This window comes from Sarcophilus harrisii, chromosome 2 (assembly GCF_902635505.1).
Source record: "Sarcophilus harrisii chromosome 2, mSarHar1.11, whole genome shotgun sequence".
In the NCBI taxonomy this organism is placed as follows: domain Eukaryota; kingdom Metazoa; phylum Chordata; class Mammalia; order Dasyuromorphia; family Dasyuridae; genus Sarcophilus; species Sarcophilus harrisii.
In genome coordinates, this window is record NC_045427.1 from 526,085,769 (window position 1) to 526,229,947 (window position 144,179).

Genomic DNA, 144,179 nt, shown 5'->3' on the forward strand with positions numbered 1-144,179 from the left:
GAAAATAAATATTTAAAAATTAAAAAATTAATCTTTCTATAAAACTAAATAGAGTCCTGAGTAACCATCTAATAGTAGAGACTATTATCTGTACAGTATTGAATATTTGTGCTTTAAGATTACTTATTTTTTGTCCTTAAAACAGATTGTGCAATCCACATAACAGAAAACATTTAATTACTTCAATTTAGATCAGTGAATGTGGTTAGGCACCTATATGCAAGGAATGAGGATTCAGGGATGAAGATGACAGTGCTTACTTTCAAGAACTGCCAGTCTAACAGGAAGTTGCAACACATATACAAATATTTATAGAATGACCCAAGAATCTTAATGTAGTTTTAATCTATTAAACTTTAAAACTGCTCTTAACACTTTCAGGACACCTTGTGTCATACAAAGTAGTAGAAGGAGCACTAGATTTAGAATTAGAAATCATGTTCAAATCCTGCCTCTGCTTTGGAGTACCTATGCATCCTCAAGCAGGTAACTTAACTTTCTGGGCCCATTTCTGTCATCTATTAGATCTGCCACAGGATGTCCTATCTTTAGGCTGAGAGAGCCAGATAAAGCACAGTCAAGAACATGATGGAGTAGGACATTTGAATTAGGTAGGCCTTGAAGGAATAGACAGCTGGAAATTCTTAGAATAAAGAATGACATGAAAAATAATAGTGAATTTGGCTGAAATGTATAATACATATAAGGAAGTGATAAGGGGATTAAGACTGGAAAGCTAAGTTGACATCAGATTTTCAGTTGCCCTGAGACTTTATTTTGAGACTTTGGGGAAAACATTGGATTTTTGAGTGGAAGTGAGACATGATGACAAGGAAAAAAGGAAGAACACATTGAATATTTATTGTGTGCCAAGCACCAAGTGTGCAAATAGAAGAGATACACTTTCAGGGAGCTTATGTTGTAGTGGGAGAAAAACTGAAGCTTTTAGCTAAAATTCAGATGGAAAGCTCTCGTGGTCATTAGAATACAGCAACATGGCAAGTGGTAATTCATTTTTAATGTCTTTTACACTGATAAAATCAGTTTTTGATGTTGGATCATTCAGCAGTGCCAAGGACTTTGGTGCTAAAAATTTTTATTTGTGTCTTTAATAGACAGGGCTATAAGTACATACGAACAGAATTGAAAAGCTGCATTTCCAAAGAGTTTGCTGTCTAGGATGATGGCTGTGGGCAGTAGGCTGGAAGCTTTGCTATTCCCGAGATTCTTGCGTTTAGGATTCTAGGCTATCTTCATTGGAATCTGAGCATAGATGACTTTCAAAATGAAATTAATGATTTGACTTGCCTGCCTTTCCTATATATGATGGCTATGGAGGCTGAACTGGAAAATGGACCAGGAATCTGAGGGACAAGAGCTATTGACCAATATTGCTATTTATGGGAAGTGGTCAGTAGAAGCTAGTTGCTGATAGTAATAAGGAGGAAGATCCCTCCTCTCTTCTATGATGGCATTGCATTGAGTAACTGGAGTATGGTTTGAAGAGAGGATAGAAAAACTAGAGGTAAAAAAAGATTTATCAGGAATCAGTTAAAATAGTGAGGAGAACATTTAAACTGGTGTTTGCAGTGGCACTGGAAATGATGGTCAGATGTGAGAAAGGTTGGAAATAGCAGAACTTAGCACCTAATTAGATGTATAGAACAAAAAAAGTGTGTGGGGAGGAGGGAAGATAATTCCAAAGTTGTTGTTTTAGTGGTGATAGGTGGTTGTGTATGTTTGATTCAGACCTGAAATTTAATTTGTAAGGAACTTCTAAGTTGGAAAACTTCATCACTGTAGATTAACTTCTCTATGTCTTAGAGTTGGTCAAGCAACTGAAAGTTTATGATTTATTTGTATAAGGTCACAATATCTAGGTCTATCTTAAGGCCCATCCTCTGCCATACTGCCTTTCTTTGATGCTAAAGTTATTAGCATTGAAAATTGTACAGAAATTAGGTAAGGAGTGATTTTGTGGGAGGAAATTGATTTCAATTTTAAACAAGGTGGGTTGGTATCAGTGGGTCATAAAGGTAGAAACCATATCCAGTGAATGATTGGAAGTAGAAAACGAACTTTAGGACAATATTTAGGATTTGGGAATTAGGGAAGCATTGTATTAAAGTGATCACTGGAGCCATGAAGGGGAAAGCCAAGAACTTAAAAGAACCTTGGGAAACACTCATATTTTAGGGGAAAGAAAAAATTCATAGAGCATTGAATATAAAATAATAGGATAGTGAGTTGTCTCGAGACCATTTCTATTTTAATCTCACTGAAAAAAAGCAAAAATGAGATTAAAATTATAATCATGTACTATATTAAAATAAAAATACAACAAAGTATGATGAAGATATTGGAGACTGTGATATATTCATGGAAAGCTTTCTTCTTTTATCATATACTTATCTAAAATCTAAAAATCTTTTTTTGTTTGAACTACTTATTTACCTACAAAATAAAAAAAAGTTCTTTAATGTGGTATTCAAAGCACTACACGATCTGGCACCAACCTACTTTTCCTGTTTGCTTTTGGAGGACTTCTCTTCATATCTGCCCCTTGAACATGGCATTCCCATGTTTATTCCTTGGCACAGGCTGTCCCCTATTCCTGCAATGTTCTTTTCTGCCTGTTGGGAACTCTAGCTTCCTTTAATGGTCAGCTCATGAAGGCTTTTCCAATTCCCCTCAGTTACTGGCCTCCTGTGAGTCCACAGTGTCAAGACTATGGGCAAGTTATTTCTCAGGGCCCTCTGAGGCAATCTAAGGATTATAGTTGTGCCTCTGCAAATGCAGAGTATCTTTAGCAGTATCCTTACTTGAGAGCTCTTAAACAAGTGAAATCAGGTCCGGTCTATCTCCCATAGCCAGCCCAAGATCTGGCATAGAGAAGCTGCTTTAAAATGCTTGCTGATTGATACATCCTACAATCCTGCCAAACGTGACTACTCACTGACTGCTCCCAAATTTTGTCCTGCTTTTTTCCTCTCTGTGCTTTTTTTATATATCATGGCTGAAGCCTTGGTTCTTTTGTCTTTACCTGTTGACATCCTAACCTCTGTGAATTAGTTCAAGTGCCATTTCCTTCATGAATCATATTCTTACTTCCTTAACTAGAAGTGATCTGTCTTCTCTGACCTATTCACTGATCATTGTCTGTCTTTTATGATTCCTGTATGTCTAATTCTCTCATTTACTACTGAGTTGTAAGCAGGATCTCTTTTATCTCTCCATTTTTCCAAAGTCTAAAATTTATTAGGCACTTAAATGTGAATAGTGTGACATAGAGCAAAGTACCAGTCTTAACAAGAAAGACCACATTTCAAATCCCATCTCTGACACATACCATCTATGTGTGTCTCTGTTCTAGGCAACTCTGACTCGTAAGCTGCAGAAAAAGTGCACACCTGCATTTGCAGGAAAAAGTTCCCTCACCTGAGGACATTCTTATGCTAGTGATTACTCTTAATATACATTTAACATTACAGTTAAAATACTGAATTGAATTGTAGTACTCTCTACCCCAATCCAACTTTGTCCCTCAAGATTCATAATATGGATCTTTCTCAGAAACCATTCCTTTTGCTTCCTCTCAACACAAATAGTATCATTTGGAACTTAAGTAATTTCACACCTTTTTGTTTAGCATGTCATGTATCTAGTCCCCCTAGTGAGATTGTAGTAAGCACATTAAGTTAAATTTTTTATGGACTAAAAGTATCCTTTTCCACCTAATCTTTAGAACAATCAATAAGTATTTGTTAAGTTCTATAGTAAATGTTGGACAAGTTGTACATATTTAATGATTGGACTTAGAAGTTATACTATAGAACATCTAATGAACATGCTTTCTGCACCTCCCCAACCTTTCCATTTTTATAAATTCACTTTCCTTTTCTAAGAACTGGATGAGGTTCTAGTGTTTTTACAACTCAGACCAATTCATTTTTATGGAATTTCACCTGATTTTAGAAACACAATTGTGCATTAAATTTAATAGTTCAGAAAAATTTTAGTATTTCTTAAGTACAATATACCCTATGTGGGTAGAAATATATGGCCCATCATTCTTGATTAGTTAATAGAAATATTCTTATCTTCTACCTAAGAAAAGGGCATATGAGTAAGATTGCATCTTAGCATTAGCTTTTTGGAAAGCATTTATCTTCTCTGGGGGCAACTTTCAGTCATTGTTTTTTTCCCTTATAGCGAAATACAAAAATAAATAAGAATGAAGTAACTTGGTTTTCAAACTAGTACCTCAATCAACTTCTCAATAATATAGGCTGTTAGAAAAGTCCTAATTCACTTAGATGCCATGTGGTTTTTTTAACTTGTCAGCTAGAATTTGGGAGGTAATGAATGAGGGCAAAATATGTAATGAAAGCCTCCCCTACTCCCCCAAAGCATATAATTCTCTATACTAGTGTATAAAAGTCCTCTAAATTTGACTGAGAGAAGAGAGATAGTGGGGATAGACACTATAAAATAAGCAGATGAGTTGGAGAAATGGTTATTTTAATTGAACTGGAAGATTAATATTAAAAATGCAAAAAGATTCACTATAGGAATCCCTATTTTGTATTTTATATGTTTTAACTATGCAGGTCCCAAGGATGAGCAAACAGCAGTTTTGATAATATAAAAAATAAATAATTGAACACATTTTGCAAGTAATGTCTGCCCTCTGCCCCACCACAAGTGACGAAAATTGCAGTTTGTCAAGGGCCAAAAGTCATTCTCTGCTGCCAGAAATACTTTCTGCTCAATTCCAATCTGTAGTCTCATAGAATTGTGCAATGAGGATCTTGTGATTTTAAAAAGAAAAAAAAAAAAAGAAAGAAAGAAATTGCAGGGCTTGAGTTTCTTTGTGTATGTTGTGAAGCTAATAAAGCGGTAAAGTCGGTCTGTCTCTAATTCATTTTGGCTTCTTTTGTGCAGCAGTCTTGCCACAGAAAACTTTCACTCTTAAGCAGTAACTTAGTAACTGCCTAAGGCTAAAATGTCATTCCACATACAGTAGAGTGCTGAGTCTGCTGTCAGGAGGCTTCCTATGTCCCTAGAGGGGACTAGCACTAGTCATAATTCAAATCCAGAACTAAGGAAATAAGTGCCTTCAGAATTTTGGGCTGACAGCCCCAATGTGGGGAGAGGAGCATGGGAAATAAGAAGGTCCATGATGGGATCAGTGAGGATGAAGGATCTGTCAGGATGGCTAAAGATTTTGCCATCAGAATTCTCTGTGTGGTCTCCCAATTTTAGAGAATGCTGGTTTCAGTTATTAAGCTATTCTCTAAGAATGATATGAAGCCTCATTATTAGTTTAGTCTAACTAAACACAGGAGACTGAGCAGGAGGCTTAGTACCAGTTCAGTGGTATCAAATTCAAATTAAAAAGGGGGCCATTAAACTGTACATAAAGATCACTTAGGGCATATTGACTTAGAAAATTACATGTTTATATATTATTTTATTTTGTTAAATATTTCCCAATTACATTTTATTCTGGGTTGGGCCACACTTGGGAGTGTTGTGGACCTCATGCCCACAGGCCATGTGTCTGACACCTCTGCCAGATCAAACTGGCTTACAATAATACAGCCAAGTCAGAGAGAGAGAGAGTATATATTTGACAAAAAGCAGTTTTTAGTTGCAGAAGGGGAGATGTTACTGGTTCTGGAGCAGGTTGGAGCTGTTCTTGAGAACTGTAAAAATTTATACCTACAAAACCAGTTAAAAAGTTAAAAATTACTTCTTCCTAAAAATGAGATGCCCCTTGGGAGAAAGTCCTTTGGGTTTTTTGTTTAATTTGCTTATTTTAAGTGCAGAAAATATCATTTAAAATGTCTCTTACCTTCAAGGTCCCTTTAATACAAAGAGAAGTAAGAATCACCAAAAAACATTCTTGGATGAAATGGGAGTAGAGGAAGAGGAGACAAAAGGGCACTGGTTATCATTATCATAACATTTAAATCTGGTTAAAATAAACAGATAATTTTAAAGGAGAAGGTAATGACAAAGGGATGGTAAGACATAGTAAGTTCAGCATGAGAGGTGAATTCTCTAAGATGACATAGAATGAGGGCTTTTCATTTAGGGGATTAGGCTAAAATTCAATTGTACTCAAGTATTTATGGTCTCAGAATTGTTTATACTCAGGATTTGTTTTCACTCTTAAAAGCTATTGAGGATTCCTTCTTAGCCTTATCAAAAAGCTTTTGTTTATATGAGTTATCTCTACCACATTAGTTATAACATATACCATATTAGAAATTAAAACATCAGCATTACTATGAAAATAGTTTTGACCTCAAGGATCCCCTAAAAAGTTCTTGGGGTCCATGGTTCCTAGACCACACTTTGAGGACCAGTAGACTAGATGATCCTAGTTCCCTTCCAGCTATATCCCATCCCTATCATCATACCATTGCCATGATTAAAACACCACCTCTATATTAACCTTTTATACACTTGTGTACGCACATACATCCAGAACATTATTTCCCTTCATCTCTAGACATCTGCTTCTCAACAGAAGTTTTCACAAGGACTTGGGTTATTGTCCCAATACTTCCTTAGAGATAATGCTGACGCTGAGCAAGTCACACACCTTTAACATGAGGAACCTCAAAGGTCCTTTCCCATCAGTACTATAGTTAGGAGAATTTCTGAATTACAGAACAATCTAGATCCAAAAGACAAGGAGCTTGGAAATGATCTTAGCAAGGTCAGCTTTGGCACTCTGAAATCTGAAGATTTTTACCTGGATTTCCATTTACAATGTGCCTTTTTATACCTGCATCTGCCCCGTTAACCAAAGAGTTCCTGATTATTCTACAAGTGGAGTAATTTCTCATTTTGTTTAGTTATTAGGGTATATCTGGCAAGATGACAAGTATGTACCTTTGGGATGTGATCCTTCTGTTCCTTGTGAGTCATTTTAAACATGGTTTTTATACAGATCTTTAAATCTTAGTAACTAGTTTAGAGCATAACTTGAAAAGAAATACAAAATAATCATAAATATTTGCCATAGGGGAAAAAAGATAATTTCAAGCCTGACAAACTAAGCTTAAACACATACATTATAGATACTATAACATAAATATGTTATATATAGTCAATATTTAATAAATACTTATGTTCTAAGCTCTGTGCTATGTACTAGATATACAAAGAAAAGTAAAAGACAGCCTCTGCTCTTGAAGAGCTCAGTCTAATGGAGCAGTCTCCTATTATGTTTGTATGTATACTAAGTTTGTATGTAGTCATACAAACAATTACATTGTTTTAAAAGCTATATACAGGACAAATAGGAAATAACCAAAAAAGTTAACAACTAAAACAATTACTAGAATTAAAAAAGATTGGAAAAAGTTCCTGATGGTGGGGTTTTTTAGCTTAGACTTCTGGCAATCCTGAAGATGGATATGAGTAAAGAGAGCATCCAAGTATGAGGTACAGCCTGTGAAAATGTTTGGTTTAGGAAATGGAATATTTTGTTCAAGGAACAATAAAGAGGCCAATGTCACTGGCTTGAGGGATAGAGGTGGGAAGAGGAGGGGCAATATAATGTGTAAGAAGACTGGAAGGGTGGGGGGGAGTTGAAACATAGGTTATGAAGGGCTTTAAATGCCAGAGGATTTTGTATTTGATAGGGAGCCACTGAAGTTTCATGTGTTTGTGTGTGTGTGTGTGTGTGTGTGTGTGTGTGTATCTGTGTTCATGATATGATTGGATCTGTACTTTAAAAAAATTACTTTGATTCTCACTTTTTTGTTTTTTTCTTTCTCATGATTTTTTTTTTTTTTTTTTTTTTTTTTGCCTCTTTGGGTCTGATTTTCCTTGCACAACATGACAAAATGAAAATATGTTTAGTAGGATTGTACTTATTTAACCTATATCAGATTACTTGCTGTCTTGGGAAGGGGGAAGGTAAGGGAAGGAGAAAGAAAAAATTTGGAACATAAAGTCTTACAAAAATAAATGTTGAAAACTATACATATATTTAGAAACAAAATATTTTTGAGGGAAAAAAGGAAAGAAAATTACTTTGGCAGTTGAATGAGGATAGACTAGAGTAAGGAGAAACTTAGGGCTGGGAAACCAACCAACTGGCTATTGCAATAGTTCACGTGTAAGCTGATGAGGTCCTAACACCAGGGTGGTAAGCACCCAAGGAAAGAGATGTTCCAGGGGTAAAATTGATAGGTCTTGGCAACATATTGGATCTGAAGAGTAAGTGACAGTGAGAAGTGATGGATGGCTGCTAGGTTATGAGCCTGAGGGAGAATGAGTACATAATGTTATCTTTAATAGGTATAGGGAAACTTGGAAGAGGGAAGGGTTTGGGGTGGAAAGTTCAGTTTTAGACATGTTAAATTTAAGATGTCTTCTAGATATACAGTTCAAGCTGTTTGAAAGACAGTTGGAAATGCAAGATTGGAGATCAGCAGAGATTTGGGGACAGGATATTTAAATTTGAGAGCCAATAGCATAGAGATGATTATTAAATTCTTGGGAGCTAATGAGATGATCAAGTGAAATTGTATAGAGAGAAAAGAAAGAGTCCCAGACCAGAATCCTGTGAGACACCCACTTTTCACTGAAATGACCTGGATAAAGAAAGATCTAGTAAAGAAGAATGAGATAGACAGAAGAACCAGGAGCGAGCTGAAAACTTGGAGAAGAATCAAGGAGAAGTGGATGATCAACTGTATTAAAAGCTGAAGAGAGGTCAAGAGAAACGATTTATATCTACAGCTTCATATCACATGTTTATATATATAAAATAATGAAACTAATCTTCATGTATGCTTCCTGGAATAGATCTTGTTAATTTATAACATAATTTAATTCAGTTCAACAAATATTAAATAATTTATTACATGCAAGCTATTGCAGAAAGCAAAGAAAAAGAAAAAAAAGATAATTTCTGCCTTAAAGAAAGTTGCAATCTGGTTAAATCAATGAGACAAATAGAGAAATAATTGGAATGCAAGTTACCACAAATTGCAGAAGAAAGGTCCTAATGAGTAGAAAAGGGAATTTGAGAAGACAAAGATCACTTATGGGGAGAGAGAATTCATCCTATGAAACCTGAGCTGGCACTAAATGGAAGCAAAATATTTCAACAAGAAAATATACGGGGAGAAAATTTTTCAGATATGGGAACCAAAGATTTAGTTTTGGAAAGGATTTCATTAACAATTTCTATTTTGCAAAGGAAAAGACTAAGGCCCAGGGAGGGTGGTTTGCCTGAGGTCTTACAAGTCATAAGTAATAGAACCAAGATTCAAATCCATCTATTTTCCCACCATACCGTATTGCCTGAGAAGGAAAGACTAGGAATAAGTAGTTACCAGAACATAGTTTGTGAAGGAGAATGGTATGAATAAAGGCCAGGCCAGTTGAACCAAGATTGTAATAAATCCTGAATCATGGATAAAACTTTGTTATTTTATTCATCAAGCTGTGTCACAGGCTTGTTGTGATTATCAAATTAAGTAATATTTGTAAAAAGTGCTTAGCTCAGTGCCTGGCACACAAGGAGCACTGCATCATTACTCATTATTTCATTCCTCTTGGGCTTATTGCCTGTTCAGGCCAGAAGACACACAAAAGAGATACCTGGGCAGCTATCAAACCCTCTTATCTGATTCTTCTGAACTGCAGTTGCCTAAACTTCCATTTAGAGGCGTTAGGGTGATTAAATGTTCTTTACCCCTTCCCTTCTCCAGCTGTCAGGTAGTGGGCAGATCCCATTGACATAACTTTCTGGGGTTTTGGGGTGAGGGTGACACATCTCCTTTCAAAATATTTTCTTGCTGCTTTTCTTCATTATCTAATCTTCCCTTTCTTTTAAAGGCCATTCAGATTACCCTCAGGCTCAGAGGACTTCAAGAAAGCATTTCAGTCTGTCAAGAAGTAATAATCACCTGTGCACTGTGTGCCAGGCATTGTGCAAGCTCCAAGGATACAAAGAAAGAAAAAACAAACAAAATAAATAGCTCTTACCCTCAAGGAACTCAGACTACTGAGGGAGACAACATGCAAATAACCATGTACAAACAGGATAAATTCTGGGTAAAGTGGAAAAAGAAAGAGGTTGCTAAGAAACACTTCTTGTAGAGAGTAGGATTTTAGCTGTTGCTTGAAGGAAACTAGAGGCTGGGAAGCAGGAAAGAAAAGGAGAATTCCAGACTTAGGAGTGAGCCAGTGAAAAAGTCTCGAGTCAGAGGATAGACTGCCTTGTGTGAGAAATAGCAGAGAGAGCAGAATCACTGGATCATAATGTATGTGGAGGTGAGTAGATGTAAAAAGGCTAGAAAGGTTAGGGTGGGGAGAGATTATGAAGGGCTAAACAGAGGGTTTTATATTTGATCTTAGAGATAATAAGGAGCTCCTAAAGTTTACTGAATGAGAGGTGGGAGTAGTAACATGGTTAGACTTGCACTTTAGGAAATTCAGCTTGACAATGAGCAGAGGATAAACCGAAATAGGAAAGCAGGGAGAACAATCAGTAATGAGAGCCCATACCAGGGTAGTTATGTCAGAGGAAAGAAGGAGATAAATATAAGTGGAGAGACAGACAGACAGACAGACAGACTGAGAGAGACAAACAGACAGACAGACATAGACACACACACACACACACACACACACATATATATAAAGAGATGTCATGAAGGTAGAATTAGCAATACTTGGCAACACACTATCAGGTGAGAGAGTAAGGAGTCCGGGGATAATAATTTGGTTTCAAGCTTGGCTTATTGGCAAGATGATGGTGCCTTTGACAGTAATAGGAAATGTAAGAAGAGAGGAGGAAAGATAATGAGTTCACTTTGGGGCATGATGGGTTTAAGATATCTGGAGAGAAGAGGCAAGACTTAGAGGCTGCTATAGACAACCTTGCTGGAGAACAAAGGCTCAAGTCCTGTTGTATGTGCATTTATAAAAAAGTAATCTTTAAAAATACCCCTTATTGATTCTTCTGAATGTTTTTCTCTAGTTGTCATTTTCCCCTCCCCTAGTTTTGCATTCTGCATAAGTAATACCTCTTAGCACTAGATAGATGTCATTCAGTAGTTCAAATCGAGTAGGTGTCTAATGTGGAAATATATTTGCTATGATAGTACATGTATAAAACTATATCATATTGTTTGTTGTCTTGGGGAGGGGGAGGAGAAAAGAGGAGGGAGGGGAAAACATTGGAAATCAAAATCATAAAAGTAAATGTTGAAAACTAAAAAACAAATAAGAACACTTACTTCACTGAGCTGTTGCAAAGATCAAATGAGAGAATATATATAAAGCACTTTGTAAACATTTAAACTCTATATAAGTGTTAAAAAAATTAAATAAATTTCTCTGGGGAAAAATAAATGTTCATGCTTTAAAAAATAGTTCAAATTGAGTGAAGTGACTCATGTTTTATATGTTTAAAGTTTAGTTTACTTTCATATTTTAGCCAATATGGCACAATGAGCTGTAAAACAAGACATTGTTGTTATCCTCAGCTTTTACACTCATAGATTCATAGGATTATAGACTCAGAGCCAGAAGAGATTGTAGAAGACCCCCATTATTTTACAGATTAGAAACTAAGGCCCAGAAAAATTGAATGATTTATCCTTAATCACAAGACAATAAAGCAAGAATAATTGATAATAAATTATTTTTAAAATATTACTTTTTTTCTATTTTTATTAACATATTATCAAGAAGGTTTTTTTTAGAAAAAGAAGTATTGTAGCTATGTATGTACAGATCAATAATATACAGAGTTTCTCTCTCATAATTAAGCAATAACATGAAATAAATATGAAAGTGGCAAGCTAGATTGAAGGTCTAAATGCCTTTCTTGGAGACTACATAGACAGGTATTTGTTTTGAGCTTTGCCTGATTTATGGGAACTGATAGGTGCTGACATTTCTTGGAGGGAAATTGGTGATCTGAGCCCACAGAGATTTCCATCTGTAACTGGAATAAGCTTTTTACTCCTCTCATAGAAAATGATTATAAAGCACTTTATGAACAGAAAAATGGTATGTAATGGTTAAACAATATGGGAAATTACAGGGTAGAGAAATAGAAATTTCTAAGACAATAACTGCATTTGTAAGATTCCCCAAAGAACTCTTGGGTCTCTTCTGTTCCCTTACGATTTCAGTAGTCCATCTATTTTCATTCCATTTGAGCTACAATATATTTGTAGTGGAGAAGTTTGTTGCCCCACCCTAGTTGCTATAGTTGATGATTCATAGAAACTGGAGAAGGAAAAGATCTATGAAATCATCCGGTACATCCCCACATTAAGAAGTGAGGGCAGCATGGGGACTGAGTGAAGATTATCTGGTCCCAACTTCATTTTCTAAATAAAGAAAGAAAGAAGTAAAGGGAGAAAAAATTTGGGCAGAGATGATTAGAGTAATAAGCACCTGGTTTGCCTTTTGCTTATAACATAATTCCAAGACTCACCCAATTAAAAATACATCAAGTATTGGAATGTTAAAACTGGGTTAGGAAATCCAGATGTCTAGATATCAGGGAGTTGAACTGAAATTCTGTTGATATAATAACAATGTTGGATAGATGAATCTTCTACTAATTATTTTAAATGTTTAGATCATAACACAGAATCCTAGAAAGCTAGTGCTTAGAGGGACCTTATAGATCATTTAGTTCAATTCCTACATTGTGATGGGAAAAGGAGATCAGAAAGCTTAAATAAATTTCCCATACATAATTATTTCATGGCAGAATTAGAATGAAAATCTAGGTCTCTTCTGGCTTTTAAGATAGTATTCTTTCTATTACATTACTTTTTCTAGAAGTCCTATGAAATCTTAGATCATTGATCACAGAGTTGAAATGGGCATTTTCTTTACATTATTAATTAGCTTTATATTGTTCTTTCCTTGATAGATCATACAAATGTGCTTTGATTAAACCTAGATTGAAGTAATTCTAGATTTAACTGTTACTATTCCAGTTAGAGGAATATCAATTTAATGAGATTAACAATTTAATATGATAGTAACTGTTAGTAAAAACTGATATACAGTAAAATAAATTGAACTAGGACAAAAAAATAAACAATAACTACAATTGTCAATGAAAACAATATTCAAAAATAACATTGTTTGTAGTGACCAATCTCAATACCAGATAATAGAGGATAAAATATACTGACCACTTCTTAGAAGAGAGGTGAAAACTGATTACAGGTACAGAATATGCCATGCTTGCAGACATGGACTCTGTAATTAAGTTGGTTTAGCTTAAATTTTTTTCTGTGTTATAAAATAAGCTTTAAAGAAGGAGAATGTATCAGGATTGATGTGGTATAATGTGGTATAAAAGCAAAGAATGTAAATAAGCTTTTGTTAGCTTTCTTTTTATTTCTTCTTTTTAAATGTATTTTATTTTCTATTTTTATTTTTTCCAGCTATATGTAAAACAATATATTTTGGTTATACATATACATTAATTTTAAAGATATTTACATATGAATCATGTTAGGAGAGAAAAAATCAGAACAAAGGGGAAAAGCCACAAGGGAAAAAAAACCAAAAAAGTGAGCATAACGTGTGATTTACATTCAGTTTCTGTAGTTCTCTCTCTGGAGGCAGATGGCATTTTCCATCCAATCTTACTACTCCCAATAAATAAACACTTATTGGGATTGCCTTGAATTACTGAACTCCTGAGAAGAACCAAGTCTATCATAGTTGATCATTGCACAATCTTGCTCTTGCTGTACACGATATTTTCCTAGTTCTACTTGTTTCACTCAGGATCAGTTCATGTAAATCTTTCTAAAACCAGCCTGATCATCATTTTTTATAGAACAATAATATTTCATTACTTTCAGATGCTATTAGAGCCTATTTCTATAGAGCTCTGCAATTTACAAAGTTCCTTCATCACAAAACCCCAGTGAAGTGCATAGTGCAAGTATTATTATCTGCATTCTATATTTAAAGAGACTCAGACTCCAATGTTCAAATGATGTGTCTGAAATCATTTGGGACAAAGCAAGTGGGACTTTTAACTCCAAATCCAATGAGTATCCACTTTGCTACAGAGACTCTCAAAAAGTTTCCTCTTTATCTCCAATGTACTTCTTTTTTTTTTGACTTTTATCCTTAACTCCAGAACTTATGGTCAGAGGTAACTAGGTGACTCATTAAATAGAGTGCTGGATCTAGAGTCAGGAAAAACTGAATTCATATTCAGTTTCAGACACAAATTGTGTGATCCTACACGAGTCACTTGATCCTATTTGCCTCAGTTTCCTCACCTGTAAAAAAAGGGGATAATGATAGCACATACCTTGAAGGGAGATGAGGATCAAATGAGATAATATTTGTAAAGCATCTGGCACTAAGTAGGCACTATTTTAAAAAGGAACTTCCTTCCTCTCATGCTATTGCATTTGTCTGAAGACCTGTGAGAGTACATTTAGTAGAGTACAAAGTCTTTTTAGGCAAGGAGCAGACTTTCACAAACAACAAAGGATAAATAGAGAAGTAACTGTTATTTTCATTTGTTGCATATTTTAGTTCTATAATGTTAAATTGCAGGAAGAACAATGTAAAATATTGTATTTGTAAGAGGAAAAATTTTCTAACTTATATTTATAATGGATTTGCAATTTTAGAGATTCCTTGACTCCTCCTTCCCATATCCAATCCTTTGTTGTCTTGTCTATTTTACCTGGTCATATCTCTTGCATCCATCCCTTTTTTCCACTTTTAGAAATTCTGTCTTGGTTCAAGCTCTTTTCCACTCTTTACCTAAATAATTGCAATATTCTCTAATTGGTCTCCTAGACATTTTCCTTTCAAACCCAGTATCTATAGAGCTATCACTTTGATATTGCCAAAGCACAAATCTAATCGTGTTACTTACCAATCAAAAATCTTAACTGATTCTCTATTGCCTCTAGGATAAAATCCAAAATTCTTAAAAGTGCCTTTTAAAATCTTCCACAATATGGCTATCACCTATTTTCTAGTCTTATTTCAGATTACTTTCCTTCCTGTACTCTCTGTTCCTGCCAAATGCCACTGCTGGTTATTTCCCAAACATGGCATTCAGTTGACCATCTTTGTACTTTACACAAGTATTTTCCTATATCCAGAATGTACTCCTTCCTCATCTATACCTCTGAGCTTCTTTAAATTACTGGCCTTTCCTAAACCTTCCTGATTAGTATTACACTCTCCTACTTTAAATGATTTTGCATTTATTTATCTATGCACTTGTTGTACACCCTTAGTTAAATGTAAACTCCTACAGGACAAGGTCTATTTAATTTTTTCTTCATATCTCCAAGACTTAGCATAAAATCTATTCTTTGTCCCCCTAATCTGGACCAGTCGTACTAGGCTAGGGATTAAAATGCAGTGAGATACTAGTTGACCCTAAAATATTATAAAAGCAATTTTACTGATAATGAATGACAAAAAGATATAGTTCTTAAAACTAAAAAGAATATTTAGATATAATGGCTCCTATCCTTCAATTTTCTGACATATTAGGTCAGAAAGGCATTTTTTTTTTTCTAGGTGGTAGAAATCCCCTAAACTTCTAACATCGGTTCTCCATGGGTTGGACTTTTTATGCTTCAGAAATTAAGGAAGTTAAACCACTGATGAGCCCTGTAACTATTCACTGAACTCCTTAAAGGGAAATTAATTTCCCTTAAATTTAGAACTACCTAAAGTAGGTATAATTCCTTTGACACCTGTGATTTCCTAAGTATGGAAGTATTCCCATAATGGAATGTCCTTCACCAAGCAGATCAGTATTATTCTGTGATGTTTAGTCCTAGTTGCTTGAAACTCTGAGAAGTTAACTATTAGGGTAAAAGTTATGTTCAGGATCATATACCCAGTATTTGTCAAAGATAGTAATTGAACCCAAATTTTCCTAACTCTGTGCTCTGACTTCTCTTCTATATACCACTAGTATCAAACTTAAATAAAAATGAATCCTTGCAGATCTACATTTTGACTAGAAAATCACAGATTAACATTATCCAAGTTTTTATTGTATTTTTATTTTGTTAAAACATTTATCAATCATATTTAAATATACCCCAGACTACTTAGGAGTCTGATACCTAAGTTCAACCTTATATTTAGTATTACCTAATAACTCTTTGTTGAATTGAAATTCAAAAATTGCTAATCACAACTCAGAAAAGAGTCATTGGACTCTACTGTAGTAAAGAACGCTGTCTGAACTCTCCGCTCAGTGTGGTTTTAAAGGAGGCAGAATTGCAAAAAGTAACAAGTCTAGTTCCAGATTCTTCCGAATCCAATGGCAAGACAAAAATCAAGACAACCTTTGATTGCCAAGGATGAATTGTCTGTCCAAACTCTAAATGCTCCTAAATGTGTGATTCAACTGTCTTCATGTCCCTTGGGAAAAAATGTTCTCATCCTCTCATTCCACAGGGTGGGGGCTAACTTTTTATTTATTTATTTATTTGCTTTGCTGAAGCAATTGGAGTTAAGTGACTTGCCCAGGATCACATAGCCAGGAAGTTTCAAGTGTGTGAAACCAGATTTGAATTCAGGTTCTCTTTACTTAAGGGATGGCGCTTTATCCACTGCGCTACCTAGCTGACCCAGACAAGGGAATGTCTTCATGTTGGAGTAGACATCTCTCTGTTTTACTAATGGGTTTGAGATCTATTGACTGTTCTCAGTCTGGTTTATCCCATCTGCTGAGATGGCTTTGTTGGGTATGACCACTACACATGCTTCTTGAAGCCATAGGTAAGAGTTAACTGACAGGTGACACCCAAAATGGATGAACACGCCTGAAAAGGGATCAGCAGGCTCTCCTAGCCGAGATGGCAGTCTTCTCTGATCACACTATAGATCCTCTGGAATACTAGAGAAAGATTTGATCCTAAACTTAAAGCAATTCAATTAATAGAATATTTAGTGTTACTCTATGTCCAGTCCAAAAGAACCTAACCTATGTATTTACAAAGATAAACCAAGTATATAAAGAATTCTTTTAGAAGCAGTTGGATGGACAATTCATGGAGCTGGTTCACCTGTACTTTTTATCTTGGTTAGAGATAGATGGAAGGGGGGCCCAAAATTGAATGACAGAATGAAAGCAGGCTAGATTGCTTTTAGAAAATTGTACAATGCTTTCAATGATTTTTCTCCCTGATATATAAGCCCATCTCTTAAATATCAATATTCTTCTGGTGAAGGCAGAAATCATGGAATCCTAAGGTCTCCATAATTATAGGACATTCGGTAGGTAATGTAGATGTGTAAGTTGGGCATAAATAGTTAGAGCATTTTACCAACAAGAAATTGTAAATAAAAATCAACATATGTTATATATGAAAATAATGAAATATTATTGTTCTATAAGAAAAGCCTGGAAAGACTTACATGAAATGATGCTGAGTGAAGCAAATAGAACAAGGAAAATATTGTATATAGAAACAGCAAGACTGTATGATGATCAACTATGATATACTTAGCTTTTTTCAAGCAAACCAATGATCATAAGCAATTCCAATAAACTTTGGATCGAAATTGCTATCCACATACAGAAAGAGAACTATGGAGACTGAATGTGGATTGAAACATATTGTTTTCAATTTTTTTCCTCCTTTCTCATAGTCTTTCCTTTTGTTATGATTTTTCTCTCTCAACATAACATATGGAAATATGTAAAAAATGAATGCATGTTTAACCTAAAATTTAAAAAAATCAACATAAAATATTCCATCTAAAATATAAATGAATAAATGTTCCAGCAGTCCTCACATAATTCCACAAAATATGCAGGAAGATTATCCAGTATATGAATGATTGTCTTATGAGAGAACATTAACCGAAGTTAGAAGAATGTGAAGGAATGAATGAATTTCCAACTATATCATTGGAACAAATACACATACTGATGAAGAAAAAAACTATTTTATTATGCTCAAACATAGATTCAATCCTTAGACAAAATCTGAACTCCCATTAAGAGTCTAACTAGGCTTCTTATAGGCAATATTATGTTAGAGTGTCAGAGAATTAATTCTTTTACAAATTGCAACCTTGTATAGTCTTTCCTCTTGGACTATAAAACTTAAAAGAAAAGATAGATCCATAATAGCATGCTTCCTTCAGTGGCATGAAAGTTGAATAAATTTATTTTAACAAGTCATCATTTCATACATCCCCAAAGGAAACAAACCTTATCAAACAAACTTTTTGGGGAAACTAAGTCAGTATTCAGATTAAATTATATTTAGAAGGTTCACAAATAGCCTAATTGAGAAGGAAGATTTACAGCCAACGAGTCAAGAACAGCTGCAATTTTTTCTCTGCCTTATTTAAGGAATGTTTATGGTTCTAAGTGAAATTTTACACCCCATGAGACAGGTTTTGGTCAGTTCAACAAGTTCTTAACTAGGACAGAAGCTGACATTCCTTTAACATTATTTCATGAGCCAGGTTTTGGTCAGGTAGGGTTAATAGAAGACAGACTTTAACAGTCAGCTAACCAAAATTCCTAGAATGTCCCTGAATTCTGAATAATAAAAAGAAATTTAAAATTACCACAACAATACCATGGAATAGATAACTTTGGAAAAGGAGCAGGTCTTAGGTTAAGGGAAGCAGCATGAACAAAAGGAAAAAAGCATAATAACCCTGGCCTGTGTAGGAGAAAATGAGGAAAGAAAACTGAGATGCCAGTATAGAGCCATCTCCACTGTAGTGTCAGTAAATAAGAAGAGCTAACAGTAGATAGATAAACTAGGACCAAGAACATGGAGGATATTAAATGCCAGATGGAAGAATTTGTCTTGAGCTTCTAGGTAGCAGAGAGAGGCTATATCTTTAAGAGACAGAATAAAAAGCAATGTTATAGGATGTATTCGAGTGGGGAGAAATGGGAGGAATGGAAAACAGGACATTTCAAGTTGACATTAAAAGATAACAGACTGGGGAATGGACAAAAGATTCAGAGATATTACAAAGGTAGAATAAACAAGACTTGGTGCCTGGGTAGATATAGAAGGTGGAAAGAATGAACTTTAAAGTGGCTTCTGGATTTTGAGTCTGAATGAATGGAAGAATGGAGGTGCCATGAAAAAGTTGAAAAGATAATCTGATGTAATAGCTTAGCCCAGTCAATGTATAACACATAGTGGGTAATTAAGCCTTATTGTTTAATTGATAGAGAAAAGATAAAGCCAGTTTGAATTTCTGATAGTAAGAATCAAAGTAGGGAAGTTCTGATGACAGCTGAATATGTAGGAATGAAGCTCTAACAAGAGATTAATACTGTTGATATATTCAGAAATCGTTGGTGCCAAATTACTGTATTAGTTAAAACTACCAAAAAAGGATAAACTCACTGGAGAAGACATTACATAGAGAGAAGAGCAGAAAACCAAAGCCTGAATATTGTGAAAGAACTAAAATTAAAGAGGAGAAAGAAAAATCAGTAGCAGAGAGAGAAAAATAGTATAAAAGATAATGAACCAGAAGAACATAATTTCACAAAGTAAGAGAAGAGAAAAGTTCAAAGAAGAAGTGCACTTAGGCTTCAGTTAAGTTAAGGAGAATAAAAAGCAGAAACCATTGGAATGCAGCTTCAATGAGTGGGTTGTGAAAGGGATCGTGTTTCATGGTATTTAAGAGGGATTGAAGAGTGATAAAATGGAGGCAGCTGAAATAGACCTCTTGTATAAAATAATTCACAGTGAAAGAAAGGAATGTCTCATGACAGTAACTGAAAGGCTCAACAGAGTCCAGCAATGGCATTTTTTTTTTTTTTTTTTTTTAATATAGGAGAGACTTGGATATGTTTGAAGTAACATAAGAAGGATCCAGTGTTTGGGGAGGTGGGTGGGTACAGCAAGGAAGGTAGAGATTTTGAAGATAGTAGAGATGAAAGGATCATAGATTAGGACTGGAAGGGAGAAAACTGAGGTACAATTAACACAGTAAAGAAGTCACATAACACGTGAGAAGATATTTTAAACCCACCTGATTCTAAGTCATTGTCCCATGTTGCTTCTCAAATATAATTATCATCATATTATCTTACGGGGTTGTACTGTCCTATTGGTATAGGACCACTCCATCTAGTATCCTTCTTTTCCATCTTTTGGTAGGGATTTAGACCTATGATTTCATCTGAACTCTCTCTCTACAGGTTGGAACCTATTATGCCATTTAAAGCCTTACTTATCTAGAACACTGAGAGTAAGTAAAGTGATTTGTTCCATGTCTGAGGCTAAATTTGAACTCAGGTCCTCCTGACTTCAGGGTTGGTGCTCTATCCACTGTGCCACCTAGATGCCCCCACTTTGCTATATTTAACAATTAACAATACAACAAGTTGCTTCAGAAGTGAAAGCCTCCTCTTTAGAAGTTTTCATGTAGAGATTGGATGACCACTTGTTAGGTATATAATACAAGGTGTAGGTTGGAGTTCTTGAACTCCTTTCAAAAACAAGACAAAGTGTTGTAATCCCATAGGGTAATTAATATATTTCCCATTATTTTAGACTTATTTCTTGAGTGCTTATAATAACAAGGATAACTTTTGTCCTCACAGCTCCAAATTAAAATTTATACTATCTAATTATAAAATATGAAATTTCATTCTACCTTTAATTATAAAAACTGGATACAAAATTTCAAAATTAATCATAAAAGTTATGAATATTTTCTGTCACATATATTCTGTAAGAATTAAAAAAGGCAATATAGCAAAACCTTATATGCTTACTACAAAAGTAAGACTTCATATTAAATTTATTTTATAGATTTTGTTGGATATAAGTTACATTTTTACTGAATTAAAAATTCAAAAGATATTTATAAAAACAATTTAATTTCAAAACTGAACTTTTTTACTTAAAGAAATAATTGCAATGTTTGACTCAACAGCAGATAATCAGTCTTATATCTGGTTCTACATTGTTTATTTTTGTATTTTGTTTTAAAACAAGAATAAAGTAAAAATACTTGCCCATGCAAACATGTTAGATAGTGGTAGGAGAACTTTACAAGTTTTCTTGCTCAAAGATGGGAAATCATTTTTAAAAATTTTAGCCATCTAACCAAATGATGAAAATGAATGGCTAGTTATGATATAAAACATTTACTTTTCTACTGGCTAATAGCAAGTGATATATGAAATGATAAATGTACTTAAAATTCATTTGTATATGTTGCTTCACTTTTTCATAATATAAATAACATATTTAATTATAAATACCATAAGCTAACCTTTGTAAGGAAAAAATCTCTTTACACATAACTTTGTTCTCTTCTATTACTGACATACTAGCTGTACCCCGTTAAAAATTCTACTGAATGACTAACTAATGTTGCCAACCAAATAATATGAAAATACACTAAAGAGAAGAATAGTAACATAAATGGAATATACATTTAAACTGGAAAATAGCCTTAATACTCCAATGAGAGGCAATATAGAGTTCACTTCTACAGAACACTTGTGATGGCCCTTGATAGTCTCAAGATGGCTTGCAATGTGCATGCCTAATGCACACTTTGGTTTTCAAACATTTTGATATTTAATTGTAAGAACACAAACATTCATAATAACTAGATCACATGGTGATACCATTTAAAGCATATGATTATAGGGTAACGGGGAAAAGAAGGGAGTTACTCTGACGAATTACATAGAAGACAAACATGGGAATATACACACAAAGTCTGATCATGTCTTGGGAATTGGTTTGTGCTTGAATGTTGAACCCATATAATGATTTGGGAACAATTTGATGACAGGTTGAGAAACTGCAAAAACACATAGCACTTAGAAGCAGGCCAAATTTGATATAATCACTGCATAAACACCAAATCATGTTTGCATGATCATGACAGTTTTAAATAGCTGCTGAAATAAATCTATAATGCTTCAAACATGTATATTCTTATTTTCACAGAGAAAAATATTTTTGGTGACATAATGGCAATAATCTACCATTTAAGGTAAGGCATCATTAAAGAATTTTTAGCATGAATTCCTTGGATAATCACAAATCACTAAATGGTAACCACTAGATGAGAAGACTGATAAGTTCTCTTCCCTTTACAAAGATTCATGATTCTATGTTAAAAGAAAATTCAAGAGATGACTTATATAAATAGGAACTTCCCAATCAGTAAAGCCAAGCCATATATTCCCATCCCTTCTAGTTCGGATCATTATAGATACATCAGAGTTTTGATCAGCAGGGTGATTTCAGAGAGACCTGGAGAGATTTACATGAACTGATGATGAGTGAAGTGAGCAGAACCAGCAGATCCTTATATACTGCAATAACAAGGTTATATGATAATCAATTCTGATGGACTGGCTCTTTTAAACAATGAGATGATTCAGGCTGGTTCCAATGATCTTGTAATGAAAAGAGCCATCTGCACCCAGAGAGAGGACTGTGGAAACTGTGAATGTGTATCACAACATAGCATTTTCATTCTTTTTGTTGTTATTTGCTTGCTTTTTATTTTCTTTCTCGTTTTTTTCTTTTTTGATTTGATTTTTCTTGTGCACCAAAAAAACTGTATAAATATGTATGCATATACTGAATTTAACATATATTTTTACCATGTTTAACATATATTGGATTACTAGCCATCTAGGGGAGGGGGTGAGAGAAAGGGAGGGGAAATTGGAACACAATTTTGCAAGGGTTAATAGTAAAAATTATCCATGCATATGTTTTGAAAACAAAAAGCTTTAATAAAAAAAGATACAGCAAAGTTTTAATCTTTGAAATTTCAATACTTGTGTCTTTTGAATGAAATATTTTCTTGATGATACCTATCACCAGAGTAACTGGAAGTACAATTCTTTACCACTCTAAGGGACTAGAAAAGGCCTTGTGTCAGAGAAAGGAGACTAAATATCACATGTATACTATTTTATGGAAGTGTTACTGGCAGAGAACTGACAATCCTTATCTCAAAACTACTTTTTGAATAGGTGCATAAACACAGATTCTGTCCTAAGGCCTTTCAGTCTAAATTTAAGAGTAAAAAATATAGTCCTGGAATTATATTAAAGCTATTCAAGTATCAGAGATGTGACCTTTATGTTTTCTTTTATATCTATCTATCTATCTATATATCTATATCTTTCTGTTAAAGTCTCTGACAGACAATAACCTCATGGGTTATTCTGGAAGGATATGAAATTTTTAAAGAAGTGGGAACCTTTGATATCTGGGTAGTGAAGAATATTTGAGGCATTAAAAGGCATGTGGGAAGAGACCTAAGAAGTAAGAATGGTAAATAAAGATAAGAGATAGAAGAGCTGAATTCTAAATCCAATTTATATTAACTAGCTGCATTGGCCTATTCAGGCTCCTAGAGTCTCTATTTGTAAAATGAGATTTAGATCAGATCTTCTTTAACATCTTTTTCAACTCTGACATTCTGTGATTCTAAAATGTGGTTCCAACTTATCTATAAAGAAGGAAGGATAGAGCTAGGCAAAATATAAGACTACACTTTGAAGAAAAGGAAGAATGACTTGAATATGAAAAATAGGAAGGAAAAAGGGAAGCATTCAAATAGGGAACACAGTAGCAAGACCTTTAATAATTTTACCAGAAGCTTTTTAGATAAATTGAAAAAATGACTGGTTGCTAAACCAAACAGAAATGTTGTTTACTCATTGGTTGCCAAGTAAGAACAGTGTCCAAACAAAGTCCTAATGGTGAAAGATGGAATTTAAGGAAATAGGGGCAAAGTCAAGGGAGTAGAGATTAATGACCAGGAAATAAAAACTGTGCTAAAACAAGGGAGAACAGAAATCCAGTACTGGAATTGGACTAAACCAGCGGCCAAAATTTGTGCACAATTCTGTAGAATCAAGAGATCCTTCCGGACGTCGTAAACTTCCAGAATATATTGCATGTATATGAATAAAAACTGCTTGCAGAATCCACTGCATATGTACAGAGCTCAGAAACTCACGGAGAAGTAGAAATTGTGACGAATATAACTCTGGAGCAAAGGAGTTTCTTCTAGTTTGGAAACTTGGCTTTGAGGTTCCTATTTCCTATGAGCCAGGAACAGTTCTATTACCCACCCTATTCAAACTCTGACTGAGAGCTTCAGCAATATATTGCCAGGGCTTGCCCAAAAGTGAAATTCTGACGTCTCCAAGCCTGCAACGATTCCTCTCCATGCACTCCTTTATATTAAAGGGCTGGCAGAGATGCCAAGGACCAGGAACTGCAGCAAGCTCTTGGGATCATTTTGCTAATGCATTGTGGCTTTCTTCTGGGAACTGCCTTGTCTAAGGTTAAGCTAATAGATTCGCAGACAGTAATAGAAGAAGGGTGCCAGGAGCCTCAGCTCAGGGGAATTGAGATTTATGTTTCCTGGAACAACCAACCCCATTTTCTGTTTTTAACATCGATAGCATCAAACGTGAAACTCTTTTACAAAGCTGAGGAACAGCTAATTCATCACGAGCACGCACACACGTCCTCCACCCAAGCCCCTCACTCCCACCCCCTTATTCTTTCAGCCCCTTCTCTCTCCTTTTCTCCCCCCCCCCCTCCTTTTCTCAAGTCCCTAAACTTGAAGTAAGGTTGAACGACCAAGGGGCTAAAGAAGCAGAGAACAATAGGTGGTAAGAAATCCAGAGGGTGGATCTTCGAAAAGCAGAAGCAGGAGCAAGACGGTTTGGGCCAGAGGTCTAATAATAGCTAGAAAGGATTTGCTGGAGGGGTCAGAGCTCCGCTTTAACGTTGGGGCTCCGGCGAACCCCCGGGGAACCCCGCCCTTTAGCCAGCTAAGTTTTGCACAATGTTTCCTGCCACGGTGTGTGTGTGTGTGTGGGTGAGTCACTATGAATCAGGGGAGGTCCTGGGGAGCGGGAGAAGAGGCGAGGGTAAAGGAGGCGGGCCGGGGAGGGGTGGGGCGGGGACTCTACTCCTACTGAGGATGTGGCAGAGCATAAAAACCCCACCCAAGACGTCCCGGCTGTGCCTGAAGCCCGACAAGCTCCCCGCTCTCTCAGTGCTTGGCGCAGGTAAGGAGCGCACCTCCCGCTATTCCCGTTCCTCGGCTATAGCGGGAAGGGACAAGTTCTTGAAGGGAAAAAAAAAGGCCCGTGCAAAGAGGCTCTGAGTTGCTTTGGGGAGGAGGGGGCTGACAAGGGAAAAAGAGCAACCGAAGAGGGGCTGATCCTGCACCAGCCGCTCCTGGGACACAGGGTTTCTGGGGAGGACAGTGGTGTGGCTCTCTTCCCATCTGAGCTCTTCGACTACGCGCAGGTCAAGTGGGAGGGGGTCCTGGACCCCCACCTTAAGGCTGCTGCATGGAGCGGGGATGGAGGGAGGGAAGGGTCCCTGCATTCCTGGAGGAAAGAATCTATTCAGGGGAGGGAAGGGCGTGGCAGGGATAGATGGCCAAAGCCGCTTCAAGAAGTTTCTAGCGAGTGGGGTTTTCCGAATTTATTAATTTAAAAAGTGCCCAGATGTTTCCTAAGTCAAATAACTGGTTTGAAATAAGGGTTCTATTAACTCTCTTTGTACAACCCTCTTTTTTTTTAAAAAAAAAAATTTATTAAAAAGACTGGAAGTAACAGGGGAGAGCCAGTCTGGTTGCATTGCTGCATAATGAGGGAAATCCAACAGCTGGCATCGATTGCTATAGTAGTTTAAAGCCTTCTGTTCTTGGGAGTGGTCCTTTTCTTTTCCTGTGTTTTCTTTTCTTTCTTCCCTTTAACTCTTTTTTTTTTTTCTTCCCCCCCCCCCCCCCCCCGCCGGTGTCTGAGGGGTGGGAACACCTTTTACCAATGGATACCAATTTCACGGGAGCTCCCCCTCCATCCCCAGCATTGGTGTAGTGGGCAGGGCTGTGGCCAGTTTTCAGTGGAACAGGGCCAATTTTGTCTGAGGCCCAACAGGATGTTTCAGATGGGGGTGATGTGGGTAGGAGGAGTTCTTAGTTATAGTTTAGTGGGTATATGAATTCAGAGAGTACAGAGACAGGGCCTTCCAATTAATTTAGGCCCAAGTGAATTTATAACGTGCCTGTGCTGACTGGATGGAATGGAAAGGGCAGTAAACTTAAATTCCAATAGTAACCACAAAACCTCAAAACGTTGGTTTCCTCATCTGTAAAATGGGGATGATAATTGTTCTCCTTACCTTTCTGCAGCAACAGCATGGTACAATGGCATGAGTGCTACATTTGGAGTCAGAAAAACCTCCGATTAAATTCTATCTCAGACTTTTACTTCGATAAGGGGAGAACAAGTGTTTTCACTTTCTGGCCTCCCGTTACCATATCTGTGAGACAGTAGTATTAGATCATTTCTAAGGGGCCTCATCCCTATATTCTGAGACCTTAACATATAAATTATCCATTTTCTTTATGAAAGAGTATCCTGGGATGTGTTGATTTATTCTCTAATAGATTGTGATATCTTAGAGGGCCAGAGATGGAATTTCTATTTATGAAAAAGTTCATAGTTTTTGTACAGGGTTGGGCCAAAAAGTTTAGTTGTAAATTATCTTAGAAATAGTAATAAATTTATAGTAAGATATATTGTTAAGAATTGTGGTTTGGTTCCCAGGCTAGTTCCCCCAAACTCATTGAAGTCACAATGTAGCCAAAGTACATGTAGTTTAAGAGTTACTAGTGTGAATTGATGGCATAGAGTAGCAACAAATGAAGTAAAGAAGGAAGAGTTTCCCTAGCCCTAAGCCTAATTTTGAAATAGGTAAAATTTATAATTAATATCTTCTCTTTACCCTCTTGAGATTAATTTCAATTGAGCAAATATTTAAATATCTGCAACATATTAGGTGCTGATTACATATAATTTATATACATACACACGAACATTCAAGTATATTTATTCAGAGACAAAAATTTAGTACTCCCTGCTCTCACAAGGAAGTTGTGAATCCTACCCATTCTCATTTCTCTTTATCCCTGTACCTTTCTCCTTATCTTCCCCCACTATGTTTGTGATGCCCTAAGACCATACTTTTTCCAAAGTACTCTGAGCTCAAAATGTTAATTTTTCTCTCTTCCCTTTTCCCTGCCTTTTAAAAATTCCTTTTTAAAAAATCTGTGTAGCTATATAAGTGAAATAGTAGCAAGAAAATGGTCCATGTGTATAAATTCACAAAGTGTGAATGATAACTTTTAACTATCTCAGATAGTTATCTAATAAAAAAAATGGTAGACTTTTAGACATTGTTAACAAAATGAAGTAAAAATATTCAGGCAATGTGGGTCATATTTTTTTTAATGGGAAACTATCACAAAGACTGATCTATTCTGTGAGACAACCAGTTCCTTAAAAAAAAGTTTTTTGTTTGTTTGTTTATTTTTTAAGGAAGCATTCCTACTGTTCATAGTTTTTGCTCTTTTCTCCACTTATGACTTTAGGAGCTCTGAGACTGACTCCACTTTGCCATTTCTTCCTCATGGTAGTAGTGGAATCGTGGATTGTTAGACTGGAAAGAGCCTTAGAAAGTTCATTGGAAAAGCCAGAATTCAAACCAGGAGTCCTTCAGCTACAGGACAAACGGTTTTTCCAAGGCGCCATGATGACTCACTTACCACACCATTAGTGGGTGTGGCAGTATAGGTTCTTTCAAGCAGAGGCCCGCCCGTATGTAATATCCATCACTTTCTCCTAAGAGGCCTACCTGTGATAAAGGCTCAATAAAAATTGCTCACTGGTCAGGAATATAAATATAGATTGGAAATGCAAAGTTAATGTGCTGTCCTTGTGATACTAGAGCCACGATTGATTTTATTCCTGTAGTTATGACCCTTGCTTCCTGACTGATATTTTTACTAAATAGTCCTTGGAAATAGGTCTGAGGAGAGAGAGACGTTTCTTCCCTAATTGCTATTGATTTAAGGGGCTATGTGATTTTCCTTCGGTGTTGGATGTAATGGCACCAATCCATTGAGTACTAGGTTTTCATTCAGCAAGCATAAATCCTCATAAATCCTAAAGACCTGCTTTAGATGATTACAAAGATTGTTGGAAATAAGAATCGTAGCTTTTGTGCTGGGAAGGGAACCTAGAGGCCATCTTATTCCATATGGAATCTAAAAAAGTTTTCAGACTACATCCACATCTAGTGCTCTGACATAACTGTAAATTAAATTTCTATTACTGTTGTAGTGAATACGGCAATCAAAAATGGGATAAATGGCTCATTAAAACAACAATACTTGAACTGTTGGAGCTGGTGGTTATGCTGGTTTTTCCATTTTAAATTGGTCATTCTTCACATAAATATCTCAGGTAGCCTGTTTTTTTGTTTTTAAAGTTACCAGCACTTTGACCTATCTTCAGATGTAGTTGTTTGAATTTATTCAGTCTTCACTTACTGTTCCTCCTTTTAGCACGAGGATCCCCATCTCTCCTGGTACTTGAATGTTGCCACACCCTGTACCAGTGGCCTGCTGCATCAGAAGGAATCATGCTCGCTAAAAATTCCCCTCTTTTCAATGACATTTATCTTTTTTTTCTGAAGTATAAATCTTGCATCCTGTCGGGGTAAGAGGGTGAGACAGAGACAGAGAGACATAGCTGAGAAATCAGGAGGTGAACAGTAGCAGGACTTGTGAGTTATGTTCTCTTCTGAGAGCACTCTAGGCGACCACTTGCCCTCAGATTGGGCAAATTTAATCTCTTTGAGCCTCTTTTTCCTTATCCATAAACTAAAAGAATTAGATTTGATCATCTCTAAGGTTCCTTGAAGCCTTAAAAATATAATCCATAGTCTTTGCCTCCAAAAGACTGCTCTGACTCAGAGTACTAACACTGGCTAATTTGTGGCCTGGCTTTGCTGCTAAGAAGGGAGTGGCTGGTACTTTGGCTCTTGGAATCCAAATCCTTTTCCCCTCCTTTGCCACTCCCAAGCAGAACTCTCTTCATCATTGATCAGAGGAAGTCCCAAGGCCACTTTAAATCATTTGCTGTTAAGATATCGCCTCTAGTGTTTGAAGAACCAGCTAGACCACTGCTATGGAATCTCTGCAATGTTTGAGGCTATATGATCAAAGGAATGGCGCAATGGTTCCCAAAATTTTTATTCCTCAAATTCCTTTCAGCAATAACAAATAAAAGGCTTCAAACATACATATGTTTGTTGTTACTGAGGAAAAATATATTTGTAACATAATTGGGCAATTATTTAGTGCAGAAGGTGTCATTAAAGAATGTGTAGCACAAAACATCATTGTGAATACCTTGGAAACCATTCAAATAGTGTCTTGGGAAGTCTTAGTGTCAGGGAATACAGAAGATCTTGTCTTTGTAAACTTTTGCTTGAGGTGAAAAAGATAGCCTATGTTGGTACTGAACTATAGTTCAGTATAGAGGTATGGATTTCATCCCATTTGTGCTTTCAATTTATAGGATTTGTAACTACAACACCCCCCCCCCCAAATTCTCCATAGAGGATCTGTTTATTGAGGTTTGGGGGGGGGGAGCTTGTTGTCTAGAGCTTTTACCATGGAGTCCTCCTGACTTCAGGGCTGGTGCTCTATCCACTACACCAACTAGCTGCTCATTATTTAGTTTCTTGAATCAATATTTTTCCTTAATTAAAAAATGAGTCATTTTCTGATATATTCCCTCACATTAAACTTTCACATTTAACAAAAGAAAAACCAATAAGCAAAGCCAACCAACAAAAGCTACCTAATCTGAAAGACTATGGTACATTCTTAACTTAATTTATACTGATAGGGAAAATACATTATATTCTTTGTTTTTGGAGAAATGCATTCAGCAAATTGTTATTTAAAGAAACAGTTTAGTGTAGAGCAGTCTTCTATATGTAATATGATCATGAAAATATGGTGAATGGCCATAAATTAATAAAATTTAGTTGCTCTGTATATCTTTCATGAGTGACTATGATTTCCAGAAATGAAAACACTCATTACTCCTCCAAATTAGTGAAGTAGATGTTTCCTGTTAGGTTTCTCCTGGACGCCCTCTCTAACCCAGCATCTTTTCTGGAGAACTGAGAAATTGAACAAGAAGGACTCCAACTTGTCTGTAGTTTTAACAGAACAAGTCAATTAGACATTTTATTTTTAAATGTCTGCCTGGTTCTACGTGATCAGGACTGTTTTGGACTTCTGGGAAGGAGGTACACATAGATTCATATACATGCATATGATATTCATCTGGTGAATCATCTGGAGTTCTTTAACTTGGACTTTAATCAAAAAACTGTGAAACTAAGTAGAAAAGGCTGTACTTTGCAAAAAGCTCTGAGTAAGGCTGAATTTCCCCCCTCCCAAGCTTTATTGGTTAAAACTCATAGAATTCATCATCCTGTTCTGGCTGATTGGCATGGTGGTTGCTATGGCGTTGTTTTGTGGTTACCCCATCAACATTCCACGTGTAACTGTGCAATGTGGGGGTGTGGGTGAAACTGCTGGCAGGAATCCAAGTTTTGTTCTTTAGACTGAACTCTTTCAATATGTTTTTCATTTGCTCTAGAAATAAGCCTTTCTGTTAGTACTTGGTGCCTACTAAGACTCTGTTTAACTAAAACAGCATTATTCATAGATTGCTGGTGTTGCTTTTTGTTTCCCAGAATATTAACCTTTGAGTTTAAAACAAAACAAAACAGCAACTTTTGCCCACCTGGTTATTATAGTGGCTTTTCTTCTTTCTTGAATAATCAGTTAAAACTATCATTCCAGAAAATTTTTGATTTGTTTATTATTACTTTTTCTTTTTATTGTGGGACAAAACAAATTCCTCATCAGAACCAGGATTAGAAAAAGTCAGTAACCTCAAAATCATTAAATTATCTTTGAGATAATGTTTATAGTCTCTTTAGATAGCTTTCTTCCTCTAAGAACAAAACAGATGGGGAAGCTAGGTAGTGGATAGAGCACCAGCCCTGAAGTCAGAAGGACCTGAGTTCAAATTTGGTCTCAAGACATATACTGACTGTGTGACCCTGGGCAAGTCGCTTAATCCCAATTGCCTCAGCAAAAAACAAACACAAACAAAAACTAAACAGATTCATGAAGTCTTTACTCTGTGAACAGTTTGTTAATGATTAATTTTCATTCCCCTAGCATATAGTGTAAACAGGAAGTGGTTAATAAATGCTTGTTAATTCATTACTAGAAAACTGAAGCTCTGTGGAAAAAGCACTGCATTGAGAAAGTCATGGGGTCCTCCAATTAAGAGCTGATGATTATTTAGTTTAGTCTTAAACTCTCCCACCCTCTATTTTATAGAAGATCTGGATATAAGTCTTAGCTGGTCTAGTTGAAGCTAGCAATTTTTCTGTCTGGTCAGGTAGCACAAAGGGCACCCTTAAAACAACTTTTTACTTTTTAAAAGAAATTCATTTAGAAGAGGCAAGGCAAGATTGGGAGAGTGACCTCAAATCTCATTACAAAACTTTGTTGGAGACACCACTGCTAGGAGAGGGAGCAGGAATATCCCACCTAGATGTAGCCAATTTGAATTGGGGAGAAGCATACCATCTCCTAGTTTCCCATTTTTCTAATTATTTTGGTTAAATAGGAGCTAAGCTGTTTCTACTTGCTGAATATATATATATATATATAGGTGTTATCTGTGCCTATTAAATATTGGCACCATATAGGAAAGTTCTGGTAACCTCACCCTTGGTATAGCTCTGCATCTCTGCAACTTAATAGTGATGTGACTTTGAGCATGGTACCAAACATTTCTGAATTTCAGCTTTCTCTTTAAATTGGACTAGATTTAATTTGACAAACTTTTTACTATGCATTCTGTGTAAAGTACTGCATGAGGTATGAGGGAATTAAAAAATGACTAGATGATCTGCAAGGTCCCTTCAATTATTACATTTTAGGAGTCTATACAACAGTTTCTTAGTGATATCTGAAGTTCAGAGAAAATACTCTTCATTTACCTTGCTTGCATTAATGTTGGCCTCTAGTTTGTTTCCCTACCTCAATGATGAATTTAGTTAAAGCCAGATTTCTATAGGTGTGGTTGCTTAGGGACTATACTAAACCAAAGTGGGTTTTTTTTTTTTTTAAGACAGTGAAGTCTATGTGCTCTCAACCCAACCAACCTGTTTCTGGGAATTAAAGTTTGGAATGTGTTAGAGTGCTTATCAGCAGGATGAATTTGCTGAAATGGCTTTTCTAAGCAAGTTGGGGCAAGTCAGGAATCTAGGTGAGGTTGAAGCTTTGGAAATACTGAAAGAAAAGTTTCTTTCCAGTTTCTATGCAATTAATTTTTAGATATTAAAAGGGAGGGTCTGGAAAGTCATTTCTGCTCTTAAAATTGATAACTGTGGTCTGGGGGCAAGTCACTCATTCTTTCTGCAAGAGAGTTTCCTTATCTGTGAAATGAGGCAGGTAGACCAGAAGGCCCTTCTAGCCCTAGAGGTATGGTTGTATAATTTTGTGAATGTGAGTAATCTGTACTGGAGACTCATTCATCCTGTCTAATCTTCTGAGTTAGTTTACATTTCTCAAGAAAATAATAGTACAACATGTAGATAACCTTTTACGATTTACCAAACACTTAACATGGATGATCTCATTTAGGCCTCATAACAAACTTAGAAAGTGGACAGTACAAGTATTATTACCATTTTATAGATCGAGGAAACTGAGACTCAGAAGTGATTTTGGCTGAGGTCCACATGCAAGTCTTGTGACTCAAAATCCAGAACTTCTATTACACTCTGTTGCTTTCCTCCATATTAAATTTGTAAAATAAAATAAATAAAAAGGTAATTGGTTCCACTCTGTTTTTCTCTTCAACTTTCCTATCTCTTGTATATTCAGTCTTCTCATTCCACAGACTTAGTCCTTTCCACTGCTCTTCATTATCTTCTTCCCTTTCATTAATTCAAATCCTACTTACTCTTCAAGTCCCTGCTCAAGATTATGCCTTCTCTCCCACCCATTTTTCCTTTCCTCCATGAAGCCTTCTCTAACTACTGGATTCTGGTTGATCTTAGCCCTGTTTCTCATTTATAGTTAGCCTTTAATTGTTTTCAAATTGTTTTGAGTGTTAGTTTTGCCTCCCAAATTGAGTTAAATTACCTTGATGTGAGAGATCTGCTCTTCCCCCCTCCCCACTTTAAATTTATTTATTTAATATTTTCCTCAGTTACATTTAAAATTTTTTTTTACATATTTAAAAAATTTGAGTTCCAGATTCCTCCCCCTTATTCTTATCCCTATACCCAGCCCCCATTAAGAAACTGCATGTGAAGTTATGTAAAACATTTCCATAAGTCATGTTGTGAAAGAAAACATATCTCCCACCCTAATAAAAAAAAAAGAGAAAATATGAATATGTTGCATTCTGTAATCAGACACAGTTTCTTCTGTGGCTGTAGATAAGATTTTTCATCATATTTCCTTCAGAGTAGTAGTGGATTATTGTACAGCTGAGAATAGCAAAGTTATTTACAGCTGGTCATCTCAGAACATTGATATTATTTTGTATACAAAACATTTCACTTTGCTTGAGTTCATGGAGGACTTTCCAGGTTTTTTCCCCTCAGAGTGTGATGGTCATCATTTCCCATGGAACAATAATCTTCCATGATAATCACATACCACAGTTTATTCAGCTATTCTCCAATTGATGGGCATTCCTCACTTTCCAATTTTTTGCCCAGATAAGAGAACTGCTATAAATATTTTTGTATATATAGTGACTTGCTCTTTTTCATAGATCCAAACAGTGTCATGAGCACATAAGAAAGTTTCATTTAATCCTTGTTAACTGGTTGATAGACTGTATTCTTAACTTTCTCTATTCTTGCAGGCTGATTCAGTTTGTTTTTCTCTTTTGTTGGAAGGATGCTGGCATATGGACATATTCACATCAATCAAATATACAACATTAAACTAACATTTTTACAAGTAGCATAAGCAGGAAAGCTCACTCTTTCCTCTGGCAACTAATTAGTTATACATACAATGGCTTTGTAACACTAATAGATTTGATGGGATGCAGAGGGGAAGATCCTGTTTTATTTCTAAGATGAAAATGAGTTAACCCTTACTCTTAATGGTTCATGTGAATGCACAGAAAACACTATTTTTGGAGATTTCCCCCTTTCCCACATTTAAATATGATATTCACCCCGAATTTCTCCTCTAATTTTAAGCATCTTAAAGATGGTCTTTTGTTTTCTAGGATCATATATTTAGATCTGGGTGAGACTTGAGGGACTATCTAGACCAAACCTCTCTTTTACATAAGATGAGGAAACTGAGACCCAGGGAAATTAAATAACTTCCCTAGGTTTCCAGAGTGATAGAAATAATGTCCTACTCTAGCTCCAATATGTGTTCTTTTAAAATAACTTTTTATTTTCCTCAACCTTCATGTAAAAACAATTTTAACATTTTTTTTCTTTTTAAGTTTTGAGTTTCAAATTCTATCCTTTTTCCCCTCCTTCTCCCTAAGAGGTTATACATGTGTTAATCATGCAAAACCTATTTCTATATCAGTCATTTTGTGGAACAAAACTCAAACAGCAACATAAAAAGAAAGTGGAAAATAATATGCTTTTGGTCTGTAGTTAGGTGTTCTTTCTCTGGGAACAAAGAACATTTTTTTTTTTTGTCATGAGCCCTTTGGGATTGTCTTGGATCATTGTATTGCTGAGAATTGCTAAGTTATTCACAGTTGTTCATCATATAATATTGCTGTTATTGTGTACAGTGTCCTGGTTCTGCTTATTTCACTCTGCATTAGTTCATTTTAATCTTTCCAGGTTTTTCTGAAATCATTCTGCTCACTATTTTTTATAATACAATAATGTTCCATTATATTAATACACCACAATTTGTTCAGCTGTTCCGCATAGGATTTTTTTTTTACTATTTTGCATGTAATTCAATCAATATTTAATATTTCACAGTCAAAACATTTATATAATGATTGCAAAATGCTTTACAAATATTATATCAATTTATGCTCACTACAACCCTGGAAAGTATATGCCCCAAACTGCCCCCATTTTACAGATGAAAAGTTTAAGGCAGATAATGCTTAAGTGACTTGCCCAGGATCACACAGGTATTAATTGTATTAATTAATTGCCATACTTGGAGTGAGGTCTTTCTGACTCCAAGTGTAGTGCTGTATCAGCATACCACGGTGAGGATGAGAAGCATGTTTTTTAAATCTTTATTTAAAAAAAAATCTTTTTATTTTCAAAACATATGTAGGATAATTTTTCAACATTGATCCTTGCATAGCCTTGTGTTTCAGATTTTCCCCTCCCCCCACTCCCTCACCTAAATGGCAAGCAATTTTTAAAATCTTTAGAAGCATTTGTTAATGAAAGTACAAATATATTAATAGTTTATTCAGGAATATGAATGTGTCTAATGTGTTGGTATGTAGTAGCCAATTACAGGGTATACAAAAATCAATGAATTTTCCTTATTCTGAAGAGTTTGCAGTTGAGTAGGAGAGATAAGACATATACAAGAATGACTACTGACCAAGGTATCACACGCTAATTTGTCTTTGAGTAGTATGAATGAAGTGTTGTAGAAGTTGTTGGAGAGATTTTTCAGAAGCTCAGGGTGTCCAGAGAAGTCTTTCTGGAAGATAGTAATATCAGGGAACCTATGAAAGTAGATGAAAATCTGACAGATGGGGGCTGAGGGGTGGAGAAGAGGGAGATGAGCCGAGAAGGGGGTCCTTGGGAGCAGGAATGTCCCGAGTGGTGGCTCAAGTTGTGCTTGAGAAGTAGCTGGTAGACCAGCCTGATGGAAACATAGATTTCAGTTAGGAAGTAATGGAAGATATAACTGGAAAGATAATTTTGAGACCGTTTGTAGGGAGTTTGAATGCAAAGTAAAAGAGGTTGCTTTTTGTTTTAAGGTAATGGTGATAAAGAGTTTGTGGGTTTTTTTTTTTTTTTATACAATGGTGAGTTGGTCAAGTTACTTTGCACAGAGGATTGAAAAGTTTAGTGGAGTGCTTTAGCAAGATTAATCTGGTGTAGCTTGGTAGAGTGTATAAATAGAAGAAAGAAGGCACAATAGCCTATATTAAGGCTCAGAATGCAAGAAAACAATATGGTGTAGTGAAAAAAATATTAAATTTAGGGTCAGAATTCCAAGAACATCTTGACTTTGTTCCAATTGCATGTGACTTTGGAGAAGATCTGTTTCATTTCTGTGAAATGGGGGGTTTGGATAAAGTTGAACTCTGAGGTCTGATTTAACTCTAGATTCCTTGAGTAAAGCCCAAAGAATTTAATTTTCCTTCTCTGTGTAGTCTACCCCCTTTTCATAAGATGTAACTTTGGAGGGAAAAAGTGTATGAGTACACTCAAAGCATTTAATTGTTTCTTTGGTATTAAAATGTGTTACATGTTGAAACATTTGTCTACAATACCTGTGTCAGGACTTGAAAATCTCTCTATCTTTTCTTTTTAGCTTGAAAGAAAAACTCTCCTTTTGAACAGTTACATCAGATGCATCAGAATTGATTCTGCAATATATGATTTCACAAATGAGTAAACTTTATTCAGTACATGCATATTTGTAAGGAGAGATCTCATTTTGCAGTTTAGCTCTCTCTTAGTACGAGCTCTCCCTTTGTTTGCAGCAGGGAGTAAGCATATCATGAACTGGAAAGTTAAGAGGGTAGATTTGTCCCATTGTTATCCTCCAATTGTGGAGAATAATCTAAATTTGTTTGCAAAGATAGATCAGGCTCATAGAGAGATGGGGGAGTTCTTAGGGTCTAGATGTACTGGGAAATCCATCCAATAGCTTAGTTATACTTAACTCTGAAAATTTCAGAAGAGACTGAATCAGTTGTAGGATAATATCACTGTTCTTAGATATTCTAGACTAGTCCTTTGTCATCTTATTTAGGTTTCTCAGACTATAGAGGCTTTCTGTAACACAACCTTGCATCACTTTTCTATACCTTAGCCTTACTCCAGATTTCTGTATAATAGAACTGACTTAAAGTTCAAACTGGGTCTAGGGTTTGAAAGGCTTGGGAGAAAATTGCTTTGGGTTCTTTGAAACTCATCTGTGTTTGCAACAATTCCATCAGCTTTAGTTGAATGACAGATGTAAGCCAGAAAAAAAAGTCCAGGATTAAACTTTTCCAGAGAAGCATTATTTGTGAGAAATGAGTCATCCTGTTATCTTATCTCCCTTTCTCTCTCCCTCCTCCCTAGATTGTACCTGGAATTTGCTCAGTATTTTGTTAGAACATAACAGGGGTGACTTTCCCAAATACTCCTCCAGTTTTGTAATTCATGGCACCATTTTATTAGCAGACTAAAGCACACTACTGAGTAGAACAGAGCATTTCATTTGTTGGGGCAGGATTTTGCTGAACAAAGGGGGTTTAGAGAAAGCAAGGAGGTTTCTGTGGGACTGCAGATGGGCTCTGTAGCAACAAAAATGCCATGCCACATTTCAGTTCTCCATCAAAGAGCATGATTCTGTTCCATTTGGCCTTTGTTGGGAGTATGGACTGAATGAACTCTTATTGCTAGGGATCAGATAAAATTTACTGCTAATTGTATGTCCCTTAGTGGTAGGGGCTTGTAGCATATGTTGTTCCCTAGAACATTATGATTATAAGACTGGGTTAGCCAAACTTCAGTCTTTAATGCTGCATGCAGCCCAAGTAAGAGCATTAACTAATTATGAGCAGCTGGCTTGAATTCCAGCCATTTTATGTCTCAACATAAGGAATTTGGTTATTAATGGTACCAGCTTTCAGTGTTTCATGGGGGCTGGTTGAGTTTTGGATTTCTAGCAACCACAAAGGAATTTTTTAAATACTAGGAAAAGCTATGGACTATTGTGTTCATGAATAGTTTGTTCACTTCTTTGATTGAGGACAGTAATTGTTTCGAAGGAAAATCACTATGAGTTAAGTGTTCTTGGTTTGGAGTCACATCCATGTTTATTACATTTGGAAGCATAGAACAAATCATTTATTGGAAAACTGCATCATTACTTTTTATGAGGAGCCAGATTCTTAGTTTTAGCAAATAACTGTTGGCTTACATCTGCAGATTTCTTACAGATGGAATTTTGAAGTTTGCATTTTTAAAAAAGTATGCTTATAATAAATAATGAATGCAGAAAAGTAAGTGACTTCTTAGATCCTAACTTTTTTAAAAAAAGAAAGAACTTTATCAGCGAGGAGCAATATAGCTGTATGAGTAGAGTTTTAGATGTGGAGCTAGGAATATAGCATTGAACTGCTGTGAGTTATGAGTTTTAATCTTTATGGGTCTCTGTAAGTAAGAAGGATAATAGAACATGACTCCACAAGGTTATTGTGAGTTTTAAAGTGGAATATGTATGTGAAGCATTTTGTAATTTTGAAGCTCTTTATAAATGTCAGGTATGATAATATTTTTAGTAGTGAAATTCAAAATTAAATTTTTCATAAATAATTATTTGGTTCTCATTGTCTAAATTGGAAAAATGGCAGATGACAATAGATTAGTCCTTTCTTCAGAATAAAAGTTGGAACTTGGATTTTTGAAATAAAGAATGATGAGGCTTTTTTTTTTTTAAAGATTCATAATTCTTGTCAGCCTTGTGGTTGATTTTATTGGGCTAAGATTAGATTTAGAAGATTTTTTTTTTTTTACTTCTTTGTTCACTAATGGTATGTGGTGGGGTTTGTATCTAAAGGATTCAATAAGATAATGCTTGCAAAAGCACTTTGTAAAACCTTAAAGCACTTTTATAAATGAGTTGGACTTTGGCCAATGAGGGGATGGGCACTGAATGAGAAGAAGGGCAAAAGAGATAGTGAGCTTGAGTGTCTTCTCAGACCAAAGGCAGCTGAAAATGAAAATACTTAGTTGCAAAAATGACAATTTATTCAAGCAAAAATATCCTGATGTACTTGTGCATTAAAAAGAGCATCTTCATAAAGTCCTTGTGTCCTTTTTTTTTTTTTGTTCCCCCAGCTTCTTTCAAGATGTCTACAGTTCACGAAATTTTGTGCAAGCTCAATTTGGAGGGTGATGTAAGTATCTCACTGCAATCTTGTATTTTAAAAGGGTTTTTTGGAATTCTTGTACTTTCTGATTTTTTCAGTTTAATCATCCACATGGTACAATGGATAGAGTGCTGGAACTAATGTCAGGAAGACTTGAGTTAAAATGTCGCTTTGGACATTTTGTAATTGTGAGACCCTGAGCCAATCTCTTAATCTCTATTTACCGTAATTCCTCAGGTAAAAAGTGGGGATAATAATACTGGCTACCTTATAGGTTTGTTGAGTGAATCAGTGATATTTGGAGAAGACTTAGTATAGTCCCTCTTACATAATAGGCACTTAATAAATGCTTTTTTTCCTTCTTTGCTTTATAACTTCCCTCCCCCAATTCATGATTCTATATTAGATGTTCTTAATTTGATGAATGAACTGGTTTTCTTTAAAATATTTTGATAACTTCATCTTCCTTTGTAAGCCTATGTATTTTATTTTATGTATTTAAACACATTATTCTGAAAAGGGATCATAGGCTTCGTCAGTCTGTCTGAAAGGACCATAATATGAAAAAGATTAAAAACTTCTTTTCTAGAGGACATTAAGTATTACAAATCATATAGATTCTTTGGCTTTCCTTTGCCACCATTAATTTTTTACCATTGTCAGTGGTGCAAAGCCAAAGACAATTTAAGTAATGAACTTTTTCCAGGCTTTGCGGCAAAATTGGAAAGACTAACAAATGACACTCTTGTGACCCTTCTTAAAGGACTGTATGTCTTTTGGCCAAGAACCAACCTAATTAAGATAAAAGTAGCCTATCACTGCAGGGTGAAGAATTTTCTGGCTGTACTGACTCTTAAAAGACTAACTGTTGGGTCATAGAGGAGTTGTAATATACATCAGTGGAGAGAATGACCATTCTGACAAATTTTCAGATCCTCAAAGTATATTCTTAAAGCAAGTACTATTATAGTAATTTACCATGTAACATATGTATAATCACAGATCATCATGTGATTTTGTTGTTTTTGAGTTGTTTCAATCATGTCCAACTCTTTGTGATCCCATTTAGGATTTTCTTTGCAAAAATATTTGAGTAATTTGCTGTTTCCTTTTCTAGTTCAATTTACAGATAGAAAACTGAGGCAAACAGCATAAAGTGTCTTGCTTAGGATCATCCTGCTACTAACTAACTGTGTGGAGTCGGATCTGAACTCAGGAAAATGACTCTTCCTAACTCTAAGTTCAGCTTACTATCTACTTGCATCACCTATCTGTCCCTAATAGTGATATATATTTTTAAAAATCATACTGATTCTCATTCACATGTATAGAAAGAGAGCTAGATATTGGCCTTTGCTCTAAAAGAAAGGTTCAGATTGGACCTGAACATTAGGGTCTAATAAGATGTGCCCAGATTGTTTAACTAGAACTTTGATAACAACTCAGTCCTACTAATAGTATTGTGATTTATAACACATCCTTTATTGCACTTAAAAATATACTTTCACTGAAATGATAATAGACAAAAAGTCCCATACAGATACAGTTGACTGTAATTTTGATAAATATTGCACAGGCAGTGGATACACAATGAATATTAAAAGTTACAACATAAAAAAATGAGAGAGCAGAAGTAGGTACATTTCACAACTATGCTTAGGAGGAGAAATTTTAACCAAACTAGAGGGGATCATAAATAACAGAGGTGAACATAAATAACTAAAAATAACAAAAAACTAAAAAAGCATTTTTACAAACAAAAATCAATATAGACAGGATAAGAAGAGAAATGTTAAGTGGCAAAAAAGTTTTTTGCATCAAATATTGCTAATAAAAGTCTGATCAATATCACTATATATGACCAGAGCTATTCTTAAATGTGATGATAGTAAATAAACAGTTTTCAAAAGAAGAATTATGTACTATCAATTAACATGTGAAAATATACTCCAAATCATTAATAATAAATGAAAATTAAAAGAATGAAAAAAATGACCAAAAACTGAAACAGAAAAGGGATTAAACTGTTTATACCCTTTGATCCAGCGATCTTACTAGTAGTTACTTAGGTTGAGATAACCAACAAAAAGGTCCCATATCAAATATTCAGTTGATTTTTTTTTTTTTTTTTTTTTTTTTTGTAAATGTGAAGAACTAGAAACAAAATGAATGCCTACTGATTGGGGAATGGCTGAACAACTCAGAATCTGTGAAAACAAGAAAATTTTGTTGTGAATAATAAATGAAGAATTCAAAGGATCATGGAAAAATTTGTATGAATTGATAATTGTTAGATAAGCAGTTAAGTAATACACACAGTGACCACAGCATTGTTAATTAAAGGACCTCTAAAAGTATACTGAATTCTTAGTAATTGAAAAGCCAATTATGGTATCAGAGGATAGACAATGAAAAATTCTTTCTAATTGTAGAGAAGTGGAGAGCTACTGGACATAATGTCTAATATTACAAGAAATTGGTCCTCATTTTTTGAAGTTTTTCCTTAACTGTTTTTTTAATTGTAAGAGAACCTTCAGTGAGGAGGGGTCCAGATGTGATTGTGATAAAAAGACAAATGGAAATAAAGCATATTTTTAAAAAATCAGGCAGAGTACTTTATACTTTCTATGATTACTTTAAAAATGTTATTTGTCATGGTAGGATTAATGTTTGTAACAGATTGTCTGGTGTATTCAGACTTATTTATTTGTTTGTTTTGACTAAGTGGACACACTTCCTCCCCTACCACATGTCTTCCAGAAAACAGTTAAGCAAAACCATACTTTTTAAAAAAAGATATGCATTTTCTACTTTACTCAGTCTTCCACCATTTAGTAGAAGGTATTGCATTTGATCTTTCCTGTGCTGACTTTTAGCTTGCCTTCATTTACATTGTTGCTCTTATATTGTTCTTTTGATTCTGCTTCCTTCCTTCCCATCACTTAAAACAGACCTTGAAATAATGGACTCCGGATACAGAATAATATATGTATTTTCAGATGTGGTTAGTTTGCAGATTTGATTTTCTGGATTATATTTAAATGAAAGAAAGTTTAAAGATTGTTAAAGAATGGGCTATTAAAAGGATGGGATACTTCTTAGGATAGGATGGTATAAGAAAATTGAGTATCAATGAAACTTTTAAAAAAAATGTACAGATGAAAATGAACAGGTTTTATAAGGGACTGTAGAAAAATGGAGCAGTTTTGGGACTATCTTGCTAATTTTAACATTAGATTTTTTTTCTTTAAAAAAAACCCCAAAACCTGCAAAACTGTAAATGACCAATATTCATGATAATGTCTGCAAGCCTCTTGTTTATATTGTAGATTGAAATGTTTGAGTCTGCTGATTAAGTTCCTGATAAAAGAAAAGGAAAACAATCTTTGCTAGGTTTTACTAACTTCTTCCCATTTGTTTTCTATATGGCACAGTAATGTTCTGTCGCTTTAATATACCACAGTTTGTTCAGCTATTCCCCAGTCATTGCTTATGTAACTTCTTTCTAGCTGTTTGCTGTCACAAATCATGCATTCAGGAATGTTTTTGTATGTGTGGGTTTTTTTTTTTTTTATCATTAATCTTCTTGGTATACAAACCTAACAGTGGGATCTGTGAGTCAAAGAACATAAATACTTGAACACATTTTCTTGTGTGATTTCAAAATTTTTTCCCAGAGGAGTTAGATATTTATTTTGTTTTGAAGAAACATTTCTCAGTCTCTTTTGTAATTTATAAGGACCTGTTTCACCCTGCCCAGCTCATCCCACTCACATGGAATCTTCTTTTACTGATATAATCGTTTTACCCTTATCTTGCCCAACTAGATAAGAATTGGCACCTGTGGTGTCCCAATTCCAAAAGCTAATAATTCATACCCACAAACATATCTATATATATCTGTATACATGTATGTGTATATAGACACATATATATCCTACCCATGTATACATAAAAGTATACACTTTTTGTTTTATACCTTATTCCTTCTCCAAATGTCTCATTCCCATCTATAAATGAATCCCTCAAATTAGAATCACAGACTTAAACATGGAAAAGACCTTAGTTAGAAGTCATTTAATCTAGTTCCCTCCTTTTTGCAGATGAAGCAACTGAGGCCCAGAAGGATTAGGCAGCTTGATCAAAGTTAAATAGGAAAGCAAATGGCAGAGATTTAAATTCAGGTCCTCTGACTCCAAAGTCAGTGTTGCTTTCACTCCACAGTTACCCTATACAACTTGGAACATCTAAGGAACAGGAATCTTATCTCCTTATTTCACTCACAGCCTATTTTATAAGAGGTCACTCTTCCTTTTAACAACACAAACCACAGGTTGTGTGGAAAATCACAACTCCAGGTATGGATGCAGATGTTAAATAATGTGTATTTCTGCCCAACTGTTTAATATAGAATTGCTTTAACTACAACACAGTGTGTGACAGAACTCTGGACTTGCATTTAGGAGACGTCTGTTTGAATCCTGTTGCTAAGCAGTCAATAGTCAAGTGACCCAAGTCATTTCACCTTTAAAGTTTCAGCTTTCTCTTCTTTAAAATAGGAATGAAACTTGGATTCTTCTGACCTCTTAGGATTGTTATTATGAGGAAATTGCTTTGCACATTTTAAAATGCTAAGTAAATGTGAGCTCTTTTGTGTCGGGATTGTTAAAAATATGAATATAGTTTTTAATCCTTACTTCCAAACATGGAACACTTACCATTGTCCCCATGTGTCCTCCTGATAGGTATATACCTCTTGTATATGGCAGACAAAATGTAAAATCAAGCAGTTTAATTGGATGCTTTAAGCAAAAACAAAGATGCTTTTTTTTTTTTTCCCTCCCTGAAAAAGCTAATTTAGGCAAATGTAAATCCCTTCTTCCCCTTGCCTCTGAGGTTTCATGGACACTTTTCTTTCCTTTTCTTCGAGTATGAGGATAGTAACTATGTGTTGAGAAAACCTTTTCCACCAACTGTTATTTTTGGAAAGGAACATGCAGAATCTGGAAAAAATAAGCCTTGTGAGATATAACCAAACTCTAGATTCTGATCGTCTTTGCAAATAGAAATAAATGATAGTTTTGGTAACTCTGAGAAGAAACATTTTCCATTAGTATTCTTGTCCTCTTCTGTGAAGCAAAGATAGTTAAGGAAAGACTTTAATATATCAGAGATCCAGGATTTTGTGGGAGTCGATATTCTTTTCCCTGACATGGATTACAACACTTCTATGACTTAGTAGGCATTTTTAGAGAGTTAATGAGGCTGAAAAATTTACCATTCTAATAATAAGTCTCTCTGAACTTAACCCAGCTAAATGAACAGACATAGTGTATCACTAGGTCTGTGCTTTAAAAAGGCTTTCCAGTTTGGTAGGTCCCACTACAACTTGCACTAAGCTGGCATTACTTTCAAGACCCAGGGTGATCTCCCACACCATAATGAGGGATAGTAGTAGGATTTTAGAGAGGTCCTAAGGAAATACAGGCTTCAAAATGGCATTTAGCCTTTGATGTGGGATAAATTCTTTGGTTTCTACCAAATGAGGAATATATCACATGGCCCCTGCTGGAAAATCAGAGCTGTAAAGATCTAGTGGTTAGTACCATGACAATTCATTTTCAAGAGTTATAATTATTTCTTAATAATTATCATCTGGCCCCAAATCTTATAATACATACACACACATACATACACATATACATATATATACACACATACATATATGTATATCTGTGTGTATATGTGTGTACATATGTGTATCTATACATATTCTTTTTTCTTCAAGTATATTTTAGAAGCCAAAAGTACATAGTAAATAATTTCTATCCTTATTTTTAATACATTAAAAATTATTTAATATTTTATTTTCCCCATTACATGTAAAACAATTTTAAATATTGTTTTTAATGCACTCATATTCTTGCTGAGATCAAAATATGCTTTTGTTTCTGGGCATTGAAAAGCAGCAAGTGGGATAGATAAAGGCTTTGAAGCTAGAAGTTCTGAGTTCAAGAAGATCTGCTTCTGACACATAGGGCTGTATGACTCAGAATAAGTCACTAATCTTCTCAGTGCTCCAGGCAATTCTCCAGGATGATAAATGGTAGAGAATGTTCCTCTTCTGAGATTTATTTCCATGAAGCCCTAAGCCTAGTCACTCTCCCTGTCTATTTTGGTAGACATGAAAAATGGAATGTCATTTCAGTATCCTATGTGGATAATTCGCTGATGATAACTAAATGATGTGAGTGGATTGGTAATGTCAACTATGTAGATGGATAGGTAAATCACAGCACTCAGATCTCCTGATTTTACACACAAACTGAGCAAAGGCAACATTACCACATTATGAGTAATCATTGTGGGATTTGCTCAGTGGAGGAACCAAGGGTAGGGATAGTTCGAAGTAGAAAAGAATTGACCTTCCCTATCTCCCCCAAATAAACTGCATTTCCACTGTCTTTTACCCTTGAGTCTTTCCCTTTTCTGCCTTTGATGTCACATGAGAGAAATCCTGAGGAGAGTTATAGGATAACAATAACAATAATAAGTAAATGTTTTTATAATGCTTTTAGTTTTGCAAAGTGCTTTACTGATGGTAACTCACTTGAGCTTCATAGCAGCTCTATGAGGTAGGTGCTTTATTATCCCCATTTTACAGATGAGGATACAAAGACAAGAATTAAGTGATTTGTCCAGGGTCAAGAAAACAAGAATGGTTTTTCATTTGTCCAAAAACAGGATGATGGTGAAAATTAATGAGGCTCTCAAAGAAGTACAGATGAATGGGTCCCTATCCTCTTCCTTTAATCTCAAACTAGGGTGGTGATGGGGTTGATAAAGAAAGAGGATATGGATTCATTTCAGGGGGAAAAAATGACTATTACTCATTTTTAAAAAATGAGATAGGAAAAGTATAAAAGAAAAAGGCAATAGAAAAATAGAAATTGATTACTGTTCAGAGAAGGCATAGAGCAATCTTGCGTAAGAAGGAAGAGGAGAAAAAGTTTGGCAAGGACAGTGGTAAAGCATAAAGCAGATACAAATGATATTGCAACACTCCTTAGTGCTACATTGTGAGCCCAAGCTAATGTCTTGGTTGTTGAAGACAGTAGTTTAGATCACCAGAGATAAAACATTTAGGATTGCTGCATTTTCTTTTACAATTGTAATCTCAGTGATATAGACCCACTAGCAATTCCCTGTGCCTGTCATAGGTTGTTGGATCTGTTCAGGGGAAGTTCAGGTTATCTTCCTTTACTATTTTTCACAGTGTGTGCATATTTATAGTTTGTTTGGTTCCTCATTTCTCTATCTGTTCTACTTATGGTTTCCCTCAAACAATAAAAAAAAAGAATTTTGAAAGATATTTATCTCATTGTAGAGTAATAAATCTTTTGAATAATAAAGTTCTGGGGTTGCTTTATTAAATAATAAGCAAAACCTAGTTATTTTTGTTTTACTTGGCAGTTAACTTTTTTTTTTGTTTGTTTTTTGTAACTTTTAACATGTTTGACTATTTTGAGAAAGAATGGTATTATTAGAGGATTAATCTGGGAATCAGAGGATTCCCAAGGGAACCAGGGATCAAGGACTGCTTCTGGTACATACTGCTTTGGTGATCTTGGACAAGTCATATAAAGTCTTTCATGCCACAGGCATTGTCAGGTTTTGAGTTATAGAAGAGCGATTGATCTATTCAAGGGAGCAAATTTCCATGCCAGGAATTCTTCACCTAGGTTGAAATCACAAGTCTGGATTAAAAAACTTTTTAATTCTTCAAGATGACAGATTTCTAATTGTTAACTTTTCAAAATCCCAGCATTCCACACCTGCAAGTGCATATGGCTCTGTCAAGGCTTATAATAACTTTGATGCTGAGAGGGATGCTATCAACATTGAGGCAGCCATCAAGACCAAAGGTAAGATATATTTCCATTCCCTTGTCAGACCCTGTATTTAATCATAACTGCTTTTGAATTTCAGTCACTTGTTTGGGTTTGCCATTTATTGGGTTTACATTTAGTGGAAACAGATCATTTCCTTTCCTCCCTTCTTCCTCCCTTCTTCCTCCCTTCTTCCTCCCTTCTTCCTCCCTTCTTCCTCCCTTCTTCCTCCCTTCTTCCTCTCTTCTTCCTCTCTTCTTCCTCCCTTCTTCCTCCCTTCTTCCTCCCTTCTTCCTCCCTTCTTCCTCCCTTCTTCCTCCCTTCTTCCTCCCTTTTTCTTCCCTTTTCCTCCCTTCTTCCCTTTTTCCTTCCTTTTCCCTCCCTTTCCCCTCGCTTCTTCCTCCCTTCTTCCTCCCTTCTTCCTCCCTTCTTCCTCCCTTCTTCCTCCCTTCTTCCTCCCTTCTTCCTCCCTTCTTCCTCCCTTCCTCCCTCACTTCCTCCCTCCCTCTCTTCTTCTCTCTCTCTCTTCCTCCTTCCCTCTCTTCTTTCTCCCTTTCTTCTTCCTCCCTTCCCTCCTTCCTTCCTTATGGACTGGGACACCAGTGAAGATTGGAAGAGAGTTATCACCAGAACTTTGCCTATGACATAAATGAGGATTTTTTAACAATCATATCAATTTGTTCAGCAGTGTATAAAAACATTTGAGGGAGGGTAAAAGAGGAGTTATCTACATCAGAGGAGAAATTATTTGTACAGAGAAAATCATAGATCCTGGAAGGATGAAAGCCTTGAAATTTGTGAATCTATTTTAATTTCTGTGAAAGGGATCAAAATATAATGGATAAGAAACACTTGAATCAGGTGGACCTTGGTTCAGATTCGACCCATTTGCTAGTTTTGTGACTAAGTCTGTGCCTCAGTTTTATGGAGGAATTGGATTCAATGATTTCTAAGGTTTCTTCTGGCTCTAAATCACAAATCTCTTTTGAATGAACATTTATCTTTAAATTCTTGATTTGTAAACCATTTAAGATTATATGTAAAAATTTGTAACAAAATTAAGTAAGGAATGCATGGAAAATCTTTTCTCTTGTGTATGCTCTTAGTGATTTAATGATGGAAAAATCCAGGCAGATTTAAGTTTGAATGAAAGAAACCAGGAATGTCACTCATTTGCTTTTGGACCTTAACCAGGAAGAACTGTCAGGAGATTTCTTAGAACTCCAGGATTTTTAATAAAAGATCATGAGGCCTGTAAACCTTCTTTTTGAAATAAAACCAAATACTAACACATGATTTACAAGTGTTTCTACTGGTGCCTGCCACAATATTTGGTAATTAGGAAAGGGAATATTTCAACATCATGTGAAACTTTTGTGACAAAATGAAGGATGGATATTTGCCATTCCCCCAAGTTTTTTGATTCCTAAAAAAATCTTCCTCCTGTTGTGAAACATGATTTGTTATTAATAACCCTTCTTGCTACTACCCCTTTTGAGGTTTCAGTGTTCTTTGGACATCGCCATGACAAGGAAAGTAGTCATTCTTCAAGACCATTGCTGTAGAGAAGAATTCTAATTTTCTAATTAGGATTTTAGGAATAGCATGTGTTCTTATAGAGTTCACATATATACTACTAAGAGCCAAAACCTCCAGATATTATATTTTTACTAATGAAAGCTTAAATTCCTCCAAAGATTTTCTATAACCATAAGTTTCATCTTCTTCCATGCATTTCCATTCAATAAGTCTTTGTTGAAGAGCCTCCTTATTGTGGTGCTCAGAAAGCTGGAGTCAGGAAGAGCTAGTTCCAGGACCATCTCTGACACATCCTGGGGATGTGACCCTGGGCAAGTCACTTAAGTAATCTTAGTGCTCAAGTGCTTAAGTGCTTAAGACTTGCAGAAAAAGTTCCAGCTTGATCATCTGGGAGTGAGTCCCCTAAATCTAGTCCCTGTTAAGTGATATTAAGCAGTACTATGGGCCAAACTCTGGGCTGGCCACCGGGGATATAAAGGCCAAAATGAAATAGACCCTAACCTGAAGGAGCTCATATCCTAAAGGGAGAGAACCTTGATAAGTTTCCTAGCAACTTCCCAGTTCAGGGCATTTTTAGTTTGTTTCAGAGACTTTGATATTGGTTTCCTAGGTCAGTGCCCATCTGAACACACATTCATAAGGGAGGAAGCTCTCTTTTTGACTTGATCAGGCATCTCAATTTCCCATTTATGGAAAAGTCAAGGATGATTTCATTTCCTACTTGAGCTATAGTTTACACATACATTAATCAAGAAGTATGTCTTCCTGTTATCATGAGAAAGTACAATTATCCAACTTCACAATGGTAAGGTTTTCCTTTTCAAAATGTTTAGCAGGAGTAAAGATGATCACCATAAATGTTCTTGATTTCAATTGAATGGAATCTTAAACTTCTAGCAAGTCACCCCCCTCCCCTACTCTAAAGTTGGTAAACATTTATTATCTCCTGTGTTCTAGGCATTGTGCCAAGTACTAGAAATACAAATAGGAAAGACAGGACTGCCCTCAAGAAATTTAGTCAAATGGGGAAAAACATTACATAAAAGGAAGCTGAAAAAATGGGAGAGAAGGCTGGGAACCAAAGGACAAGGGGGGATAAGAAATCCATAGAACTGTAGTGGTAAGAAATGAAGGGATGTCTGGCCTTGCCCCCTCCTTCAGGGGAGCTTCTTCCAGCTTTGAGAGTACTGTAGCTCCTGAGAAAGCCTTAAAGAGATTTCTACCTCTTAATCTTTGTATTATCTCTCTAGGTACTGACCCTCTCCTGAAAATGATGGTCTGTTACTCTGCTGATTTGGGATGGGGGTTGGGGCTCTCTGCTTAAAAAATAATAAATGTATAGGGTCATAAATCAAATTATACATGGGGAAACATTTCACAAAGTGAGAATGAAAGAGGGGAAGTGAATTATTCAAGATCATAGTTGTTTGGTAAGTTTTTGAGTCAGGAATTTAACTCCATTCTCTTAGTCATTTAAATGAACTGTGAAAAGTTATTTGAAGGAGATTTAAGCTTCTAATTTTTGGTGCTTTAAGCCCCCTCCCCTCCCCTCTCCCAATATTCTCATGTAAGTTTGGGCAGGGCATGTGCCCCTAGACACCCATGAGGAAATTGAACTGGATTCCAGAAGGCTTGTCTCATCACTCTGCTAACGGCTAGTTCTCATTCTGAGAGAAACAAAGAAAGGGTGTGGCCTGCTTTCCTGAAACTGTACACCCAGCCCCCTCCCCACCCCACTGTAGGACCTGGGTGTGCCTGGAGCCCTGTGGTTTGCCAACATGCCATTGCAGAAACACGCTCAGCGTCTAACAGTTAACTCATCCAAAAGACACACAGCTTTCAGTGAGCCTGGAACAAAGCCTTCTTTTATCCCTGCATGAGAAACCTTTCAGTGCATTGAAATGTGAAGGGTCCATAAAACCACCCTCGTCAGCACAGAAATTCTCATGGCACCTTTTCTTTCTCACTCTGTATTAACAGGAAATAATCAAAGATTCTTCCTCCTACAGAGTCTGGTTAGCTAGACTCCGGACTAAGAACTTCAGATTTATTCCAAAGCAGCTGCCATTTCCTACCTGCTTTTTATAATTGGGAAGAACTTTCAGCAATGAGAAGCCCAAGCAGTCTTTTGGTGATGATTGTATGGACAGCTGAAACTTCTCAAATTCAGTTGCAGACACTGCCTTCTCTTGAAGATTCAGCCATCAGGGCTTTCAGAGGGTTCTTGCCGGCACATTGAGCTTTCCTATAAAATGTCCTGTCCATTCAAGAATGTCAAATATCCGCTTTATGCAGTCTCAGAGGCAGGGTGATATAGTGGATAAAATTGGCCTCTGAGGCCCTTCTGGTTGAGTGACTCATATCATTTCTGTGTCCTAGGCAACTGTAAAACTGTTAGTTTCAGAGCACTTGCTAATCTACCTTGGTGGAGAGAGTTCACAGAATCAAAAATTTGAGAATTAGAAGACTTCAGTGGCCATCTATCCCAATTTATACATGCAAGTAATCTCTACTATAGCATGCTTAACAAGTGGGCACTCCCTACGTAGATGAAATCGTAAGTCTGGTCCAGAAAGAAAAAATATATATACTACTCTACTGTTCAAGAGTGAGGAAGGATACATAAGACACAGTCCCTGCCCTAAAGACTATTTTTAATTGGTAGAAGGCAGAGTGCATAAGCACAGAGAAAACACCCTTCAAATCAAATGGATTAAATGGCTAAGAAAAGCATAAAGTGAGCAGAACACTTCTTTCTTGTTTGATTTTACTTCATACAGAAACCTGAGATGATGTCAGTGACACTCTTATGAAAACTCCCTCATGGAAAGTCACTGGTGCTAGAGAAACAAACCTGGAAGCCTGGAAGAGATTTTTATTAAGTGTGTAATATGTTTATAAAGTTAGTGAAGTCTATTTGTAGTCTCACACCTTGTTTATATAGTTTTTTTTCCCCTATGGAAAATGTAGCCAGGGTCAAAAACTAGAATAAACACTTTCTGCAAAATTTCAGATTTTGCATGATAGAAAATTTTATTTAGCAATTCTATGCAATACTGTTTTAAAATAGATTTTTTTTGTTGATCTTTTATTTTTACTTTTACATTGCCTATATTTTACCCTTATATCTTTCCCAGAGAGCCACTTTAAAAAAATGTTTGTATATCTTTATTTTTAAATATTTTTTCAGTTATATATAAAGATAATTATTAGCATTAAGCATTTATTTTTATAAAATTTTTCTTCCTTTCTTCCTCCCCTCCTCTTTTCTTAAAATAGGTAACGTGCAATCATGTAAAAACATTTCCATGTTGGTCATAATACTTTTTAAAAATAATATTATTTTCTTTTCCCTAATCACATGTAAAAACAATTCTATTAGAGGCGGCTATGGGGGCCAGTCCTACCTCTGACACATACTGGGAGTGTAACTCTGGTAAAGAACTAGCCCTCTCGATGCCCCAAGAAATTCTTTAAGACTATAAGTAATAGAACAGCTGCTGACCTATGTATCCTGGAATTTCCCTACATTGATGAAATCATACTTTTGAAAGTAAAGACCCAAACTCATAATACACAATGCAATATGATCTTGAACAACCCATAAATGTCTTGTGGTGTTTGTCAAGTAATATTTCCAAATGCAAACCCCAGTTGTCCTAAGTATTAACTGTAAGATTTCTTTTTTCTCTTTAAAGTCATTAGCTCATTGTCTTAAAAAGCTTTTTTAGTTTCTCTTTCCAACATGTGTCTCTATTCCTTTTCCTTGTATATATCCTTCTTGATAAACGATTAGATCCAAAGCTCACCTTCTCCAGGAAACTTTTTCCTAGAGATAAATTTGGGAACAGATTCTGTAGTATTACTTGTTTGTTCCCGACTTTAGCATGGGGATGTGGCTTACTATTTAGTACTATTTAGTACCATTCACTAAAATAATAGTTACAGGTTTGCAGTTATTTAGAAGTATAATCCCATTTTATTTATACAACAATGCAGGTAAATGCTCCTATTATTTTCATAGTATAGATGAGTAGACTGAGGTTTACTCAGATTAAGTAAACTTGCCTGAAGTGTCACAGCTAGTGTCTGGAGGTGAATTTGAATTCAGGTCTTCCTAATTCCATGCCCAGAACTGGTCACTGTGCACCTAGCCACCTCATTATTTCTGGAAGAAGAGGGAGAGAGGAAGGTCAGGGGAAGGAAATGTGTGACTGGTCCTATAGCTAATGACAGTTTGTCAAAGTTAGGACTTCAACTGAAAGGAAGATGCTCTTTTGACTCTCATGTAACCTTTAGAAATGTTAATAAGGCAGAAAGGACATAAGAAGGATAAGTAGGATTTCATCCCTTCTTGACATCATTTCCTTCAGGATGAGGTTGTTGCTCTGCTTTATAATGCCTGGTGCTCATTATGCTGTCATCACAGAAATCCAGCTGTTGTGGACTGGTCCACTAGAACTGTAACCAAAAAACCTTGTTTTTTAGAACTAGGAAAGAATGAAGTAAGCCAACCAAATTTGGGATATGTGGGAGTGGTAGGTAGCCAGCATGGGCAAATAAGGATCCAAGAAGAGTGAAGTACAGCAGTGGTATAAATCTCAAATAGAAACAGCCATATGGAAGGAACCCTGTGGGGCCCACTTTGACTTACAAAACTGATACTGACTACCTACATTCTATTATATTTTTATTTATTTTATTAAATATTTCCCAGTTATATTTTGACTTGGTTCAGGCCCCACTTGGGAGTGTTGCAGGTGGAGACTGGAATGCCTATGGTTTTACATATCTGGTGTACAATGGGATAAGTAGATCCCAGTTCTACCTTGAGTACTTCTGTCATTGATCTTCTCTGGGCATTAGGTTCCTTATCTGTAAAATGAGGCAGTTGGGTTAGATGGCCTGTACGCTTCCAGTTCTTAGTCTGTGACCCTGAGAAGATGGCAGTTTAAAGAATAAATAGGAGAATAACCCATAATATAGACCAGTTGGTAATTATAGTTGATATTTATATTGTGCTTTAAATCTTGCAAAGTGCCTTCTAGTCATTATCTTATTTGATCCTCAAAATGAGCCACTGTAGTATTACAGACCTCTCCATTTTATGGACCAAAAGACTGATTTACTTAAAAATCACTTTTAGTGGTGGGGGCAGAATTTGAACTCATTTCCATCTTGTTTAAGGCCAAAGTTCTCAGCACTATACCAAACTAAGCAGTAGAATAAAGGAATGAAGGAAGAAAGCCTTTTCTGAAGAGATATATATAGTGTGTACAAAGATAAATACAAAATAAGAGAGAGAGAGGGAGAGAGAGAGAGAGAACGAACACAAACGAACACACGAATAGGGAGGGGATAAGGGAAGTCTTCATGAAAGTGGCAGTCCTGGAATTGAATCTTGAAGGAATATAAAAGTTCTTGAGGGACCAGTGAGTAAAAAGTGTGTTCTAAGCCTCAAGGATGCAAGATTGAGAACTTCCAGTTATCTCATAGGAGCACTAGGGACCCAACTGATATCTTCTGAATTCTTTAATAACTTAGAGGATGTTCTTTCCCTTTTAAAGGAAAAGCTCCTATTTTAAATTCTAGGATTAGGTGATTTTTCTTCATCCTCAGAAAGCAAGCTGCAGTATCAGACAATTGTATTTTGAATTGAAAGGCAGCCACAAAATACCATGCTACCTATTTCTCCTACCTTTTGCATCCTATACTCATCCTGGACTCTCACCTCCTTAGAAGATTTTGAGATTTTAATAATTGCTAGTTAATTAGGAAGTGATTGTGGTTGATCCTTTTACCTCTTTAATTGTGGATTGCCTAGAGGCAAACCAAACCTGGACAATGAATGGTTTGGAGCTTATTGGTGAGACTGGGTAAATGAATGTACCTGTTTAGTTGGTGTTTGGTTGGGTATCCATCCATCTAAGGCAGAAACTTAATCTCAGTGGCCTCCTTAGAGACGTGAAACTTTTTTTTCTTATAGAAAGGATCTCAATTTTTGCTATTTGGTTTCCAATTTGGAGGACCTTGCCTTTTTTTTTTTTTTTTTTTTTTTAATGTTTATGGTACTTAAAACAGCTTTATTGGAAAAGCTAGATAGTAACACATATGTCCTTTCCTTTAGATTAACTACTGTTCCTAGCCTTAATTTATCTACTTAGAAATAGAGTAAAGCCTTGCAAAAGTATTATTATTGTCTAATTAACAAGAGGCTCCTTAGGCTTAAAGCTGTAGGAGTTTCACGGTCTAAATTGGCCTGGGGTTAAATATATACTATGCAGGATACAACACAGCTGTGAATGGTTTACCATATGGGTCGAAAAAAACTAGAAAGGAAAGTCAGCTAAATGAGTAAAGGATGAATCTAGACTACACAAAATAGATTGTAATTAGCAGCAACACAACCCCGGAGTTACTTTATGTGCCAATAAATGAGTACAGCTTTAGTTTCTTTCTGGAATGCTAGGATAATGAGTGGTCCTATTATTGCCACTTTTGATTTTAGCAGGATTTGTGCTCTCCGGAAAGGATGCAAAAATCAGCCGATGTTCTTTATGAGCATGAGTATAGAATAACTGCAGTGAGTTTCTGTGCTTATCTTGTGTTTTTTTTTTTAATTTTTCTTTTTGTGAGTACTTTAAAAATGGAACCAATCAAAGCATACCCTAAACAACCAAACCTCAATCTTAACTTAAAGGAAGTTATCATAGATATTGTTGGCATAGTATCTGGACCTGGGGATATTTCACAATGAGCATTGGAATACCTTTTTTTAAAAATTTGAAAATATATACAAAGATAGTTTTCAACATTTAACAACTTTTTAAAAATTATTATTTTTAATTAATTAATTTATATTTTAGCTTTTTATTTACAAGACATATTCATGAGTAATTTTTCAGCATTGACCCTTGTAAAACTTTCTGTTCCAACTTTTTCCTTCCTTCCCCCCACCCCCTCCCCTAAGTGGCAGTAGACCAATACATGTTAAATATATTAAAGTATATGTTAAATACAATATATGTATGCATATTTATATAGTTATCTTGCTGAACAAGAAAAATTGGATTTAGAAATAAGGTGAAAATGACCTGAGAAGGAAAACAAAAATGTAAGTGGACAATAACAACGTGTGGAAATGCTATGTTGTGGTCCACACTGATTTCCCAGAGTTCTTTCACTGAGTGTAGCTGGTTCTCTTCATTACTGAACAATTGGAACTTATTTGGTTCATCTCATTGTTGAAGAAAGCCACATCCATCAGAATTGATCATTATATGGTATTTCAACATTCATCCTTGCAAATTTTTTATCTTTCTTCCCCCCACTTTCCTTCCCTAGACAGCAAATAATTCAATATATGTTAAAAAGTATAGTTTTTGTATACATATTTCCACAATTGTCATGCTGCAATGAGATCAAAAAGAAGAAAAAATGAGAAAGAAAACAAAAAGCAAGCAAACAACAACAAAAGAGATGAAAATGCTAAATTGTGATTCACATTCAATCCCCATTAGTCTTCCTTCTAGGTGGCAGATGGCTCTTTCCTTCACAAGCCTATTGGAATTGACTCATATCATTGTTGAAAAAGAGCTATGTCCATCAAAATTGATCATAACATAATCTTGTTGCTATGGAATACCTTTTTTAAAAAGTGAATAATTATAATAATAATTAAGCCAGAAGAAAGGCATAACTCAATGCAGGGCCTTTGAGTATTATTTCTCAATACTCATTGAGAGAGTATTATTTCTCATTAATGGTATATGCTGGGAAAATCAGGAACCAATCTTTTTGAAAAAATTAACCAAGCTTTTGTGAGAATGTCGATAAGAAAAGTCTCTTTCTGCCCATTGGCTTGAAGCCTAGAGTCTTTGCAAGGATAGTTTCCCTCTCAGATGACATTGCTAATGGAAAGGAGTGGGTCAGAGCCCAGTTGCTGAGAATATATCCCATTGTATTATGGTACTTCAGAGTTCTCATCTTACTTCAATGCCAGGAGCAATAGAAAGGAACCATGAATCATAACCACTTTTGCACTAGGTGTACCAGTTTCATGGATGATTGTATTTGCTGTCTATGTGACAATCCTGAATGCCAAAACACTGGGTCAAATATGCTAACATGAATAGATAATGGAATTCAGAGTGCTTTTTTAGTTGTAGATTTCAGTTCTAACATCCTTCTTCCCCCCCTCATTCCTTCCTAGACTGCTTTGTAAACTTTTATCTTTTTTTTCACATCTGAAATTCCAGTGGTAACACTTCCCAGATAAGGTGGCCATTATTTGTTGTTCTATTTGGATTCCAAGAAACAGTCTTCCCACTGCCAATTAAGAGAAAAATTTCATTTGGGAAGGTGCATGTTTGATTCCCTTTTTACCATTTACAATTTGATTTCCTCTTAAATTTGGGTCTAGGTTTGTCAGGTTACTTTATTTCTGCATGGTGCATGTACTTTATTTCTGGCCAGTATCATCTTTGTTATTTTATCTATTTGGTACTTTATGATCTCCTTGGAGCTCTGTTTTAATAGTATGTTTAGAAGCAGCATGTCATTGTTAGATAAAGCCTTAGATGTCAGGAAAAACTGGTCAAATCTTGCCTAAGACATTTCAAAGTTTCAGGATCATGGGTGGGCAGGTCTTACAGCCCTAGCTTCCTTATCTACAAGATAGAAATAAAGATATCTATAGCCCCTACCTCTTGAGGGAGTCAAATTAGGTAATACAGATAAAGCAGAAGCCTTTCAGTCCAAACCACATCTTGAGGTCTTCTATCTACCTCCTAGACTTTGCTTTCTTGACCTGCTCTTTGGGAACTTCCCTATTTTGTTACTTTTTTGATGTATATTTTCCAAATTGTCTTTTGGTCTTGCTAATTTGATAATTATAGTGTATTCTTCTGACAAAAGACTAGATCCCTTTTTTCTTCCTCTATCAGATAACACTCCACTGTTTTAATAGTTGACTGCAGGAAATAGTTACCCAACTTTGTCCAAACTGCTGAAGTAATTCTGAATGGGAATTTTAGGCCAAGTGACCTGAGAGGTGGATGCCATAGTAGACTAATAAGGACAGTATGGGGGGGGGGAGTGAGGGCAAATAAGGCCTCCCTAAATTCACATGACATAGATAATAAAGAAACTGCCTAATTTTAGATGAATACAACTTATCCTGGTCATAGCAGTATTCTTTGGGAAAGAAGAAATGCTTCTCACCCCACTCTAAGTTATAAATAAAATTATGAATCACTCCCATCTCTGCCATTGAACTCTGACCTATTAATTTCTTTGGTGATTGTCATTATATAGCTCATGCTTTCATTTCCTTTTAGACATTCTTTTAATAGTTTTCCAAGAGGGAAAGCATAATTGGCTTCACTGTCTCAGATCCCTTCCCTGATGCCAAAGAAAGTTTTCTAAGGTACAGAATCTGATTATCCCATTCCCCTACTTAATATGCTCCAGGGGCTCCCCATTACTGCAAGGCATAGGTAATCCTAACCCTTAACTAAATCTATGATTTTACTGATATAGGAAACTCTTGGATGAGAAAAACTCCCTCTACTAATGTTGGTCAGTACCATTCTGAAAGATTATAGTCTTTGGAACACTAAAAGATTAAGGGACAGATCAAATACAAAGTCCTCTTCTGGGCAGTTAAAGCTGTATATAATCTGGCCCTCCTTTCTGTTCAGTCTTTTTACATATCACTCCATTTCATAGTTCAAACATGATGATTTACTATTCCTCAGATATACCTTTATTTCCCCATACAGTGCTTTGTATACAGTGCTCCCCATATTTAGAATGCAATGTTATCATTTCGGCCTCTGAATCCCAGGGGCTTAATTTAAACATTCCCCCTAGAACCTTCCCTTCCAGAGTTACCTTCTATATACTCCTTATGTGTCTTGTAGATGCCATTTTTTTTTTTTTTTTTGTATATGTTGTCTTTTCCTTTAGAACATAAGCACCTTGAGGGAAAGGGCTGTCTTAGTATATTCTTTGTAAGCCAAAATCTTAGCTTAATACCTGGTGCAAAGTGCATGTTTAATAAATGCTTGCTGATTTATTGATAATTGGTTTACCCACTTACTGAACTAACACATTTTTAATTGTAAAAGATGTTCAGGTAGAGAATCAGGGAACATCTTCCATTCCCTCAAAAAAAAAAAAATACACATACATTCCCAAGCATTTTTAACCACTCCTTACTTATCTTGGAGTAAAGATTACATTTACCAAATTCCTGATAAGATCTGATAATTGTCTCATAATTTAGATAAGGAAAGATTCCGAATGCAGGATGTTGGCCAGGCCTTTGCCCTACAGCAAGTGCTGCTCCTCTAACTCCAAGTGTTTCCTGGACTCTATAGTGAACAGAAATGAGATCCATTTTCTTTGTGTCATCAGTATCTCCCAGGAGATGTGAGTCAGCATCCTGTTCATTATGGTCTGCTGGTTCTTTGCCACTAAAAACACACATTTTCCATAAAATTCCAGAGTAGGAATTAGTTTGGAATTTCCATCCACAAAATTGAGCAGAAAACACTTAGCAGGCTGATTTTGTGGGATTGATATGTTGTGTGTGGGGGGGGGGGCGGCGGGGGGGAAACTAAGCTCAAGATCTCCTTTACTGTTGAAAAATTCTGAAGCTGGTTAAGGGTAGGGTGGGGCTGGAGAAGCATGATGACTCATTCATCTTCAGGATTGAAAAGCCTATGACCTGGCTTGGGCTTTTAATTCAGAATGTACCAAATGCCTTGGTATTGGCTCAGTTGAATCAAACAAGCATTTGCTAAACACTTACTATGGTAGACTGATGAAATTACTATGATGATGCAGTCTCAGTTCCTGGCTAGAAAAGAATATATCAATTAATGAAGCTACAAAGACAAATATGAAATAGGATCTCCCCAACCTCTCCCAAGGTAATCAAATACTGTTGGGGTAGGGAGGTGAGAATAAAATATACACAGATAGGTAAATACAAAGGAATTGTTTGAGGGTGATTGGGTAGGTGGGAAGAGCCCTAACAGCTCACAGGATAAAGCAAGGCCTTACATAGGAGGTGATCCTTGAACTGAGACTTGAAGGAAGGTGGAGGTGAAGGGGAGCATTTAGGCTTGGCAAAGTGAGAGAGAGAATATTGCATAAGGCAGGGCTTCTTCAACTTTTTCCACTCATGACCCCTTTTAACCCAAGAAATTTTTATCCAACCCCATATATATATATAAATATAAAATATGTAAAGTAGATATACAAACCAAAAATTTACTGATCATAAATCATTTCCTGACTTCTACATTCAGTTACATGACCCCATATAGTCTTGTGACCCACAATTTAAGAGACTTTGCAATAAAGGAATCTAGTCCTAGGCTTTTGGAATCCTGAAAGACAATGTTGAGTTAAAAATTTTGTCTTGATTGGCACATGAATATTTCAGTTCAAAGAGAAAAACCTCAAAAGAAAAAAGGAACTCCATGTCATATTCTGATTTAAGCTTTCCTGTTATCTTCTTAAGTATTCTAAAACAAAACACACCAAATTAAAAACAAAAAGAATACCAACTTTGCAAAAGAGATTTTTATTTAATAGTCTTTTATTTACAAGTTATATGTATGGGTAACTTCACAGCATTAACAATTGCCAAACCTCTTGTTCCAATTCTTCACCTCTTACCCCCCACCCCCTCCCACAGATGGCAGGATGACCAGTAGATGTTAAATATATTAAAATATAAATTAGATACACAATAAGTATACATGACCAAACCGTTATTTTGCTGTACAAAAAGAATCAGACTCTGAAATATTGTACAATTAGCTTGTGAAGGAAATCAAAAATGCAGGTGGACATAAATATAGGGATTGGGAATTCAATGTAGTGGTTTTTAGTCATCACCCAGAGTTCTTTCTCTGGGTGTAGCTGGTTCAGTTCATTACTGCTCCATTGGAAATGATTTGGTTGATCTCATTGCTGAGGATGGCCAGGTCCATCAGAACTGGTCATCATATAGTATTGTTGTTGAAGTATATAATGATCTCCTGGTCCTGCTCATTTCACTCAGCATCAGTTCGTGTAAGTCTCTCCAGGCCTTTCTGAAATCATCCTGTTGGTCATTTCTTACAGAACAATAATATTCCATAATATTTATATACCACAATTTATTCAGCCATTCTCCAACTGACGGGCATCCACTCAGTTTCCAGTTTCTAGCCACTACAAAGAGGGCTGCCACAAACATTCGTGCACATACAGGTCCCTTTCCCTTCTTTATGATCTCCTTGGGATATAAGCCCAGCAGTAACACTGCTGGATCAAAGGGTATGCACAGTTTGATAACTTTTTGAACATAGTTCCAAATTACTTTCCAGAATGGTGCAAAAGAGATTTTAAAAATTATACTTGACTTATAAAAATTTACATCAATCTTAACGCCATGCGTTTTTGAATGTGCCTTTATTAATTAAGTCTCTTTCTAGGAAGATGAGAAAATTCAAGCATTTGCTTGAAATATGTCTGTACTAGGGATTTATGTTCATGAGAAGCAAATGAAAAATGGATTGTTAATGAATATATGTTTGTATATATATGTATATATATTAAATTATTGATATCTCTTGTTTTTATATCACCTTAATTTCCAAATATATTCTTCTCCCCCTCTTCCTAAATGATTATCCCTTACTCCAATAAATAAAAAAAAAAGGCAACCCCCCCCCCCCAAAAAAACAGTCTGGTAAAACTAACCCAACATTTCAATGAAGTCTGACAGTAAATGTCGTATCATGCTCCCTGTACTTCTTACCTCTACAAAGAAGGGAGGAATAAGGGAGAGTCCTGGTTTTTCATCTCTTCTAAGGGGATAAGCTTAGTCTTTGCAGTTATACGACATTCAGGGATTTTTATTTGCTAGCTTGTTTTCCATTTAAATTGTTGTAGTCATGGTATATATTGTTTTTTTTGCTTCTGTTTAATTCATTGTATATTAATTCATATGTTTTTCTATGCTCTCCAAATTTATTTTTTCTTATTGTTTAATAATTTTATTTCATTTATCATGTACTATAATTTTTTTCAGCCATTTCCTTGTATTAGCCTTGTTTTCAGTTCTTTGCTACTACAAAAAAGCATTGCTCTGAATTTCCAAATGATGCATATTAATTTAGCCTGGGGTCTTTCCTCCAAGTCTCTCTCTTCCCTCCATTCTAATAAGCTCCAGATATGGCCATGGCACATGATACAGCAGGAAACTATTCTGAAATCTGATTGAGAACTGAAGAGGTTTCCTTGGAAGTTGAATTATTAGGGAATGAAAACCAAATTTCATAAGGTCAACTCCCTTCTCTTTTCTGAACCTCGGTTTCCTTTCCTTTTAAATGGGGACAATAACACATCCACTACCTGTCATTGCATATTTGTTGGGAAAATTAAAGTGTCATATCAGTTCATGATTTTGTCAGTGTAGTAACATTCTCCAACATAGATAGATGCATGACCTAGTTAGATAAGTTCCAGGGAATTGCTTGAGATCTGTAGTGTTTAGATGACTTGCTTAGCCTAGGCTAAGAAGTATCAGAAATTGGACTTGAACCTAAGTCTTTATGCTCTCTAATCCAGCACTTTGTCCACTCTGACAAGCTGTTCCTGCCCTAGATTTGGCACTTGACAATAGAAAGAACCCTGACTAGGTTTGAAGTTAGAGACCCTAAGTTGAAATTTAAGCTCTGTTATATAGATCTATATATCCAAGGCTATTAAGTAAGGGAGGGAAAGAGGGAGAAGGAAAAGGAAGAAAATGAGCATTTATTAAGTGCCTACTGTGTACAAGGCTCTATACTAACTATTTTACAAATATTATCTTATTTGAGCTAGTCCATCCTGCTCATTTGCTGATGATGAAATGGAGGGGAAGGATTTAAACCTAGGTCCTCTGTTGTTGTTTTCCCATTGTACTACATAACTTATGTGATCTTGGTCATGTCCCTTATTCTGTTTGGACCTTAACATTCTCCACTGTAAAATGAGAGTGTTGGATCATTTGGCCTTTCATGTCTCTTACAGTTCTAAACCTATGTTCTTCTATAAAACCTTATTCTGTTTGGTGATTCTATGCCCACATTTTCCATGCACATTTGGAATTAGATGGATGGAGACCATATCAACATAGAAGCTCTTCCCAGTATCTGCCATTAACTTGGCCCTCACTCAGCACTGTTGAAAATGAACATGATGATCTGCAGGAAAAAAAAAAGTATGTTCTGTCTTGCATTCTTCACGTACATCCTGGGCTGAAATGATGAGCCATCAGAAGACCCTTGCAACTTCAACCTGTTCCAAATAATTTTCCACAGGAATAAGCTGCCTCACAAATTATGGATGACAAGTGGAAAGGAAGCAGCAGGTCACTGAAGATAAGATGGTTATGTTGTACAAGCAGCCATGTGCATATTTGGCTCTTCTGTGAAAGAATGAGTCTCTACTCCAAATGAATCAAACTTAGCAGTCTGCTACCTCCATTTTTCCCCCCATTCCAGTTCAATTTAAAACATGCAGACAATGAACATGCTTGAGAAAAAGCTGATACAAGTCCAAGTGCCCTGGGAGCTTCTACTTGCAGAAATAGAATCTATTTAATTGTCTTTGTAGTCAGTGACATTAGCATTTAGGTAATGGATCATATTGTTCTCTTGTAAACTGTCCCAGTGTGTCAGATGCTGCATCTCAGCAGGCCTTTTGCTTGGTAAATAATTTAAGGGAAATGTATTTAGATTGTTTCAGACTATAGTTGTTGCTGATGAACCTTGGGTGGTGTTTTAGTAGGTTGACCCACTGAGATATTGAATTCTGACCATTGATCAATAATGAGCAGCTAAAGAGGAAAAAGCAAAATCTGGACCAGTCCCCATTTCTGAAAATGGGAAGTGCAGGTTGCTTACTATGGACTGCAACTGGGAGAATTAGTTCAGCTGTGAATCCTTCCTTTCAGGCCTCATTGCTCAGCTGGAGAGATTCAGGCAAAGGCTGCCCCTCTTCCCTTGACAGACTACTGTAGAAAGTGCAGTCTACATAAACCGCCTTGAGTAATGACTCTTGGTGACTTTCTCATGTTCCAACTTCCAAAGACTTTTCAATTACCTATCTCTGGGTAATCATGTGTACGAACTACCTGATTCTACTTTCTGGGAAGGGTGTAAAGGGAATGGGGAGGAATTGCCTCTATAACTGCATGTTTTTGTGACATGTATGGAATCCTCTGACTGGGCTGAAACAATTGGGTTCAGATTCCCCCCCCCCCCTTTTTTTTAAACATGAGTAATTGTGATTGCTGCCTGGATTTTTCAGTCCAGTGAACTTTTTTCCTTGAATAATTTAGGTACACTTAATTGTCAAAATAATACTCACCAGGAAGTAGTCTGTAATAGCATCCTTGCAGATGATAGGCGTTTTAAAAACTCTTCAACAACTTTTATTAATGTTTTTTGGTTTTACTCTTATAAGCATTTCACTTTATAGTCCCAACTTTCCTTCCTGAAATCTACCTTTGAACAAAGCAAAAAGAGCTAAGCAAAATCAACACAGGGACTGTGTGCAACAATACATAGAACATTTCCTACCCAGAGTCCCCTACTCTTCCAAGAATAGAGAAGTGACAGAGATGCAGTTTTAAAAGTCTGGCTACTTGAAAAATAAGAGCTAATTTGAGACACTACAATAAAAATAATATAGTGTTATATTGTTCTGATGAATCCTTTTATGAAACTTACTCTGAAATGTTACTGTGCCATTTTTACACTCCCTAGCTTATTCTATTTTTGTTCTTTCTGAACTTTATAATTTATTTTAAAGATCACATTGTACCTTCTTTTTGCTCTGTGACTCTTGAAATAAATGGCCTTTGGCCAAAACCAATAAAATTCTGACCAATGGATTTGTTTTATTATCTACTTTATTTAATTTAAAAAAAATTTAATAGCTTTTTAGTTACAAGTTATATGCATGGGTAATTTTACAGCATTGACAATTGCCAAACCTTTTGTTCCAATTTTTCCCCTCCTTCCCTCCACCCCCTCCCCTAGATGGCAGGATGACCAATACATGTTAAATATATTAGAGTATAAATTAAATACAAAATAAATATACATGTCCAAACCATTATTTTGCTGTAGAAAAAGAATTGGACTCTGAAATATTGTACAGTTAGCCTGTGAAGGAAATCAAAAATGCAGGCGGGCAAAAATATAGGGATTGGGAATTCAATGTAATGGTTCTTAGTCATCTCCCGGAGTTCTTTCGCTGGGTATAGCTGGTTCAGTTCATTCCTGCTCCATTGGAACTGATTTGGTTCATCTCATTGCTGAAGATGGCCGGGTCCATCAGAATTGGTCATATAGTATTGTTGTTGAAGTATTACCTACTTTAGAGAAAACTGTTTTGAGTTAGATCTTGTTTTATGTAATTATGTGCCATTTGACATCATTTCAACTCACCTGTGGTTTGCACAACTATATGGCAGGTAGGGCAAGTCATGGCAAAGATTGCCCATCTGTCCCTTCCTTTCTATATGAAGCAAGTCCATATTTAGTCAAGAAAGGTCTTTTGCTTTTTGAATTCTTGAGTTCCTGTGTTCTTAAAGTTAATGGCATCTTGGTGGCATTTCTCATTATATAAAATTGGAAGCTCTCAGATGCTAGGAGGCATTGCTTATCTTTGTAAATACACATGTTCCAATTAAAATAGGTACTAAAATATTTTGGTAGCACTTCAGAACTCCCAATTTAGATTTAATTTAGATTAAAGCACTTATTCTTTTTAATAAAGTTATAAAATTGATTATTAAAATTGCCTATTGAAGATTAAAAGCAGTAGAACATTTATTTCCCTCACAAAACAATTTAGTCTTTACTAAGTGTGATTTTAATAATCAATTATGCTATTAAAATACAACTGCCATATCGAATCTAAGACTCATTTGTCATAACAGTTGTTATAATTATAGAAATTATACCTAGCTGCTTATATAGCTATAAACCTGTAATAAATATAAATAATTGTCTCCATTAATACAACTTGCAGCTACTATTCTATTAATCTCACTGTTAAGTGGTAATTTGGCGATCTTCATTTAAAATGTCATTGCATCTTTCTTGTTCAGTCTGACTGCTAGAGCCTCACAAATACACCTCCTACTGATGATTCCAGAAAGCAATTTACGAGTAAAATGTTTCTCCCCATGAGTAATTAAACTGTGTCCTTAGATCTGAAGTTTGAGGCTATCAGAAAAGATGAGATTGTAAAGGAGATGGATTGGATAAGGAAATACATGAAAGGTAAAGAACTCAGACAACCAAATAGTAATGGCATTTGCATTAGAAAAGTTCAGTTTGAAATTCTCTAGATGAGACAACTCTGCAGTATGCACTGACCAACTTGTGTTTTTCTACAGGGGTCGATGAAGTTACCATTGTCAACATTTTGACAAATCGCAGCAATGAACAGAGACAGGACATTGCCTTCGCTTATCAGAGAAGGACCAAAAAGGTATTAAAGATTTTGTCTCTTTATTGTAAGAGTTTGAATGACACGAGATTACTTTTCTTGAGAAGAATTTTGGATCTCCCTCAGTTTCAAACCAAGAGATCACATAAGATTGTTGTTGGATTATAGTTTGTCCAAGGCAGTAGAACTTGGAGACAATGTTTTATTCTTTCTTTTATGTTATTAGAAACTTCTAAGCAAATACCAAAGGACTTTAGGATCCATTAGTAGAAACCCTATTTCCCTCCTAAATGAAAAACAGAATTTCTAATGCTTGGGGAGAAAGGATTTATACGTTTTTGCTTGGGGGACTGGGATTTAGCATTTCTTTCTTCAGTAGAATTATATGGTAGATCTTAGAGCTGAAAGGGACCTTAGAGTCATTTTACAAATGAGGAAACTGAGATAAAAAGAAGTTAAATGATATATTAAGGACCATGTGGGTAATAAATGATGGAATTAAAATTTGAACCAGGCACCTCTGATTCTAAAGGCAGAGTTCTTCCCAGCATACCATGCCATCTTATTGAGCCTCAAAATGGCATTTTGTTCCCCAAAAAGAGCTACTAGGTTACTTTTTTTCCATTAAACTACCTAGAACTAACCATTAGATCACCCAGGGTGCTTTTAAAAGAAGAGATCCACAAAGACACACACACACACACACACACACACACACACAAAACCTCTGGTTAAGGTGTTTTGCATATTTTTGTCTGTGGTTTTGAAATAACCAATTGGTTATTCACCTTTTACAATGTTGTAGTTTGGCAGTTTTTATTTTTAATGTTTTATTTTTAACTTGTTATTTAGAGAACCTGATTTATTCTTGGGCAGAGTAGTAAATGCAGCTTCCTGCAGCTCACCCTTGACTTCTCCCAGGCAGGTTTTCATTCCTAACAGTGGTCTAAATGAAACAAAGCAACCTTTTCTTGAATGCAAGGGAAATAAAGTGTCTGGGACTCCATAGGGTCTGATGTGGGACTGATGTGACTATAAGACATCTTTGGGAAGTAGCCAAGTCTTGATAACATTACCTCTTCCTGGAGTAGTTGAAAGTAGCATAAACAGGGGAACTGGCTTCCTTCATCTTCTATAAATTACAATTCCTCTGGAGCTAAGGTTTTATTAATCTACCTTGGTAGAGTCTAGGTGCATGCTTTCTTTCTCTTGTTCCCTAAAGGAATATGTGAGCAGAGAACTGTATCTCCCTTAAATGAGAGAATCTCTCTCTTCAGAAAGCATCCTTGTAATGCTCTCTTAGGCTGTCACCTTTGGGGTGTTATTCTGAAACATGCCATCTTATTCTGTGTCCCTTTCTTGGGGTGCATACAAACTGTAGGTCCAAATTTCCAATTACATAGCTGCTGAATGGAGAACAGCTTTAACTTAGCTTGGAGGAACGTGTCATGAGGCCATAAATTTACAGCTGCGAGACCCTCTAGTGGAATCTCCTTACCATTGTAGATAATTGAATATGCTCATTGACCTCAGAGATGTCACTATGTATAGAGAGAGCTTACTAATAGCAACACACACACTTACATTGATTCTTAGTTTCTCTTAGTACTAGGATGGGCAGATCTACTTGATCATGGTAGGATTATTTACCAGTCTTTTAGAGACCTGTGAGTTGTATTTGCTTTCTGCTACAGAGACAGCTTTGTCTGTCTCCCTCCCCCTCCCAAATCCCTTTCTCTTTGCTGAGGAAACTTTTCATCTCTGATGAAAAGGATAACAAACACTTTGAAACAATTTCTGGAGGGAGTAGGTACTGGGAACAAAACCATACTTATCAAATTGGTATCAAATCAAGAGAAAAAAAACAAAGGCTTCTACAAGGTGGAGAGACTTCTGTAAGAATGCATCTCTGTCCTTTTCTTTTAAAGGTGACAGAATTAATAAATATATCTATAGTACCAGAAGTATAGACAGTGGCAGACAAAAATAAGGGAGGATAGTATGAGAAGAGAGTAGAGAGAAAATATTGTCTAAATCTCAGTTTTATCATTCCCTAGAGGAGACCATCCTAATTAAAAGACTTTGGTGTTACAAAGCAAACAATAATCTTTCAACTAGTGATAATTTGCTTCTTATGCACTGATTTGCATAGGGTACATTTGAAAGAACACTTAGTTCGGAGTCAGAGAACCTAGGTTGAAATCCTATTTCTTACTATCTGTGTGAGATTGGACAGATAACTCAGAAAGGCTTTTCTCTGAATTCTTCAAATTATCTGATTGGAAATCTGGCCCTGGAGTTCTCCTTATATACATCTCTAAAATTCACAGGAGTCTCTGTAAAATGAAAGACTTTGGCCAGAAGTGGGACAAAGTAATTTCTAAGCGTTCTTTTGAATGCTTAGGTAAGACTAAGGCATGAAGTAGGAGAGAAGAAAGGAAGAGACTCATTGAAAGAAGCTAACTTCTTTGAAGTTTTTAATCAGATAGTGCCAATATCTTTGTCTTCTTTTATTGCTCTAAACTGTATATCAGAAATACCTTTCCTCTGCAATTAAGCTCCTCTATGAGACCCAGTCTAAAAAAAGGGGCATCTTTTAGCCATAGCCTTTGTATCCTTATAGAAGAGCAGAGGAATTGCTCTTCATTGCCAGGAACTCTGTTTTATAACTCTCCAGTTCTCTTCTTATTAGGCAGTTGTTTCAGTGGGCACCTAATATGGTCTCAAGGAAAAACTGCTTTTGCTCACTTTGGGGCATATAGAGCAAAGAGCCAAGTGTGACATCTGATGTTCTCTAGCATAGCTGTGGTTCTGGGCTGCTTCAGGTGAATGAGTGGTGGGTGTTAGGTATCTGGCATCTCTTTGTAAGTACAGCTAAGACTCCCCACGTAAGGCATAAAAGAATGTGAAATGGACTTCACTGTATCTCCTTTTGTCTTTAGGATAAACAAATTTCAGAGAAAAGATCCATTGACATATTTTTATGGTCTCCTGGTCAAAAAAGCATCATAGGACCATAGACCTGGAGTAGAAACCTATATTATGTAGGGATTTTCTAATCTAAGTAGCCTCCTGCTTAGCAAAGATGCTTGAATCTTAGGAAACGTGAGACTACAGTGATGTCTTTACAGCTTTCAGGAATGAAATACAATTTTCTCATCCCTTTACTGACAAGAAGGAAGGGAAACAGTGCATTATCTACCCTAATTCTCTTTACACTTTTCCTATTGGATTTTGAGGAACTTTTGTAAAAGAAGGGTCTGTCTGGTCTTTGGATTTCTAGCATCTACCTATCTTGAAGGGAAGACGAAAGAAGTGGAAAATAAATATTCCCAGCTATGACCCCTCAGAATAGTCATGATATTATAAAATATGTTTGTGTGTTTCATCTAGAGATATAAACTGCCTTAAAATGGATTTATCTTACCATTCTTTTAATCAAATGTTTGAAAAGCAATGCTTGCTATTAACTTGAAGTTCACCATGATTTCCTCCCCTCTTCTACCCAAAAAAGGAACTTGCCTCAGCACTGAAATCTGCCTTATCTGGCCACCTGGAAACAGTGATTTTGGGCCTTTTGAAGACACCCGCTCAATATGATGCTTCAGAGCTGAAAGCTTCCATGAAGGTAAACAAGCAGATTTAATCTAAATCAAAGTCTACCATTAATATTGGGAATTGCTTCCCCCCCCCCCCCCCCTTAGTGTAATTAGGTGATTTTTCAGTTTTGTTGAATTCTCCCATTTGGAACCTTTTTTTTTCTTGAATGAACTGAAGATATAGGGCTTGGGATCTGTACCAAAAATATTTCAATTCCTTTTTTTAAACTCTAAAGAAATTTCATGATGCTGAGAAGTCAGTTACCAGCTGCTACTGCTTGGCACCTGGGCAATTGCTGTACCATTTGGAAAACTACTTCCTTGATTACACTTCCTCCTTTAAGAAATGTTTTGTGCTTTTAAAGTAAAAGTTAAACACATAGGAGGTCCTCACTGAGGCTAAAAAAAAATTCTGCCTTACTAGTTCATAGATTCGCTATATCTACTTCCCTGCTAGTGAAAAAAAAATAAAAATGGAGAATTTTAAAATTAGAAGGTATTTTAGAGCTAATCTATATGGAATCCCTCATTTTCAAACTGAGACCTTAGTGAGGACAAATAACTTGAGCTGGATTATATTTTATTTGACAGAAGAATCTAGGAATAGAATGGGAATAAGGATTCTTCTAAATTTGTTCATTCCTTCATTTATTTGTTCATTCTGTGAAATTTTTAAAAGTGGCAAGCAGGAGAAATTTATATTCTATTATATTCTGCTAGTGAGAAACAGCATAGATAGGAAAATACAAATGAAAACAGAATAAGCACAAAATATTTACTGGGGAAAGGGCATGACGTGATGAGATTCAGGAAGCATTGCGTGTAAGGGGTGATACTTGAACAGAATTTTGAAGAAAGTTATGGTTTCTTAAGAAATAAAGGTCAGGAAGGAGTAGAGCCAGTCATGGGAAATAGCCTGGAAAGTCATGGAGACTGGAGATGAAATGTTCTGTATGAAGAAAATAGGCCAGTTTGGCTTAAACTTGGAGAATGTTGAAACATGCAGTAAGGCTGGAGGAGAAGAGTTCTAAATGCCAAAGAAGAGATTTTACTTCAAAATAGGGGCAATAGGGAGCCACTGGTACTTCTGTAGATGGAGTTTTCAGGTCATGGATGCACAATGGCTTGAATTATCTTTTTATTTTTATTTTTTCTTGAGCAAAAAAAATCTTTGTAAATTTCTGGCATAATTTTCACATAAAATTTATTATATGTATCCTATCAAATGAGATAATAATTATAAAGTTCTTATCACAGTGCCTGGAACATAGTTAGCACTATATAAATGTTACTTGTTTATTATATTGTTATTATGATTGTCATTATCATTCACTTCCTCTCCTCCAGTTGGGTGCAATTCATAGCCAACTGTTTTCTGTTGTCTATTAGTAAATTATTAGAAGCTTGACCAGGAATTTTACCAAAAGTAATTACCAAAAAATAAAAATATTATTATTTCTATATGTGTATTATATACATATCTATAATATGTATATATGTGTGTATATATATATATATATATATATATATATATATATTTAGTGTGTACATAGTATGTATGACATACAGTCTGGCTAACCACAAAGTATTTGGGTAATCAAATGCTGCCCTCTGCTGCTATAAGTAGATATAACTTGTATAATTCAAGAAAAAGCCTATTTTTCATTTTATTCTGTGCTTTACTGCTTTTGTTGGGCTTTTAATATTCCTGAATTGCCAAGAGGGCAACCTGCAGGCCTGTCACCAGAGCTGTGACCAATGCCATAGTTCAGTTCTTTTCTCAGGAGAGTAAACTGGAATGTGAGTTAGCCTGCCTAGCGAAGATGTATTTCTTGAGAACTAGAGTCTAAAAAAAAATCAGTTCTATTATAAATATCTAATTGTTAAATTCATTTTTCCTTACACTGTTGAAACTCATCTCAGGCATCTCCCTCTTGCTTTCCCTCCCTCTTTTCCTGTTTTTCTCCCTTTCATTCTTTCCCTTCCCCTCCCTCCTCTCACTTTCTCTCCTTTTGCTTTCTCTCTCTTCTGTTCCTTTCTACCTTTATCTTATCTACCTTTATCACTCATTTCCTTCCTCTTCTCATTCTTCTCTCCCTTCTTCTCTCTAGACACTCCCTTCCCTCTTTTTATTACTATCTACATTTTCTAATTAGTCTAAGATTCATCAGAATGTCTTAAAGGAGTGAAATTTCAACAAGATTTAATTGATTCTTCTTGATAAATATCATGTCTGAAATTTGAGCCAGGAAAAACAGAGAAAACAGAAGATGTAGCCAGCCGTATGGAGGGTTTTTCTTACCATCAGCACATTTGGCTCGTTCATACTAAATCTTTTCATCATAAATTCATTTGCTGATACTTATACTTTGCTGTGTTGGAAACTAGACACTAGTGGCTGGAACAGGATTCAGGACCTCTTAGAGTTGACTTTCAGTCATTTTTGTAATTTCTCAAAAATTGAAATCCAATGAAAAGTAACACTGAGTGAAAAATCTTTGAACCTTTTCCAGCTCTTTCTTTGGTGATTGTGGCTGAGCCCTACATTGAAAAGTATGAAATTTGAAATGACAGTGTTAGCTGTGTTACCTTTCAGGACAGTCTACTTTGCCTTCTTGAAGTAACAATATCCCCAGTGTGTCACTATCAACATTGCCCCCAGAGTAGGAATCGTGGACAGCCTTGTGAAAAATCCAAACTGTTATTTAGTTTTTGAAGTATTCCAAGTTAACCCAAGACACTTAAACTATTGATGTTCCAGAAACATTTCAACCTTGAGAGTTCAGAGACTGCACAGGTTAAGTCCAAATAATAGAGACAAACAAGTACCTTCTAAGGTCCTTGCTTTTTTCTCAACCTTAAGACAGAGCATATTTACAGTAGTAAAGGGCTTCATTGTTTCAGTCCACATTTCTGTCAACCTTGAAAATGAAAAGATGCTATCCAATTGTGTGTCCTGAGTTACTTGATCCTCATTTTTCATCACTCATTTGTGTAGAGGTAGGGATGTTTTGTGAAAGATAAATGGTTGTTTACATATTACTTTTGCAGTTGGCATAGAATTTTAGGGAGGAAGTTTTTGCTTTATCAAATGTCACAGTCTTAATAAGACGTCTTGAAATCCTGGAGGTAGAGATGTTAGCTGGTGAAACAGGATAAGTTCAAAATTTAAAATTAACCATTGACCAGTTGCCCAAGGCTTAGCATATGGTACTTGAGCATATCTGGGGGGCAGCTGAACTCTAATAGAGTTTAATTAATAGCTGACACTCTTTTCATGTGGATAAGTAATTTTCTTATTGTATTAACACCTTATAATTGATTTACATTTTCAACAGTATTCATTCTGTGTAGTTCAAAGCAATATTTCTATATTCAGTTTTACTTTAGCTTCATAGAATGGCAAGTATTCAAGGACCTGATTATTAAATCTTGACTTTGATCACAAAGCAGGCTTTGAAATACATGTTTCATCATGTCCTTTCAACCAGTCTGGCTAAATCAAAAGTGTATGTATTAAATTTGAATACATCATCTTTCCAATTCTTACTCCTTAATAAAATGTTGGTGTCTGGCTTTATTTGACACTTCATTATTTCCTTTTGCTCCTCTAAAGTGCCTGAAGAGTGCATAATAATTAAGGGGAAGAGGCAATGCAAGTATAACATTTTTTAACATTCATCCAATTTTTCATTTAAAGCTTGTTTTATTATACTCCTTTTTTTTTTTTTTTTTTGGTATAAAAGTTTATTTGAATCTAAGAGGCTGATACCATAACATACTTTTACATAAAATTCCTGAAAAATATTTTTTAAGGGATGGGGGATAAACATGACTATCTGAAGAAAACTGTCCAGATTCTCTCTTAGAAAGACAGAAAAAAAGATTGGGGAGGTGAGGTACTGGAGTCTATGCAGGTGTCTTTTTACTATGGCCATGTGATTCACAAGTATGTCTACCAAAGGAGATAGAAGTAACTGCATGACTTCATGCTTAGATCTTGATGGTTTCCCAATACCTAATTCTGATCTCGCTATTATAGGGCTTGGGTACTGATGAAGATTCCCTCATTGAGATCATCTGTTCACGAACAAACCAGGAACTCTATGAAATTAACAAAGTCTACAGAGAAAGTAAGTGAGCTCTTTTTCTGTAATTAAGTTAAGCCCCTTCAGCTCAATCTTCCTGAATATATAATGGAAAAGTGGGACAGTGAGATGGCCAGAATAAAGTCTTGCTGAATGGCCTGTGCCTTTGATAATGCCAGGGAGAATCTTTTCAAAATATATTAGTTTTGTTTTTAAAATTATCTAAGCACTTTGCTTCTGCCTCAATTCCTAACTTTTGGACTTTTCTTTGCATATCCAAAGGGTAGGCAGAAGGGAAATTAGATAAAGCAAAAATTAATTAATTTTGCATTCTTATTAGTAGCTGTATCAGAGCCAGTAGGGCATAATGGATATTAGTTTCACAACTAGGAAGATCTGGATTCAAGATCTGCCTTTGATATGCACTGGTTCCATGAAGAAGTTACTGAACTTTTCAGCAGTGCTCTGAGCAAATTCTAAGTATGTGAGTCATTAAGGTGGTCCAGAGGATAACATGCTGGATCTGCAGTCAGGAGGACCTGGGTTAAAATTTGCCCTCAAACACTATCAGTGTCATGGAGAATTGGACATAGCTGAAATGACTGAATAACAATAACAACAAAACTTATGGAGAAAAGGCCAACCTGTGTGGTAGAGAGAACTCTCATCTAGGAGTTCACAATACTGAAAAAATCATAGTCCCTATCCCTTTCTCTGTCAGTATTAAAGATTTGGTGGGGTCAACTGGGTGACACTGGCCCTGAAGACACTGGACCTGAGTTCAAATCTGGCCTCAGAGACCATTGTTTGACGCTGGAGGAGTCACTTAACTCTGATTCCCCGTCTCCCCCAAATAATTTGATGGGGGGGGGAACTTTTAATTTGAATGAAATAATGTTTTTGTGGTATATGGAACTTCTATTTGCTGAGGTGATCTAGCTTTCCATGCCACAGATAATTCAAGCTTGAAAGTTTAGAAGTAAACTTGTTGATTTCAGATTTGATCCAACCTTTCAGTCCTTTATTACTAAAAGTGACAAACCAGTTCTGACTCCAGGAGGATAAAAGTCTTCTTTCTTAATAATTGGGTATTGATTTAGGGGCAGGGTATGCTGATGTATGTGATATGTTCATTATTCTGGTTAAGTTGGGATTGTCAAAGCCTCAGCATCAGCCAGAACCACAGAGGTCAGTGGAGGGATAGACAAGGAGGCAGGAAATGTAAAAACCTATTGACTTTCTTTTCAAGTGTACAAGACGGAGTTGGAGAAGGACATTATTTCGGACACATCTGGTGACTTCCGCAAATTGATGGTTGCCCTGGCAAAGGTTAGTTTCTTTCAGCATTTTTCTCTGCCCTTGTTTTTCTAACTCCCTTGGCCAGACCCATGCCTCATTTCGTGACTGGGAGTGAATTAACTAAATCCTCCAGGGCCTGCTGCTTTCCTGACAGTAGGTTTATACTGTCACTGCAGAGTTGTCATTTTCATATAATAGGATTTCTTATCCTGAGAAACAGCCTGGGTTAGTGGACTTGGGGAACAGAAGAGGAATAAGTAACTCCCGAAGCCCAACTGGGCTTGCCAGACCTTGTTTGGGTGACTTTAGGGAAGGTCACTTTGCCTCTCTCCAGGTGGGTTCCCAGAGCTCCCTCACAAGGTTGTACACTCTCATTGGGTTCACCTGAACTCACTCCTCAGGAGAGAAAGGAATGACCAGACACAGCTTGGAGGATTTACACATGTGGTCCTGCTCATGGTGTTTGTTGGTTGTTGTAAATCAGTTTGAAAATGCAAGTACAAGGCATTGTTGAAATGCAAAGTATTATCACCTATAAGCCTGAATTGTGTTGAGAATGCAATTTAAAAGTCTAAGAACCAGTAGAAGGAATTGAAGTTAGTTTCCTTGGGACCATCAGAATGAAATGATTAGTGCTCTGCTTTTTAGACCCTACCAAGCATCCTTATCATCTCCTCACAGCCTCCAAGCTGTGCTTTCTGACTCTCATCTCCTATCTACATTTCATCCCCTATATCAAACTAATCTTTCTCAAATGTTACTTTTGTCATACCATGTTTCTGCTCAAGAACTTCAGAACCGATCTAAATGAAAGGCAAATCTACAAAATCAGAGTTTTTCCTTCCCTCCTTTTTTATCAATCTGATTTTACTCACCTTATCTAATCCCAGTTTTCCAACATTTATTATTCTACACAGTATATTGGGAAGCAGTATAGTTTGTTGGACAGAGTCAGAAAGACAGGTTCATGTCTCCAGCATACGGGCAAGTTACTTCAATTCTTCAGTGTCTCAGGAAACCCTTTGAGATTATAGATTGCAGAACAGATTCCTGGTTGTATTAATAGGAAGAGTTTCCTTATTGTGAGAACCTTATATCATTAAAAATTATAGATCTAGTTCCAAATGTTACATATGGCAATGTCAGAATGATTACATGCTCAGACCTACTTTATCTTGCTCTTCCTTCTTGTTCTATCCATCCTTTTAGAATCTTAACACACTTATCCTAATTCCCATATATTTATTTTTCTGCTACTATGTGTTAGATTCTGAGGATACTTCAATATGTTATAGATTTGTGATTGCTTTAGTATTCCCTTCACATTTGCAAATCAGGACTCCTTTACTATTTCATAGGCAGCTTTTGAAAGTTTCTGGAAAGTCTGTTTGCTGGAATCAGTTTGGTGATAAGCCTTTGGGGTTTCAGAAATGAAAAGTGGATAGTTTCTGTCATCAAAGAGATTATAATATAATGGGGAGGGCTAGTTTTTAAACATTCTAATTTGCATTACAATTATATGTGTTTACATATTTCATATGTGATTTTTTGAATAGGGTAAAAGAGCAGAGGATGGCTCTGTGATTGATTATGAGCTAATTGACCAAGATGCTCGGGTAAGTAACACTATAGACATTTTTTTTTTTTGCTAGGCAGGCCTTATTAAAGTATATTTGCTGTAGACAAAGACCCATGTAATGATAGTAATAGCTAGAATTTATGTAGTTCTTCAGGTTTTCAAAATGCTATATGTATGTCAGTACTTAATATTGGGAGATGAGGCTACTTTGAATAAGGAGTTGACAAAGAGGTTGGGACTAGAGCTGATTTATTTTCTAGTGAATATTACCCTTATTTTGAAGCAGGTCTAAGAATCCTTCAAAACACAAAAGGGGTTCATTTTTACTTTAAAATTAAATATATGACATAAATCACTCTTAGGAGAAGGTTGGAAAGTGAAGATGAGTTACATGTTTTTAAAAAAAAACTAGTAATAGAATATTGTGTTTTGTTGTAATTATTCAGGTAGATTGCATCATGATGTTCTCAGTTCATAACTAATCTATATTTCTTCCCTCTCTCCTTTTTCTACCCTTTCCTTTTTTCATTCCTTCCCTCCCTCTTTCTTCCCTCTGTCCCTCCTTCTTCCCTCTGTCCTTCCTTCTTCCCTCTGTCCTCCTTCCCTTTCTTCCTTTTTTCTTTCTTTCCTCTTTTTCTCTTTCCTTTTTACCATTCTTCTACTCCAACCCACTAATAGAAGTCATCAGTTTTTATTTGGATCTATATCATAAGGTTTTCTTCTAGTTTTGCTCTTTGAGGACTTTTAAAAATATAAAGTCTTTATTAAGTTATTATGACGCTTTGCCTGGTGAGATGAGTTAAATCTGTTTTGATTATGCATATAGGAACTCTATGATGCAGGAGTGAAGAGGAAGGGAACTGATGTCCCTAAATGGATCAGTATTATGACTGAGAGGAGTGTGTGTCACCTCCAGAAAGGTACTGTGCTCACCTTTTCTAACATATGAGTCAAGTGAGATTTTGTACTCAAGGCTCACCCAGGATTGGGGGAGGACTGTGGTGAGGCAGGATTTGGGGGGCAGGGTTCTCTGCTCATTCATTCCCGTTAGTCAATCATTAAGCACTTATTAGGCAGCTAGTGTGCATTCCCACTGGCCCCACCACTTTTTGACCTTTTCCATCCAAAAATATATTAGCTGTTAAAAGTTACTTTGGCCTCTTTTCCCTTTCTTCTTCCAACTTTTCCATTTTTTAGCACCTTGAATAAAACATTCAGGGGGTAGCTAGGTGGTGCAGTGGATAGAGCACCATCCCTGAAGTCAGAAGGACCCGAGTTAAAATTTGCCCTCAGACACTTGACTGGCTGTGTGATCCTGGGCAAGTCACTTAATCCCAATTGCCTCAGCAAAAAAGATTAAAAACATTCAGTACTTAAATTATATATTTCTGCACTACAAATAAATATAAGAAAACACATTGGCCAGACATTATGAGAGAGAAGCAGCATGTCTGAATGGATAAAGGGCTGAACTTGAACCTTGGAACATATGGGTTTAAATCCAGCACCTGATATTTACTAGCTGTGTAAATTTGGGCAAGTTGCTTAACTTTAATGAAATCCTGTCATCTCATTTATAAAATGGGAGCTGGCACTAGCTGGCTTCTGAGATACCTTTTGTAGCCCTAAATTTGTGATCCTCTGAGTGTTTTCTTTCACCTCTCTACATATATTGAATTAACTGATTTTACTGTGCATTGAACTCAGTTTTTTGTGGAAGAGAGATGGGCCTTTAAAGCGGGCCTTTAAAATTATAAATTATATCAGATCTTTCTGAAAGCAGTCCTCTTTTTGTGGATCTGTACCTGTGATTTCATCAGTATAGAAAGTTTCCTCCCCTCTATGGGAACTCTCTCCATGAATGCAGGTCTGTAAATTCCCTTTAAGTTAGAGTTTCCTAGGACTCCAAGAGCTAAAGTGGTCACTCATTAGTAAGTATCCAGAGACATGACGCTAACTCAGTTCTCCCTCTGTTTCCCAGTTGAATGTAAACACCTTGGGACAAGAACTGGCTTTGCTTTTGTGTTTCTATCCCCAGCACATAACCCAGTGCCTGGTACTTAGTAGGTGCTTGATACTTTTTGAATAAATACTCCGTGCCACTTCTCTGCCTCCAGGATGTGATTGATTGATAATTTTGATTTAGCATACAGAAGGCTTCTGTTCTTCTAATTCTTTTTCTCTTTCTTATAGTATTTGAAAGGTACAAGAGCTACAGCCCTTATGACATGTTGGAGAGTATCAAGAAGGAGGTCAAAGGAGATCTCGAAAATGCTTTCCTTAACCTGGGTAAGCAAATATATGTTACATGGCTCCATTTTACCTTTCCTGAAACAATCTAAAATCTTAGTTCTTAATCAGCCCTGCCAATTTAGATGGATAATTGGAAGTTCTTACTTTGAATATAAATGATTTTTGCACTGAAGAAAGAGAAAAGAGTTATGATTTAGAAGATTTCTTCACTGTGGCTTTGTATAATCAACATCATTATCATACCACCTTACATTACATGTAGTGCTTTCCATTGCTTAAAGTATTTCATATCCATTATCTCAATTTATGGATATTATGTAAGGACATTAAACTGAATGAGACTTGTTATAGCAAGACTGGAAATCTTGGAGGTGGGGGCAGGAGGAAAGGGGAGAATAATCATAAAAGAAAAGAAGACCCTGTTATTGAAAGAGATTTTTCACTGTCTATATATTATCTGTATTCCCTGATTTTTAGGTGTCTTTGGTGATTAGTGTCAGTCTTGGGATAAGCATGTACAATTTTCTGATTCCCATCAGACATTTCTATTTTAAAATATATTTTAGTAAAGCAAACCTATTTTGTAATATAATCCTTTCTAGTTTACTCAGCAGGGATAAGACCATTTCACTCTTAGGTTTTATAGATAGATAGGCAGTTGCACCAAAAGTCTGACAATTTCTTCTTCCTGCAGTTCAGTGCATTCAAAACAAGCCTCTGTATTTTGCTGACCGACTTTACGATTCCATGAAGGTAAGAGCAGCTGGTTACTCAGTTTCAGACTTGTGCTACTTGGTCTCTCTACTTTCCTTGACCACAGCTTTTTCCGTGATTTTTCAAGAAGTATGATGCCTTTGATTAAAAAAAAAAAAGGAATTCATTGGATAGAGTTAGGAATCAAGATTTATAACTCTCACGTGTTTGCAAAATGTCATACAAACTATAGCTATCCAATTTTGAGTGATATAGTATAAAAAAATTTTGAGTGTAGTATTTTTTAAATTAAAGCTTTTTATTTTCAAAACATGTATAGATAATTTTCAACATTCACCCTTGCAAAACTTTGTGTTCCAAAATTTTTTTTCTTCTTTCCCCCTACTCCCTCCCTTAGACAGCAAGTAATCGAATATATTAAACATGTGCAGTTCTTCTATACATATTCCACAATTATCATGATGTACAATAAACATAAGATCAAAATGAAAAAAAAATCAGAAAGCAAACAAAATGCAAGCAATAAAAAATTATAATACTGGCATAGTATTTGTTTAAAAAAATTAACCAAAAAACTGAAAGAATGTAAGTGGCCTGTTGATTATTAGTCCCTTGGCTCCCTCTTACTTATGGAATAAAGTATAAATTCCTTATCTTGATGCTCTAGGTCCTCTATCATGAGGCCCTAACTTTTTAGGCTTATTGATCATCACCCATGCTTTACAAAGCATGAAATTTTTTGTTTCATTCAATTTGTCTATTTACTGTTACCTAGTTTGTCTAATGCTTTCTCATGCTTTTACTGTCTTTTAACTTGAATTGTCTCCACTTCTATTTCTGTATATTTGAATCCTCCCCATCTTCTGAAACTTTTATCCACTCATACCTTTGCTTAAAGCTTTCCCTTAGTACCTTAGAATATCCCTTATTGCAGAAATGATTTGTTCCTTTCCTGGACTTCTCCAACATTTACTGTTGGTTTTACTCATATACTCCATCATATAACTTGTATTTGTGTATATTTTCTCTCCCCTATTAATTAATGGGTAAGCTCCTTGAGACAGAAACAATGTTTTATTTTTCTTTTTATATAACATCACATTTCCATATTAGGTGCTCAGTAAATATTTATTCAATCAGTGAATGAATAGGGGCAGCTAGGTGATAAGTGGTTAAAGCACCATCCTTGGAGGCAGGAGGACCTGAGTTCAAATATGACCTTAGATATTTAATGGTTGTGTGACTCTGGGAAGGTCATTTAACCTCAGTTGTCCTCCCAGCAAATCAATGAATGACTGCAGTTGGTTTTTGAATACATTTAATCCTGGAATGCATTATTTTCTAAGGAGCTCATTTTTCTTTGTAAAATTACTTGTCATAATTTTGTTACCTCTTTTGGTAAGGGACCTAGCATCTTTCTATGAGCAAGCAGGCCCTTATAAATTGCTTTTTGATGATAATGTTTTCAGTGAATTGTAATTTCTGATGTAAACTTGACTATAGGGCAAGGGGACCCGTGACAAAGTCCTGATCAGGATCATGGTCTCTCGCAGTGAGGTGGACATGTTGAAAATTAGATCTGAATTCAAGAGGAAGTATGGAAAATCTCTGTATTACTTCATTCAGGTAAGTCTGGAAGCGTGTACTTTTGACCTGCTTTTGTATGCTAAGAGCCTTATTCTGCTGGATTGTCTTAGGGGATACCTAAGGAAGATAGCAGGGGAATGCCATTGTACCTTTTACATTGTAGGAAATTGTTTTAATTAGTTCCATCATCCTTCTTCCATCACCCACAAGAACAGTTTTCTTTGTGGATCTCAAAGGTCTTCCCTAACAAGGTCTCATAGAAAATACTATAAACTTGCTTCATTGAAAATACAAATAAAAATAGAAGTTTTTTTGGGGGGGGAGGGGAATAGTCCATATTCTAGTTCTTTGAGAACCAGACAGATGACAGTTTTCTTTTGTGGACATATGTAAAAACAATATGGAAGAATCAAACTATCTCGAAGAATAATACTATTAGGTTAACATAGATTTGGCTATACTATAATTCTCTGCAGTGATAACTGATTTTGATAGTGATGGACCTGGAGGCATTTCAAGCTCCTTAGATGCCTTCTGGATCATCAAAGATAGATTCATTACATTTCATTTTAAGTATATTTTGTTATTTTCCAGTCATTTGGAAATTTGTAATCCCATATAACATTTTGACAATTCTCAGTTCACCAGAATATTTAATCAACTAGAGTATTCTATTTCCAAGGCAAATCAATATATATATCTCATTATCAATACATATCCCACTCATTAAAAATGAGTGGAAATTTAATATATAAAGGAATAATATCCCTGTGTCATTGTGATATATTGAGAACAACTTTGTAGGTGCATTTCTGGAAGATTCAGTAATTTTTTAAATTGTAAATAGGCATTAGTACAAAAGAATTTGGATAGTATATGCAGGTCTTCCATTAGAGGTTCTGTAAAATTTTTACTAGAACTTGGGAAGAGATTAGAGAGACCGTCAGTTTGTTCCAGAAATGATTCTAGGGATCCGCCATTAGGCATAATTGAGAGAGAGCAAAAAAGGTCTCTATTTGTGGCCCCTGAGTTCAGACAGGGAAAGTTGTATCATCATCATCAGTCCCTTGGCTGCTCTCAGAGCAAGGCATTTTTCTTCTGTTGCATGAGATCGTTTCATCACATTTGTTCTCATTCTGGAGCACTTACTTTTATCACCGTATTATGGAATGGATCCCAAGGATAAAGAAGCATGGTATATTGACCTTCACAGAGTAGTTATGGCAAGATACCGAGACCTAACTCAAAATTATAGTGTCTATGTCAACTACCCCAGCAGTATTCAAGACACAAAACTCCATAGCTGTTTTCAACCCTTGACAACTTTTGATTCGTCTGTCTTGGATGTAATCTCCACAACCTAGTTAAATGTTGCTAGATTGTGAAACAAAATTTAAAAAAATCATCTGGCCTTAGGTTATATTTATTTTTTATTCTTTATTCCTTAAGGTCTTTAAATACTTAATTGTCCCTTTCAGTCACTCTCTTTTATCAGCAAGGACTGGAATTGAATAATAGTGTTAGACTCATGCCTATTTCCCTGAATCCCCTTATTTGAGATACTCTTAGGGTTTGAAATACTCTCTGATTCCTGGGCGTGCTTTGGCAATGTGATGGGGAGGGCCTAAATCTAGGGCATTTTTGAAGTAAACTGTGGACTCGTTATTGTATCCTAACATCTCCTTTTCTTTTCTTTCATGACATTGTAGCAAGACACAAAAGGAGACTACCAGAAGGCACTCCTGTATCTGTGTGGAGGCGATGACTAAAAGCCACATGGAAAGAAATGACCAAAGCAGTTGTAATAGCCAGAAACAATGCTTTCTGCTCTTCCCCCTTGTAATTTTAGAAAATTAACTTGTGGTAACTTGCAACTAACAGTAACTCGTATTAGTCCTTATTAGGGTGATGTTATTTGCTTTCTTGTACTTTTTTAGTCATGTATTCTTTGCTTGCCTTTCCTCAAGTTTTCTCCTTAGCCAAAGGAATGAACATTCTAAGGAATGGAAGTGAAATTCTGATGTGAAACACTTGGCTTCTTGTGTACTGTGTCGTCTAAAGACAAATAAACTGAATTTTTACTGTAAAAGCTATCTTGTCGCTTTTGCTTTCAAATATAGAATTAAAAACTAACAGATCACCCTTTAAAAGGGATTATCCAACACTGTTGCTTTCTCTATTCAGTAATCTTGTGGGGAAATGTTTAGTAGAAAAAATCCTTTCTATGAAGGGTGATGACTAAGAAAGGCCAAAACATTGTCAGCTGCAACACCCCCAGCCCCCGCAAAATTTTTTCCTAATATGAAATCTGGTATAAGTGAACATCAAGGACAATCTTGAAACCAAAGATATCACAAAGCTTGCATGTATTTCTGGGAACTGGATGTGGATTTGGAAAGGGGCCAAATAACCTTCTTACTTGGGTGATGTTGGGATGTTGCACTTATGGATCAATTGTACAGACAGGAATTTTGAGTTCTTTCCTTTTTGTATTTTTTCTATTTGCCTGTCTGTATCATAGTCTTTCCCCTCCCTTGCAATCTCTCTTTCACTCTTTCTCTCCCTCCTTCCCTCCCTTCATTCCTTATTCCTTCCTCCCTCCCTTTCTTTTTTCCCTCCCTTCCCTCCCTCCCTTCCCTCCCTTCCTTCCCTTCCTTCCTTCCCTTTTTCCTTCCCTCCCTCCCTTTTCTATATTTGTGATCAAACTTTGAAAAACATCCCTCCCAACACTCTAATCTTGCTGACACTTGTGAGGTCAAGTTCAATAGGGTAAAAAAAAAAATGACCTGGGGACAGAAGACTTTTAAGCTTATTTCTGGTCTTCAGATGACTCTGGCTTCCGTTTGCTGAAGTACTTTGGCTTTTTATTCACATATGGTTTATTTGACTTTTTTCCCATCAACCACCAAAAGGAAAGTCCTACTGAGAGAGTGCATTTTCCAATGTCTCTTAGCAATGAGGCAGAGCATACTATAGCCATTGAATTCTCATTGTTCATTCTATTTATTGAAAAAAAACTGCAGCCTGATTTCTTCTATGTGACTACATTTGAGCAAGCAAAGTTTATAGAGATGACTTTTCTCATTACATTAGAAGAGTGATTTGCTATCTCAGCATCTGTAAGCAATTTCACCAGACATTTCTGGATGAAGAAAAGCTTTTGTAAATACATGCCAATGACATGACTTCATCAAGCATTAAATTGGAGGTGCCCCAGAAAAATATTACATTTGTGCATTCAATTAGCTTGATTGTGACTGAATTTTGTCTACCGAAGACAGCATTTCTGTAAGAAAACAGAAGCATTCTCTATGTCAGCAGGTTTCCCTGACCTGAAAGACATACTAATTTTATTCTTTTTCTTCTCAGGTCCTGACTCTTTTTCATTTGTTCTGGTCCTTAGTTTTGGAGTTCTAATCATTCCTCTAAGAGTGGGTCTCCACACTAGGGTGAGGGTGAGGTAGAGAATTGGCTGTTAGTCATTTTGTTTAATGGTAGTTGACAATTAGACTAACTTAGAATGCAAATTGCTTATCTTTAATTCAGATGAAGACAGGATAGATCCGGTAGCAACATTTTGTTTTAGAGATTCATAACCATCCCTTCTCTTACCATCTATTTTTTGTGTCATTCTCCCTCTCTGACTCCATCTCCTTTTAAGTACCTATTGTTTTCATCTAGGATCTAGGATCAGGTAAGATTTTCTATCAGTGATTTATAAGTTTATGTGAATATGTCACAGTGTTATCTCTTCTTGAGGCTTTTGTATTTTAAGGCAAAGTGGAGCAAATTAAAAGAAATGTAAATATTGGTGAGCATTTATAGAATATTCTTGAATATGTGCAGAATTTCTTAAATCCTTAAAATCACATCAAAGTAGGTAACTATTGCTTACATAAAGAGATAGTCTAGTCTAAATGATTGGGATAATGGATAGTCCTTCCATTCACTTGGTATTGGTTTATAGACCTGCTGAATTTAAGTCCAGTCAAGGTGTGTGAGTTAGGACGTGGCCTCTGTTATTTTGAAGATATGTAAGGAAAACTTGGGAAATATTCTTGGTTATGATGGAGTCTGGGAAATATTCTTTTTAAAATTATTCCCCAATATGCTTATAAGATAGTCATTGAAATGAAGCAATGTGACATTATGGAAAAACTATTCAATTTGAAATCAAAAAACCTACCTTCAGGTCTTGGCTCTGTTTGACTTAGGGCAAGTTTTGTTTTTTTTTTTTTTAATGTTTCTGGGCCTCAGTTTCCTCATCTATAAAAGAAGTATGGACTAGATAATTTCTAAACTTTTTGAACTTCACATATGATCCTTAAGGTTCACGTTGTTAGGGAATCTTTTTAAGTACTTAACATTTTAAGTACTTAATGTTTTCTATATATTCCAGGAAGTTTGGACAAACAATTCAGCTAGAACCATTATCCAGGTCCCTGTAGAAATAAAAGCTACAATAGTTAAACTCTGAAGGATTTCCAAGCTTAGAGTAACTCCTGTACCTCTTTCTCCCATTTTCTTTTTCTCATTATGAAACTCATTTTTATAAAGGATCTTTAAAGAAAATACCCTAGATTTTTTTTTAAATTACCTAGTATGAATGCATAAGTAAATTTTATTTTTTTTCTTGGTATCTCAGTGTGAAATGAGGCTTATCAGACTTCTGGGAAAACATAAATAAATAAATATACAACCTTATCCATATATGTGCATATATACATGCAAGTACATATGGATATTCATAATACATACACACCTATTTGGCATATGCTGACTTCCCCTTCCCCACACACACTTTAGAAGTGATGATTACCTATCTGGATGCAAATTAACAGTTATTGAGAACCTAAAATGAGCTCTAGGAAGCTAAAAGACAAGGTCTATGCGCTTAAGAAATTTAGAATTTAGTAGGAGAGATAAGATTTGAGATTAAAATAATAATAGTGCGAGACTATATGATTTTCAACCATATAAATAATACAGAAGTAATGATGGAGTTCAGAGGAGAAAGATCACTTTCCTTTTCTTCCTGTGTCTGAAATTCTCACTATTTGTATCACCTGTTTGTTTTGAGGTAGAAGTTCTTAACTGTGTGTGTGTGTGTGTATGTGTATGAGGGAGAGGGAGGAAGGAGATTGACCAACTCCTTTGACAATTCAGTGAAATTATGGACCCATTCTGAGAAAAATGTTTTTAATTTAATGTTTTATTTTTCCTTGTTTATATGTAAAAACAATTAGTTTTAACTAACATTAGTTTTTTAAATTTTGAGTTCCATATTCTTTACCTTCCTCCCTCTCCAGCCCCCTCCTACTGAGAATACAATCAATTCAATATAAATTTTACATGTGTAGCCGTACAAAACATTTCCATAACAATCATATTGTGAAACAAAACATGAAAGAAAAAAATAAAAATAAAGTAAAAGGAGAAATTATGTTCCAATCTGAAGACGTTTTTCTCCCTCTGGGTATAGATAGCATTTTTCATCATACTTCCTTCATAGTTGCCTTGGATTATTGTAATGCTTAGAATGCTTAGAATAGTTATGTCATGAACAGCTGGTCATTTTACAATATTGCTGTCACTTTGTACACAGTACATTTCACTTTGCATCAGCTCATGGAAATCTTTCCAGTTTTTTTTGAGACTATCCTGCTCATCAAGAAAAATGCTTTTAAATGCATAAAATAAAATATAAAGTGTCATTAAGGAAACCAATTATATTGGCCTGAAGTTATCAATTTTATTTTTTTTAAACCGTTTCACAGATCCTACATTGAAGAGTTACCTCCTAAGTGGTCCAGTTAAAATACAAATATTATTTGTGAGATATAATCATTAACACCAAAATTATCCCCTCCTTCCCCCCACCCCCTCCCCTAGATGGCAGGTAGTCCAATACATGTTAAATATGTTATAATATATATTAAATCCAATATACGTATACATATTTATACAGTTATCTTGCTGCACAAGAAAAATCAGATCAAGAAGGAAAAAAAACTGGAAAAGAAAATAAAATGCAAGCAAACAACAACAGAAAGAGGGAGAATGCTATGTTGTGGTCCATACTCAGCTCCCACGGTTCTCTCTTTGGATGTAGATGGCTCTTCATCATTAAACAATTAGAATTGGTTTGAATCATTTCATTGTTGAAGAGAACCACATCCATCAGAATTGATCATCGTATAATCTTCTTGTTGCCATATACAAATGATCTCTTGGTCCTGCTCACTTCACTCAGCATCAGTTCATGTAAGTCTCTTCAGGCCTTTCTGAAATCATCCTGCTGGTCGTTTCTTACAGAACAATAATATTCCATAGCACTCATATACCACAACTTCCTCAGCCATTCTCCAATTGATGGGCATCTATTTAATTTCCAGTTTCTTGCCACTATGAAAAGGGCTGCCACAAACATTTTTGCACATGTGAGTCCCTTTCCTCCTTTAAGATCTCTTTGGGATATAGGCCCAGTAGTGACACTGATGGGCCAAAGGGTATGGCACAGTTTGATAGTTTTGGTTTTTTTTTTTTGCATAGTTCCAAATTGCTCTCCAGAATGGTTGGATGTATTCACAATCCCACCAACAATGTATCAGTGTCCCAGTTTTCCCACATCCCCTCCATTATTAGTCATTATCTTTTTCCGTCATCTTAGCCAATCTGAGAGGTGTGTAGTGGTATCTCAGAGTTGTCTTAATTTGCATTTCTCTGATCAATAGTGATTTGGAGCATCTTTTCATATGACTATTAATAGTTTCAATTTCTTCCTCTGAAAATTGTTCACATCCTTTGACCATTTATTGCTTGGAGAATGGCTATATAAATGGCTTATAAAGTTGAGTTAATTTCTCTATATATTTTAGAGATGAGAACACCCATAATTTTTGGGCCGAATTTATTTACCAATTCACATAGTATGACCAGAAGGAAATAGGGCATAAGATAGGGAATCTTTGAAAGGGGTAGGGAAGAGGAATCAGGAAGGTTGAGAGCATCAGGCACTTTTCAGGTAGCCAGATAGAGATGATAGTATAAAGTGATCTGGCATGAGATTCCAGCTATATCAAATGCAGTAAGTTTTAAGTTCTCAATTCAATCTAGTATTTTCCTGAAATGCCAACACTACAAACTCTAATGTTGCAGAAAGATACATAAAAGGAATCATGTCTAAATGAACATGTTAAAAAATTGAAAAGGGTAAGAATCACGTATAAGAAACAATTGGTATAGTGGGAAAAATTACTGGACTTGAAATTCAAAGATCTGAGTTTGTGTTCAAATTCAAGTTCTGCCAATTACTAACCATGTGGTCGTGGGCAGATCATTGAAAGCCATTGTTCTAGGTGTTGGTAATACAGAGGCAAAAATAAAGATAATTTGTGGCTTTGAATGGTTTCCATCCTACTAGAGAAAGGATTAGAAATCACTCAGCCATTCCAAATCTGTAGCCTCCAATTAATGGGATCTTAAGTACATCATTTGTTGATTTCTTTGAGGTCCATTTAGCAAGCTATAAAATGATAGGATTGGTCTAGGTGATCTTTTAAGATCCTTCCTAGGTCTCAAATGTTAGCATAGCTTTTGGTGAGCTTGAGAACTATCTGCAATAGACGTTTAATTACAGAGATAGCTTGTGGGTCTGGTTTTAAAGGTTTAGGAGGTCAAACTATAAGGGGAAATCTTTAAAAATGAGGTCAAAGAACTTTCTGGACTATTAAGAATGATGACCAGTTCTGATGGACCAGGCCATCCTCAGCAACGAGATCAACCAAATCATTTCTAATGGAGCAGTAATGAACTGAACTAGCTATGGCCAGAAAAAGAACTCTGGGAGATGACTAAAAACCATTACATTGAATTCCCAATCCCTATATTTATGCACACCTGCATTTTTGATTTCCTTCACAAGCTAATTGTACAATATTTCAGAGTCTGATTCTTTTTGTACAGCAAAATAACGTTTTGGTCATGTATACTTATTGTGTATCTAATTTATATTTTAATATATTTAACATCTACTGGTCATCCTGCCATCTAGGGGAGGGGGTGGGGGGGTAAGAGGTGAAAAATTGGAACAAGAGGTTTGGCAATTGTTAATGCTGTAAAGTTACCCATGTATATATCCTGTAAATAAAAGGCTATTAAATAAAAAAAAAAATGAATGACTATAAGAAGTGTAAGGAATCTCAGAGTTTGTTTCGTCCAATGCATACCTAAAACATAAAGCCTCCCTATAACATCCTTAGCAATTTGTCATCTAGTCTGTTTAAAGTGATAGGAAACTGATTGCCTTAGGATGAAATCCATTGCAATTGTGAACAATCCTAGTCATTAGAGAGAGAAGATTGTGTATTGGTTAGATGAGCAGATTTGGAGTCAGGTTCATGTCCTGCTTTGACAAGTAGTAATTTTTTGAGTAAGTTAATTAATTTTTTAGTGTTGAAACTTTCTTAAAATAAGAAACTGAACTATATAGATGGAGAAAATTTCCTCACTTGAAAATACCTTATATCAAAAAATCACAAGTCTGTATTTTTTCTATTCCTAACCAAAATAAAGCTAAGAATTGAATGTTTTCAACATTTAATTTTTTCCAATTAACAAAAATATTTTTTTCCTCCTCATTTCCACTTGAACCATCAAAAAAGAAAGAAAAATTATTATAAACTGAAATCTGAAATCCTGTAACATCTCACTGGCTCTAGTTCTACCTTCTGGGACTATAAAACATCAGTCTTAGTTTAAGGATTCTGTGTCAGTTAAACAATGAGAAAGAACAGTTTTTTTTTTTTTGACAATTGAATGAACTATTTTTTCAGAATAGAAATCTAAATAGCTGCTCAAAGCAGACACGTCCCCAATTATGCCCCTCAAAAGAAGAGAAAATGAATTAATAGCCTATTGTAAGTGATTTGGTTGTTAAAAGGAATTCCCAAGTCTCTTGTATTTCTTGTAATGTATAAAGGATTTTTGGGTTTTTTTTTTTTTTAAGGGAATTGTGGCTATACTTAATAGTCCCATTGCTTTGGAGATTTTTTCAAAAACCAAGCCAAGCTCAAACCTGAGTTCCATGATGGAAGATAAAAGCTGAATTTTCTGACATCTTTCCAATTTATGACTTCTGTTTATGTGATTCTTGCCCAAATTTTCATGTGGGGAGGAACTGTCCAATGTTCTGAATCGCCATCTTTTTCTACTTCCTGGGTATCAGGCTGAACATTTGTTATACCTTGAACTTGTTGCATGACTGGCTTATCTTACTTTACTAGTATACATATTTCCTTAACAATTTGTTTCTTTTATGAATTCTTGCTTTTAGAATATCTTCAAAAGCGTTTTGTAGCAAAGAACCATACCTAACCACTTTGACATCTGGGATCAGAAGCATGAATACTCAGATCATCTTTCTTTTTCTTTTCTTTTCTTTTCTTTTTTAATAGTCTTTTATTTACAGGTTATATGCATGGGTAACTTTACAACATTAACAATTGCCAAACCTCTTGTTCCAATTTTTCCCCTTCTTCCCCCCACCCTCTCCCCCAGATGGCAGGATGACCAGTAGATGTTAAATATATTAAAATATAAATTAGATACACAATAAGTATACACAACCAAACCATTATTTTGCTGTACAAAAAGAATCGGACTCTGAAATATTGTACAATTAGCCTTTGAAGGAAATAAAAAATGCAGGTGGGCAAAAATATAGGGATTGGGAATTCAATCTAGTGGTTTTTAGTCATCTCCCAGAATTCTTTCACTGGGAGTAGCTGGTTCAGTTCATTACTGCTCCATTGAAACTGATTTGGTTGATCAGATCACCTTTCAAAGAGAAATTCATTTGAGAGAGTAGAATTGACTGGAGGGGAGAGGAAAGAAGGGGAGGTGAGACTGTGGAACACTACCATTTAGGCAGAGAGTCTAAGAACTGGGGAAGTCTATGATGTGTGTATGTAAACATGGAATGCTCTTGCCTAGGCAATTGTCCAAGACTATAACCTGACCTGTATTGGTGGGGGGAATTTTCTCATTCAGGGTATTCATATAACAAGGAAATTACAGGTTTCTCCATACCCTATGTGATCACAGCATAAATCAGTGGTTATAAACTTGTGGTGTATAGACACTGTATGTGTGTGTGCGTGAACTTCAGAGTGATTGAAAAGAAGTTTATAAATTCATAGATATTGAAAAAGTATAGTCATTTTGATACTTATCTTGTTTCAACAAAATATTCAGAAGGACTCTGCCTAACAAGGAAACATATCTCCTGTATAGTGACTTATGTCTTACAGATACATATATCACTAACTTTTAAAGATATGGATGAGAGGCAGGTAGGTGATAGAGTGGACATGACACAGCCTGGAATCAGAAAGACCTGAATTCAAATTTGGTTTCTGACACTTATGATGTGACTCTGGGCAACTCATTTAACTTCTGTTTGCTTCAATTTCCTCAAGCATAACATGGGGATAATAATAGTATTTACCTTCTAAAGTTGTTGCAATGATTTAATGAGATAATATTTGTAAAGAACTTGGCATAATGTCTAGCACATAATAGGCATGACATAAATGCTTATTCTCCACTCTATAGATGCTCATGTGTAAATTAAATCATAAATTTATTCACAAATATCACAGAAATTATAGATGATTTCAGCTACTGAGTATTTTTTTTAATCAATACATACTAGAAGTGCAATTAATTATATACAGATCAAATGAGATGATTTTTATAAAGTGCTTCACAAACTTCAACATACTATATAGGTGAACCTTAATCATATCTACTTTGTAATTCCCACTGAATTTAACACATTGCCCTGTTAAACATGGGAGATATCCAATGAATGAATGCATATTGATTTATATGTATATGTAGAATAATGTACCACTGATATATAAAAAGCTTTTCATTCATAATTCTAGGAGTATAAAGTTACTTGTCCTAGAAAGAAACAGAGGGAGAAAAGATAAATCTATTGTGTTTAGTTCCAAAACTTTGTATTCTATTCTGCTTGGGTTTATTAGGATATTCTAAAATGTGGTAGTCTAAAAGAGCTTTAAGGAGTTAGTGAAGCATTATAGAAAAACTCCCTATGAGGAAGCTACCTGAGAGAACACATAGTTGAATTCCAGTTCTTACTATCACTTTGAGCTTGAATAAGTTATTTATGCCCCTTTGAATCTTTCCCCCCTCATCTGTAAAAGGAAGGTGGAGGTGCTCTGCTGGATAATCTGTTAACACCATTTAAAACCTCAATCTTTTCTTTCTAATTTCAAAGGAATTGTAGTAAATGAAACCCATTATTTTGTCAGAAAATTCATTTAGGAGGCTGTGTATTACCAAGAATGATCATAGCATCATAGATTTTGAGTTGAAAAAGACCTTAGAGATCATTTAGCCTAATTCCTTTTCTTTTACGAATGAGGAAACTGAAGCCCAGAAAAGTTAAATGATGACCAAGGTTGCACTGTGATAGCATCAGGATTTGAATCTAGGTCCTTTGATAACAAAATTTAGTGTTATTGTCATTGTACTACATGAAGCATGCCCTTGATTTATTTTTTATCCTCGGTAAACTCTCAAGCCTTTTACTTTCTTTTCAATTTCCATGTTGGTCCTCTTTCTATAACCTTTGGGGGATTCTCTTTCTTTAGTTGCCTTGACTTTCTCTTTGTTAAATATTTGTGTCCAGATGTGCTGTTTATCTCCTTTTCCTCCCCTTCAAAGTGAAATGGCCAGGGATGGATTTTTTTAAAAGACTATCCAGGAAATGTATGAAATATTTCGAATATCATTCAGATGCATATGTGCCTTTTGAGTCTCCCATAAGCTCGGCATTTTTCATATTCTCAATATTGAAGATAGTAGGTTTTTTAAAAGTTTTGGTTACTTTTGGAATATTCAAACAAATTGAAAAATAAGCACGGCATGAAAGTGATCAATAATGGTGTTTCAGAATTGTCCATTTTTGTTCAGTCATTGCTTAACTCTTAACGCTGAACATTTGTTCAGCCATTTTATTCAGTCATTGCTTAACTCTTTGTGACCTCACCTGGGGTTTTCTTGGCAAAGATACTGGAATGCTTTACTATCTCCTTCTCCAGATCATTTTACAGATGAGGAAACCGAGGCAAATAGGGTTAAAGGACTTGTCCAAGATCCCACACCCAGCGTCTGAGGCCAAATTTGAGCTCAGTAGGATGAATTTTCTTGATTCTAGGTCTGGCACTCCCACCCACTGTGCCACTTAGCTGTTCTTTAGTTGCCTATTAATTATGAGGGGAAGGTAGGTAGCATGGTAGATAAAATGCCAGGCCTGAATCCAGGAAGAGTTCAAATCTGACCTCAGACACTTCCTAGCTGTGTAACTCTGGGCAAGTCACTTCTGTTTACCTCAGTTTCCTCATCTGTAAAATGAGTTGGAAAAAGAAATGGCAAACCATTCTAGTATCTTTTCCAAAAAAGTTCAAATGGAGTCATGAAGAGTTGGACACTACTGAAAATGACTGAGCAACAATTGCATTGGTTATTAATTCCTTTTCATAAGTTTAAAGGATCACAAACATGAAAGGGCTTCCAAGGCCAACTTTCTCATTTTTCAAATGAATCAAATGAAGTTATCAGAGTTTAAGGAAGTTAACAAAGTTTAAGTGACTTAGCCAATGTCATACACTTGTAAATATCTGGGGTGGGATTTAAACCCAAGTTATAGGATATCACAGAGGTATCATGATCATTGGAAAGCAGCACTAGAATTAGAGACTTATAGATGAATCCTGACAACTAATTGCTGTAATAATTTATATATATATATGTATATATATATAATTTTATAATAGAGAGTTGCCTGAGGCGTCAAAAGTTTAAAGAACTTGCTAAGGCTGATATTACCATTGTGAGAGATACCATGGCCAAATAGAAATAGAACTAATTGTATTTGTAGTCACAACACCTGAGTTTGAACCCTTTTGTTTTTTATTTATTCATTCATTTTTCATTTTTAACCTGCATAATCTTAGTGTAAGTCACTTTTTTCTTTAAAAACAAACAACCCCCGCCCCAAGTTGGAGGGGGAGTGATGAAGCAATTGGGGCTAAATGATTTGTCCAGTGTTACACAGCTAGTAAGTATTAAATGTCTGAGATAAAATTTGAACTCAGATCCTCCTGACTTCAGGACCAGTGCTCTGTCTACTGTGATATCTAGCTTCTCCTTAGCTTCTCTAGTAAAAAATAAGAAATTTGAATTGGACTATCTTTAGGGTTCCTCCTAGTTCTAAATCTATAATCCTATGATCATATAAGTTACTTTCATTCTTTACCTCATCATTATAATGGTGTTAAATGAAAATAAGAGGAAAGAGGAAAATTATAAGAGATATCCCAATCTATTAAACCTCTAGGGGTCATTTGGTCAGACTAATATAGAAATCATATTGAATCATAGACTACTAGAACTGGGGCTTTAAGATTATCTTGTCCAGTTGAATCATTTCAAAGACTAGAAAACTGAAACCAAGAGCATTTAAATGATCTGTCCATAGCCACACAGCTAGTTAATGATAACGAATGAACAAAAATAGAATTAACTTTCTTAAATTATTTATATTTTTTCTGTTCCTCATAATTTTTCTGCCTATCCATTTGTGTTGTTCCTGAAATTCTGGAACTTGGAAAATTGCTAAGTCAATAATTTCCTTCTTTCTGTTCTGCATAAGGAGATGTCTCACAGGTATAGTCAAATGCATTGGACTTTGAGAAGGAACCTGAGTCTGAACACTGCCTCTGATGCTAGTAGGGAAAGTTTAATTTTCTGAATCCCAGTTTCCTAATTTGTATAATGGATATGATAATATCTAAGGTGTAGTGATTTTCAACCTCTTTTTTTTTGGACTTTCTACATAGTATAATTCTTTTCTGGTATTCTCCAGGATAATTTAGAGATTTATGTGGATGTGATTGCAAATATAACTTCCATGTAATTCTGGATACCATGGACAGTGTGGCAGGCTCATCCTTTGAGAATCACTGCTGTATTAATAGGCTAAAGTTGTTGTAAAATCAAAAGAAATAATGTGTATAAATCACTTTGAAAACCTTAGTGCACTAAATGAAAAATACCATTATCATAGTCATACATAGAGTGATCAGGTGCCAGCATCTGAACATACCTGGCCCATGCTCTGTATAAGTCTATTTTTTAAACCTAAGTCACAGATTTTTCATTTCATCCTAAAAAGATTTTATGTGGCAGTAGATAGAATGCTTGATTTAGAGTCAGGAAAACCTGGGTTTAAATTATACCTCTGACATTACTTTTGGTCAGTCACTTAGTTTACCTGAGTTTCAAGAATTTCCCCTAGGACCAGAAAATCCAGACTGGTTGAGAGATGTGGATATAAAATACTGCCCTACTAAAAGGATGCTGCTAACCAGCTTGATTTTTTAAACTAGGATTCAGAGTTGCTGTGCCCTTGGTTGAAGTAGCACAGTATAGTAGAAACTCATTCATCACGAATGCCAAATTCTACAATGAACCTCAAGGGGCCACCACAAAGGGAAAAAAGCATTTCCCTATTCCGTATATCTTTGTCTCACTACCATTAAATTTGAGTTATTGTCCTCAATGTCCTTGTGTGCTCAAGGGAGGTGTGCTCTGCTCTGGATTGAATGTTTTATACCAAATATTCTTGCTATACTTTCTCAATAAATCCAAAGCTAATTGAGTTTGGTAGGCATGATGAGATATTATTGATCCCAGTGTTACCAGAAAATGACCACCTGGGCACCCCAATTTACAAGTGCAAGTAGGGGTTGGAGGAAAGACCACAAAAGGAATACTGTGTTCACAATAGTTTAGCTCACTGATATTCAATATGACGGCCCTGAAGCATTAAAAAAATCCTCCCTCTTAGAATCTTAGTGTTAGAAAGGGACCTGAGGGTTGATTTAGTTTATGCTTTCATTTAGTGTTTGAATTCTCTGTACGGTATTTGTGACATCTGTTGCTTGAATATTACTAGTCAGAGGGAAGTTATGATCTTGTAAAACATTACAATAGATACATTAAGTATCTTTATTATTTAGATATCTCTTTATATTGAACTTAAATAAACTTTCCTTTAATTTTTATATATTGTCACTAGTTCTGGTTTTTGGAAAGTAATTCTCTCTTCCAAATGATTTCCCTCCAGGAGCAGCTAGCTGGTGTAATGGATAGAGCACCAGCCCTGAAGTTAAGAGGACTTGAGTTCAAATATGACCTCAGACATATAACACTTCCTGGCTGTATAAGCCTGGGCAAGTCACTTAACCTCAATTGCCTCAGCCAAAAAAAAAAAAAAAAAAATTCCCTTCAAATATATGAAGGTAGCTATCATTCATTCTCTTATCATGTATCTCATCTGCAGCTTAAACATTTCAGATTAATTCCATCAATTAAATTAGCAGTTGCTAAGCATTTAGCATGTGCAAGCATTATACTGGACCTTGGGCACTGTACTGGACCTTGAAGTAGAAAGAAAAAACAAAGCAATCCCTACTTTCAAGAAGCATATGTCCTATAGAGAGGAAAAATTAAAAAGAAGAGTCTAAGAGCTTTAATGTGCACTCATGGTTTGATGTGTTGGAGATGGATGATCCAGGAAAGGAGATAAAGTGGCCAATTAGGGAAAAAACCTGCTCTTTCAGGGCAAGAGAAGGTTCTGGGAGGAGGAAACCAGAATCTGCAGACAATTTCCAAAAGAATTAGAACTGTCTGCAGACAGTTTCCAAAAGAATTAGGCTGAGTCAAGACCACTGGATTTAGTAGCTAAGAGAGATCCTTGATAATTATGTAGAGAATAGATTCAGTCAAGAGGTAGGATCTCAAATTAGAGTGCAAGGGGATGAGAAATGAGTGAGAGGTGAAGCAACGGGTGCAAAAAATTGTAAACAGGAGTTTTTGGAGAAAGATCCTTTAACTGTTGCTCCTATGACTTCAAAAGAAAGATTCATTTGTTGGCATTGTATTCTACTTAGTAGAGAAGGAAAATAGCTTTTTACAAGGAGTTTCAACACAATGGTTAAATTGGGAATCAGCAGTGATTAGATAAAAAATTCTATTAATTCTCAAAGTTGCTATACTAGGTTTCTACTTTATTTCTATGTCTCTTTCTCCAAAATGATTTCTTTTTAGGAGACTTATATCATCTTGGAGGAATATAGAGCCATTAATCAATGCTTCTACCTGTTCAGTTTAGGGAATTTCCTTGGTTCATCCACCTTGCTGTCTGCTCTGTCCATCCACCCCTGCTCAATGATTTATGGCAAATGAGAAATAGCTGTGCCTCACAAAAAACTGGTGACCTCTAGGTTAAAACAAGGATTCTCCTTAACCATCAATTAACCAAAATATTTAAACAATTAGCCAAAATACCCCTGTTCTAAGCACTCCACTCAAAACTTTTCTATATTTTGGCAATATCCCACAAATAGTCTTATTTTATTCAAGTATCTATAAAGAATATTCTGTTTCTATATGTCCAGTGAATTTTAAAATACAGTATAGACTCAAATATAACACTGGGGCATATAATATTAGAACATCTAGTTGGAAAAAACCACACCCATTATTCCCCCAATTTGAATTCCTTTTAACTATAGGGAATTTAGCAAGCCCCTTGAGGGGAGTGCTAGAGGAAACTCACTTCCTTTCACTCAAGGAAGCCAACAGCTGAGGTTTCTGTTCCACTGAGGAAGCACATCCCCCTTACAGATGGATACAATGACATCATAGCATTTCCAGGGATTTCAGGCAGTGATGAGTGACATTACGCACTCAGCCAGCAGCTGCTAATTTAGGTAAACCAGGCATCATTATCTCATTAGCCAGACATGGTGCTGAAGCCGGGAAAAATAAGGAGAAACCCATTCTTTCTCCTACCAACATCCAACTGCTTAGGAAGGGGAGCCTTTCTTTAGGCGAGTGGATTCTGTTTAGTTTTGAGTTTGGAAACAGCAGTTTGGAGAGCGTAAGCTCTTGAGGACCAGGCTGGAACATAGGTAACCATGTATGTAACAGATGCTTAGTAACCGTTGGCTGATCTGGACCATCTCATTAAGTCATCCTTATATCTTTCCAATGAATGCTACAGTTCTTGATGAGTGATTTTTCTTTCATCTGTTCACTCACTCATTTTTTTCTTTTTGGTCATATTTGTTACTTTATTTTTCTTGAGAGTATTTTTTTTATAATTATAACTTTTTATTGACAGAACACATGCCTGGGTAGTTCACTCACTCATTCTTTAGAGAGGAACATAATTATATCTCCTTCAGGGGAAGTACTTGGAAGTGTTTCGGAGATGCTTTAGGATTGGGATTTGGGGACAGACAGTGTGTGTTGATGAGATTGGATCACAAGAGGGAGCTCTAACAAAGCGCCTAGCATCCTGCTGCAAAATCTGGTTTTTTGCTCTCCAGAAACATTCTGAGAATTCTGACTGATCCCTGAAAAGTGTAATTTTAAAACAAAATGCCAGACTCCCCAAATGGCTTCAGCTTCATAAAAAAGGCTTGGGGGTAGGGGGTGTGCGGTGAGAGCAGCGAAATGGGATTTCAAGTCTATCTATTTTTTTGCTTTTTTATTTCAGGTGATGAAAATTCCTTTTTCAGAGTAGATCAATTATAGAGGCAGAAAAAATGACTTTGGGAACATGAGAATTTTTATATATACTATGTGCGTATATATAATGCTTTAAATACTTTATAAATACTATTATATATATATACACATATATAGTATATATAAAAGTATACATACTTCTGTATGTGCTGAATTTTTTACTAACAAAGGCATTCTACTAAATCACAGGGGTTCAATATACCTTTTGGTTGATAGCTAAGAATCATAGATTAATAGTAATAATAGTAACTATACTAACTAGCATTTATATAATACTTTAAGGTTTGCTAAATCCTATACAATATTTCATGTGATCCTCATAACAACAGCAGGAGGTAGATGATATTATTATCCCCATTTTACAGATGAGAAATAATTGAAGCAGACAAAGGTTAAATTATTTGCTCCAGGTCATATAGTTAGTAAAGGTCCCACCTTTGGCCTGAATCCAGGTTTTCCAGATTCTAGGATTTTATCCATTTTGCTACTTGGCTGCCTCTAGATGCTTGGAGTATTGAAATAGAAGCAACATTTCTAATTCCAAACTGGGTCTTTAACTCATATACTTTTAGAAGAATATTTTCAAGCTGTAGCTAAGTGGCTAACATGCATTTTTCTACTCAATAACTCTTAGGAGCTACTGACAAAAATGACTTGGTTTTAAACAAAAAAGATGCCCCCCCTCGCTATATAAAATATATTTCATATATATATAATATATATGTATATATACTTTATAAAGAGGGAGAGGGAGGAAATGTTCCCCATTTATGTCTCAGAGGTATATTAAAAATCCGGCTTGCATTTTTCTTGGTATTCAGATTAACACTTGAGGGCTTAATTGCCAACAGTTGAACATCCTTTGCATGGAAACAATCTTTACTGAAAATAAAATAATTAGAATAATTTATGTGCATATGTGCTATTATGAAAGAGGTTTTGCTAAAGAAGATATTGCTAGTTATTCAGGGATATTAAGGACTTCCCGCCCCCCTTTTCCAGTGACATGTTTATACTCAGGAACACTTTTAAATTTTTAATAGAGAAGAAGAGAATTCATTTAATTAGGTAGAGTGACTTGTTTATGTGCAGGTTATACATTTATGAGTTTTAATGAAGAAGGGAAAATACCCATTGAGCTGCTTTTGAAGTTTAGCTTGTTTAGGATAATTGTATCACTAGGGCTTAATGGGAAATCAGGTCACAATTCAATCTGGTGGCAGAAATGGTAGATTATGGGGAGGAAGCTCAGGTAAGTTCATTACACAAATTGGGCTTGGATCACTGGGATGCTTGATAGATTTTGCCCCCAAAGCAAAGTCCTCTGGCTTCCTCTCAATGGCAGTATTTAAATTAAATTGTGGGCAAAATGCTAAAGATATAGGAAAATCATTGTCCACCCCCCTCAAATCCATCATTTAATAGTGACATTTTTGAGGAGCTGATTTTAAAAAATCTCCCTTGTATGGTTTGGTGGAACATATTTTGCCTATGAAATAGTTGCAGATGTGGATTTTCATTTTAATAAGTGCTTCTTTCTCAACTATTAAGCTTAATGTGAAGAACTAGGAGGTTAAATTTTTCTTGAATTTCTTTCATGAAAACAACAAATTTCTGTGTACCCCTAGCATAATATAAAAGGGCCACCTTTAATTGATGAAGTTTTCTTTTGAATTAATGTATTGTAATGAACCACAAAGCTCAGTAGGACTTAGAAATCTCAGCTGTTTTTAAGCATTCTTCATTTGCAAGACCTCATCTTTGTAAGGAATAAGCACTCCACATTTATTTAGTGAAAGAATAAAAGATAAACAGTTTATTTTTAGTTGTTGAATACCTATTTCTTTATATGTATGCATGATGCAACAGATGAAATTAAACTCTGAGGAAGGTTAAAAAATATTTTGTTGAAGGTTTCTTTCCTATCACCTTTTATAGGTTTCATTTTAAATTGCAGTTATCATCTGGAACAATTCCAGTTCCCTAAGCTTGAATAATAATGTAATCCCCAGTGGAACTCCTCTTGTGGGAGGGAGTAGGGTAAATGGGATGTTACATACAAGTTCTTGACAACAGATCCATCTTGATATCATCCCAACTGATGGATTGTTACAAGATTGTTGCCAGGCCTTGGTGTTTGCCACCCTTATCTTATATTGCAATTACAGCCTCAAAGAGAAAAGTAGTAAATATAGTTTGAATCCTTTCCTAACTGAATCTCCCTCCCCAAAAAACTCTTAGAAAAACAACTTCTGCCAAGTAATCTTCCTTTCCTAACTGTTAATATACTTCCCATCATGTGTGAATAACAGAATTTGGAACTGAAAGGGACCTTAAAAATGAGCTGTGCCAATTTCCCCTTTTTACATATGGGGAAACTGAGAATCTGGGAGATTAAGTGATATACTCAAAGTCAGATAACAGCCAGCAGCAAAGATAGGATGCCAAGTCTTGCCTAAATTAGTTACTTAAGAAATATTTTTCTGATTGATTGAAGGCTATTATTATTGATTGTTTTGGGCTTAGGGTGACTTGAGAGAACAGAAATGGAGGTATAAAAGAAATTAAATTCTCTTGTGTGATTGTTGGATAATATTTATCTTAAATAAACATTAGAAACACTCATCATTTTCTCTTTTCTTTCTCCTATGTATGTAGTATCTTTATTTTCATAGGAAAACAATATCCCCTCATTCTGAGCTGACAATATGAAGCTGAGATTTTATATGGTGTGGGTTTAGCAGCAAATAGGATCTAATCAGATGGGATTTATTTTTTTATTGATCTTGTTATTTCTTGGTTACAGCAGAGGAGATGAGATTCAATAGAGAGGAATTAGGGAGACAGGCACTTCAGAGTGAATCTGTTTCCTAACAAACGAGGGATGATGGCACCAGCTAAGAAGTTAAGTGTAAAAGAAAATAAATGCAAAGAACCAAAAGGTTCAAAATAGTAAGATGAACTCAGATATTGACCAAAATGTTAGCTAATTCAAGGGGAAATGCACCAAATTAAACCAAACACTATAAATGAGGGTGTTAGATGAACTGATTTCTAAGATCTCTTCTCTCTGTAATTCCCAACACCTTAACCTCACAAAAAGATTTAAGTTGAACTTCACAAATGAGGTGGCTAGCATCTTTAATTAGTGTTGGTCAAAGCTACTTCATTTATCTTGATTTAAGGAATGAAAGAAGTGGGATTAAGTTTCCTAATCTTTTGGTGGGGGAATATGTATAATCTTCATGTGACAGCAAAAGAATCTGGGACTTTGAAAAAAATATGTTGATATAAAAATCACAAAAAAGTAGTACTTTAGTGGGGGGAAGAAACAAAAAGAGTAAGGGAATATTTGAACAGAAATTAAATTAGCTACCAGAAAATACAGAGTATGTAGGGTAATAAACTGGATAAAGGGGGAAAAGAGTTGTTTTGTAATAGCAAATGAATTACTCTCATTCAGTTCTGCAAATAGAAGTGAACTAAACAAACAGCCATGGTGTTATTAGATAACTTAATTGTACCAGGCAACATAAAAAGATCTGTCTTCCCATTAGGGTAAACAACACAAGGCTTAAGATTCTTCCTTAAGTAGACTTGTGCTGCCTAAGCAGAATTTTTAAAAATTTCATTATTTTATAAAATTGCCATAGTGGGCTTGGTGGGGTCAAAGAATGATGTATTCTTCTTGCCTATACTCTTTTAGTGTTGCAGAAAAGCTGGGTGAAATGAAGGGGAAAAATGGTGCAAAAGGGAGTAACCATTACAAGTGAAATATTACTGATGGCACTCACTCCCAATACAGAGCTGACTTTCAGAATCTCTTTAGCAAAGTATTTACAGGTGCAATATCTCTATCCTTCCCCAACACCTCTCATTCTACTCTGCTCCTATCATGTGCAAATTATCTTTAGGTTGTTGTTAAATCTATTTTTTTCCTCACAGGGAAAGAAAATGATATACATTGTACACTGTATTCAAGATAAGGGAAATACCAGATTAAATTTTTCCCTTTTAAGAAATAGTGTTTTTTCCCCCAATTTATAAAATGCTGGACTGTTAGTCTACTTTACTCTTATCTCCTTTATGCTCACTTGACTGTGCTGGCTTGGAGGAATTTAAGTTAATCTGTTTGAGAGAGGAATAGTATATAAAAATGGGACATCATTTTAAACTGGGAAAGGGAAAAATTTTCCATAGAAAATAATGAAAAAATAACAACCAAAGTTCTTAACTTGGGATCCTTGAATTTGTTTTTCAAAAATATTTTGAAAACTGTATTTCAGTACAATACTTTTCCTTTGTAGTTTTATGTAGTTTTATTTAATTTATTGAAAAATATTCTAAGAAGGGATCCATAGTATTTGCCAGACTACCAAAAGGACCGATCATATAGAAAAGGTTAAAACCCCTGCTTTAGAATTTAGACAGACTTTCTGAGATGGAACAAGTTAACCACAATGCCTCTAGAGGGAAATGATTTTATGGAGGCAGTTCAATAATTCCAAATATAAGCTGAGATATTAATTACTGTTAAAACTGTTGTTTTAAAACATCTTAATTAACTTAGAAAGATTTTTTTAAATAGAGTACTGAAAAAAATCTTATGTTGAAGTCAAATTTTCCCAAATACAAAGACTAAAGGTCCTTGAACAAATGTGTTCAGGGTTTTAGGGCAATTCAAGTTCTCAGTAGCTACAAAATGAATGCTATTCGTCCATAGGTAAGGGCTTCATTTAACTCCTCATTTCTGTCCAGATAATGGCTGAATCCAGACTTTTCTTCTTGACCTGGTAGTTCAGCATGGATTTACACCCCAGTGATAAATTAATCTGAAAGGGGAAACCACCCACTAGCTGTGTCAGGAGGTCAGGGCCTTGGAGAAATTTAGAAGGGAATGGAGGAATTGGAGCTCCCAGTAGCTGGGCACCTGCTGCTCTAATTGATTTGACTCTTCCCTCTTTAGCCCAGACCAGGTGATGCAAGGCAGGAGGGGAAGGAAGCAGAAATCCAAGGATCAAAGGAGAAAACATCAAGTTCTCCAGAATAAGAAAAAGATTGCAGGGAGTAGAAAATAGAAAAGTTTTTCTCCTTACTCTTTGATAGATAAGATTTATTAGAATTTTGGTTATATGATGATATCAGGTGTTTTTAAAAATTACATTTTATTGATTCTTTTTGTTTTTATATCACTTAGGTTTCCTATTATCTCCTTTCTCCAGTTTCTTTCAGAGAGCTATCCCTTATAACAAAAAAATGTAAATATATAAAGAGGTTAATAAAAGTAACAATGTATCACAGAAGTCTGATGTCATATCCTATGGACCACATTTATGGTTCTCTACCTCTACAAAGAGGATGGGAAGTTTCTTTCCATAAATCTCTATCTTTTTGGAACCAAGATTGGTCATTATAAATTTGTATCTTTTAGTTTAAATTGTTTTATCATTACTGTTGTGGTCATGGTGTATATTGTTTTCTTGGTTCTGCTTGTTTTATTTTGCATCTGTTCATATAAATCTTTCCATGGTGTTGGGTGATTTCTAATAAAAATGTAACTTTTAAAGGATATTTGGAAACAATAATTTTCTTTATATTAAATTTCTTGTCAGAAATGTTTATGTGATGGTCTTTTTTTTCTCCCCAGGAAGTTTAAAAAACTTTGTTTAATTTTTCAGGTCCTCCGTAGTTTAAATGAAATTGGTCACAGACACATTTCATAGTTTTTTCATAAATTTATCTCTGATTCTGTCATTTCTCCTCAAGAAAAGGAGGCTCAGTTTCAAAGGGAGTTTTGATATTTCACAGCTACACAGGCCCTACCTTGCTCCTAGCTCTTATTGAAGTTGACAGAAAATTTGCTTGATTCCATCTTTAAGTTTTTTTCTAACGAATTAAGGGAATAGAAAATTAGTTTTCATAAGATAGCTCAAGTTATCCAGCAACGTTAAAAAAGCAGCCCCTCATGCTTTATTCAAAGGCAATGAGAATTTTTGCTCAGGATCTTTAATTAAGTGTTTACTCATAAGAATCAGAAAAAGTTCAAGGAGGACTTATTGACTTTTCACATGCATTTGTTAATGTGAGACATTCCAGTTTCTGATTTGCAAACTTGTCAAATAGTGTCATAACAAAGATACAGATTACAGGAGGTGTCATAAAACTATTCTATAGAATAGGATTTATCTGGTGAAAAATAATACAGCTATTTAATCTACAAAATTGGGAAGCTGTTTTCTTGACTTGTTTGGCAATTGGGATGTCTAACGAAATTAGATACATGATATGTGCAAGTGGAGTATTTGTTCACAAAGGACCATGTGACTACATTTTTAAAAAAATCACTCAGCATTAACATAATATTTAATGGAGAGTATTTTTTAAATCAAGGGAAGATTTATGATTTTTAGCCCATTTGTTTCAGGTCCAGAAAATAAAGCTAAATGTTCTTCTTTTCAAAACACCTTGGACTTGCCTTGGACTTCTCCCCTCCCCAACTGAGTATAAATTGTTTTTCCCCTCAAATGTTACAGGCCTGTGATTATCATGGAATGTGAAGTCCTGGTTAGGAAGCTCCCCATACCAAAGAAAGTCAGTAACCCCTCTCCTACTAGTTTAGAGAACTTCCTGAAACATTGAGGAATTAGGCACTTGACCAAGGCCTCAAAACTAGTGTGTTGCAGAAGCAACCCAGGTCCTCTTAACTCTCAGGTTGGCTCTCTCCTGTCTGCCAGGCTTTCAAATTAATTAAAAATCATACCTAAAATTTCCTTGACGTAGGAAACTTCTGGTGTGAAAACACCTTCTAGCAATGCAGATCATTAGTAACTATTCCTTTAACTTATTTTAACTTTCATAGTTACTTGAAGTCATTAAGAATTTAAGTATTCTCTAGTATAACAGATCTACTATGTTTCAGACAGGACTTGAATCCAGGACTTTTTGACTCCAAAGTGCTCTCCATCTACTATCTCCATGTTTTTCCCTCAGGCTAAACAGTAACAATAATTGAATTTGGTGTATGGTGCTTTCAGGTTTTTAAAGACTTTGTACATATGTCATGGGATCTTCACAACCCTCCTGTGAAGTAAATTTTTCCCACTTTAGATGAGAAAATTGAGACTGAATGGCTATGGGGCCTGATATAATTAAGTCTTCTATAAGCAAAAAATTCAATTTTTGAATTAATACAGATGTATATTATATATGCTTGTGTATACACAAAGAAATATATCTATATATGTATATATATATCATACTTATGTCTATGTATGACATGGAAGACATATAGAAGACAATCTTATAGAGTGAAGAGGTTAGGAAGTGTTATAATTGAAGTGATTTCATTAATAGCAGCATCCCTAATAATAATTATATGTGTACACATAGTAATTTAAAGTTTACAAAGCTCTTAAAATATGTTTTCTCATTTGGGCCACAAAGTAATTCCATAAAATCAGTATTACTGTCTCTAATTTTACGTATCAGAAAACTGAGGTTTAGAAAGGTGAGATAACCTGCACATGGACACCTATTTGTAAGTATTTGAATCGGATTTCAAACATGGTATTCCTGACTTCAAGTTCATTATTTGATTCAGCACTTGATTCCACACTATATTTCATGCTTAACAAATATTTTAATGTTTATTTGTTTTTCTAATTTTTTTTTATCCCTTTCCCCTACAAGTAAATTAGAGACATAGGCTGGACCTGTGATTCAATGGTATAGGCAACTCAGTGCTGGGAAAATTTTCTTTATTAATGTAGATTAGCACCTTATCTTCAAGTTATAGCATTAAAAAGACAGAACATTTAAAAGTTAAGTGACATGCTCAGGGTCATACAGCCAATACAGGTAAGAATAGGAAGACCTCAAATACAGGTTTTTCTAGCTTCAAGCTCAGCTCTCTATCTACTATGTCTCCCTATTTTCCTCTCCACCCCCCACCTCACTTACCACAGAGAATAGACAAACTCCTATACTGGAGTGGAAATAGTCTCCATTGAAATGATCCTACATAACTGATCTGTGATGAGTTCAGGCCTTTGTTAATTTTTTGATCTTATTAGGCATTCAACAAATGTTTTGCAAATTGAATTTGAGTGGTTTAGAGGGATTTTATTAATCCACTTTTTTTCTTGATTAAAAGAAAAACTGTGATTATATAGGGATGGGAAAGCTGGGTTGAATGGTTAACCTTCAAATAAAGTTAAGAAGTCTCTCATTTCTCAGCAATAATGGTTGGGGGGAGTTGTCTTTTTCAGGGAGTGTCAAACTAGCATCTCTGTTGCTACTGCTGAAAACTTCGCTTAAAATTTATTGTCATTTAGTGCAAAAAATTGATGAGAACATAACCTTTGTAAGGTTTTTCTGTTTTATTGGCCATAAAAGATAAAATATGGAGTATAAGGAAGTAAAATAGTATTTTGTTAGGCTGGGAGATGGATTTATGCTTTAACAAAGTGATAGAATAATCAGCGGGTCATAAAGATCAGAGTGTCTGCCTCCTATCTCTTCTTTTTTATGTATGTATTCAACAAGCTTCTCTTTGTGGTTGTCAAACCCATGGGAGCTCACCAAAACACCAGGCTCCTTTTGTCCGAGGGTATTAACTCAGCTGTTTAGATCAAGAAGAATATAGTGGAGGCTTCTGTTGCAGACATTAAGCAATTGGGATAAGTCTAAATGAAATCAGATACTTGACATGTGCAAATGGGATGTTTGTTCACAAGGGACTCTGGGCTACATTATGTCTTGAATGAACAGGCAAAAACAAAGTGTTTAAGTTCAATTGAACAGAAAAAAAAGATCCTGATCTTTGGAACTTGGGGTAGGGGGGAGGGTGGCCAAGGGATGCTGGAAAGAAATGGAAAAAAAGTGAAATAAATAGATGTTTAGGAAGGCAGCTTTGTATACTAGACAGAGAGGTAGATGAAAAACATTAGAAAATGCTCTTTGGGATTCACTTCTACCAAATAATGACTGTGTGATCCTACTCAAGTCACTCAACTTTTCAGTGCTCTATACAACTCTCTAAGACATTGTAAGTTGCAGAGAAAATGGAGAGAATTTTCTCATATGAAAATTCCCTAAAGCAGTAAAATGATGACTCAGTCTAAATTCTTATCTCTATCTCTTCAGAAGGGAATTATTTAAAGTATGAATATGAGAATACTTGTTTGTAATAAATAAATGGGATCATGAAGTAGAAAAGATCCCTCTGAAGACATCCCCCTCCCCAAATAATCCAACTGACATGTTGGTGATTCTTCCATTATTGGTATCATTATCACCATCATGCTTTCCAAGGATCTCTGGAAAAAGTTCAAAAAGAAGTATTAACTTTTTTACAAGGGTGTTTCAGGGGAGTCAGACAATAGTTATGGTTCTTTGCTATTAAGACCTGTTGCTTTCTTTTTCAGGACTGGCATTCTGGGACATGGTAAGGGAATAAGATACAGGTTCAACTCAAAGATTTGTAATTATTGTATAGGATTTTTTTCTGCCCATCTGAAATTGAGTTAAATGCTGATAAGATGAATACTTTCTTAGTTCATTTGGGAGAAAGATATTTTAGAAATCTTCTTCCTTTTACTTCACAGCCTAGAGACTATTGACTGAGGCTTAATTAAGAGAGATTCTCCAAGAATCTCCTGGCATAGAGCCCTCTTTAGGGGAAATCAAATTGTAAAGGAAACGAGAAGCTAGTCACAGAGAGACTAGAATACAGGGGATTCACTATCCCTTTTCCCACCTTCCTTTTATTCTTACCTCCAAATCTCTGGTACTTATTCAAGTGAACTCTGTTTCCAGACCCATCTGTGACCTTTAAAGCTTTTTTTTCCTCCCCTCCTTCCAACTTTGTTGTTGTAAGAACGAGATCATTAACATTTCTTGAACAAATGGACATTCAAGTCTACCCAGAACATTCTTGTCCTTTAAATTTTACTTCTTCATTGTAGAAAATTCTACATTATCTAGAAAATACAAACAACCAACAGATGTATATATTAAAGAATGCTCCAAATCACCAATAAGAAGAAAAATGCAAAACAAAAATAATTCTTTGGTTTTATCTTGTACCCAGAAAATTTGCAAAGATGATAAAAAAAATAGGAATAGTCAGTGTTCAAGTTGTGGGAAGACAGGCACACATTACATTGTTGATGGAACTAAAAACAAGCATATCAATACAAAAATATTTGAAATTCTGCAAATAAAGTGATCAAAATGACCTTACCTTTTGATCCAGAGGTTTCTAGTGTTATACCCCTAGGAAGTTCATGATAAGAAAAAAAATTCATATATACAAAAATATTTATTGCATCTTTTTTGGGGGGTAAAATCAAAGAAATGGAAACAAAACAGATGCCCATTAATTATTGGGGAATGACTAAATAATTTGTACATAAATATTGTAAAATATTACTATGCTACAATAAAATTATAAATATGATGAATACAGGGAAGTCTGAAAACATTTAGATGATCTGATGAAAAGTGAAGTAAAAAAAATCCAAGATAATAATATACACAATGACTATAATGATGTAAATGGAAAGAGCTGCTGCAAAGCAATCAAGAGTGTGTTACAAGATTACAAGGAATAAACACAACCTTAAAGAAGAGAATTGGAAGATATTTCTATTATGCTCCTTTGCAGGGAGATTCATAGGCATGACACATTGCAAATATTTTTGGACTTTTTCAGTGTAGTCATTAGTTGTATTGATTTTTTTTTCCTCTTTTTCCTCTTTTTCTTTTCTTTAAAAATATTTGTTTTACAGGTCGGCTTTCTATGAGTGAAGAAGGGAGGATACTGGTAGAAATTCTGGTGATATAAAAAACAAAAGATACCATACAAAATTATTTTTTAAAAAAGTTATCCTCAGGTTAGATCAACCAACCAACAAGTATTTATTAGATTCCTCCAATGTGCCAGGCATCGTGATAAGTGCTGAGATAAAAATGTAGGTGCTGAGAGATCTCTACTCTCAAAGAACTCAGATTTTAATGGGAGAAAATATTCTGCCTTCAGCAAAGAGCTGCTAGCAGATAAAAGTGCTAATTCAGCTCATAAACTTATAAACCTAGTCCCAAAGCCCCATTGGTTTAAGACTTTCTCCATAGTAGTAGAGATTGAATGCCTTGTCCTGCATGGGAAGTGGAACAGAATCGATAAATGCAAGAGAATTTCACTTCTTTCAGTCTCCTTTGAATCTTCTCTTAGTTCTCTTTAAGCTTCCAGGGTGCTTCTGACTCACAGTTTTAAGAGGATGGAGAGAAGAGAGTCCAACCTTATCCCAAGTTACTAAAGGAAAATATTCTGGGAAGAATGAGAGCAATTTCTGTTGCTGAGATTAAGAAAACTGAGCTTCAGGGAGGTCATTTGACTTGCCCAAAGTTCCATAGACAGTAAACATCAAAGATGAGAGGGACCTAGATCCTCTGGCTCCCTAGCAAGTGTTTTCCATCTTACCACATTGCTAGGAAGATCTAAGCTCCTACTTCTGAAAGTATTGAGAAAATTGTCACAAGTCGGGGACAAAAAATTGGCACATTCCAAGAATTCCAGTTTAGGGAATTAAGAGCAGATTTTTCCCGCCTCAGCAAATTTGTTCATTTCCCTTGCCCCATTCAATATTTGCTCCTATAAAATCCAATACAAACTCTACTTTTTTATATTTAAAGTCCTTTGCAAATTGGTTTCAACCTACCTTTGAGATATATTATGTATTACTCTTCTTTATTATACTCTCTGGTTCAGCCAAATTGGTCTTCTTGCCGTTCTTCAAATAAGTCATTTGCCTCCCATCGCTTGAACCTACCTGAATGCATTGCTTCCTCATCTCCACCACTTAGAATTCCTGGTTTCCTTCAAAGCTTAACTCAGGGACTTCTTTCTACAAAAATGGTGCTAAACTCTCCAATAACTTGTCTTACATTTACCTTGTATATATTTTAAATACTTATTTGGATATATTGTTTCTCTTTGTACATTGTAAAATTCTTGAGGTCACAGTATATATCTCCAGTGCTTAGTACCTGATATATTCTAGATATTTAGATATATTCTAAGATACTTAATAACTGCTTATTAATTGATTGTTTATTGTAAAATTTCATCTGTTGGATTGATAGCTTTAGTTTGTCTTAGCATAGTCTTTGGAAAAATGAAAAAATAATTGAATTTTGGTTATCTATTTTATCCCTTCTTCCACATTATCTTTTTTCATATTGATGCAGAATCACTTAGTAGGTTTGTCCTTCCATATGATGTTTATATTTAAATCTTCATTGTTTCAGTTTAAAGAACAATATCTAATAAGACTCGATACTATAAGAGGCTGAAAAGAGTCTTAATTGGGAGCAGAAGGACCTTTGATTATCCGTTAAGTCACCATCTACTATGGATCTGTATGGATATTCTTAGATTTTTTCTCTTCTCCAAGATACATCAAAACCAAAACTGACATCATAGTCTGATTTTTTTTCTTCCTGAACTCAAAGCCCCACTTGAAGGTAGCTATTTATAAGGATTTTTTATTTTTTATTTTATTTATTTGTTTGTTTGTTTATTAAGTGCCTCCATACAAAAATGAATAAAGTCACAGAACTTATCCTCAAGAACATACAGTGTAATGGGGTTATGGGTAAGTTTACACATACATATGCAAATAGATGTAAAATATGTAAAATATAAGATGCAAGATGAAAAAGTTTGATACATGTTAGTTTCCTAGAATTAACAGATAATGACATGGTAAAATATGATTGGGCCAAAAGTGGGAACCAAAGTTCCACAAAAAAAAAACAAAAAAAAAAAACAAAAAACCTAAGAAACAATTATGGTGGAAGAGATGATTTCTAGATAGGAGAATTGGAGTCAGGTAAAGGTTTATCAAAGAGATAGCCTGGGTGGGGGGGGGGGGGGGGAGTTTTAATAAAAGAAGTGGCTTTTTTTTTTTTTTTAAAGAGATGAATTAATAGGCAGAGAGATAGTACTACTATGGTCTTGGCATGGAGAATGACCTGAAGAAATTTTAGGAGATGGGAGAATGAATGATGAGGCTGGGAAATAGCTTCATGACTAACATTGATAGATTAGGCATTTTCTTCACTTCCCATTAACTTTTAAAAAGCCTCAAAAGGAGGAATTGTATGCCAGATGTAGAATAATTACAGTCAAATCCGTAGGATTTTAAAGTAAAACTACTATAAAGATAATAATTTTATGAATTAACATTGGAGAGCAATAATCACAAAGACATTCAGTATACAGGGTGGGGCCGACCTGAGTAGGGTTCTCAAGTGAGCCAAGTCAGTCTCTATAAACAAAGTCTAAAGCACAAAAGATTTCACAAGTTCAATTAAAAACGTAACATATAAGATAAATTATTCTAAAAACAGCAGGAAGATGACTACTAAATCCTCAAAAAGAGTTCAAAGATCTCAAATATACATGGCAAAGGAAAGTGAACACTGGTAGATAGAACAGGATCCTGTGGAAGACCAAGAGAGCATGGAACAACAATAACAAAGTCCCATATTTGTGCTTAGGTCCCAAATAGATGTTTTCCTGCTGCTTCAGTTACTGCTAGCAAACCTTACCTTCTCTTTACTTTTCAAAGAAAATGCTAATTTAGTTGAGTCACCTGAGGGGAAAGGAAAGCATGGTATTTTATACCTGATATGGCTCCAAAGTTAAGGGCTCCACGGCCTACTGACATTCTGTCTATTATATTCCACCTCATGTAAGTCCTGAAAAAATAAAAAAGCAGCAAATACTGATTCAATGCAACCAAAGATAGAAGGGAGGAGGGGAAAGGAGGGAAGGAACTTGGGCAAAAAGTCATTATGTTTTGAAATTCAGATAGAGATAGTGCCTTCAAGAAGCTACTTCAGACAAGGATATAATAGTGAAATGTGAGGATCCCTTCCATTCCTAAATGTGGGAAGATTCTTCTGCACTTTTGTAAGTGAAGCTCCAATGTTGTGCCCAACATAAAAGTGGGGTAAGGCAGGAAAAAAGTCAGAAAGTGACAGTGGAACAGAAAGTCAAAAACACAAAAGATTCAAAAGTAAGGTAATTCAGTTTGAAACCCAATATGTAAGATAAATAAAAAAAGATTCTAAAGACAGCAGGAAGTTGACTAGTAAATTCTCAGAGTACAAAGATCTCAAATATACATGATAAAGGAAAGTGAAGCATTGGCAGATGGAAGAGGATCCAGTAGAAGACTAAGAGAGCATGGAAAAACAATAACAAATTTCCAAATCATTCAAAAGGAACATGACATCTATAAGAGAAGAAATTAGAATGAAACAAAGATCAGAATTTATGGTTTTCATGTTAAAAATAAAATAGCATTCCATTTTGGCTTGGAAGGTGGAGTACATAAAAGAGATTAGTATGAAACAGGTAAAAAGGTGGTTTGGACTCATATTTTGAAAAAAACTTTAAGGGCTGTGATAAAGAAGTTTTATAGTGGGGAAGTGCTTGTTTTTGGAATTTAAGGAGTCTGATTTAAATCTTGATTGTACAAGCTACACAACTAAGTTCAAATCTGGCCTCACACACTAACTGTGTGATGATCCTGGACAGGTGTTTTAGTTTCCTCATTTGTAAAATGAGCTGGAGAAGGAAAAGGCAAACCACTTCAGTATCTTTGCCAAAAAAAACCCCAAATAGTGTGATAGAGAGTCAGACAGACTGAAATAAATCAATAAAAACAAATTTATTTTCTTTTATTTCTTGTGTGATCTTAGGAAAATCAGCATTTCTGGGTTCAGAAATATTCATTTGTAACATGAAGGTTTTTGGATTTGATAATTTTCTAAACTTCCTTGAATTTCTAATTCCAGCATTCCACTGGCAAAAGAACCACTGAAGTTTTTTTTTTTTTTTTTAATGAAGGAAGTGACATGAGCAGACATCAAAATATCACATGAAAAATAGCATTTTCCCACAAATGTCTGGGAAAGACATTTTTGCACCTCAATTTCCTTATCTGTAAAATAGAACACTAGTTCCTACAGTACCTGCATCACAGGGTTACAGGGATTAAATAAAATATATATATATATATATATATATATATATATATATATATATATATATATATATATGTAAAAATACTTTGGAAACTTTAAAGCACTGTATAAGGTATTCCAAAAGTAGCTTAAAACAGCCCCAGGAATTTTAGAAGATCTTTTAGAAATAACAACTAATTATAATTCCGTGTGTGTGTGTGTGTGTGTGTGTGTGTGTATGCATGTGATAGAGCACCAGTCCTGAAGTCAGGAGAACCTAAATTAAAATCTAACCTCAAACATTTAATACTTCCTAGCTGTGTGACCCCCAGCAAGTCACTTAAACCCAATTGCCTCAGCAAATATATATATGTATGTATGTATGTGTGTGTGTGTGTGTGTAATGAGAGATGCATTTTCATTTTACTGATGAGGAAACTGAGCTCAGAAAGAGGAAGTGGCTTGTCCAAGATCATAGAGATAGTAAATTATATCCTGGCTGAACTTGAACTCATGTTTTCAAGTTCTAGTAGTCTTTTCTAGTATTCTTTCTAGTTCTAGTACTCTTTTATATTACTCTTTCTAGTTAGTCTTAGTACCCTTCTAGTTTTAGTACTCTTTTCTAGTTCTAATACTCTTTCTAGTTCTAGTATTCTTTTTTTTAGCACTCTAGTTCTAGTACTTTTTCTAGTTCTAGTATTCTTTCCTAGTATTCTTTCTGGTTCTAGCAATCTTTTCCAATTTTAGTACTTGTTCTAGTTCTAGTACTTTTTTCTAGTTTTAGTACTCATGAATAAAGTACTAAAATAGAGAAAAGAAAGTAGTAGATTACTAAAACTAGAAAAAAAAGTACTAAAACTAGAACAAGTATTCATGATGCTACACTGTCCTTCTATTCTGCTAAAAGGGATTTAATGACTACACTTATATATTCACTTTTTAAAAAATTCTCTTTCAAAGGCAGTTGGGATTAAATGACTTGCCAGAGTTACACAGCTATTATGAGCTCAGATTTGAACTCAGATCCTCCTGACTCCAGGGATGGTACTTTACCTTCATGCCACTTGGTTGCCCCACAAGTTCTTGATAGATGTATAAATAGTGAGCGCTGCAATGGGACTCAGAAATTCATTGCATTTATTCATTGAATAAACATCTATTAAATGCTATGTTCGGGCAGTCTTTTGGCAAACAAAAGTAATTAAAACATTATTCCTCTTCTCAATGCTCTAATGCCATAGATATCTCTCTCTCTCATACACATACACAATCACAATCTCAATATGTAGTTGTGGGCCAAATGTTTCACTTTTCTCTATTTTTTGCAATGTAGCAAAATTAGTGAAACTGACTCTTTTATCTCCCTTTATTTCCCCCCCACCCCACACACACACCCATTCACACTTTGGCTCTAGGCAGTTAGCAATAATGTGGACAGGAGGAGAAGCATTTGCCTAGTTGTTAATTGATAGTCATATATCAAGTGTTCCTAGAAATTAACAACAAATACATGTATCTAGGCTTATCTTTATCATCCAATGTGCTTGAGATATGGAGATAGTTTTTTAGGGTGACAACCTTAATAGTTTCTTCTAATTTTGAAATAATTTCTGTAACAACCCCCTGAAATCATGATTGTGACCAGCAGGACCTCCAGAGAAGAACAGACATTCTCATACTTTAAAAAATAAATAATCTTTTCTGAGATGAACTGTGAAGCTGTGTGGTTCTGATGGTGGAGATAAGGTACAGCATGTACATAGATAATTTTTTTTTATTTTAAACATTTAAAAAAACAATAGTATTTTATTTCCCCAATTACATGTAAGAAAAAGGAAGCAAACAAACTAAAAAGGTAAAAATAGTATGCTTTGATCTTCATTTGATGTCTATGGATATAGATGGCATTTTCCATCCCAAGCCTATTGTAATTGTTTTGGACAACTGTACTACTGAGAAAAACCAAGTCTATCATAGTTGATCATCACATAATCTTGCTGTTACTGTGTACAATGTTTTCCTAACTCTGCTTGTTTCACTCAACATCAGTTCATATGTCTTTCCCCCCCACTTTTAATGGTATTTTATTTTTCCAAATAGATGCAAAGATAGTTTTCAGTATACAAATAATTATTATTTAATATTATTGGAAATAGTGAAGTCATACAGCAGACACATGACTGGTCTTAAGAGTTGGGAAAACCCGAGTTCAAATCCTTTTTCAATACTCAGTTGATGTGTGATATCCTGAACAAGTTATTTAATTTCTCTCAGTCTTGGTTTTCTCATCTAAGGGTGATAATAATATATACTTTATACAGCTATTATGGGCATCAAATGAGATTATATGTGTACATTATAACATACATATAGGTTATGTAAAGTACACTTTAAATCTGCAAACTTTAAAATGCAGAGATGTTCGATATTTTTATTAAGGAATATTATTATTTAAGGAAGATGTGATCAGGGAATGGAGAGATCCAGACAAAGGTTGAATCTGAAGATTTTTTTTTTTCTGATATTTTGCAGAGATTTTCTGTGAATGTAATGTAGAATTTACCTAGTTTTGCTTGATCATATAGGTTAGAGTTTAAAGAGAGTTTAGAGAATCTCATAATCATAGAATCACAAACAGAGCTGAAGGGACCATAGAAACCATTTAGTCCAACCCCACTCCAACCCCCATTTTACAGATTAGGAAATTGAGGCCTACAGAGATTAAATAATTTGCCAAAGACCACAAGGGTAGGAAACGGTAGATATTCAAGCCCAGGCCCTTGGACTATAAATCCAGGGCTCTCTCGGTGGCCACACACTGCCTTCCCAAAATGAAGTCCATTTTATGATATAGGAGAAATGGAAACAAGTTTTTACTAGGATCTGAACTTTTTGTTGTGGTTGAATGATTTCAAACATGTCTGACTCTTTGTGACCCCATTTGGAGTTTTCTCAGGAAATATGTTAGAATGGTTTGCCATTTCCTTATCTAGCTCATTTTATAGATGTGAAACTGAGGCAAATAGGATTAAGGGATTTGCTCAAGTCACACAGCTGACGTCGGATTTGAACTCTTGAAGATAAGTGTCTGGATTCCACACTCAGCACCCTGTGCTCTCTGGTGCCACTTAGTTGCCCCAGGATCTGAACTAGGATTGTTGAATTAAAAATCAAATATGCTAATTAGCATTACCCTTCAGAATCCCAATCTAATTTCCCTCCTATTTTTATTTTCATATGAGGAAACTGAGAGGGAGATGAGCTCATGAAAGTAAGTAGCGGCGGGCCGTGGGCTCCATTTCTTCTGACTTTTTCTTCTCATCTGATTAAAAATCCCTTTCACCTTTCTCTCAATCTGAAGGATGAAGGCCTCCTCTAATAAGTGTGGGCCTGGAACTCAATGTTCTTTCATAGGGCATATCAGGTAATAAAAAAATAGACTTGGTGGCCACATGGACGCCACGATCCTCTGTACAGGTACCTCCCTTACTGGAAAGCGACCCGGAAGCTCAACTTTCCTGCAGCCAGAATCTGCTGAGCCTGCAGAACCCTGGGCAGAATTAAGGAGATTGAATTGCAATGGATTGGCTCTGCCAGTAATGCCCTGCACTCATCAGATGTCTTCCCTTGTACCTACAGGCAGGGATCACCCAGAGGAGAGTGTGGTGGCAGAGTGCCAGCTGTAAATAATGGATAGCGCCCACATTTGCATCCGTCTCTAGTGCAGCCAGTTTGTGTTCAGCATCATGGACTCAACGAGCCCAAGGAAATGTGACTTCCAGCCAGACTCGGGCTCCATCATTCCAGTGTGCCTAGCTCAGGAAAAGGCAGGGCTGTTCCAAGCAGGCCATCTGGCCTTCTCGAATGGGCTTATTAGTAATAGTGGAGGTGGGTCTATTAGCCTGGGACAAGAACGCAGAAACAGATGCTTTGTTTATGTGTAAAATATGGCTCCCAGCCAAAGCGCTAATCATGATTGCCTCTGAAGTGGGTCTAATCATCTGTATGAGGCGGCATCGGCTCTTATGTTGTTTGTACAAGCTGGTAGTTTAGAGGTGTTGTGTACAAGATATTTGTAGTCATAATTTCTCCAAACAGGTTAAGGCAAACATTATGAGGATCAGCATATTAATGTGCTGTGTTTCAAATTAGAATTATAAACACACTTTCCTCATTGGAGGCCTAATCTGCTAGGAAGAAGCCAGATGTTTAATGATGAAACCATTATTTAGAAGGACCTATCAAAGTAAAACAAATTGTTGTTGTTTAACTGGAGGAAAAACCCTGGTTTATACAAGTGAAGTTAGGGAAAGAGGCTGGAATCGTGCATAATACAGACATATATAGTTCTCCTAAGCATTACTTTAGAGAGAAAGACAGTGAATTTGCAGGTGCAAATCCTGGTCTCTATTGTAAAATTATAGGGAAGCAGTAAATACCATGGTCATTGGTCTAAATGACTTATTGAATCTATTCTTGATTTCTTATCTTTTTATGTAGCTTTTCAGAAAAAGTCTGGAACAAAAGAATTGTTTTTCATGGGCACATCTCTCTGATTCCAGCTACCATGTCCTTGTCTTTTAGACTAAATCTGGTAAAAATTAAGTCCCTACTTCTGGCTCTATAAAATACAACAACAAATCCTTTAAGGGTGTGTGTGTGTGTGTGTGTGTGTGTGTGTGTGTGTGTGTGTGTGTTACCTTCCCTTCTTTCTCTTTATCATTCTTACAGATTTGAAATCCCATCACAAGAGGACAGGAAGGAGAATCATAATGAAAGTATACACTGAGGGTAGTTTTAGAAATTTGGAGTTTAACAAATTATAGTAATTGTAGTAATGTTGGAGATTTCCTTACACTGACAAATCACACATCTTTCATGTAATAATAATTTATGGTTGTATAATATTTTACAGTTTACAAAGTTCCAAAGCTCTTAAAAGCTTTAAACTACACTAATGCTTTTGAGATGGCCCTATATTATCTTTTTGGAACCTCAGAGTCACCCTATGAGATAAATACCACAGGTTTTACTAATCCAATTTCATAGACATGGAATCTGACAATCAAATGTTATAGTATTTGCTCATGACAAATAAGTACAATAATTAAGTGTTAGAGGCCCGATTTGAATGCAAGCTACTGAACTCAGTCCAGTGTTCTAACCATTATGTCATAGTACCTCTCCTAACAAGTGACAGTGAATTCTGGTTCCAATTTTTAATCTTCCAAATCTTTCCAAACCCAGAATCTCCTTGTTTTATCCATTTGGCTTTTTTTTTTTTTTTTTTTTTTTTTTTTACCTGAGCTTTCTTTTAGAAAATGTTAAATGAAATCATCAAATGAGATAATGTGCATCAGGCTCTTTGTAACCAGGAAGAGCTATAGAAATGTAAGCTGTTATTATTCTTAGTTTTTTTTTTCTCTGCCAATATAACAGAGACTGTTGATACATATGAGCTTATGGTAATTACTGACAGAAAGAAGAATATCAGGTTGAAGTGGCTATATCTCAGTGGAGAGTCATAGGCTGAACTTCAGCTTTTTTACTCCTTAAAGCTAATCTAATAAAAGTTTAGAAGCTATCAAAGGACTGAAAATACTGCAAGGTGCCAAAATCTTGTGTGACTTCTTTTTATAAAACTAGGAGACTGGAAGTAACCTTGAGTAAGACTTTTAATCAATGACAACTATTTTAGGCAGGATCAGAATCAAATAATTTCAAACAGATGTGACTTTGTCCTATTTCTAAAAATCACCAAAGAAAACTTCCCATTTCTATTAATGACACTACCAACCTCTGGTCAGTTTTGACCCTTCCCTCTCCTTGACTATCACTCTAACCTCTTATCCTTCAACCAGTAAGCTGGAAAATTCTGCTAATGGTTCCTTCACAGTCTTTCATATGTGTCTTCTTTGGCTACTGCCCTAGTGTAAGCCCTCATTAACTTTGGCCTTCAAAATAATTTCTTCAAATCTAATTTCTTCTTCCTATTTATACTTTATACCGTTGCCAATCAAGTTCTGATCATGTCAGATAAGGCACAAACTCATTGGTATAGCATTCAAAAAACTGCACAGTCTTAGAGTTGGAAGTCTTATTGGCAAGAGGAAAATTTTGTTGAAGGGGAATTAAGAAAAACTTAAATGCTGGCTGTTCTGGTTTTGGTATTTTCTTTGTATGGGTGCATAGGGACCACACATTGTTTTGGCTTTAGAAATGAAGTATTAATGTGGTATTCTTGCTTTTCTTGCATAGATTGGTATCTTGGGAGTATATGTGGCTTTCCATAAAATACTCAGTGATTTGGATTATAGTCCTTGCTAGTTGTGTATATCAGGTCCAAATCTTAAAAGAGAGTAGGCGTAGAATGTTAGTTTTTGAGAGCAGGGATTGTTTCTGTCTTTTTCTTTGCTCTGGCACATAGGACCTTATTGATGATGGATCCTTAGTCCTTGTTGAATTGGACTGAATTGTTAGTTACTCTATCATATAATCCTTAATTTAGAAAGTAGCTCTGAAGTTATTTACTCCAGTCTATCACTGAATGTAAATAATTGTTTCAACATGACAATCACCTAGCCTCTCTAGTGGTAGACAACAATATTTCTAGAGATATCCCATTTTGAAGTCAGTTTTTGAGAAAGGTTTTCCTTAACATTCAGTAAAATATATCTCATGGGGCAGCAGTGGTGAAATGAAAAGTATCAGGCTAGTTGGGAAGACTCATCTTCTTGAGTGCAAAATTAGCCTCCGATATAAGTATGTGACCTTGGCCAAGTCACTTAATTCTATTTGTCTCAGTTCCTTTATCTGTAAAATGAGTTGGAGAAGGACATGGAAAAACCACTTCAGTATCTATACCAAGAAAGCTGCAAGTTGAATGATGAAGAGTTGGACGTGACTGAAATGACTAAACAACAAAAATCTATTTCTTTGCAACTTTCACAAATTGGTTGTAGTTCTAGGGTTAAACTAATCTAACCCCTTTTCCATTTGACAACCCTTCAAATATTTGGAGACTACTACATGTCCATTCACCAAAATATTTTCAACTTTGTTGACTTTCATTCTTTTAAAATGATGTTCACAAGTCTTAGTTCTGAATTTCTTCACCCTTCAGACTATTTCCCTTTGTATTCCCTAATTATTTTCAGTCTTTCTTAATATATAGCACTCTAGAATGAAAACAATACTCCAGATTTAGTTTGATTAAGGTAAGATACAGAAAGACTCATATTTCTTTTTTTTTCCAAATGTACTGCAGACTAATTGTTTCTTAGCCATTCTGTACTTTTATATGCAAATTTACATGTCTATATGCATGTGTGTACATATGTGTATATAACATGTCCCAGATCTGGCTTCTGGTTTTTCTTCGGATTTGGAGTCAGGAAAAACTAAATTTAAAATCTTTCTCAGACACTTTTATAGCTGTGTAACTGAGCAAGTCACTTAATCAAGATGACCTTTAGTTTTTTCATCTATAAAATGGGGATGGTAATAACTCTTATTACTAATAACAGTGTTGTTGTGGGGTTCAAATAAGATTATTTATGTAAAGTACTTTACAAACCACAAAAGGTCAGATAAATCTGAATCAACATTTTCCTTCAGAATTCTCAGGGGAATGGTATTTTTTTTTTTTTTTGCTGCATTTTGACTCCAAAATGCTTTTTTTTTCCATGACCTAATTTTACTGAAAAAATGTTTTATTTCTGTGCTGGCAGGTTAAGTGGTAGCAGATAAGTTCAGACTAAAAAATAAGGATCTGAGTGGACACTGTTGTTCAAAGTCACAGAGGCTTTCAAGAACAGTTAGAAAAGTGTGCCAGAGAAGAGAGGTAGGGAATCACAGCACGATATGACCATGAATTTGCAGGTACCAGGGGAGTTTGAGAATAATGATACTGGGCTTGTGGACTGATATGAAATATAGAATTATTAATAGAAAATTCATTGAAGTGGAATTGGCTAGTATAAGAGAGAAATCATTCCTATTTATGCTCTTATTTAGAATCATAGAATTTCAAAGTTGGAAGAAACCTCAGAGGTCATTGAATCCAACCTTTTCCTTAATATGAAAACCCTCTATAATATATCTCCAATAAATATACATAATAATATATATTCCTTCAGGGATAGGACTAATTTTTTTCTATCTCCAAAGAAGAACTTGGTTCAAACTGTAACCAAAAAAAAAAAGATTAAAGTCAGTCAGTTAGGTACTTAATGTGTGCAAGGTAAAGAAAAGGAAAAATACAGTCCCTGTCCTCAAGAAACTTACTTCTAATAGAGGAGACAACATGCAAACCACTGGTTATGTAGAAGACATATACAGAGTAAATGGAGGGTAGTATGGGAGGGAAAAGTAATATATGTAAGGCAAAGAAAGGTGAAAACAAAATCCCTGTCCTCAAGAAGCTTACATTTGAATGAGGGAGGGGGAAACACATGCACTTAATGAAGGATGTAGAATATATATCTATGTATATATATATATATATATATATATATATATATATATATGTATGATAAATGGAGGATGGTCTGGGAAGGGAAGGCACTAGCAGTAGGGATTGAGGGGAGAACTGAAAAAACCTGCTGTAGAAGATGGGATTTGAGCTAAATTTAAGAAATCCAAGGAAACTAGCCAATAGAGGTGAGAAGAGAGAAGGACATTCTAGACATGAGAGATAAGCAGAAAGTCAGGAGATGGGATGTTCTATGAGGAATTGAAAGAAGGTATGTATCACTGGATCAAAAAAAAAATCTATGGAGAAGAGTAAAGTATAATAAGATTGAAAATGTAGAGAGAAGCCATGATATGAAGGGCTCTGTCAAACAATATTTTATATATATATATATATATATGGTCATATATAACATGTATAATATATAGGACAGCTAGGTGGAACTATGGACAGATGCTGTGCCTGAAGTTAGGAAGACTTACCTTCCTGAGTTCAAATCTGGCCTTAGGCACTTACTATCTATGTCACCCTGAATAAGTCATTTAACTCTGCTTGCCTCTGCTTTCTCTTCTGTCAAATGAGCTGGAGAAGGAAATGGCAAATCCTCCAGTATCTTTGTCAAGAAAACCCCAAATGGGATCACAAGGAGTCAGTTATGATTAACTGACTAAACAACAAGAGATAATAGGGAGTTACTGGTATTTATTGAGTAGAGAAGTGACATGATCAGACTTGAGTTTAAGGTAAATATTTTAGGTACTTTAGTGGAAGGTGAATTGGAGTGAGGAAAGATTAGAGGCAGAGAGATCAACTATAAAGATATTACAATAGTTTAGGAGTGAGGTGATTTGAGCCTGACATCAGGATGGTGGCAATGTGAGTGGAAAGAAGGGGGCATATGCCACAATTATTGCAAAGATAGAACCATGAAGACTTGGCAACATAATGAATCTATGGACTGAGTGTGAAAGAAGAGATGAGATGACATTCAAGTCAGGAGCCTGAGTGTCTGAAACAATAATAGTATCCTCAACAAAAATGGGAATTTTTTGAAGAGGGAGAATTTTAGGAGAAGATAATAAGCTTAGTTCTAGACACACTGAATTTGAGATGTCTTTGTCTATGGAACATTTGGTTCAATATGTCCAAACTACTATTGGTGATGTGAGATTGAAGCTCAGGAAAAAGGTGGGCAATATATATAGGTCTGGGAATAATCTGCATAGAAATTAAGTTGAAGTGGGGTGACAAGGCATTTAACAAACTCATACAATCTTAATGTTGGGCAGTATTTTGGCATTCATCTTATATAACTGCTCACCCTCTGCAAGTACTTCCAGCAAATGGCCAGCTAGACTCCCTTTGAATACCTCCAGTGGCAAGGAGCTTTACATCTCCTGAGTCAATCAATACGATTGTTGGATAGTCATAATTATTTGGATGCTCTTTCTTGTACTGTACCAAAACTGTACCAAAACAAAGGGCATCTCTTAGATTGTTCAGAAAAAGCCATCAGCATCATAGGACAGAAGGGTGAATGGAGAGGATAGCGGGAGGTAGATGAAGACCACAAAAAACAAGAGGAAGAGGTAATACCTTTTGGAAAGTTAACTGAATCTATGACAGCTCATCTGAGCTTCAGGGAGACTTTATAAGCGAACTATTGCTCAGAGGAGAGGAGCCAAATTTTCCCTTAATTAAAAAAGCTGTTAGTTGTGCTTGAAAGAACACTATTGTTCCAATTTGTTAAAGAAGAAAATCCCAGATTGAAGAACCCGCAAGAAAAACTCCAGGGAAAAGAATAACTGGCTGCTATTGTTGTGACTTTTCATCTGAACTATCCCAGCCATGAGATCAAAGGTGAAATGAGGAATGATTAGTTTTGTTGCTTAATATAATTTGGGAATCTTCATAATATAACAATATCTAGTTTATAGTTTTGAACAGTATTGTAGGAGCAGCTAAAGCATCAGGCTTAGAGTCAGAAAGATCTGAATTAAAACAGACTCAGACACTTACTAGTTGTGTGACTTTGGGCGTGTTATTTAAGCTCCATCTGTAAAATGAGCAACAACAATATTCTGCCCAGTTCTCTCCTTCTAACCTGCCACATCCCACTAGATCTTTATAATGTAGATGAATAAGGAGAGTTCCTTAGGATAATTACTTTTGTTTTTGGTGGGGTTTTTTTTTTGGATGTCAAGAAGGCATTCGTTGTTGCAAAAGAGCAAAACAAAAATAAGGAATTTTTTTTTGTAATGCAATGATTGTATCCTGAAAGAAATATTGTGTTGGGGGTAAGGGACCATGTCAATCTGAGTTTGGATCCTGTCTCTGCCTCTCAGTAATCAGTGTGACCATAAACAATTCATCTAACATCTCTGGGCCTTAGTTTACTCATCTGTAATGGAAATAATAACACCTGTAGTGTCTATCTCACAGGATTGTAGTGAGCCTTAAAAGAGATGTGTACAAAACACTGCCATAGAATTCAGCTCTCTTATTATACACATAAGAAATCTAAGGCTCAGGGAGGATTAACAGACTTGCACATAATAGTAAATGGCAGAATCACAATTTGAGCTCATCTTCTTGCTTGAATCACATAGCTCATACTACTCTGGCTCTATGATACAAAGATGAAATAAGAAGACCTTGTCCACAAAGATCCTTGAATGGTGTGAAGTCATTTGTATGTGACAAATAACAGCATTGATATTTGTGGGTCCCTTGAATGCCTTGCAACCTTTTAAGATGCTATCTTCCCATTCTATGTGGTTGGTGAAAGTTCCACTTAATGAGACCTTTCTGCCTCTTAATGAATTTAGTTAGAGTCTAAAATTTACCTGCTATTTACTAAATCCTGTTTACTAGTGAATATTCTTAGAGTAAGAAAATCAAATGTTGAAGGAGTCTAGGAATTTTCAGTGCTGTGTCATTCAAACACTGTGCTCCAAATTTGGCTTTTTCCTGGCCATTCAAAACTTCTTGTTTACAAAAAGTTTCTCCAAAGGCCATGTTTTTAGTCTATAGACTATAGCCTATTAAATATTTATAAAAGATTTAATAGGCCTTTCCATTTCTTTAAGAAAAAAATAAAAATTCAACTGATTTTTATATAGCAACAATACAAACATCACATATTTGCCTTTTCTATAGTCACCACCCAGTCATCCCTCAATTTATGAAGATACAGCTTTTCCCTTTCAGTTGCTTTTATTACCATTTATTCTCTTTGAGGAATGGACCCTGAATAGTTAAATTGATAAAATTGTTTTTAAAATTGCTTTGAAAATAGGAATTTGACTTTACAAATGAATCTGTGAGGGAATCTTCTTTCTAAAGTATACCTGTTACATCTAAATGACTTGAAGGTGTAAAAAGTATATAAAGTTGAAAATTATTTGATGCATATATACATCATGAAATTTATTTATGCCTGCAGTTAGTACTCTATGGCATGAAGTCTAAAGAATTTAATGATATAATGTACTGAATTCTACTGGCAAGAGGGGAGTAAATTTGATAGGTCCATTAACTCTTTCAGTCTCTTAGGACCCATTTAGTAAATTATCTCTTCTAGTGTACCTAGTGGTCCCCATGAGGCCTGAGAAAGTTAATGTCCCTGTCAAAAGTGAGCAACCTTACTCCCAAGCCCTACACATTGGAAGGATCAGCCCCAATGTCTCTGAATTACTTACAGATGTGAAAAAATATCTTTATTTTCTATTTGATAGCTCTTCTGGATAATGTGAGGAATTACAGAATAATACCTTAACTTGAAAAGGATTTTACTCCAAAATAAAATCAAGTCAGATTCTCAGCTGTTGCCTGTTAAGTGCTGGTTTGACATTTGAAATTACCTTTTAACTTAGAGATTTGGAAAATATCCACAAATAATAGCTACAACCTTCATCTACTTTGAACCCATTTGGTAATGGCAGATAAAGGCAGTCCTTTTGTTTGGGAGAATTAGATTTAAGCATTTTTGGATGAAGAGTTAAGAACAGAAGATTTAAAAATAGAGTAGCTATTTAAAAACTTCACGGTCCAAATTTGTGTTCACTTTAAAATAAACAATTTTGATTCTCTAATTTTTTTCTACAAGGAAATTGAAGCTGAATAAGATGATGCTGACATTGAAAAGCAGTAAAAGTATTACGGTTTTTAAAAAGTTCTTTTGATCTTTGGATCAAAGTTAAAAGTGACAGTAAGACATTGTCACTTTTTTTTTGTTACCTTACTTTTTATAGAACACACAATTCATTAATATGTTTTTCTAAATTTTTGCTAATGACTATCAAAGATAAGACCATAGTTTTAAAAAGAAACATATTGTGCTGGGTGGTCTCCCACCCAGAAATTAATTTAGTTCTATGTCCTTAGATAGATAAAACAATGGAGTTGTTTGTTTATACTGAGAAAGACAATAGGTTAGAAATTGCCTTGAGAGTATTTGATTTGCAGAAATCATTCACTTAAAAATTGTTACTCATGTGTTGAAATAATAAAAGTGCTTATTATTGTCAAATATAATGGACATAAACTCTGGTCTTGTAAATATTTATATTTTGTTTGATAAGTTTTACTATATTTTATTTTGTGGAAACTCTTGAATGTATAAAGATACATGGTTGATTTTTTCAGGATAGTGTCCATTCAGAGTATGCTTCTATTTTGTGAAGCTTGGTTATAGCCCAGTGGGAAGAGAGAATAAAAGGTATATTCTGATAATAGACTTCTGAGTGAGAGAACAATTTTGCTTAGGGCTAGAAGTAAAATAATAAAGTTGATAATGACAGAGAGGGTAGTCTTGACCTGAGTATCAAGATTTTAAGTTAGTGGAAGTTTTTATCTAAAGGATTTCAATCAATGAAGTATTAACTGTGGGGAAAAACAGTTTTAGTATTGATGAGTGTAACTAATGCTTAGAGGTGCTATGACAATGAGATCCATAGGGAGAGGAAGGGAGAACAGCATATTCAGAGCAAAAACTCTTTTGAATAGAGGATGGATTTAAATAGAAAAAACAATCCATAATGTTTATATAGAAATGGACATTTTATTCTGTTAAGGTTGTATTAATTTACCTAGATGTGTATGTGAGGGGATAAGTGTAGTGGAATAAGAATAGTGAAAAGAAGGAATAATCATCAGTAATCAAGTCACTATCTGTGTTCCTGGACTAGTCATTTCTGCCTCCATTTCCTCATCTGTGAATGAAAATAATAACACCTATCCACTAGTATTGTGAAGATAAAATGAGATATTTGGAAAGTAGTTTCAGTCCTTAAAGCCGTATATAAATTCTAACTATAATTATTATTAGCAACAATAATGACAATAATTTAGTTCTTCTTCATAATTGAATTCACATAAATCCTGAAGTGACCAACCATCTCCACTATAGCTACCTCAATTCTTAATACTGCATGGTAGCATTGAAATTTAAAGCCTGAGGTCAAATACTTAAGTGAAGCTTATAAATCCTGATTCTCTCATATCAACAATTACAGAAATTACAAATGATTCCTTTTGATGTCCATTAGTGATGATTCTCATCATAAAGGCTTATCAGGTATATGAATCTGCATGTTTGTTTAGTGCTTTCTAAGATGTTTATTAAGGACCCAGTGCATATAAAATATTGTGCTAGATGCTGTACTAAATCATATTAAGAGATCATTCCTGATCTTTAGAGATTTGTAATCCCCAAGTCATATATACACATAAATTCCAAAGACCCATATTAGGAAGAACATGGGTGCTAAGTAGTATCATAGTGGACAGAGTGCTGAGCCTGGAGTTATGAAGACTCATCTTCCTGAGTTCAAATCTGACCTCAGACACTTCCTAGCTATGTGACCCTGGGCAAGTACTTAACCCTATTTGCCTCAGTTTCCTCCTCTGTAAAATAAGCTGGAGATGGAAATGGCAAAGCATTCAAGTATCTTTGCCAAGAAAATTTCAAATGAGATCACAGAGGGTCTAGTGCGACTGAAAGTGACTGAATAACAATATTACTAGTGTTTTCTAGTGGCATCTAAATTTCCATGTAAAGATAGAAATGAACACCCTACCAATTTTTATCTCTACACTTGGGTAATTTGGACATTGAAAAACACTTGATATTTGGTATATTTTTCTGGGTCTTGATTGTTTCAATAAATATCTTGTCTATGGTTACCAAATGTGCAAATGTGGGTAACTTTGATCACCACAGAAATCACTTGTTGATTGCTTTGAAGAAACAAGGTATGAATACTTTTCTTTAAATAGAGAACTTTAAAATACCTATCCTTGTAAGTGCTTAAGGCATTCAAAGTATTTCCTCATTTGAAAATTATAAGTAGTTTGAATACAGAATTGCTTGTCACTGGGCCCAAATTATCTTGTCATTTCCAAGGCAAACAGCCAATGTACTTGTATAATTACTTATCCTAAGCAAGTGCCAAATAATACTGTTGTTATTGTTCAGGCATTTTTCAGTCGTGACTGACTCTTCATGACCCCCATTTAGGGTTTTCTTGGCAAAGATACTGGAATACTTTGCCATTTCTTTCTCCAGCTCATTTTACAGATGAAGAAACTGAGAGATATAGGGTAAAGTGACTTGCCCAGTGTTACACAGCTTGTAAGTATCTGAGGCTAGTTTTGAACTCAGGAAATTGAATTTTTCTGGCTCCAGGTCCAGTACTCTATCTACTATATTACCCGAGGGCCTGCTATACAGTACAAACCTCACTAATTCAAATTAATTGGCAAAAAGTCAACTTGAGTGAGCAAAAAGTATAAATGATAGCATTTAAAAAAAGATGTTTAGAGAAATAAACTAAGAAAGAAAATCCATGACTATTGATTAGGAGTGACTCTACAGATATGGGATATGAAGTCAAAGAAATTTCCTGAAGTAGAAAATGAAGACTATGAAGAATTTGGAGAAACAGAACTTATGAAGGATAAAATAAGTTGAAAAAAGAGAGATATACATGATGGCCACAATGAAGTCAATGAAAAGATCACTGAAGTAAAACTGGACTCTGAGAAACTGAAATACCTGTAATGAATAGATAATGAAACATTTCTTCCTCCTCTCTATTGAAAGACAGGAACCTGGGAAGAGGGAATGTTATATATGTTTTCTCTTTGGTCATTATGCTGGTGATTTTCCCCTAACTATTTGTCTTTTTATAAGAGATTGTTCTATTTGGGAGTAGGAATGTTTGAAAGGGAAATCTATAAAAATGATCATGATTTTAAAACAAAAGGTATCGGTGACATTTAAAAAGAAATTTGGTTTTATTACATAGAATACTTCAAACTGGAGCAACTAAGTTTTACCTGGTAGAAGCCCTTAAGAGACTTGCTTTAATTAATAGATAAGCATGTAGCATATCAATGGTATATAAGTGGTTACTTCTAAAGGGTTGAGAGGGCTTGAAAGCAGTTTTTCTTAATTATTTAAAATATTCACCCTACAGTCTTTACATGATTGCATTGTAAAGTGCCAATTATCGGGTAGTCTGATTTCTGGAAACCTTAACCTTCTAAAAAGCACCCAAGAAACTGGAAATGGGGGGAATAAACCTCAAGTCCAATACATACAACTGGCACAAATTCTAAAGAAACAGAGTAGAGCTATACTCTGACTCCTTAAGTAGACAATATTTTGATTTCATTTTACATGTTTGCCTTTCTACTTTGCACACAGTAGGACTGCAGCAAATATTTGTTGAGTTGAACTGAATTAAATTGGCTTTTCTCTGCTATTGTTCAATCCTGCTCCAATTATAATCAGAGCCTGTGAAAAGTAGATGAGAAAGTGAATAAGGAATATGGTTTCAATAGAAACAGACACTGAGAGCAAAAAGTGACAGTGGAGAACAAAAGCAGTCCCAAGGGAAGAACAAAGAATGCTGTCATCTCAAATAAAACAGCAGTGTGCAACCTTTAAGGGTGCAGAGTCAAAATCCCCTAGATACCTGAATAGCTCATGAGGGAATCAATGAATGGAAAATCGCAGGGCCATCAGGGAGAGCAATTTGGCAGTTAGGGGAACTTTCTCAAAGGACAAACTAAATCTTGAGAGTCTTGACAGCCCAGAGGGTATTTCTGTATTATAGCACAATAATATAGTTATGAAGATAGCATCATGCGATAGGAGCACTGCGTCTGATGAAGTCAAATGTTTTAGATTTGAATCCACCTGTGTGACTTAGAGCCAAGTCTTTTAACTTTCCTGATCTACATTCTTTTTATCTGTTAAGTGAATGAATTAGATTAGATCAGAAGTTCTTATTAGCCATTTTGTGTCAAGGTCCCTTTTATTAGGTTTTTGAAGCCATTGGATCCCTTCTCAAGATGACAATTTAAAATGCATTAAATTCATAGGTTAAGCAATCCACATATTTAAATATTATTATGAAAATATTAAAAGCTTCAAATTCATGGACCCCTTGAAATCTATCCATAAATCCTTTAGTGGTTAAAACTCCCCAAATTAGATGTTCTCTAAATTCCTTTTTTTTAAAGCTCTAAATATGTAAGTTTATGAAATGTTCCTAATGATGGCCAATAATTTATGATTTTTGCATCACCTTACTAAGTGAGATGCAAATGTAAAAAAATTTCCCTTGAAAATGGTTAAAATATATGTTAAAATTCTAGTGTATATAAATGTCTAAATTAACCTACCCTGAACACCTTATTCCTTTAAGTTGGGGAAATAAATCATTGTTTTAATTTATATTATCCTCAGAGAAAAGATCTGTTTAAATAAAGACAATCCTTAGTTAAGACTGTGTTTAATATTATAACAAATTCAAAATTATTAAAGTCTAAATTGAAAAAGCTTTGCTATATTTGAATCTTTAGAACCTAGATTCCACCTCCCAGAAACAGGACCTTACACAAAAGTGCATTTGCAATCCAGGTAATTGGGGTTGCAGAGTGAGAGTAAGTCATGGTGTTGGAAAGAATTGTTTCTCTAGGGGCAATGTGGTTTACCATACATAATACTGGGCTCTGAATCAGTAAATTTGGGTTGTTGTCCATAAATAGCAAGTAACCATCAGTTTGGAGCATCATTTTTCTGGGTCTCTATTTCCTTACCTGTAAAATAATAACAATATTTATGCTGGTAACAGGTTGCAGTGGAATGAGTACCTGTTTGACAGCTTCACATGTGAAACATAGAACATTAAAGTGTCACTGAGGAGACTACTCAGGTACTTATAATAGATCTTTAAGTCCAGTCTGGTATATCACCATGGTAGTGGACATGATTAATTTTGTAAAATAAAATTTTTATTGATGTTTAAAAAAAATCTTATCACTTTGTCAATACCTCCCAGCTTCCCCCCCCCATGACTAAATCCTTCCATATAACAAAGAAGTACAATTAAGAAAAACATTGCCCACATCTGACACCATATGCTTCATCCCAACCTATGCAGTCTGACTTCTCTCTGCTAAGAAGCACACCTCATTTTCTCATTCATTCTTTCTCAGCTCAGCAAGAGAAATGAATCTATGTGAGATGCTGAGTGTATATATATTCCTGAAGCAACAATCCACAGAAAAAATCTTTTTATGAATATTTCACATACTTCTAGTGTATGGATAATAAATGGGTTATAAAAGGCTTTTTGTCAGTCATTCTAATGTAAGCAATCTGTTTCAGAAAGGTTAAAATGGAGTGGTAGCTATTTCTCTGGGCTTGTCCATTGAAATAGATCTACATAAGCCTACTGGAGAAGTTATTCATTCGCGTGTATATTTTTGCATACTCCTTTGCCTATTTGCTGTAACCTCAGACAAAACCAGGATTGAAAATCAGTTTTGCTGCCTTGAGCCACCTTGTTATTCAAAAGCTCAAGAATGTTTTATGCAAGGAATATTATCCTTTGGAAAGGTTGGAGGCATTCTATGGTTTCTAGGAATGGATCAAGTCTAGATAGAAGAGCTCATTTTAAAAAGATGAATTGCCAAATTTCTTAGTCTAAAAGGTAGGTGTTAGCAGCAGATATGTGTTATGTTCAAATGAGAAAGAAAGACTCCAGTCCTTACTATGGTGAATGTAGGCCTAGTTAATTCTCTCCTCCTTCAATTAATGTAAATAAGTTAATGGGATGTGATTTCACTAATACACAACATTGATAGTAAGAGGGGAGGGACTAAGTCTAATAGCTTCTATAACATGCTTAATTTCTGATGTTGCTGTTAAATGTGGAGGAAAATTAGTCACATTTAGAACCATCTGTTTCCAAAAGTAGTTAACATACTGTTGGATTCCTGACTAGTCATTTTTTTCATTTAGGAGAATAGTTTGTCTCTTCTTCCACTGTCTCTTGTAAAATCCTTTCGATTTCTCTTATCTGAGTATTTTTAATATGCTTACTTTGATTTCTCAAGAAACTCAGGTGCTTGGTCAAAAACATACTTCAGGACATTTAGAAACAGTGATGAGAAAAAAAGTAATAGTTTCTTAATCTGTTCTTCAAGTCATACAATAGCATATGGAAAATTATATGTCAATAAGTCCTATAGCTTTAATATTATTTAGTATTATTTATTCAGACTAAATACGTGTTTAAATAATGGTAGGGCTGTGGATAAGAGCTTTCGAACAAATATTTAATGAATGATGCCCAGTGTCATGGTTGAATTTACTTACATATGCTGAGGAGGGATAGAGGGGAAAAAACTTTCTTCATACCAATGTAAATCTTTCAGAAGAAAATAAACCTTAGTGTCTAAGATGAAAACCAACTTGTCTCCATATGATTTCTCTTTCGTTTTTTTGTTTTGAAAATATCTTATTGAATGTCTACTTTTTAAAATTTTTATATCACTTTTATTTCTAGATTTCTCTCTCTTGATCCCCTATTTAACAATGATTAACAAAGAGGATAAAAAGGCAGTTCAGGAAAATTAAATAATTCATCGAACAAGTCTTGACAGTTTATGCAATATTCCACATTCATAGTCCCTGCACCTTTGCAAAGGTGGGAAGAAGGTATTTTTTCTTATCTTTCCTTGTAGTCATGTTTGATTATTATATTCATATGGCATTTAGCGTCACTTTTTTTTGTTTGTTTCTCTTCTTATATTGTTATTTTTGTGAATAGTATTTTCCTGCTTCTGTTGCCTCATTCTGAATTTTTTCAGATAAATTTTCCTGTCCTTTTCTGGCTTCATTTTCATCATTTTTCGTGGTGTAATAATATTCTATTGACATTGTCAAGTTATCTTAATTGTGTTTGGCTCTTTATGGCCTCATTTGGATTTTTCTTGGAGGAGAAATTCTTTCTTCAGCTCATTTTATAGATGAGGAAACTGAGGCAAACAGGATTAAATAATTTACTTAAGGTTGCATAGCTAGTAAATGTCGGAGGCCAGATATGAATGTAGGAAAATGAGTCTTCCTGAGTCTAGTCCCAGGACTCATCCACTGAGCCACCTACTGCCCCTTCACTTATTACATATTGCACTCACGTATCATAATTTGCTTGACTATCTCTTGATCTGAGCATCTACTTTACTTTTTTTGTGGTAGCGAAGAATTGAAAAGACTTTTCTGACAATTTGGTGTGTATGGGATCAGGCATATTATTTAAATAAAGAAATTGTCAACTTTTTAATCAATACTACCAAAAAATTGGCAGGCCTGAGTCTGTATTTGTAAAGATATTTAGAAACTGCTTTGTGTATCCCATATGTGCCTTTTGAAAAAAGAGCTTTCAGTGAAATATTTTTTTTTTTAATGTGGTCACTGCATGTTTGCAAAGTCTTCTAATTTTCCTATACACCCTGATGTGATCTTATGGAAAAATCAGATTCAAAATGCCTTGGGTGGCTATGGATATGCAAATTGAGCCTCAATAGCCAAGGAGTTGATAACTCTGGCCTACAGCTCTCACACAATAGAGACAGATTTGTCTTCTTTACCCCCTGTTTGTCTGCTCAGAAACTCTGCTCTGAGTTGACAACTTAAAGAAAGGTCCTAAAAGACCTTACTCCAAGCAAAGAAGTAAAACAAGGGATGAGGGGGAGGGAGGGAAGAAGGCTACTTGAAACTAATTCAATTGGTTATTGAAATGATTTTTATGTTTGTGCTGTTATCAAAATATCAATTCATGACATCTATATATGAAAATGAATTTAAATACTATGATTGTCCTCAGGGCATCATTTCCTATATTCATCAACTGGTAAAGTAGTGAAGTATTATAAAATGCAATAGCTAAAATAAAGTGAAAGTGAAATTGTCTATATCCTATATATCCTTTGACATGGAGATAGTTAACAAAAGCAGCCTGCGATCAGTTATTTGAGGATGGCTATTATATAAAACTCCAAATGTTCAATGATTATGTTAATTCTTTAGAAGAACAAAATTGTACTTCCACTTTCCATGTACCCTTTTATTTTTATCCCTTTAACGTTATACTCTTAATTTTCCTAGAATGTGGCTTGCTTAAGCTTGAGTGTACTATGGAAGGCATGTGCCATAGTAGAGTCACATTTCTGTCTTTTAGTAATTTAGCCAATTAATGAAGAAGCTTTCTTTAGTAGAGGCTGGGTGGACATGCATTGGTCTCTACTGAATGATTTTCAAAATGGGTTGCTGACAGCTACTCCCAGAATCTTGTGTAAGGGTAATTTCTAAATGATGTTTTATCCTATTAGGGCAGAAGAATTGATTGCTTGCAAAATTTTTAAATGGTGGCCTTTTTTATGATACAGTTTACAGTATAAATGTGAACTGAAACACCTTAATTAGGCCACTCTGAAATTGAAATGGCTTGTACTTATATGATACAGAAATCTCTACAAAAGTTCAGCAGAGAGAATTTTTGATTTGATGCAACCAGAATGTAGCAGTAGCACCAAATTAGATGCTGCCCATAGAATCTGTAATAGAAAAGGCGGGAGAAGCTTCAAACAGAATTTACATGATTAGCATCACCTACATTCCATCTGCATTCTCTATATTATCTCCTAACCTTGTCTTCCCACTTTTTTGCCTTTTAATAGCCATATCAGCACATATTTAACAAACAGCCGTCCATTCATTGCTAACGTGTAGAAGAATGTCAGCTTAGAATCTTTAAAGAAAAAAAGAAAGAAAAAACAAGCCTCTTCAGCAGGAAAAAAAATGAATCTATAAATTGGTGGGAGAAAGAGAGCAAGAAGGAGAATTGAGATCAAGGATCATTTCCAAGGAATATTATTTTTTTATTTCTATCAAGGATAAAAGGTAGTATGACATAATGGATAAAGAGAGAATCTCGGTGGCAAGAAGACCCGGGTTTGAGTGTAGGTTTTGATGTTGATGTTGTTTTCTTTTGTTTTATAAGAGAACCATGACATTGGGAAGGTAATATCATGATATCACTTGCAAGTGATTTGGATTTAAATGAGGCTGGATCATGAAAAGTAATTAACCTCACTCTCTCCTCTGAGGCAAAATATAGATCAGGATGATTGGAGAAGGCCTACAGGCTTTGATATATGTATCAATATATTCTTGAAGACTAAAAATTACAGAAAAGATGTTGAGTAAAGTTTCCTTGCTGGACTTTCCCAATACCAGTGAAATACCAGGTCTATTAGAAAACAAACTTCCCCCTGCAAAGGCTAGAGTTGTGATTTCTTGGTATAAATATACTTTTCCCACTTCTGTTTTCCATTATTAGCCCTTTCAGTTATCAAGCTGTCCATATATCACAGGGACAATACTTTACATATATACACACTAATCTAAAAATATGTCAGATCTTCAACTCACAAAAGACTCAACCAAAATGATTACTGTTATTGAATAGAAACCCCATGTATGAGTCTTCTGATTCTTTCTTGGTATTTTCAACTTAAATGTTCTGAGCCATGGTTCCTCATGGGAAAGAACTCTGTGTTCTGAGTGAAAAAAAAAAGTTTAAGAAACACTGGTTCAGAAAACTAAATCTGTTCATTAGTACCATCTTTTTGGACAATATTACTTTCTGTTTCATTCAAAGAAGGTAGGTAGTGCACTGGATATACCTCTGGGCCTGGAATTAGGAAGATTTGAGTTCAAATTTGACCTTAACTACTTACTAGGCAAGTCACTTAATTTCTATTTGCTTCAGTTTCCTCATCTCTTAAAATGGGGAAAATAATAATTTAGTACTTGTTTCCCAAGATGGTTGTGAGGATCAAATGAAACAATAATTGTTAAGCATTTAGCGCAGTGGCTGGCACATAATAAGCCTTCTATAAATGATAGCTATTATTTTATTGTTATTATTATTTCTTATTTTTACAAAGTTATGATTTTTTTATTTGAAGGAAAAAAAACAATGTGTTTTCAAACACTTTAGTTTCTACTTAGGGCTTTAAAGTCACTTGTTATTTTTCTCTGTTTTTTAAAAAAAGTTTTATTGTTGTCTTTTAAAAAATAATCATTTTCTAATATTAACCTCATCTCTTGATCACCTTGAACTTTTCTTTGTAACAAAAAAAAAAAAAAAATAGCTAAGCAAAACTGTGTGTTACAGAAAATTCAATGTTATCTATCTGTATGTCTCTACTCAGTAGTCATTTCTCCCAGGAGAATTTGCATTTGAAACCTTCATTCTAATTATGGAGTCAATGTTTTTATGCTTTGTCGGATAATTTTAGGCATCTGCAGACAAATGTATGTGTGTCTATGTACTTTGAGGTATAGAATATCTTCCTGGTATGTGTATACATATAAGTGTGTGTGTCCACATTTTGAGGAATGGGGTACATTTCTGATGTCCCTAAAACCACAAGTATCTCTTCCTTATTATGCTTATTATGGTCTCATATGCAAGAGTTTTAGCTGAGGGTGGTTAGAACATATAAAAAGTATCATTTTTTGTATATGCATCCAGTGGACATAGAGATTATTTGCCTTTCTTTACCTATTAAAAATGCAGAAAAGTATAAGCTAGAGTGATATAACATCCTGTCATGCTTTCACTATACACAGCTGCCTGCTGTAGCATCATCCAAAGACCTGTGGAGAGTACCCTAGAAATCAACATTAATTCAATTAAACTTAACAAATATTAAATGTATACTAGGCACTGGGGACATAAAGACAAAAAACAAAAAACCTTCCATCCTATTGGAAAAGGAGAATTTAAAATAACAAAAACAAAATAAATGTGGTGAAAGGGAAATTGATAAGAAGAGATTACTAATAACTTGAGGAAGATATTGTAGAGAGAGTGGCACCCTAGTTGAATCTTGAAGGAAAAGAAAGATTCTAAGAAAAAGACAAGGAGAAATGTGCTCTAGGCATGAAAAATGTTTATACAAATGAAGGCAGGAGATCAAATGTTTGTATAAATGGCTAGTAATCTAGTTTGGCTGGAAGTTTTCTTTTGTGAAGGAAAGTGATATGAATTAAGGCTGGAAACACAGGTGGGAATTAGATAGATTATGGAGAGCCTTAAATGCCCTGCAGGCCAAAGAGTTCATATTTATTCTTATAGACAATGGAGAATCAGTGAAGGATTTTTATTATATAAAGTAGCATACTTAGATCTCTGTATTAGGTTAAAAAATTGAAAGCTGTCTATATGGATTGGAGTGGGGGACAATGAGGAGGAAGACCAATTAGGAAGAAATTACACTAATTCAGATAAGAAGTGATAAGATCTTGGATTCTGAATGCAGAGCATCAAAGTTATTTCTAGGAATTAAAGGGCTGGGGAAGAAGAAACTAGAAATGTCTATTCTGTTTCCCTTTGAGCCAATGACAGTTTCATGTTACAAGTAAGGGACGATCCTAGCTACATGATGCCTGATTTTTTTTTCTCTACTCAGCTCTGCCTCCTGATTTTCTTAAAGTCTCAACTAAAGTCACATTTTCTAAAAGAAGCCTTTCCTAGGCCCCCTTAATGTTAGTGCTTTGTCTTAGCTACATAATTCTTCAGGTAGAGGGCTAGACCTGGATTTTGGACTATGTGAATTTGAATCTGGCCTCAGGTTTATTAACAGTGTGACTCTTTTTAAAAAAATTTTTTTTGTTATACCTTTTTATATACAAAACATATGCATGGGTAATTTTTCAACAGTGTGACTCTTAAGAAGCCACTTAAGTTTTGTTTGACTCAATTTTCTCATGTGTAAAGATGAAAATAAGAATAACACCTCACAAGTTTGTTGTGAACATAAAATGAGATAATATTTGTAAAATTTCTTTGTAAAACCAAAAGTTCCATCTAATGTTAGCTATTATTATTATTACCTCCAATTTTTTCTGTCTATATATATATATATATATATTGTTTGTATGCTGTTTTCTCCATTACATTGTGGGATGCCTTTGCCTTTGTATTTCTATTTTCATTTCTCTTATATTCTGAACTGTTCTACTGGCTGCTTCCCTATCATGTACAAATATGCTCATACCTATTCTATTCTTAAAAACCTTCACTTCATCCGTCCAGTCCCATTAGTTAGCATCCTGTATCTTTCTTCCTTTACTGCTAGAGAAGACCATCGAAAATAAATGGCTCAATTTCCTTTCTTCTTCCTTTCTTTTAATTATTTTCAATCTAGCTTCTAACATTATCATTAACCCCAAAGTTCTCTCTCCAAAATTATTAATGATCCCTTAACTGCCAAATCTACTGGCTTTTTCTCAATCTTCACCCTCTTGATTTTTTGTAGTCTTTGAGAACTAATCATCTTCTCTTTGATACTCTCATCTCTCTAGATCTTCATGACATTATTCCCTCCTGGTTTTGTTCCTACCTATATGACCTCTCCTCAGACTCTTTTATTGGATCTTCACCTAGATTGTTCCTGATAAAGAAAGTGATCTGTTGGGCTCTCTTTTCAAGGCTTTCTTCCCTTCTCCTTCTATACTACTTCATCTGGTGATGTTCTTTGCTCCAGTGAATTCAATTATCATCTCTATGCTGATGATTTTCATCTATATATACAGCCTTAACCTCTGGGCTTGTAGAAGTATATATAGAATTGTACATATTTGTCACGTAGGGGAGGGTGGAGGGGAAAGGAAGGGAAAAAAATTTGGAACATAAGATTTTGCAGGGGTGAATGTTGAAAATTATCTATGCATATGTGTTGAAAATAAAAAGCTTTAATAAAATCTTTTTTTAAAAAAAGATGAGTTATATATGTTAAACATGCAATTCTATACATATTTCTACAATTATCATGATGCATAAGAAAAATCAGATCAAAAAGGAAAAAATGAGAAAAAAGAAAAACCAAGCAAACAACAATAAAAAATGAAAATACTATGTTGTGATCCACACTCAGTCTCCACAGTTCTCTCTCTGGGTGCAGATGGCTCTTTTTACCACAAGACCATTGGAACTGGCTTGAATCACCTTGCAGTTGAAAAGAATCACGTCCATCAGAACTGATCATTGTAAAATCTTGCTGTTGCTGTGTACAGTGCTCTCCTGGTTCTAATTACTTCACTTAGCATCAATTTATGTAAGGCTCTCCAAGCCTTTCTGAAATCATCCTGCTGATCCTTTCTTATAGAACAATAATGTTCTATAATATTCATATGCCATAATTTATTCAGCCATTCTCCAGCTGATGGACATTCACTCAGCTTCCGGTTTCTTGCCACTACAAAAAGGACTGCCCCAAACATTTTTGCACACATAGATACTTTCTTCTTTTTAATTATCTTTTTGGGAAACAGAGCCAGTAGGGACACTGCTGGGTCAAAGAGTACGCACAATTTGATAGCCCTTTGGCCATAGTTCCAAATTGTTCTGAGAATGGTTGGATCAGTCCACAACTTCACCAACAATTATTAGTGTACCAGTTTTTCCCACATCCCCTCCAACATTCATCATTATCCTTTTCTGTCATCTTAGTCAGTCTGAGAGGTGTGTAGTGATATCTCAAAGTTGTCTTAATTTGCATTTTTCTATAATTCAGAGCATTTTTACATGACTATAAATGGTTTTAATTTCTTTACCTAAAAATTGTCTGTTTATATCCTTTGACCATTTATCAGTTGGAGAAGGGGTTGTAACTCATTATCTAGCATTCCAAATTCTCCTTTCCCTCTAACTTGCCTCTTACTATTTAGGGTATTATCCTCTTCTCCAATACCAGTTAACAACTTAGGTTATCATCCTTGACTTCTCTCTCTTGCCACCCCATGCCCTCCAAATCCATTCTGTTGCCAATAATTATATCTTTTGTAAAATGTGTTGTTTATAACACTTTCTTTCTTCTGACAGTGGTGCAGGTCCTCATCACCTTATCCCAATAGCATGCTGATTAGTATCCTTATCAGAAGTCTCTCTATTTCAGTTCATCAACCTTTCAGCTGTCAAGTGATCTTTCTAAAATGAAAATTTGAGCATGTCACTCCCCTGCTCAAGAAACTCTAGTGATTTCTTATCAACTTCAAGATCAATATAATAAACACCTCTGTTTTGTATTCAAAAATCAAAATATCAAAAACAAACTGGCCCCTTCTATCTTTTTAGATTTTTTTTCACTCCTTACATGCTTTTTTAAAACCCCCATTTACTCTGTGATCCAGTGATACTGACCTCCTTTGCTGTTCCTCAATCAAGCCCCTCTATTTCTTGTCTGTGAACATTTTCGTGTTTAGAATGCTGTTCCATCTTTTCTCCATTCCCTGAAACCCTTCAGGTCCCAACTAATACCTCATCTTCTATAGGAAGTTTTCCATGAGCTTTCTTAATCATGCTTTTCTTCTGTGATTATCTCCAATTTATGCTATATAAATCTCATTTGGCCAGAGTTGTTGACATGTTACCTCTACCATTAGACTATGAGTACCTTATTATCCCTGTTAACACAGAATCATCTCAGTACAGTTTTATGGTTCACATTGTACCTAAAACTATTGAAGAAAGTACTTATGGACATACAAGTGATAAGGTCATTAGACTTTGAACCAGATTGTTTTCAAGATTCTTTTCAGCTCTTAGAAAATTCAGTGATCTCATTAATTCCTAGATTCTTTTAGAATCATGCTACTGGGTCATGAATTCAATTTAAATGTCAGGGCTTGGGAAAGTTAGAGAGAGACAAGGTCAATGTGAGGTGAACTAATAGCCAAATTTTAGTTTCAGGCAACTGTCATTTGAAGAAGTTTTGTTTAATAGTGGGACAAAGAAAACACTTCATTTTTGTGGGAGTAATTTGGTAGTGTTTGGCTGTATATTAGAAGAAATGAAGTGGAAAGGGTGTCCCCACCTTCACCTCATAATATAACCAAAGAACATGTTTAGTAATCTATGAAAGGAACTTTAAGATGAGTTCAACTTTCTTATTCTAAGAATGTGTGGATCTCTCTTCTTGATTAGCAGTGGTAGACTGTGGTTGCAGACTGTCATACACTTGGTAAGGTAACATTTCTATTTTACATCATATACCTAAATAATTTGAAATGATTTTTAAAATGTCTGGTGAATGATCTTCATTCTGGCTTCTCTCATTCCTTTCCTCTTACCATAAAAGAAAATAGGAACATTGAGTTCATTCTCTTAGTTTGGAATTTTGAAACTTGAAAACAAGTTTGCTGCATCTTACAAATGGTAAAACTGGGTTGGGAATAAATGTGGACTCTATTGTGAATTTAGATAAATATTTAAATTTTCTAAATATATTTTTAGCAAATAAATCTAGAACAATATATCTTTTAAACAATTTTTTTAAAAAACTTAGGAGAATATGGTTGGATCATTTGTAATTTGCTCAGAACTTTAGAACTGGACAACATAATCGAAACAAAGAAGGGGATAATTTCAATCAGCTATAGGTTTTGCTATACAGAAAAGTCAATGAGTCCAACATTAGAAGAACAATTTTAGTTTGCTAAGGAGAATATTGATGACATAGTAAATACTTCATGATACTCTCCTCTTAGATTCAGATACTGTTAAGAGGATTTTCTACAGTAGAAATAAACACATTTTAATCATCCCATGGAACTTCTGAGAAAGCCAGAATCAATCAATAAACCTTTACTGAGGCTTTATTATATCCTCACCTCTGTGCATAGTGACAACTAATTGCTAACCTGCTCTCACCCTGACTTCCCTGGACATTGCTATTTATAGTAAATAATGACAATTAATATTTCTTTAGCCTGCAACATTTTAAAAAGATCTTTTTTTCTTTCTAACATCCAGAAAGGTAGGTAACATCAGATGAAGAAACCAAGACTCTGAGAGGTTACATGTTTTTCAGTCAACTGTTGAGCATTGGAGCTTGTATCTGAGCTCAAACCTCTTGGCTATCTATATAATAATATCCTTTAAATATGACATGGTTCCTGGTTTCTAGAGGTTTAAAATCATATAGGGATTAGATAATTTGCACATTTGAAACAATTATAAACATGATTAAATATACATTAATATATATGTTGTCTATATATTTCTATTTGGTATAATCTATATAAATGTCATAAAGAATAAGAGGAGGAGGAGGTAAAGATTAATGAGGCCTGAGCTAATCAAGAAAGGTTTCATGGAAGAGGTCACATCTGGAGAATAGACAGAGCAACAAAAGTTCTTCTTCCCCTTATGGAGAGTGTTCAAATCTCCTAAGTGTTTCTAAGTGAACGTATAGAAGCTTAGGAGATATTGTCATCATTAACTTTTCAAAGTGACGGTCTTAAGTTGTTCTCATGACAGTAGGACTGTATCTGAGAGGGCTTTCTTCCATTAGATTGTGATTTATTTCTGACCATCCATGATTCTGGGCTTGCTATGGGAAATTAGGACATTGAATACTGGATCCCCTAATTAGATGTACAGAAAGAACAATGGTGCTTCCACTCTTACTTTCTGCCTAAACCTATTTGCTTCTAAGAGTGAATGGGGGGATGGAGTGAGGCTGAATATTATCTTACCTCTTACTCAGCTTCCATATGACCATGAGCATTTGGCTGCCGCCACCTTTTTCAGGATTGTTCTTTCCTGACCTTAGGGTGAGCAAATGGTTTGCTTGTCAATACTGAAAGGTCCAAAATCTCCTTTAAATCTCAAAAGCTCATTAAGTGGTCTCTGAAGCATCTCTAGAACAGCAGTGGTTAATAGTAGGGAAAGTCCTGAATCAGAGAAAATATGTCATTTATAAGCAAATTCACCAGGAGCGAATGGACAATACTAAGAAGTGGCCATCATTGTTACAATCCATGATTGGGCATTCATTCCAGGAGAGGGTACCAACAGACTGGAGTTATATAAAGATGACAGTATAAAACCGCTGGGAGTGTAATGGAAAATTTGGGTGAGCAGAACCACTCAAATCATACATCAATTGCAGCCATCCATCAGTAAGTACCCCACTGCCAGTGAAGTTTGAAAGAGTTTCACAGAGCTAATAATTTGTCGAAGTTATGGCCTTGGGTTTTTCTCAGGGCAATAAGACTGATTCTGAGAGTGACTCTTCCCTTTGGTTCTGTTACTACTACTGCAAGCCTTCTTTCTGGATCTCCTCTACAGAAGTGAAATGAACAGCAAGCATCCTGTTCACAAGACAGATGAGTAAGATACCTTGGTATTCTTGTTAGGAGATAAAATAGCAACTTCTCTGAATGGTTCACACTGAAATGTAAATGAACAAGGGTAAAAAAACAAAAACATCTGAAAATAGATTTAAGTTCTTGCCTTCTGAAATTTTTATCATTTCCCAATCCAAGCTGACTTTTTGTTTAATCTTGCCATTCCTTTTCTTCTTCGTTGTATGCTCTTTTTCTTAGGGATATGCAAACTTTATTAGTCAGCTCAGGCTTTCAAGCCCTGTGTGCTTTTGTGTTTGAGAATTGGGAATCAGGTACTTTTACAGTTAGCCTCCGGGCAGAGCTGGGC

At 35.3% G+C, this 144,179-nt stretch overlaps 1 protein-coding gene across 1 annotated transcript; it reads left to right on the forward strand.

Moving 5' to 3' along the window:
- The first annotated feature begins 24,979 nt into the window (after window positions 1–24,979).
- On the forward strand, window positions 24,980–83,199 carry ANXA2 (annexin A2). The gene is made up of 13 exons (XM_003755611.4): window positions 24,980–25,087; window positions 39,021–39,079; window positions 46,878–46,977; window positions 65,939–66,033; window positions 69,506–69,619; window positions 73,633–73,723; window positions 74,928–75,007; window positions 76,534–76,593; window positions 77,383–77,476; window positions 78,750–78,845; window positions 79,504–79,562; window positions 81,027–81,149; window positions 82,820–83,199. Exons 1-13 carry the CDS (start codon window positions 25,000–25,002, stop codon window positions 82,877–82,879), a joined length of 1,119 nt encoding a protein of 372 aa, XP_003755659.3. The 5' UTR covers window positions 24,980–24,999; the 3' UTR covers window positions 82,880–83,199.
- Window positions 83,200–144,179: the final 60,980 nt, after the last annotated feature.

Excerpts from the sequence above, each read along its gene's own strand:
- ANXA2 (XM_003755611.4), top strand. The coding sequence starts at position 25,000 with ATGTGGCAGAGCATAAAAACCCCACCCAAGACGTCCCGGCTGTGCCTG. Across the intron at positions 73,724-74,927 it reads TAACAAAGTCTACAGAGAAA|TGTACAAGACGGAGTTGGAG; the intron begins GTAAGTGAGCTC and ends TTTCTTTTCAAG. Across the intron at positions 78,846-79,503 it reads AAATGCTTTCCTTAACCTGG|TTCAGTGCATTCAAAACAAG; the intron begins GTAAGCAAATAT and ends TTCTTCCTGCAG.